Source organism: Oncorhynchus mykiss, chromosome 2, assembly GCF_013265735.2.
Source record: "Oncorhynchus mykiss isolate Arlee chromosome 2, USDA_OmykA_1.1, whole genome shotgun sequence".
NCBI lineage: Eukaryota > Metazoa > Chordata > Actinopteri > Salmoniformes > Salmonidae > Oncorhynchus > Oncorhynchus mykiss.
In genome coordinates, this window is record NC_048566.1 from 85,811,664 (window position 1) to 85,942,237 (window position 130,574).

General features: G+C 44.0%; 5 protein-coding genes, 1 long non-coding RNA gene and 1 pseudogene across 11 annotated transcripts; 3 read left to right on the top strand and 4 right to left on the bottom strand.

Moving 5' to 3' along the window:
- Positions 1 to 19,529: 19,529 nt before the first annotated feature.
- LOC110498193 (V-type proton ATPase subunit E 1) lies at positions 19,530 to 24,452 on the top strand. Its single transcript, XM_021574820.2, has 9 exons — positions 19,530 to 19,798; positions 20,761 to 20,826; positions 20,906 to 21,015; positions 22,185 to 22,251; positions 22,366 to 22,455; positions 22,592 to 22,660; positions 22,788 to 22,882; positions 23,481 to 23,568; positions 23,806 to 24,452. The coding sequence occupies exons 1-9, from the start codon at positions 19,766 to 19,768 to the stop codon at positions 23,866 to 23,868; spliced, it is 681 nt and encodes a 226-aa protein (XP_021430495.1). The 5' UTR covers positions 19,530 to 19,765; the 3' UTR covers positions 23,869 to 24,452.
- On the bottom strand, positions 24,297 to 27,137 carry LOC118936424 (annotated as a pseudogene). Its single transcript, XR_005034309.1, has 5 exons — positions 27,061 to 27,137; positions 26,790 to 26,978; positions 25,900 to 26,067; positions 25,478 to 25,547; positions 24,297 to 25,392 (listed from the first exon to the last, which is right to left on the bottom strand). The product of XR_005034309.1 is annotated as a mitochondrial glutamate carrier 1-like (transcript).
- Positions 27,138 to 28,510: 1,373 nt separating this feature from the next.
- LOC110498203 lies at positions 28,511 to 32,591 on the bottom strand. Its single transcript, XR_005038576.1, has 6 exons — positions 31,770 to 32,591; positions 31,407 to 31,605; positions 31,029 to 31,071; positions 30,216 to 30,537; positions 29,836 to 29,958; positions 28,511 to 28,568 (listed from the first exon to the last, which is right to left on the bottom strand). It is a non-coding gene; the product is annotated as an uncharacterized LOC110498203 (long non-coding RNA).
- Positions 32,592 to 34,204: 1,613 nt separating this feature from the next.
- On the top strand, positions 34,205 to 89,231 carry LOC110498211 (cat eye syndrome critical region protein 2). Of its 2 annotated transcripts, none has more exons than XM_021574851.2 (19): positions 34,205 to 34,694; positions 67,003 to 67,097; positions 70,972 to 71,155; positions 73,153 to 73,280; positions 73,676 to 73,756; positions 73,923 to 73,981; positions 74,098 to 74,258; positions 76,047 to 76,136; positions 76,239 to 76,395; positions 77,887 to 78,016; positions 78,106 to 78,143; positions 78,288 to 78,379; positions 78,526 to 78,652; positions 79,162 to 79,529; positions 79,742 to 79,885; positions 80,070 to 80,907; positions 81,370 to 83,233; positions 83,402 to 83,469; positions 86,319 to 89,231. In XM_021574851.2, the coding sequence occupies exons 1-18, from the start codon at positions 34,575 to 34,577 to the stop codon at positions 83,448 to 83,450; spliced, it is 4,725 nt and encodes a 1,574-aa protein (XP_021430526.2). In that variant the 5' UTR covers positions 34,205 to 34,574; the 3' UTR covers positions 83,451 to 83,469; positions 86,319 to 89,231. The 2 variants fall into 2 exon arrangements, with proteins under 2 accessions (XP_021430526.2, XP_021430517.2); XM_021574842.2 differs by having other exon boundaries at positions 34,206 to 34,694; positions 79,739 to 79,885.
- Positions 89,232 to 97,033: 7,802 nt separating this feature from the next.
- LOC110498230 (adenosine deaminase 2-A) lies at positions 97,034 to 103,795 on the top strand. Its single transcript, XM_021574876.2, has 10 exons — positions 97,034 to 97,204; positions 98,102 to 98,451; positions 98,788 to 99,007; positions 100,796 to 101,006; positions 101,195 to 101,322; positions 101,505 to 101,595; positions 101,766 to 101,874; positions 102,117 to 102,274; positions 102,632 to 102,834; positions 102,970 to 103,795. The coding sequence occupies exons 2-10, from the start codon at positions 98,148 to 98,150 to the stop codon at positions 103,058 to 103,060; spliced, it is 1,515 nt and encodes a 504-aa protein (XP_021430551.1). The 5' UTR covers positions 97,034 to 97,204; positions 98,102 to 98,147; the 3' UTR covers positions 103,061 to 103,795.
- On the bottom strand, positions 103,648 to 108,921 carry ribc2 (RIB43A domain with coiled-coils 2). Of its 3 annotated transcripts, XM_021574882.2 has the most exons (7): positions 108,484 to 108,921; positions 105,896 to 105,977; positions 105,438 to 105,749; positions 105,232 to 105,350; positions 104,810 to 105,037; positions 104,499 to 104,665; positions 103,648 to 103,990 (listed from the first exon to the last, which is right to left on the bottom strand). In XM_021574882.2, exons 1-7 carry the CDS (start codon positions 108,598 to 108,600, stop codon positions 103,912 to 103,914), a joined length of 1,104 nt encoding a protein of 367 aa, XP_021430557.1. In that variant the 5' UTR covers positions 108,601 to 108,921; the 3' UTR covers positions 103,648 to 103,911. The 3 variants fall into 3 exon arrangements, 2 of the variants coding, with proteins under 2 accessions (XP_021430557.1, XP_036813550.1); XR_005038578.1 differs by having other exon boundaries at positions 104,766 to 105,037; positions 105,232 to 105,749; positions 108,484 to 108,805; XM_036957655.1 differs by having other exon boundaries at positions 105,232 to 105,749.
- A 269-nt stretch (positions 108,922 to 109,190) lies between these two features.
- On the bottom strand, positions 109,191 to 115,169 carry LOC110498224 (probable polypeptide N-acetylgalactosaminyltransferase 8). Of its 2 annotated transcripts, none has more exons than XM_021574863.2 (11): positions 114,898 to 115,169; positions 112,381 to 112,663; positions 111,680 to 111,846; positions 111,413 to 111,599; positions 111,031 to 111,228; positions 110,805 to 110,919; positions 110,484 to 110,669; positions 110,171 to 110,308; positions 109,943 to 110,035; positions 109,673 to 109,840; positions 109,191 to 109,525 (listed from the first exon to the last, which is right to left on the bottom strand). In XM_021574863.2, exons 1-11 carry the CDS (start codon positions 115,088 to 115,090, stop codon positions 109,406 to 109,408), a joined length of 1,848 nt encoding a protein of 615 aa, XP_021430538.1. In that variant the 5' UTR covers positions 115,091 to 115,169; the 3' UTR covers positions 109,191 to 109,405. The 2 variants fall into 2 exon arrangements, with proteins under 2 accessions (XP_021430538.1, XP_036813529.1); XM_036957634.1 differs by having other exon boundaries at positions 114,894 to 115,167.
- Between the last annotated feature and the right edge of the window lie 15,405 nt (positions 115,170 to 130,574).

Consider the following 130,574-nt stretch of genomic DNA (forward strand, 5'->3'; position numbering starts at 1 on the left):
GCAGCTCCATGCTGACTGGCAGCTCTGGCTGCTCCATGCTGACTGGCTGCTCTGGCTGCTCCATGCTGATTGGCTGCTCCATGCTGACTGGCGGCCCTGGCTGCTCCATGCTGACTGGCGGCCCTGGCTGCTCCATGCTGACTGGCGGCCCTGGCTGCTCCATGCTGACTGGCGGCCCTGGCTGCTCCATGCTAACTGGCAGCTCTGGCGGCTCCTTGCAGACTGGCAGCTCTGGCGGCTCCTTGCAGACTGGCAGCTCTGGCGGCTCCTTGCAGACTGGCAGCTCTGGCGGCTCCTTGCAGACAGGCAGCTCCTTGCAGACTGGCAGCTCCATGCAGACTGGCAGCTCCTTGCAGACTGGCAGCTCCTTGCAGACTGGCAGCTCCTTGCAGACTGGCAGCTCCTTGCAGACTGGCAGCTCCTTGCAGACTGGCAGCTCCTTGCAGACTGGCAGCTCTATGCTAACTGGCAGCTCTATGCTAACTGGCAACTCTATGCTAACTGGCAGCTCTATGCTAACTGGCAGCTCTATGCTAACTGGCAGCTCTTTGCAAACTGGCAGTTCTGAACAGGCGGGAGACTCCGGCAGCGCTGTAGAGGAGGAAGGCTCTAACAGCGCTAAACAGGCGGGAGACTCCGACAGCGCTGGAGAGGAGGAGGGCTCCGACAGCGCTGGACAGGCGAGGCGCACTGTAGGCCTGATGCGTGGTGCTGGCACTGGTGGTACTGGGCCGAGGACACGCACAGGAGGCCTGGTGCGGGGAGCTGCTACCGGAGGGCTGGGGTGTGGAGGTGGTACTGGAAAAACCGGACCGTGCAGGCGCACTGGAGCTCTTGAACACCGAGCCTGCCCAACCTTACCTGGTTGAATGCTCACGGTCGCCCTGCCAGTGCGGCGAGGTGGAATAGCCCGCACTGGGCTATGCAGGCGAACCGGAGACACCGAACGCAAGGCTGGTGCCATGTAAGCCGGCCCAAGGAGACGCACTGGGGACCAGCTGCGTAGAGCCGGCTTCATGGCATTAGGCTCGACGCTCAATCTAGCCCGGCCGACACGCGGAGCTGGAATATACCGCACCGGGCTATGCACCCGCACTGGAGACACCGTGCGCACCACTGCATAACACGGTGCCTGTCCGGTCTCTCTAGCCCCCCGGTAAGCACAGGGAGTCTGCCCAGGTCTCCTACCTGGCGTAGCCATACTCCCTGTTAGCCCCCCCCCAAGAAATTTTTGGGGCTGCCTCTCAGGCTTCCATCCGCTACGTCGTGCTGCCTCCTCATATCTGCGCCTCTCCGCTTTCGCCGCCTCCAGTTCTTCTTTGGGGCGGCGATATTCTCCTGGCTGAGCCCAGGGTCCTCTTCCTTCTAATTCGTCCTCCCATGTCCATACCTCCTCTTTGGGCTGCTCCTGTTGCCTCTTTGGGCGGCTACACTCCCCTGGTTTAGCCCAGGGTCCTCTCCCGTCGAGGATTTCCTCCCATGTCCAGAAATCCTTATTGCGCGTCTCCTCGCGCTGCTCCTGCCTGTTGACACGCTGCTTGGTCCTTTTGTGGTGGGTGATTCTGTAACGGTTTTCTTCGTGAGAAGGAGAGTCGGACCAAAATGCAGCGTGTAGATTGCGATCCATGTTTTAATGAACAAACGTAAAACACGAATCAATGCAAACACTACAAAATAAAGAACGTGAATGAACGTAACGAAAACCTAAACAGCCTATCTGGTGAAAAAACACATAGACAGGAACAATCACCCACAAACACACAGTGAAACCCAGGCTATCTAAATATGGTTCCCAATCAGAGACAATGACGAACACCTGCCTCTGATTGAGAACCATATCAGGCCGAACATAGAACTAGACAAACTAGACATGTAACATAGAATGCCCACTCAGATCACACCCTGACCAATCAAAACATAGAAAATACAAAGTAAACTATGGTCAGGGCGTGACAGAGTGCTGACATGCAACTACACAGACAATAACCCACAAACTATCCAAGGCATATGGCTACCTAAATATGGTCCCCAATCAGAGACAACGATAAACAGCTGCCTCTGATTGAGAACCAACCTAGGCAACCATAGACATAAAAACACCTAGACTGGAAAAACCCACATATCACCCTCATCACACCCTGACCTAACCAAAATAATAAAGAAAACAAAGATAACTAAGGTCAGGGCGTGACAGTCGTATTTCATTGTTAGTTTTACACAAAAATAAAATACATTTTAGGTTATAAAATGGACCATTATTTATTCATTTATTCAAGTAAGAGATGATGGGTGTACTTCATGCGTTGTATGCGTGTGCAGCTTTCACCTTGATATTCACTCAACCACCTACTTCCGGCACCGACAGAGATGGCCGCCTCGCTTCGCGTTCCTAGGAAACGTGTTATTTCTTACATTGGTACCCTAGGTAATCTTAGGTTTCATTGCATACAGTCGGGAGAAACTACTGAATATAAGAGCAACGTCAACTCACCATCATTACGACCAGGAATATGACTCTCCCGAAGCGGATCCTGTGTTTTGCCTTCCACCCGGGACAATGGATCGGTTCCCAGCCGACAACCCTAAACAACGACGCCTTAAAAGGGGAAAACGAAGCGGTCTTTTGGTCAGGCTCCGGAGACGGGCACATCGCGCACCACTCCCTAGCATACTACTCGCCAATGTCCAGTCTCTTGACAACAAGGTTGATGAAATCCGAGCAAGGGTAGCATTCCAGAGAGACATCAGAGACTGTAACATTCTTTGCTTCACGGAAACATGGCTCACTCGAGAGACGCTAACGTAGTCGGTGCAGCCAGCTGGTTTCTTCACGCTTCGCGCCGACAGAAACAAGCATATTTCTGGTAAGAAGAGGGGCGGGGGGTATGCCTTATGATTAACGAGACGTGGTGTGATCATAACAACATACAGGAACTCAAGTCCTTCTGTTCACCGGACTTAGAAATCCTCACAATCAAATGTCGACCGCATTATCTACCAAGGGAATTCTCGTCGATTATAATCACAGCCGTATATATTCCCCCCCAAGCAGACACATCGATGGCCCTGAACGAACTTTATTTGAGTCTAGGTAAACTGGAAACCACATATCCTGAGGCTGCATTCATTGTAGCTGGGGATTTTAACAAGGCTAATCTGAAAACAAGACTCCCTAAATTCTATCAGCATATCGATTGTGCTACCGGGGCTGGTAAAACCCTGGATCATTGTTATTCTAACTTCCGCGACGCTTATAAGGCCCTCCCCTGCCCTCCTTTCGGAAAAGCTGACCATGACTCCATTTGGTTGCTTCCAGCCTACAGACAGAAACTAAAACAAGAAGCTCCCACGCTCAGGTCGGTTCAACGCTGGTCCGACCAATTTGATTCCACGCTTCAAGACTGCTTCGATCACGTGGATTGGGACATGTTCGCATTGCGTCCAACAACAACATTGACGAAGACGCTGATTTGGTGAGCGAGTTCATTAGAAAGTGCATCGGCGATGCTATACCCACAGCAACGATTAAGACATTCCCAAACCAGAAACCGTGGATTGATGGCAGCATTCGCGCGAAACTGAAAGCGCAAACCACTGCTTTTAACCAGGGCAAGGTGACCGGAAACATTACCGAATACAAACAGTATAGCTATTCCTTCCACAAGGCAATCAAACAAGCTAAGTGTCAGTATAGAGACAAAGTAGAGTCGCAATTCATTGGCTCAGACACAAGAGGTATGTGGCAGGGTCTACAGTCAATCACGGATTACAAAAAGAAAACCAGCCCCGTCGCGGACCAGCAGCTCTCCTTCACTGCAGCCTACGTGAGTAAAACATTTAAACGTGTTAACCCTCGCAAGGATGCATGCCCAGACAGTACCCCCAGCCGCGTCCTCAGAGCATGCACATATTCAATCAATCCTTATCCCAGTCTGCTGTTCCCACATGCTTCAAGAGGGCCACCATTGTTCCTGTTCTCAAGAAAGCTAAGAAAGCTGAGCTAAACGACTACCGCCCCGTAGCACTCACTTCCGTCATCATGAAGTGCTTTGAGAGACTAGTCAAGGACCATATCACCTCCACCCTACCTGACACCCTAGACACACTCCAATTTGCTTACCGCCCCAATAGGTCCACAGACGACGGAATCGCAACCACACTGCCCTAACCCATCTGGACAAGAGGAATACCTATGTGAGAATGCTGTTCATCGACGACAGCTCAGCATTTAAAACCATAGTACCCTCCAAACTCGTCATCAAGCTCGAGACCCTGGGTTTCGACCCCGCCCTGTGCAACTGGGTACTCGACTTCCTGACGGGCCGCCCCCAGGTGGTGAGGGTAACAACATCTCCACCCCGCTGATCCTCAACACTGGGGCTCCACAAGGGTGCGTTCTGAGCCCTCTCCTGTACCCCCTGTTCACCCATGATTGTGTGGCCATGCACGCCTCCAACTCAATCATCAAGTTTACGGACGACACTACAGTGGTAGGCTTGATTACCAACAACGACGAGACAGCCTACAGGGAGGAGGTGAGGGCCCTCGGAGTGTGGTGTCAGAAAAATAACCTCACACTCAACGTCAAACAAAACAAAGGAGATGATTGTGGACTTCAGGAAACAGCAGAGGGAGCACCCCCCTATCCACATCGTTGATACAGTGGTGGAGAAGGTGGAAAGTTTTAAGTTCCTTGGTGTACACATCACGGACAAACTGAATTGGTCCACCCACACAGACAGCGTTGTGAAGAAGGCACAGCAGCGCCTCTTCAACCTCAGGAGGCTGAAGAAATTTGGCTTGTCACCAAAAGCACTCACAAACTTCTACAGATGCACAATCGAGAGCATCCTGTCGGGCTGTATCACCGCCTGGTACGGCAACTGCTCCGCCCACAACCGTAAGGCTCTCCAGAGGGTAGTGAGATCTGCACAACGCATCACCGGGGGCAAACTACCTGCCCTCCAGGACACCTACACCACCCGATGTCACAGGAAGGCCATAAAGATCATCAAGGACAACAACCACCCGAGCCACTGCCTGTTCACCCCGCTATCATCCAGAAGGCAAGGTCAGTACAGGTTCATCAAAGCAGGGACTGAGAGACTGAAAAACAGCTTCTATCTCAAGGCCATCAGACTGTTAAATAGCCACCACTAACATTGAGTGGCTGCTGCCAACATACTGACTCAACTCCAGCCACTGTAAAAAATGTATCACTAAACACTTTAAACAATGCCACTTAATATAATGTTTACATAACCTACATTACTCATCTCATATGTATAGGTTTATACTGTACTCATTTAAAATGCTGCATCTTGCTGCATCTACTGAATCTTGCCCTCTTTATGTAACACATGTATCACTAGCCACTTTAAACTATGCCACTTTATGTTTATATACCCTACATTACTCATCTCATATGTATATACTGTACTCTATACCATCTACTGCATCTTGCCTATGCCGTTATGTACCATCACTCATTCATATATCTTTATATCTTTACATATTCTTTATCCCTTTACACTTGTGTGTATAAGGTAGTAGTTGTGGAATTGTTAGGTGAGATTACTCGTTGGTTATTACTGCATTGTCGGAACTAGAAGCACAAGCATTTCGCTACACTCGCATTAACATCTGCTAACCATGTGTATGTGACAAATAAAAATTTGATTTGATTTGATATTGGCTAAGAGGTAGATACTTCCCACTCCGTTGACGAGGCAGCGAATGGCACTGTGTCCCATTGTTGTCCTACTTTAAATAAAATAATGTGAGAGAAAAAAACTTGGCCACGTTAGCTACTACCAACAACATGACCATGATACTGAGTAGAAAACACTTCCATGTTGGCAGGCACATCAACTTACCACCCAGTGCATTGGTCACCATAGCATAACCGGCTTATCAACAGGTCAAATATATACTATATATATATTTTTTTTATTGAACCTTTATTTAACTAAGCAATGGAGCCCAATCAGCCATGCAAAACGGTCTTAAGTGGCAACAAATCTGCCCAATTAGCTGATTCGCTTTCCATACAACCACTCCTTTCAAGACTCACTCACTCGGTCATACTCTGGTCACGCTATAGGAGTGCCTGCAACTACTCATACTTGCCTTTGCTTGATGGCCAAAGCCTATGTGGAAATTAATGTAGTTTTTGGAGGGTTTCTGGATAAACGCAGAAAATAAGGTCGGTGGTAACCACAGGTTTAGGAGATCTTATACGTTTTGTTCTATGAGATAATCTTCTTTAGCTAATGTCAGTTTAATGTCAAAACAAGCACATAAAGGCGTCATAATTCATGAATGCCATGTTAATTGACTTATATTATCTCATTTTATTCACTGCTTTAGCACACTCTGCCAACCCGGATGTCCTAGCCGTGTCTGAATCCTGGCTTAGGAAGACAACCAAAAACCCTGAAATTTCCATCCGTAACTATAACATTTTCCGACAAGATAGAACTGCCAAAGGTGGCGTTGTTGAAATCTACTGCAGAGATAGCCTGCAGAGTTCTGTCTTCCTATCCGGGTCTGTACCCAAACAATTTGAGCTTCTATTTTTAAAAATCCACCTTTCCAGAAACAAGTCTCTCACCGCTGCCGCTTGCTATAGACCACCCTCTGTCCCCAGCAGTGCCCTGGACACCATATGTAAATTGATTGCCCCCCATATATCTTCAGGACTCGTGCTGCTAGGTGACCTAAACTGGGACATGCTTAACACCCCAGCCATCCTACAATCTAAGCTTGATGCCCTCAAACTCACACAACTGATCAATGAACCCACCCGGTACAACCCCAAATATGCAAACACGGGCACGCTCAAAGATATCATCCTAACCAACTTGCCCTCCAAATACACCTCTGCTGTTTTCAACCAAGATCTCAGCGATCACTGCCTCATTGCCTGCATCAGTAATGGGTATGCGGTGAAACGATCACCCCTCATTACTGTCAAACGCTCCCTAAAACACTTCAGTGAGCAGGCCTTCCTAACCAACCTGGCCCGGGTATCCTGGATGGATATTGACCTCATTCTGTCAGTTGAGGATGCCTGCTTATTCTTTAAAAGTGCTTTCCTCACCATCTTAAATAAGCATGCCCAATTAAAAAAATGTAGAACCAGCAACAGATATAGCCCTTGGTTCTCTACAGACCTGACTGCCCTTGACCAGCACAAAAACACCCTGTGGTGTTCTGCATTAGCATCGAATAGCCCCCGTGATATGCAACTTTTCAGGGAAGTTAAGAACCAATGTATACAGGCAGTTAGGAAAGCTAAGGCTAGCTTTAACAAGCAGAAATTTGAATCCTGTAGCAAAAAATCCCAAAAGTTCTGGGACACTGTAAAGTCCATGGAGAATAAGAGCACTTCCTCCCAGCTGCCCACTGCACTGAGGCTAGGAAACACTGTCACCACCGATAAATCCACTATAATTGAGAATTTCAATAAGCATTTTTCTACGGCTGGCCATGCTTTCCACCTGGCTACCCCTAACCCGGTCAACAGCCCTGGACCCCCCACAGCAACTCACCCAAGCCTCCCCCATTTCTCCTTCACCCAAATCCAGATAGCTGATGTTCTGAAAGAGCTGCAAAATCTGGACCCCTACAAATTAGCCGGGCTAGACAAGCTGGACCCTCTCTTTCTAAAATTATCTGCCGAAATTGTTGCAACCCCTATTACTAGCCTGTTCAACCTCTCTTTCGTATCGTCTGAGATTCCCAAAGATTGGAAAGCTGCCGCGGTCATCCCCCTCTTCAAAGGGGGGAGACACTCTAGACCCAAACTGCTACAGACCTATATCTATCCTACCCTGCCTTTCTAAGGTCTTCGAAAGCCAAGTCAACAAACAGATTACCGACCATTTCGAATCCCACCGTTCCTTCTCCGCTATGCAATCTGGTTTCAGAGCTGGTCATGGGTGCACTTCAGCCACGCTCAAGGTCCTAAACGATATCATAACAGCCATCGATAAGAGACATTACTGTGCAGCTGTATTCATCGACCTGGCCAAGGCTTTATAGAGTTCAGTGTGTCTAATCGTAGGGCCTGTTGTCCGGACCTCTGGCCGTCTCTATGGGGGTGCCACAGGGTTCAATTCTCGGGCCGACTCTCTTCTCTGTATACAGCCGTGGCCAAAGGTTTTGAGAATGACACAAATATTCATCTTCACAAAGTCTGCTGCCTCAGTTTGTATGATGGCAATTTGCATATACTCCAGAATGTTATGAAGAGTGATCAGATGAATTGCAATTAATTGCAAACTCCCTCTTTGCCATGCAAATGAACTGACTCTCAAAAAAAAAAACATTTCCACTGCATTTCAGCCCTTACCACAAAAGGACCGCCTGACATCATGTCAGTGATTCTCTCATTAACACAGGTGTGAGTGTTGACGAGGACAAGGCTGGAGATCACTCTGTCATACTGATCGTAATAACAGACTGGAAGCTTCAAAAGGAGGGTGGTGCTTTGAATCATTGTTCTTCCTCTGTCACCCATGGTTACCTGCAAGGAAACACGGACCGTCATCATTGCTTTGCACAAAAAGGGCTTTACAGACAAGGATATTGCTGCCAGTAAGATTGCACCTAAATCAACCATTTATCGGATCATCAAAAACTTCAAGGAGAGCAGTTCAATTGTTGTGATGAAGGCTTCAGGGCGCCCAAGAAAGGTTGATTCAGCTGCGGGATCGGGGCACCACCAGTACAGAGCTTGCTCAGGAATGGCAGCAGGCAGGTGTGAGTGCATCTGCACGCACAGTGAGGCGAAGACTTTTGGAGGATGGCCTGCTGTCAAGAAGGGCAGCAAAGAAGCCACTTCTCTCCAGGAAAAATATCAGGGACAGACTGATATTCTGCAAAAGGTACAGGGATTGGACTGCTGAGGACTGGGGTAAAGTCATTTTCTTTGATGAATTCCGTTTCCGATTGTTTGAGGCATCCGGAAAAAAGCTTGTCTGGTGAGCGCTACCATCAGTCCTGTGTCATGCCAACAATAAAGCATCCTGAGACCATTCATGTGCGGAGTTGCTTCTCAGCCAAGGGAGTGGGCTCACTCACAATTTTGCCTAAAAACAGTCATTAAAAAGGAATGGTACCAACACATCCTCCGAGAGCAACTTCTCCCAACCATCCAGGAACAGTTTGGTGACGAACAATGCCTTTTCCAGCATGATGGAGCACCTTGCCATAAGGCAAAAGTGATAACTAAGTGGCTCGGGGACCAAAACATTGATATTTTGGGTCCATGGCCAGGAAATACCCCAGACCTTAATCCTATTGCGAACTTGTGGTCAATCCTCAAGAGGCGGGTGGACAAACAAAACCCCACAAATTCTGACAAACTCCAAACATTGATTATACAAGAATGGGCTGCCATTAGTCAGGATGTGGCCCAGAAGTTAATTGACAGCATGCCAGGGCGGATTGCAGAGGTCTTGAAAAAGAAGGGTCTACACAGCAAATATTGACTCTTTGCATCAACTTCATATAATTGTCAATAAAAGACTTTGACACTTATGAAATGCTTGTAATTATACTTCAGTATTCCATAGTAACATCTGACAAAAATATCTAGATACTGAAGCAGCAAACTTCGTGAAAATTAATATTTGTGTCATTCTCAAAACTTTTGGCCACGACTGTACATCAATGATGTCGCTCTTGCTGCTGGTGATTTTCTGATCCACCTCTACGCAGATGACACCATTCTATATACCTCTGGCCCTTCTTTGGATACTATGTTAACTAACCTCCAGACGAGCTTCAATGCCGTACAACTCTCCTTCCATGGCCTCCAACTGCTCTTAAATGTAAGTAAAACTAAATGCATGCTCTTCAACCGATCACTGCCCGCACCTGCCCGCCCGTCCAGCATCATTACTAGGGACGATTCTGACTTAGAATGTGGACAACTACAAATGCCTAGGTGTCTGGTTAGACTGTAAACTTTCCTTCCAGACTCACATTAAGCATCTCCAATCCAAAATTAAATCTAGAATCAGCTTCCTATTTCGCAACAAAGCATCCTTCACTTATGTTGCCAAACATACCCTCGTAAAACTGACCATCCTACTGATCCTCGACTTCGGCGATGCCATTTTGTCACACCCTGACCATAGTTTACTTTGTATATTTCTATGTTGTGGTTGGTCAGGGTGTGATCTGAGTGGGCATTCTATGTTTCATGTCTAGTTTGTCTAGTTCTATGTTCGGCCTGATATGGTTCTCAATCAGAGGCAGGTGTTCGTCATTGTCTCTGATTGGGAACCATATTTAGGTAGCCTGGGTTTCACTGTGTGTTTGTGGGTGATTGTTCCTGTTTTTGTGTTTGCACCAGACAGGGCTGTTTTGAGTTCTCACGTTTCTTGTTTTTTCGTTAGTTTGTTCATGTATAGTGTCGTCAATAAATTACAATGAACAACCACCACGCTGCGCTTTGGTCCGCCTCTACTTCACAAGAAGAGAATCGTTACAGAATCACCCACCACAACAGGACCAAGCGGTGTGGTAATGGGCAAAGGAAAAAGCAGCAGCAGGAGCAGCGCGAGGAGGTATGGACATGGGAGGACGAATTAGACGGTAAAGGACCTTGGGCTCAGCCAGGAGAGTATCGACGCCCCAAGGAAGAACGGGAGGCGGCGAAAGCGGAGAGGCGCTGGTATGAGGAGGCAGCGCGGCGTCGTGGATGGAAGCCCGGGAGTCAGCCCCAAAAATTTATTGGGGGGGGGCTAACAGGGAGTATGGCTACGCCAGGTAGGAGACCTGAGCCAACTTCCTGTGGTTACCGGTGGGCTAGAGAGACCGGGCAGGCACCGTGTTATGCTGTGGAGCGCACGGTGTCCCCAGTGCGGGTGCACAGCCCGGTGCGGTACATTCCAGCTCCGCGTATCGGCCGGGCTAGAGTGGGCATCGAGCCAAGTGCCATGAAGCCGGCTCTACGCATCTGGTCTCCAGTGCGTCTCCTTGGGCCGGCTTACATGGCACCAGCCTTGCGCACGGTGTCCCCGGTTCGCCTGCATAGCCCAGTGCGGGCTATTCCACCTCGCTGCACTGGCAGGGCGACCGGGACCATTCAACCGGGTAAGGTTGGGCAGGCTCGGTGCTCAAGAGCTCCAGTGCGCCTGCACGGCCCGGTCTATCCGTCACCACCTCCACACCCCAGCCCTCCGGTGGCAGCTCCCCGTACCAGGCTGTCTCTCCGGCCCATCCGTCCAGAGCCTTCCTCCTCTCCAGCGCTGCCGGAGTCTCCCGCCTCTCCGGCGCTACCAGAGCCTTCCTCCTCTCCAGCGCTGCCGGAGTCTCCCGCCTGTCCGGCGCCTCTGCCGGAGTCTCCCGCCTGTCCGGCGCCTCTGCCGGAGTCTCCCGCCTGTCCGGCGCCTCTGCCGGAGTCTCCCGCCTGTCCGGCGCCTCTGCCGGAGTCTCCCGCCTGTCCGGCGCCTCTGCCGGAGCCTCCCGCCTGTCCGGCGCCTCTGCCGGAGCCTCCCGCCTGTCCGGCGCCTCTGCCGGAGCCTCCCGCCTGTCCGGCGCCTCTGCCGGAGCCTCCCGCCTGTCCGGCGCCTCTGCCGGAGCCTCCCGCCTGTCCGGCGCCTCTGCCGGAGCCTCCCGCCTGTCCGGCGCCTCTGCCGGAGCCTCCCGCCTGTCCGGCGCCTCTGCCGGAGCCTCCCGCCTGTCCGGCGCCTCTGCCGGAGCCTCCCGCCTGTCCGGCGCCTCTGCCGGAGCCTCCCGTCTGCCCGGCGCCTCTGCCGGAGCCTCCCGTCTGCCCGGCGCCTCTGCCGGAGCCTCCCGTCTGCCCAGCGCCGCCAGCGCCGCCCGTCTGCCCAGCGCCGCCAGCGCCGCCCGTCTGCCAGGAGCCGCCAGCGCCGCCCGTCTGCCAGGGGCCGCCAGCGCCGCCCGTCTGCCAGGGGCCGCCAGCGCCGCCCGTCAGCCAGGGGCCGCCAGCGCCGCCCGTCAGCCAGGGGCCGCCAGTGCCGCCCGTCAGCCAGGGGCCGCCAGTGCCGCCAGTCAGCCCAGCGCCAGCGCCGCCAGTCAACCAGGGGCCGCCAGTGCCGCCAGTCAGCCAGGGGCCGCCAGTCAGCCAGGGGCCGCTAGAGCCCCTCCGCCCGGAGCAGCTGTCCCTCCGCCCGGAGCAGCTGTCCCTCTGTCCCGAGCAGCTGTCCCTCTGTCCCGAGCAGCTGTCCCTCTGTCCCGAGCAGCTGTCCCTCTGTCCCGAGCTGTCTCTTAGGAGGGTCACCTATCTAGGGACGCTAAGGAGGTGGACAAAGACTATTATGGAGTGGGGTCCACGTCCAGCGCCAGAGCCGCCTCCGCGGACAGATGCCCACCCAGACCCTCCCCTATAGGTCGGAGTCCGCACCTTGGGGGGGGGGTACTGTCACACCCTGACCATAGTTTACTTTGTATATTTCTATGTTGTGGTTGGTCAGGGTGTGATCTGAGTGGGCATTCTATGTTTCATGTCTAGTTTGTCTAGTTCTATGTTCGGCCTGATATGGTTCTCAATCAGAGGCAGGTGTTCGTCATTGTCTCTGATTGGGAACCATATTTAGGTAGCCTGGGTTTCACTGTGTGTTTGTGGGTGATTGTTCCTGTTTTTGTGTTTGCACCAGACAGGGCTGTTTTGAGTTCTCACGTTTCTTGTTTTTTCGTTAGTTTGTTCATGTATAGTGTCGTCAATAAATTACAATGAACAACCACCACGCTGCGCTTTGGTCCGCCTCTACTTCACAAGAAGAGAATCGTTACACATTTATAAAATAGCCTCCAACACTCTACTCAACAAATTTGATGCAGTCTATCACAGTGCCATCCGTTTTGTCATCAAAGCCCCATATAATACCCACCACTGCGACCTTTACCCTCTCGTTGGCTGGCCCACGCTTCATACTCATTGCCAAACCCACTGGCTCCAGGTCATCTACAAGTCTCTGCTAGGTAAAGCCCCGCCTTATCTCAGCTCACTGGTCACCATAGCAGCACCCACCAGTAGCACGCGCTCCAGCATTTATATCTCACTGGTCACCCCCAAAGCCAATTCTTCCTTTGGCCGCCTTTCCTTACAGTTCTCTGCTGCCAATGACTGGAACGAACTGCAAAAACCACTGAAGCTGGAGACTCATATCTCCCTCAGTAGATTTAAGCACCAGCGGTCAGAGCAGCTCACAGATCACCGCACATAGCCCATCTGTAAACAGCCCATCCAACTACCTCATCCTCATACTTTATTTATTTTGCTCCTTTGCACCCCAGTATCTCTACTTGCACATTCATCTTCTGCACATCTACCATTCCAGTGTTTAATTGCTATATTGTAATTACTTTGCCACCATGGCCTATTTATTGCCTTACCTCCCTTATCCTACCTCATTTGCACACACTGTATATATACTTTTTCTACTGTATTATTGACTGTATGTTTGTTTATTCCATGTGTAACTCTGTGTTGTTGTATGTGTCGAACTGCTTTGCTTTATCTTGACCAGGTCGAAGTTGTAAATGAGAACTTGTTCTCAACTAGCCTACCTTGTTAAATAAAGGTGAAATAAAAATAAATAAATCAAATGTATAACATCTCCTAAGCCTGTGTTAACCTCAGACCTTATTTTAAGGATTTATCCCCAAACCCCATTCTTTCCCCCATAGGAATGGTTGAAAGATCAGAGGTAACTTATTTCTGGTTTTTAGGACTACAAGATGGCGAACTCTCTAACGTTATCGGGATTCAGTTTCTATGACAATCACGTTGTCGTTGGGGGACCCATTTATGGCTATGATGACGTCTACGTGGTTTTGGCTAGAAGGGATACAGTTTGTCAGACTTTACTTTTCGCATTAGTTTATGAGTATAAACGTAACAGGTTATGAGAATAAGGTCATGAGACGGTTTAGGGTTAACTGAAACATTCAACGTTTGAAGTCAATTTGGCATAAACTGTATCCCATCCAGCCAATACCCAAATACGTCCATGCTGTCTAAACTGCGCCGTCTAAATCAATTTACACTAAAAGACTATTTGAGTAACCAAATACAATTAGTTTGTTAACTAGCTACCTTACATTGGTGTGTTCCTGCGAGCTAATTGTACCGGTATTTACGAACTGTTCCATGTCTGTAAGCTAAGTTAGCAAGCAAAACAAAACTCAAAAATAAAATTGTCAAGTGACAAAACTACAACCTTAACGATAAACTCAAGTTGGGGACGGTGTTGAAAAGGTGTATTGTTATAACGTTAGCTGCTGGCTGGAACAAATAATAACTATATTATATTAGCTATAATAATATGTCAGATGTATGACAAAGATCTAGAGGGGTCCTGCTGAAGCAAGTCACACAAAAAAAGTCTGAAATCGGTGCAATATTTAAAAGTCACAAAAAAAACTAACTTGTCTGAGATTCTTATGGAAAATAAGCCAAAATACGCGCGGCACTTCATAAACTGACCCTTGAAAAGAAATGGTGATGGCATGAAGCGAGACGGTGGTTGGAAGAGCACGCTTGTTTGAAATGGAAAAGCGTTGCGGTAGCTTTTGATAAAGACGAACATCAGAACGAAGCAGCAGCTTTATAAGTGGGATGCACTGTTGAGGGCTACTTCCGGAGGGGTTCTGCTAATTGCACAGAGATTGTGACTGCCGGTTAAATGGTGTCCCTTGAGAAGGCAAGAACAAGATGTACAGTGGGGCAAAAAAGTATTTAGTCAGCCACCAATTGTGCAAGTTATCCTACTTTAAAAGATGAGAGAGGCCTGTAATTTTCATCATAGGTACACTTCAACTATGACAGAAAAAATGAGGAAAACAAATCCAGAAAATCACATTGTAGGATTTTTAATTAATTTATTTGCAAATTATGGTGGAAAATAAGTATTTGGTCACCTACAAACAACCAAGATTTCTGGCTCTCACAGACCTGTAACTTCTTCTTTAAGAGGCTCCTCTGTCCTCCACTCGTTACCTGTATTAATGGCAGCTGTTTGTACTTGTTATCAGTATAAAAGACACCTGTCCACAACCTCAAACAGTCACACTCCAAACTCCACTATGGCCAAGACCAAAGAGCTGTCAAAGGACACCAGAAACAAAATTGTAGACCTGCACCAGGCTGGGAAGACTGAATCTGCAATAGGTAAGCAACTTGGTTTGAAGAAATCAACTGTGGGAGCAATTATTAGGAAATGGAAGACATACAAGACCACTGATAATCTCCCTCGATCTGGGGCTCCACGCAATATCTCACCCCGTGGGGTCAAAGTGATCACAAGAACGGTGAGCAAAAATCCCAGAACCACACGGGGGGACCTAGTGAATGACCTGCAGAGAGCTGGGACCAAAGTAACAAAGCCTACCATCAGTAACACACTACGCCGCCAGGGACTCAAATCCTGCAGTGCCAGACGTGTCCCCCTGCTTAAGCCAGTACATGTCCAGGCCCGTCTGAAGTTTGCTAGAGAGCATTTGGATGATCCAGAAGAAGATTGGGAGAATGTCATATGGTCAGATGAAACCAAAATATAACTTTTTGGTAAAAACTCAACTCGTCGTGTTTGGAGGACAAAGAATGCTGAGTTGCATCCAAAGAACACCATACCTACTGTGAAGCATGGGGGTGGAAACATCATGCTTTGGGGCTGTTTTTCTGCAAAGGGACCAGGACGACTGATCCGTGTAAAGGAAAGAATGAATGGGGCCATGTATCGTGAGATTTTGAGTGAAAACCTCCTTCCATCAGCAAGGGCATTGAAGATGAAACGTGGCTGGGTCTTTCAGCATGACAATGATCCCAAACACACCGCCCGGGCAACGAAGGAGTGGCTTCGTAAGAAGCATTTCAAGGTCCTGGAGTGGCCTAGCCAGTCTCCAGATCTCAACCCCATAGAAAATCTTTGGAGGGAGTTGAAAGTCCGTGTTGCCCAGCAACAGCCCCAAAACATCACTGCTCTAGAGGAGATCTGCATGGAGGAATGGGCCAAAATACCAGCAACAGTGTGTGAAAACCTTGTGAAGACTTACAGAAAACGTTTGACCTCTGTCATTGCCAACAAAGGGTATATAACAAAGTATTGAGAAACGTTTGTTTTTGACCAAATACTTATTTTCCACCATAATTTGCAAATAAATTCATAAAAAATCCTACAATGTAATTTTCTGGATTTTTTTGTCTCATTTTGTCTGTCATAGTTCAAGTGTACCTATGATGAAAATTACAGGCCTCTCTCATCTTTTTAAGTGGGATAACTTGCACAATTGGTGGCTGACTAAATACTTTTTTGCCCCACTGTATGTCAGGAGAAGTGCAGTATTATCATAAGGAGAAATGCTTGGAATACGGAGGAGGAATGGAGGGGAAAAGTGAGGCAGAGGAGGTCTAAGAGAGAGAGGCGGGAAGAGGGTGTGCTTGAGTCGGTTAAAAATGGCGGGGCAAAAGCGAGACGTTTGTGAAATTATAATGGTAGAAAGTGTAAGCAGAGTGAGCTGAAGACAGGAGGAGAAATGGAAGTGAATGAGGTTGAAGTATCGGAGGTGGTAGGTTTGATGAAGTTCTTGGAGCCTGAGGCTTGCACGAGGGTCAGGATAAAGAAGAGTCTGACAGTAGGAGTGAAGTTTTTGGAAAACGTGGACCCTTGCTTTTTGGCTGATCCAGTTGTGGTTTCAGGGTGGGTGAAAACAGAGTTGGGTGCTGTGGAATCAGTGAGGTTAACCAGAAGTGGTCTTGTGATAATTGTTTGTGTTTCTGCTGCTCAGAGGGAGAAGGCTCTCCGAGTTAAACGAATGGGGGGGCAAGAGGTGAATTGTTTTGCTCTCAAGAAAAGGGCGTCATTGAAAGGAGTAATTACTGACGTAGCAGAAAATGTCAAAGTTGACCAACTGAAGGGGAAGATTCTCTGTGTTTGTGATGCTTGTTGTTTGGTGCGACGCAGACAGGGTGAGGTGAGTGGTGAAACAGAAGAATCATTGTCTGTTCTTTTGAGTTTTGATGTTGAGTCTTTGCCTGATAAAGTGATATTCGGATATATAAGTTATCTTGCACAAGATTTTGTGCCGAATACATTACGTTGTTACAGGTGTCAAACTTATGGGCATGTGGCAGCAGAGTGTAAGAGGGAGGTTCATAGGTGTGAGAAGTGTGCAGAAGGGCATGACACAAAGGAATATGTAGCATTGGGGAAAGTAGTGGTATATGCTAATTGTAGGGGTGTCCATTGGGCTGGAGATCAGAAATGTCCCGTGCGAGATAGGCAGGTTGAGGGTTCCAGGGTTAGAGAAGTGCAGAAGTTGTCATATGCTGAGGCAGTGGAGAAAGTAGAGGAAGATGGGTCAATGGAGAAGGATCCTGAGAGGAGTGGTGTGAGTAGTAGATCTGTACCAGTACAGAGGGATAGGCCAACAAGTGATATATATTTCAGTAAGATTGGATTTTTTGCATTTATAGCAATGGTTATCAACTGTACTGCAGGGATGGAACGTAAGTTGCAGAAAATTTAGGTTGTGGTGGCAGCTGCAGAGAGGAAGCAGAATGGTTACAGGGTGTGTTAAGTGGTTGTGTCCAGTGACGGTTTTAGCATGTAAATCTTGGTGGGGCAAAAAAGTATAAAAGTGGGACGCATGCCAGCAAAGCCACTATACAACATAACACAACACTAAACAATACATTAATTGCACTATAACGTTGACAAATGGTGCCCACAAACTGTTAGGGCCTACATAAAGCTGTCCCAACAGCAGTCCCATCTTACCACTGCTGCACCTGGCTATCAGCAAAGCCTTGTCTGGCAATGAAACAGTTAATTCAGCTTTTTTTTAAACATAGCTGATATGGCTGACTTGCTTAACAAATGTGGTTTCTAATGACAATTGAGATGTACAAACTATTGCATAAGGGGAGGACAAGCTGATAAGAGGCAAGCCATAATTTCGATTAAGACATTAATGAGCGAGCTAGGACGGATTTAGTCAATATAACTATTTGTATAGCACTTTTGAAATGTACGGCGACAGATTTCAGAACATGGGCCGTTCTTACAGTGTTCTCCCTGTACACCAAGTCAGAACCGTAGGATAAATAAAGGGGGCATGAAGCAAAAATGAAAGCTCTCACAATATTTGATGATTACATTTCTCTAAAACAGGTTATGGGCTACATGTGCACCACCAAGTCAGAACAATAGGTGAAATTAAGAGGGGTAAATAGACCAAATTATTAGGGTGAGGCACATGGGCTACTAACATCTTACTACACAACATACACTTAGTATTACATTCTTAGCTACAGTATACATATCTCCCAGGCATATTACATAATTTATGCAGCAGCATACAAGACATTTTTGGACTCACCTTGTTGTGCTGTGCTCACTTGAACAGGAAGGTGGCGCTGCGGTCCTTCGTAGGCAAATTTTGTCATTCTCTGGATGTATGGTGCTTTCAAAACAAATGGGAACTCTGGAAAAAAAACATGTTGAATCATGATGATGTCATTGATCTTCACGTCGTAGCTCTAGAAAGAGGCCGGATTTACAATTCCAAGTTCGATGACCGCTCAAAGCGTATTTTCCCAGTCGGAGCTCGTTTATTCCGAATTTACCAGTTGTCTTGAACTCGTTGAAGTCAAGTTTTCGCAGTTCCGAGTTAACAATTGTTTTGAGCATGGCACAAATCATGCTTCATTGACAGCTTGGCCAATGTTGAACGTTTATAATTTAAATTTGGAAAAGAGCCCCCTAATCCCAGATTTGGGACCACACAGCCGCTGTCACTGATTCCTTCCAAACCACTCATTGTTGAATTTGTGATTCCCAACTTGCTGTGTAATGTTTATGTCCAATAGCTGATGAGCAACGATACGTTGCATCTGTAATTTCTCTTCATTATTTCTCTTCATATGACAAGGATTAAAAAGGATTTGCCAGTAGATTGTCGACTTGATTCATGATGATGACTGCTAGCTAAGATTTTGAAAGTATGATGTTGACAGTCCAATCAAGGCCACTGTACATATAACGTGATTTGACATCAATTTATCTGTGTTTTCTGCTGGCTTGCACCACCACCACAGAAAGCACTGAGCTAGGCTGAAACACCTGCATTTTGGAGCTGCCTTACTCAAGAAAACAAAAAAGAAACCATGTTTGTATGCAGCTTATTAACTCAATTATGTCTTTTTTTTTTTTACATTGTTTGCAAACTGATATGTGAATACGTATTAATTTCAAAATAACATGCAAAACAGGCAAGCATTTGTTAAAAATGTGGGGCTCAATCCCTGAATAACGGGTCGCCACTGGTGGTGTCCCATCCTTTCAGGTTGTTGGTCTGAGATAGGACTAATAGATTGAAATAGTGGAGTAGGATGGGGTTATTTTTTTCTTTTATTTTTAAAACAAGTTCTGAGTGTCGTGTTAGATGGTAGGGTATTTGTTTATTTATTTTTTCAAGCGAAGTATAAGGGAGTTGTACTCCAGTCTAGTAGGTGGCGGTAATGCAACATTTATTGGATGCCAACCGCCGTTAAACCTCATCAAAGAAGAAGTAAACCGACCCTTGTTGTGAACGCGCAGTTCTCTGTCACCCAGTCAGCTGACATCCAGTGCCAGTTTGTTGCTTGTCATTAGGCCCATGTTTTTACGTCGTGTATGAGCAACTGAAAATCTATTTAGTCAAATCAAGTAGCTGATTATTATTAGTCAGTTGTTTTCTAGCTACCTTTATTAGTAAGCAAAAAACAACAACTGAAGAACCAGCCATGGCGCTCAGCGATGCCGACGTACAGAAACAGGTAACATTATCTTGCTTGCTAAAGCTAGCTAAGTTTTGCTAACACAAACTATTACAAAGTAGAAAAGGTAATCTGTGTGCTTTATTTTTAGTTGGCTATGCTAACATGTCTGCTTTGTGAGATATACAGTTAGCTATATATTTGTCAGCTCTCACCAGATGTCAAAAGAGCTACTATAGTTCGATGCATCATGGCACTTCCCCTTATGATTCAAAATGTATCTAACTGTCCAGTGTTTCCAGATTTCTATGAAATATGATCTATAATTAATTACAATATGAGTGAAATAGTTTTCCTTCACAAAAATGTATTTAGTATGTTAAAAAGCAGCTTTTATGTGTGGGTATAACGTTACTCCAACAACAGAATGATGTGTGCTTATACTTTACATTTAAAAAAAATGGATATGTAGACCGTTGATTGGCAGCTCATCATCTATGAGGAAATAACTTTTTGAAACGGTCTATTTAGATACAAGTTAGATTTTTTTTTTCTTCTCCCAATTCATGCTTTGGCCACATACGAGTATAGGATGAGTCAAACATTATTTGGATATGAGTTAACAGAATATTCACCTCTAAAAGTGAGATTTTCACTGGACAATTAGGCCTAGTTTAATTTAGCAAGTTAGAGAACAAGCTAATTAATTGGTGCTTTCTATGCATATCAACCCACTCTAATCCATGAGTAGATTGGTTTGCCATGCCAGTAATTTGCTTTGCCTTGATATATTGTGCCTCTGGGTTTTTGTGTTGGAAAGGCACTTTGGGAATCAATAATGCCCCCCTGCCTAATGTTTTAGAGTGCATTATATGAAAGATGGCATACAGGCAACAATGTACTGCGTCTAGGCATAGCTAGTTAAAAAATGTGCATTTGGGACCTATGATGGTGGATTCCTCACTTGTTCATGAGAAAATTAGTTCTACACACTTCTTCATCCCTTGTTTCTCCTTGGACAGATCAAGCATATGATGGCCTTCATTGAACAGGAAGCCAATGAGAAAGCAGAAGAAATTGATGCAAAGGTAATGCTCTCCCATCTAGCCTGCAAGTCTGGTAAAGGTACTGTTCAAAATATTAACAAATTTGTGTCTGCTCCTAAAGGCAGAAGAGGAGTTCAACATTGAGAAGGGCCGTCTGGTGCAGACACAAAGGCTCAAGATCATGGAGTACTATGAGAAAAAAGAAAAGCAGATAGACCAGCAGAAGAAAATGTGAGTTTTTTTTCCCCCCGTTATATCCCAGCAGTGAATTCTTCTCAGATGAATGGGACATACTCTTCATAATGATATCTTTTCTGGAGGCAGATCCTAATTTAAACAGTGTGACATTTTGGCAATTACTACTTCTTCTTACCCAGAGTCAGATGAACTCATTGATATGTCTCTGCGTGCAGTTTGAAAGTGTTTGCGCGATGACTGGAAGTCTACAGGAACAGCTAGCATGCTAGTATGCTAACTACAAAAGTACACTGTAACATCACTATTCTGCCCTACCAAGCAAAAATCAGTGGTGGAAAAAGTACCCAATTGTCATACTCGAGTAAAAGTAAAGATAGCTTAACAGAAAATGACTCAAGTGAAAGTCATCCAGTAATATACTTCCTGAGTAAAAGTATTTGATTTTAAATATACTTAAGTATCAAAAGTAAATGTAATTTCAAAAATATACTAAAGTACCAAAAGGTCAAGTATAAATATTTTTAAAAAAAGAAATCCTTATGGCAAACCAGGCACGATTTCTTGATTTTAAAAAAAATTCACGGATAGTCAGGGGCACACTCCAACACTCAGACATAGTGTAAAAATGAAGCATTTGTGTTTAATGAGTCCATCAAATCAGAGGCAATAGGAATGAGCCAGGATGTTCTCTTGAAAAGTGTGTGAATTTGACAATTTTCCTGTCCTGTTAAGCATTCAAAAGTAATTTTGGGTGTCAGGGAAAATGTATGGAGTAAAAATTACATTATTTTCTTTGGGAATGTAGTGGAGTAAAAGTTGTCAAAATATAAATAGTAAAGTACAGATACCCCCAAAAAATGACTTAAGTAGTACTTTAAGTATTTTCACTTATTTACCTTGGTTTCACAGTAACTTTATGCAGTTACTGCTAACATGACCCCCATTTTCTCCAAAACACAATACAATATAGGCAGGATACTTGTCCACATGATTAAGCATGTATTTAATGTAGCAAAAATGAAATTAACTAATTTTCAACCAAATGAGCAGTTTTTTTACCTTCTTGGTAGAGCAGTATTCTTCCCTTTTGCACCATAATTTGTTCTCTCCATGTTGTCCTGTCCAAACCATGTGTTGTGCCTCCCATTGATAAGAGTACTTGACTGCCAGTCTGCCACTTAATATTTGGCTTCTCCACACAGTCAGATGTCCAACCTGATGAACCTGGCTCGACTGAAGGTGCTGAAAGCTCGTGATGACATGATTTCGGTTAGTGGCGGCTTTCCTGCAATTATCTGACCACATTAAATGTTTCGCCTATCAACAACATTTTAGATTTCTTGTTGCTAGTGATGTCTGACTCTTTCTCTTTCTGTGTGTCAGGATCTGCTAACTGAGGCTCGTCAGAGGCTGGCTAACATTGCCAAGGACCCGGCGAGGTACCCTGCGTTGTTGGAGGGGCTAGTTCTGCAGGTAGTCTTTCTGTGCGCTCAGGATTAATCCGACTCATGTAGGCTGACAGAAGTTTGCCGTGCCGCTAATACTCACTGTCATGCAATGAACCATGGCTACTATATGTGGTCTAATTATGTCCGGACTTCAATTTCAGGGATTCTACCAACTGCTGGAGCCCAAAGTGATAATTCGCTGCCGGCAGCAGGACATTGCCATGGTGCAGGTCAGTGTTATGTTATTTGCCATTGTCTGTGTATCATGACTGATTTCAGCTTGTATTATGACTTGAATTGGCCTACTTGTGTTTGAGAAAATTTGGATTCATTCACAATTTGGTTTTCACCATACAGGCTGCTGTTCAGAAAAATATCCCCATCTATAAAGCTGCTGTGAAGAGCAAAATTGAAGTTGGCATTGACCAAGACCGGCATCTTTCACCAGACATGTATGAGATTCCTTTTCATTTCACATTAATTGTGGCTAAACAAAGAGCACATCAATGACTAAGAGGTACAATAACAACCAGGATGCTAAAATGGGAGTCAGGTAGCCTAGCAGTTAAGAGCGTTGGGCCAATAAAAGAAAGGTCGCTGGTTCGAATCCCCGAGCCGGCAAGGTGGAAAAAATCTGCCGTTTTGCCCTTGAGCAAGGCAGTTAACCACCAACAACAACTGCTCCCGGGTGCCGACGATGCCGAAGTTGATTAAGGCCGCCCCCTGCACCTCTCTGATTAAAGTGTTGGGTTAAATGCGGAAGACACATTTCAGTTGAATGCATTGTTGTTCAACTGACTAGATATCCCCATTCCCTAAAATAGAGTGCATGTATTTGTATTCGGCACATTAGCAATGCAAAGGAATGGGAGAGATTACATCTACTTTACTGTTATGTTAAAATGGTTTCACATCTGTTTTTGAACGTTAACTTTATCACACTGTGCAAATTAGGTCTATCCATGTGATTGATTGAGATAATAGGACATAAGCAAGCTATAGTGGTCCTTCAGCGAGTGACTGTGACCTGTATGATTCTGGTGTCCACAGCTCTGGAGGTATTGAGATGTACAACGCTAATGGGAAGATCAAGGTAGCCAACACCCTGGAGAGCAGGCTAGACCTCATGGCCCAGCAGGTACAGTATTGACATATTAGACAGAAGAGGAGGGGTTAGGAATCACAATAGAAATACCCCAAACACTAACCCAATTATGTCACATGTACTCCTCCAACAGGATGAGGTTGATTTGAATCTGCTTGATCTTATCTACCTTAATATCCTTTGTAAGCTCGGTTGATGAGTACTCTGTATCCTGAGTAGTACCGGGACAGCTAGGTATTCACTCTGACCTCTCTGTTTGTTCTCTGACAGATGATGCCTGAGGTCAGAACGGCTCTGTTCGGTGCCAACCCGAACCGTAAGTTTTTGGACTAAAAGATGGTGATGCTGTTGGAGACAAAGGTTAAGGGATCATTGGAAGTGTTACTGCGAACAAGCGTCTCATTTGGGCTGGATATGTTGAAAGTTGAGCAGAGCCTAAGAACACCCTTTCTCTGATCTTCCCAACTTTAAGCACTTATCTATATGATCTTCCAAAGTAAGAAACTGTTATGAGACACGATGTGAGGGAGAATGTGTGTTGTCTGGTGTTAAGGGTAGGTGGCTTTCACAAGTGTTTTATACTACCTCCTCAGTTTACCACTGCTCCCCTCCCATCACTAAGGGTTGTCTGATTGTCCCCTTACTTTCCCTTGAGGAATAATCAAGTTATTTTTGTTTACTGTAAGGTGTCCAAACACCTAACAGGGTGGCTGCCGCTATTCCTTTTGATGTTTGTGTATTTTGTGTGTTGAGTGGGAACATATTGGATTGGAGAATGAATGTCTTTTGTTGTTACCCATGTGATTAACAATACATATGCAACAAAGAAACATGAATATTCACTGTTTGTACACAGATTGTTCATTCAATTCAGATGTTCTCCAATGAAGAATAAAATAGTTATTCCAACCCTATCATAAAATGTATAAAACAAAATGCTTTCATTGCCACCTAGTGGACTTAATCCAAAGTGCGTTGGCAAGAACCTGGTACTTTTTTAAATGGATCTTATCATAGGCTATACTAAGTTGTACATCAAACTAACTTCTGCTGAATTCCAAAATGTGTAAGATAAATGCAAGATGTTTAGGACGAGACTCCATCAGCAGAAATAAGGCTTTATTTGCATAATTTTTATTGTTTGCATGACATATAATTCAAAGATGCATTAAAAAACAAGCTAACAGTTACAGTTGTGGAGAACAGGAAGGTAAGACTTCTGAGTGCAGGCCCAACAGTCTTAACCTGTAGGAGAGGAGCCTGGCTGTTCAGTGGGTTACAGTACAGAGACTAGGATTAAAGCATTAACTGGAGGAGTCCAAGATTACAACTCTGGACTCACGGATGGGAAAGAAACTCACTGGGGAGAAAAGCCAATGTGGAGGTTGTCCTTTTTCATGAAACGAAAAGGATCTCTGTGAAAGGTGGACCAATTGCTTTGAATTGCCGGACACATTTTAGACTTCTCATGGCAGTGTAGTCAGCATTATACAACATTAGTAAATAAAATGTTTGATCTTTTAAAAACAAATGTTGATGGATTTGTCACTTACATATAAAGTGCTTTTGTCAAACCATGATAGCTTGGTAACTTCCTTAGTGATGATAAAGTCAAGGAGCCTTTGCATAAGAACCATGGAGAGTAATCTCTCCCTCAATTCACTGCTGAATGAAGCAGTATGTTTTGTACTGTAAGGGACACTGACACATGCTGCTGCTATCCCAGTAGCCCTAGCAACTGCTCTCCTACACCCAGGAAGTAGACCCCCTGTGCGATGCCAAAGAGGGGGTCGATGACCAGTGCGCGACTAGTTGCCCCATTGAGGAATGTTGCTGGGCCCTTTACTCCAGATCCTCCTATGGAAGTGTGAGAAACCTGCTGTCAACCAAAGGTTAGCGCATACATATTGGAGAAATGTGTGTTTTATGGTGCAAGCCTTACCGTGTGCAGTCAACAATGCCACGGTATGTGTCCTCCCCCTTCTGCAAGGTCTGTATACGAGTCTTTATGACTGCACACACACACTGAAACCAATGTAAACTCAACTGCCCTTAAAGTACAGACAATGTGGATATCATGCTCTGGGATTGCAGAGTTATTGATAATGTATTTCATACCATTGTAATTGGGGTCTCATGGTATAATTGAATTGTAATCCGCTAATCAAATTAAATAGCCTTTGCAATCCCAACCCAACACAGGAATCAGCCCTTACAAACTGCTCCTGTATGACATCTACAGATTAGATGGTCTTATTGTGGACATTAACATTTAGGACTGAATGACATGCACTGCTACTGAATACAGTGGTTTATCTCTCCTTTATGGGGCTCCCCCAGCCCTTCCCTGCCTCTGTCTCTCACCGTCAAGTGGTGTGACAGCTACAGCTGCCACTGATCCGGCTGTGCAGCCTGCAGTGAAGGACTGCAGGAATGGGGCCCGCTCCTGCAAGTCTCCATGACTACTCGGCCCTTCCCAGCGTGTTCAGGTTGGTGAACAGCGGGAAGTAGATCATAGAGAAAGGAAAATCCCTGGAATACGAAAAGAACGCAGGCATGTTTCAGTCGGTCCACAGCTAGATTCAGCCTGCCAGACATACAATAACTGCAGAAACCTATTGATTTATGTTGGCCTTGATTAGCCAAGGTGCCAGACCACACATACAGTAAGTACTGTACATATGTAAAAGACAAACGTATCAACAGAAATACAAAATATTGAACGGAGCGATGCAATATGTGGTATATGTAAATCAGGCAGCCTTTACAAGAAGTAAATCAAAGTCTTTGCCACAAACTAATCACCAGTAATGAGTCAAATCAGGCCTGACAGTGAATCTAGCAGGTTACCTCAGTTCAGTCAGTTCAGGATTACGTCATTCCGAACTGAACAAGAGAAATGTGTGTGTGTGTGCTTCACAGGAGGCTGCTGAGGGGAGGACGGGTCATATTGATGTACGGAACGGTGCGAATGGAATGGCATCTAACACCTGGAACCATGTGTTTAATGTACAGTATTTGATACCGTTCCACTGATTCCGCTCCAGCCATTAACACGAGCCCATCCTCCCCAATTACGGGGCCTCAACCTCCTGTTGTGTGCTTGTACCACAGGGAGTGAGTGAGTGATTGAGTGTGTGCGTTTCTTTGACACGTACAATTTGTATAATATCATTCTTTCCTTTAGCTTTTCACTTTCTATGCTATTTGCCTATGTGGATTTGTCAGAGGCAGAGAGAGATAGAGTGTCACACCTCATCAGTGTGGCTCCTGCTCCCCGGTAGAGGCCTGGCAGGCCACGTGTCTTCAGTAGCTCCAGGGTAATACGGACGGCAGGGGTCCGAGGTGGAGGGGCAGGCTGGGCTGGAGGAGATGGACCAGGAGCTGGACCAGAAGCTGCAGTGTGTGCTTGGACCACTCTGCTTGGACCACTATGCTTATGTCAGCTGTCACACACACACACATCACATCAGTGCAAAAAAAACTTCAGCAGCAGTCTGAGATGTGGTTGGCCTAAGGACAAACGGTTCACAGAACTCAAACAACCTTCCTGCGTCCTGCAAATGGATCTTGAGCATCTCCATGGGTGTGGTCACTATCATCTGGCAGGTCTCCGCACCGCATCCTGCCAGTATCTCCCCCCACAGGGGCAACTTCCTGTGGGCCAAATGACAGGGTTAACAGACTAATAAATAGACACATAGCAATAATAACAATAATGGCACTACCCCTGATAAAATGAGACAGTTTACTGTAGCAATAGCACCTTAGTTCGTCTGACTTCATTACATGAATGTTATGTTAACTTGATGGATAAAAAACTACTCTAAGGTATGTCAATTTATGTTTCAGTTAAATAGTTAAAAGTGTAAGTGCTGTGCTAGGACAAAAAGTTAGTTTCCCGTCCTTGGAGAGCTTCTGTCTGAAGATATAATTTGCTGACAGTTTAATGGCATTCTCTGGTGCGACGAGTGAGATTCACTACTGCACCTGCGGAAAAAATAGTAATGGATTATAACAACACAATCTACAGTTAACGTCATTAAAAAAACGTCCCCTGCACTTTCATATGATTAGCTCTAGGCTAGTTAATAACTCTAGGTGCTCAATACTTTCAAAGGGTATAATACATGGTTTATAGCAGTTATTTCAATTTAGGCCGTGTCAGCTACACTCAACACAGAATTGTACATTACATTAATCCAGGGAAATAGTACCTCGATATATCCCAAAGTAGCCTTCCATCTTTACTGTCTTCGTCAAACAGTCCAGCCTTCACATCAAAAGGAGAAGTATTCAGGTAAAAATCAGTTTGGGTGAACTTTCTGATATATTCATGATATATCTTATAAATCAAATCAAACTTTATTTGTCACATGCACCAAATACAACAAGTGTAGCCTTTACTGTGAAATGCTTACTTACAAGCCCTTGACCAACAGTGCAGCTTAAGAGGAAGAAAATATTTACCATGTAGACTAATATAAAAAGTAACACAATAAGAAAAACAATAACGAGGCTATATACAGGGGGCACCGGTACCAAGTCAGTGTGCAGGGGTACAGGATAGTTGAGGTAGTCTGTACATGTAGGTGGGGGCGAAGTGACTATGCATAGATAACAAACAAACAGCGAGTAGCAGCAGTGTACAAAAGGGGGGGGTCAAGGTAAATTGTCTGGTGGTGATTTTATGAATTGTTCAGCAGTCTAATGGCTTGGGGGTAGAAGCTGTTGAGGATCCTTTTGGTCCTAGACTTGGTGCTCCGGTACCGCTTGCCATGCGATAGCAGAGAAAAACAGTCTATAACTTGGGTGACTGGAGGGCTTTGGGCTTTCCTCTGACACCGCCTAGTATATAGGTCCTGGATGGCAGGAAGCTTGGCCCCAGTGATGTACTGGGCTGTTTGCACTAACCTCTGTAGCGCCTTATGGTCAGATGTCGAGCAGTGATGCAACCGGTCAGGATGCTCTTAATGGTGCAGCTGTAGAAACTTTTGAGGATCAGGGGACCCATGACAAATATTTTCAGTCTCCTGAGGGGAAAATGTTTTGTTGTGCCCTCTTCACGACATTTAACTGATGCTTATTGACCATGCATAAACAATGAATAGCATTTAGTAATTTGCTTTTCCTTACAATACAGTGTCTTGTCAATCTTAACAAAACCCTACATCATAGAATGTTGGTTGTTCAGCATCACTTAAACACAGCTACACACTACAAACATAATTGATGGACACTTTCCTTTAAAGTTAGAATCATTAATTGAATCAATAAGCTGAGGGATGGGCCTGTAGAAATGTAACCACTCTTAAATGAATAGACAGCACTATGGATGCAAGGACTGACCATCCATGATACTGTTTACATTGTTTACAAACAGAATAAAACAGGTTTATATATTTGGGTTCTGATGGGGTACAACAGTTGAACTAAGCTCATGAGGCATTTATAAGTTATATTCTCCAAGAATCAATAGGTATATATCATTCATTTAGAAGTCCAAAAATAGATGTATCAACTAAGGATTCTAACTTGAATTGGTTCACAGTTTGATTTTCCATTGATTTGATTAAACTTCATTAGCAGCTACTAGATTGTTACTTAATTAAAAGACCATGAGTAGTCAGGATGCCAAAGGATCACTTCTGTGCCAACCAGTAACTCACTTCACCAATGTAAATATAGGCTCAATGCCCACTCAACGCTATGATGCCATAGTGTGTACAGATGTATAGAGATAGACAGTTGTCTGTACTAGACAACCAGTAGAGCCAAGCATGTCAATAACTAGTACTATAGAGTCAAGAATTGATTATTTTCCCTGTCTGATTTCTTGTGGAAGCCACTCAGTATTGTAGCGCTCACCAAAACAGCACCAAACACTTGTTTTGAATGCAAATGTTCAAAAACACATTTGACCTAATCTGCCCTCAGTTTAGTCTGATTACTTGAAAACAATTACTGTGTGCATGAGTCAAAACAGAACTATTCTCTCTTTCATCCAGTTCAATAAACTGTACTTTATTTACTTTTTTGATTTACTTTTTTATTTTATTGTGTGAACAAAGTAAAAGAGGAACCAAGCCAAGGCAGTATGTCATCACCACTTACCACACTCACAAAGTAATAAACAATTTATCTTCCTAAAATGTGAATTTAAACCTAACCTTAACTACACTGCTAATGTTATGCCTAACCTTAAATACAATTTTACAAAAGCTCATTTTGGTTTTCATTCATTTTTACGAAATAGCCAATTTGGACTTTTTGGCTACGAGAAAACAAGGCAGTACTCACATTCCGGTGTGGACTCGGGCACCCTGCTGGTTCTGTAGGCGGGTCTTGGCCCGATCATTACGAAACACACAGCTCACACCCACCAGCCCTGTCACGCCCCCATTAATCAGCTTAGCAGGGAGGCTGCGGAGGAGGGAAACACGCACATACACCCACGAAAGCAGCCCGAGTGACACAAATCCATGCATAAACACAGAGGAACACAGGCACACACACAAACAGACACACACCCACACACACACATGGAAAAACACAGACATAAACACTTTGTAAATGGAAATGCTGGCATAGGGCAACACAAAATGTTTCCTCCTTTCACATTATTGTTAGATTGAATCCTCCAGGTTCTAGGTGAAGAGATATATTGCAATGGGGGTTACCTAACTTTCTGCTCAGCCATCCTGTCTCTCATTGGGCTCCAGGCCCACTTCGGTTTCCTTCCTCCTCCTTCTCCCATCGGCACAGCAGCTCAGCCCAAAGGTGTTATCACCACTACCGTACCCTTATCGACCCATCTGTCTCCAGCACAAATGCAACTTGCCACCTCTATGGTATCAATGTGGTGTCTGTTCTTCCACGGTGGGGAACCAATAGCGTTCCTCTCCCCTGTATTTTGTGGCACCCACCACCTGAGCTTAACCGGTGTCCTCTGGCCAGTATTCCTGCTCTGCTGTGCCTCACAGGAATACCAGTGGTCTCTGTCTGTTCCAATAGAGCAAGGCCACACCAATGACAAGGGTCAGGTTACCTTTTCTCATGCCTCAGTATCATACAGAGGTCCTATTTATCTCGTTGTAAACTCTCTGAACTGCAGGGACAACTCTTTATGGCAATAGTTGTTCAGAGTATTGCAGAGGATTGAACGTCCACACACTGAATAAGAATTTTGACCATAGATCTTATGATTGAAGGCCATCTTGGTCATTCATTAGCCGGGTCCCAGATCTGTTTGCGCCATCATGCCACTCCATTCCACTCCTTGTCATGTTGGCATAGGACAAGGAGCAGCAAGGAGTGGAAGGTCAGCACAAATACATCCGGTACCCAAGTAGGTCATTCATAATTCTGAAGCAGAATGTCCTGTGGCTCCCACACAGAAAAATAACATCTTTAGTCTCTCTAATCTTATTGCTAAAAGGGATAAGATGATTTGAGCTACCAAGGAGGGCAAAACTGAAAGATGACAAGCTTACCAGTTTCCTTTAGTTGTGTTTGAGATCCACCATTTCCAAAGGACTGAAAAGAGATTCAATGTGAACTTGTAACATTGGTTTGATAAATGTTTTCTGCTAACAATAATTGTCAGAAGCTGGTCTGTTATTATGCACAATATTACCCAAGCCGTAAAATCGACATCAGGTGTTCCCACCTACCCTCTTCTCCTCTTGTCCCCTTTCTTCCATTCTTATTTCTTTCTCTCCTTATTTCCTTCTCAGCTCCCTAATTAATCTCTCTTAATCTCCCCACCTTCCTTCCCCTTCTGTCTTTTTTTACCACTGTAAACCATCTCTCTACCCTCGCTTCTCTCCTCCTTTGAAAAAATAATGAATTCACCTTTCTCCATCTCTCACCTTTGTTTTGACACCATTCTCTTGATTTCTCCTCAGTTCTTATCTTCCACCACAACCATCCTCCTAACCGTTCCTCGGGATCCCTTTCATCTTACAGCTCAGTCTTTTCTAGTGCCCAGTCAGTCACATTCTGCACATGCCTTTCACTGAGCCGCTCTGTGAAACTTTCTTTCAGCTCCGTTCCATTCACACTAGTCCCCTGCCAAAAACGCAGACAAGAGTCTTTACCCCATGCCAACTTCAACCCCCCCCAAACCCCAACTGCTTCAAACTGCACCAGGTCATCCAGCTCAGACAACATAGATCATTTTTTGTCTGAAAAATAGGTTTTTATCATGAGAAAGACAGCAGTGGGGAACTTACCCCTGTCAGTGCATCCCACAAGCAGGATCAAGCTGTCCACGTTCCTTTCACTTCAACAATGTGTGCAGCAATGGTAGTCAAGCAGAACAAGCTCCACCCTGCTCTGCTCCAACTATCTGGTTTATATGAGTATTGATTTTTAGTATTGATTTATGTTAATGGGACTACAACTTCTGACATTGATAATTAGTCACAACAATGGCAAATACTTGCATCCCAGCAGTAGTTTTTCATAAAAGTAAATATCACTTTTTCACAAACATTTCTTATTTTGTGTTACAATCTGTTGTCACATTACAGTACAAAGAAAATGTAAAAAGGGCATAACTTGCAAGAGAAAAATACAAACTGATAGAATAATTGTTCTTATCTTTTGGAGTGGTACAAAGGTCAGAGTGACTGTAAAACAGGTGGAAACAGGTGTACATTCTACATGCAGAGACAGACTGGACTAAATGTTTACTGCCATAACAACACAGGGCTTACCAACCCTGTTATTGCTTGTCTTTATGTTTGCTATCTCATTATCTAGGCCTATTGTGTTTATTTTCTTCCACAATGAAAAGGTTGTTTTACAAAGAGTGGAAGCATTATGGATGGTATTTTTGTGGAGAGGAGGACTTTCAGAAAGCACCAATGAGAGAGCGGCTCTCACACCCCAGTTGTTGAAGTGGGTAAATGTGGCCCCCAGACTACCTGGTGTCAGGTTACAAACCCTGGACTCCCCTTAACTCCAGATGGAGAGGATTTTGTAGTCTGTGATTATGTAAGGTATTTGTATTCCAAATATCCTCTGTTAGGCCATATTGAGTCAATGAGTCCTGTCTCAAAAACTTGCCAAGTGTTTCCAGAGGATCAATGGAAAAAAATCAACACTGACAATGTTGTGGGTATGATATTGACCAACCTAGGGTTGGATGCATAATCCATCCAAACTTTTGCTATTGCCTTAGATTCACAAAGTCCTATAAGAGCACCCTTCCAGACAGTACTCAGAATAGTCTAATACAGTACTTACACACTAATGTCCCTTGCCACTAGAGTGCTTCCACAATCATCTATGTATATATTATATTTATGTATATTCTTTATTATTAATTGTATTATTTTCATTTCACTTTGACCAGGGTTGTTGGAGCTTAATTACCCTGTAATTACACCTGCAACCCTTTACATGTGACTATTAAACTTCTAATCTAACCTAATTGCGCAAAGAAACGTGTGATGACAAAGATCATGCTCACTGAGGTGACTCATTGATTTTCATCATACATGGTCTTTTAATCTTAAAATGATGGTCAACCTATGTTAGGACATGCTAGTGGGCTGCATGAAATGGTATTGGATAGTCTTTATGAGGCACACACATTGGAGTTGTGAATGGATGTTCTGAAATAGTCTGGAGCCTAGATCATTGAACAACTTCCATGTTCTAAAATGAGTAAGGCTACCTAAGCTCGACCACAGCCACACTGGACAACAGGCAGTCGGGATTTGTCTGTCTCCTAGCAACATGGCAGCACTGAAGGGGCACAGCAGCTCCCAGGGGACCTAAGCCTATCAAAATATCGACAGCACTGTGATAGCTGTCCACCGACTAGCCCTGAGGTGACTGCTCAATCAACCCCAGCCCTAATAGAATACAGATAGGTTCAATCAAAGGGCAGTTTCCATTTGCTAGTGAATATGTCAATATAGAAAATGTTGATAAACAGAATGTTGTAGTCCGGGAAATTGCATGATTGCTGTTTCTCTTCTTTCCATTGTCAAGCTTTTACGAATTGTGTAGCCTACATAAATGGTGAATTATAGTATGTTATTTTGGTAGTCCATTAAGATAGCCGCCCATTAATGACAGTTCAGAGAAACAAAATGACAGTGTCTAAGGCCAGTTGTCATCACCGCACACAACCTCTCTCCTGTTCATGCGCTTTTCTCTTTCTGCGATGGGGGGAGCCACAGCTTTACATATTAAACTTAAACCCTTGTTGGAGATTGCCGTTACAAAACAAATATATTCTAAACATTTTCCTCGCTTTTCAAGCTAATACAGCTACACTTAACTGTGGTTTTATATAAACTACAAGTTTAAATATAAAGGCTAATTGCTAGCCTATAATAAGAGTTCAATAAGGATATTATTACCTAACTCATCATAACTGATCCAGGGAGGAAAAAAGAAAAGAAACATCCAACAAACAGTGATCACGTTTAATCCAGTGTAAATGCCCTGCACTTACTTTCTTCAACTCTTGAAGACGCGCAACAGAAGAAGCGCACACAATTTTTATGTAGATACCGTAGAAGCGCTTTTGCAAGACCGTTCTGAATTCACGAGCATTCCCTTTAAATGGGGACTGGTCTATCAGTCGAGGTGGTGGTGATGGCCGCATCGTAAACAAAACAAAGAAACCGGCTAATCAAATGTTCTTATCAATATACTTTAATTTGAGTATAATTACATGTAAACAAATAGGTTGATGGGTACCATAAATGCTTAGTCACTAAGCATTTATGATACCCAGGATTTTGTATATTTAAATACACGGCGTAAGTAGCTAACTGAACACCCCTCCTCGAGCCACGCTGGTAGCGCCACCCCATCTGTTCAGCGCTTGTGAAATTCTGATTGAAACAGATTGTAGCAAGCGCTCTCCGACCTGGGTTGCAATGGCAACTGACTGGATGGAACATCAACAGCAACTTTTGTCCTATTTTTTAAGGAATTAACGAGATTTTACACTGATACCTTGAGGAAATTATTTCTAATGTGAGAAACAAAGTTATACAATTTAAGGTCCGAAAATGTTCCAGGGATGTACAATTTCTGTGGAAGAGATCCAGTCTTGGTGGGAAGTCCCCGCCATAGCTCATTTCTGTTCGCTGTTCAGGACGGCATTCAACCTACCAGACTTTGAAATTGAGGTAAAGAAGTTCTCGAAATTACATGTAGATATTTGGGAGATTTTCTTTTCTATTTTTGGACTGCTAAATTTCAATTTCCTTCGTATTTGGCTCATATAATTGGTTTTGTAGGGTAGTTGAGATCTAGCTAGCTAGCTCACGTTAGCTAGCTAGCTAATCTATTCAGAACTTATCTGTGTTTATCTAACGCTAGCCAAGTTAGCTGCTAACTAGTTAGCTAGTAAGCTACTAGCTAAGCCAGAACGTTTGAAAAACAGTTAAGTCCCAGTTGAAATAAACGGTAGTTTAATTTCATGATATAAATACGATTACTTTGTTGCTATAACAAGCAATGCAGTTAACGTCAGCTAACAAGTTAGACCAATGCCATTGGCAATGGTCGTGTGTTGTATTTTGATAGTTCTTGCCAGCCCAAACAGAACCATGTGGTGTGAACCGTTTGTTTTCATTTGGTGAAATCTTCGCTCGTGTTTACAGCCATCCAGTCATAGTAAATCGCACGTCTTTGTCCAAATGTTACCTAGCTAACTTACCGTTTATAGTTTGAAACAACGTTAATTATATCACCATAAATAGCTCGAAGTTACAACGTTAGCTAGTTTTGTAACTTATAACGTTAATTGATTAGAGCGTTGACGTTACTCACAATTTCAAAAGAAATCACCCGTGAATAAAGACTGCTTGTAGTTTTATCTTGCTCCCCTTTGATCCACTGATGCCATGCTGATGCCATGTTTTTATCAAGTACAGTCAAGTTCATGACGAGAGTTTCGAATTAATTGTCTAGCATGCTATCTGGACGGGGTAGTCAGGGTAACATTTGCCATTCTGGCATTTTCATTCGTTCGAATGTTTTAACGTTACTATGATGAAGCAGTCGTTCAAATGCTTGCTTTATGTGAAGCTAAAATAAATTCGTCTCTAGAGCGTCAGTGTACATTGGAGTCGGTGCATGGGGGGCTGGCTAAGCTTCACCTCTAGTTTATAGTAAAGTTGGTATTGTGTATATTTTTTTCCGCGAGCGATATCATGATGAAAACGTCTCGATTCTGTAGAACTCGGGTTTGATCGATCTGCAACGTTTAGTTTTACGCGGGTGCGCGTGAATTATTGTATCGATCTTTAACCCGGTCACTAGACACAGATCACATGTGCTGCCACTGTATCTGATTTCAAGAAACATTTTATTTGATGGATTGCCTAATCCGTGACGCATATCAGTAACGGAATCTATGATAATGAGGTTTAATAGCATATTGGTCCTGCGCAAATGCTCACCATAAACCCACCGATTTGACGTCTTAATCGGGCGCACTCTTGGTTGTCCAAGGTCACACTTCTATTGTGCTCTAGTCAATAATAAAGTTGAAGGTAGGCTATATATCTGAATAAATGTTAAAGCTCTTCAATTTATTGATATAGCCAATGACTTCTACATCTGTAAATATAATTTGAAGTGGTGAAAATGTACCTACCTACATTTCAGAAATACTATTGGGATTATGTAAGAGGTAGAGTGTACATACTGAAATCTGTAATTTTGTCACTCTTAATTGCTAGAGGACAATCTCTTGTTTCCCAGTCTATAAAGAATCAAGCTCTCTCTAGTGTAAATATGCAGTGGATGATGATAATACAAATCTAAGCCTAGACTGATCAAATGTCATTGTCACATCTTCATGGACCAGGGTAGTATAAGCCTTGGACTACATGATCTCACTCAACCGAACCAATTTTCATTGCATCACGTTACATTATGTTTAGGGGCTCTGACATTTGGACATTACGAATAGCATTTTTCTTTATTGAACCTCTGTTCAAGCAAGGTTAGTCTGAAAATCTTACACAGGTAGGCTATTTATACACTGGCCCAAATGGAACTGAGTTGAAAGGTTGCCAGTTTTCCTCACTATTTGGGACAAACTAAGCCCCATCAGTGAATTGTGGCCCTGGATGATCTTATGTGCTTCATTACCTGGCCTGTAATGGAACAGAGCTTAGTGGATGGCTCTGTTGTTCCTCGTTTGGTTTGTACTTAGCCCTAATGTGTGCTCTTAAACGACTGCTGAAAAAATCAGATGGCTTGTTAGTAAATAGCACACAAATCCAGGTCTAAGAGGATCTAGTGTCTTTGATGTGGCCTTGCCTGGGATGTGATCGTATGACCGCGCCAGAGTAAATGATCAGCTCAGATGAAGGCCTGCGTTTCACTGGACAGAGAACGAAAGCGCTTTAGGAGATCACCTCAAGCTCTTTCTGTAGTCACCAGCATGTGTATACATACATATGTAGCCTAAATCAACTGTTGCTCAGACCATACTAGATTTTCCTTTTAAGGAGCTAATTATATATATTTTAGCCTTTAGGGCCATTTCTCTGATGCAAGATCTAGTTTATAAGGCTCATTATATCTATGTGAAGCCTTGAGGATATGTGGCTATACAGCTAGGATGTTCTAACCATGTTTGACCTGTTTGGATCAACTCCATAGTTCACAGTAGGGTTGAGGAGAGAGGGGTTCCTCTGAATGATTCCTCCTGGGGCTCAGTGAACACTGGTGCTCTGTGTTTAGGCAGGAGGGGGTACTCTTGTCAAACATTTTTATTTTGCATTCATGCTGCATATCATGAGATACCATGGTTTCACCAAGCAGACCTACAGTGACATGGATTCAGAACACCGTTGTCTCAATAAGTAGTCTAACACACCTCTATTTAGGATTGAAATAGCCTATTTCTCTGAAATTCAATATTGGCCAGTCTCACCAAACTTCTAGAAGTTGATTAACATTATTTTATATAGAAGATGTAACCAGACTGTTTCTTTGAACTCTACCACCAAAAATCTTAGATACTGATTTCCTGTGTTTGTACTTGTGCTCTGTCTGTGTCTTGGTGGCACTTAGCTCTGTGCAGTGTGAGCATTGAGGTTGGGTTTCCTAAGAGTTGGGTTGGAGCGATGCTGGAAGTGGCTGTCATTCCCCTGACAGAATGGTCTTTCCTCTGGTATCGAGCGCCCAGGTGATTTGGGTTGAGCTTGGTCGCAGTGTCAACATTACATGACATTCTCTCCGTCCAGCATTGTGGACACAGCGATGCATGTCTCACTGGATGGACAGGAGGGTCAACATTGTGGCCACTGAGAGCTTCAACCAGCTATCCCTGACACATTCATTGGGTGTTGTTAATCTTCTATTCTGGTTTTGTCCCCAGGTGTCAGAATTGGCAGATGGGAGGAAAGGGTATGCTAGCCTCTGAGTAATGCACTTCTTGTGTAGAGAGGATATAAAGAACAGTTTTATTTGTTACCAGTGTCATCTCTTCAGAGGAAATTATCAGCATGCTAGAGAGGCAAACATGTAAGGATTGACTTGAAGAATGTATGTTACGCCCTTTGCTTTAGCTTCGCATGGCTCTAATATCTTGTCTCTTGGTCATAAAGCTGTTGGTAGCGAGAGCTCAGGATGGAGGGAATGGTTCAGTGGGCAGAGTTCACTGTGGCTTTTTTCAGGAGCCCCTTTATGAATGTCACAGAGCCAAACTTTTGTACTTGTGAAACCGCTACCAACTGGATATTAACAAACCCAGTGATCCAGTGGGAAGGTGGTGTTGTCGAGCGGCTCTTTTTTTTTTCGGGCCACTGTTCCGGTGGCTGATAATGGAGATTTTCTTGGCAAGTTCACACAACGGCTCCTTGCACATTGTTCCCCTGTTACACTTCGCTGTCGCTCCCAGTCTCCCCTGGCCGGAGGGAGAGGGACTCTGCAGGAAGAGGCCCCAGCCGACCTGGCCGTCCCCTGCTTCTGTCTCCATGGAGGCACACTTGATTTCCTGGCAATGTGGCTGTGAAATGAGCCCTGAAGTCCCAGACTCCAGGCATTCTGAGCCTCCTCTGAAACCTCCAGATTGTGCCCTCCACCCCCAGAACTGCCAACCTGAGCCTAACATTCTACTTGAGATATGTGTCGTGCTGGTGTTTAGTGCAGCTTGTCTGATTCCATACATCTTCATCTGTGTCTGATATCTGTAGAGCGGCAGAGAAATTGGGCTCTTTCTGGGGCAATTTATTAAACTTAAGACAGGCATAATGACCGGGTACTAATATGCATTGAGGGTGACTCTATTTAAGAGCTGGGTTGACGAAGCCAGTCTGCAGGGCTGGATGCGGATGTAATGTAAATCTGGTGCTATCTGCACTGATGATGCACTGAAACGGGTCCTGGTCACTATGGAGCCAACCTACCTACTGTAGAGAAGATCCCTCAGCACTCGACCTGGCAGTTCTCAACAAACTGAAATGAACAGGGAACCTAGTATGTTGCTTATTGTCCTGAAGCCATTGAAAGTATTTCACTCCAATGACTTCCAACGCCTACTTTTAATCCAACTCCCGCCTCCATATTGTACTGATTGCTCATCACGTCCCCGTGACAGCCAGCCCTCCTCTCGTTCTTAGGGAGTCTCCCCGACCAACTTGGGTTGTGATGTTCAGTGTGCCAGTGCTGAATAGCCTTTATTCATCCAGCCCCCAGAGCGGTGCTACTCCAGCCCTGGCATCACCATGACTAAATCCCAGATGGTGGCTCTTTCTTTGCCTTCCCCCTGGAGGGTGGAGGTGCTGCTGACTGGGTGCTGCTGCCTGCTGCAGCCTTTCTGGACTGGGGGGGGGGACTTCTATTCTTCCCAGGCCTGCGCCTGATTTGTAAAAGAAGATTTAGTCCTATTAGATCTGGCAGAATGGGGAGCTGAGTGAGCAAGGCCTCTTGACTAAAAGTAAATGGATTAGGGAGAAGGATCTATAGTGGTTTGGGATGTTCCCCAAGTTTAGACAGGGCCCTCTGGTACCCACTAATTCACTGTGTGGATTATATGTCAGAGACGGGCAGCACGCTTTAGCTAAATCCTGCTGAGTCTGTGTTGAATTGGGGGCATTGATCTGAAAGGGGCCGTCCTCAGCGGAGCTCCTGTGGTTTTTGGGAGGAAGTGAACGTTGGCTGTGGGATCTGCGCTGTCAATAAAGGAAGGGTCAGTGGGCCATGTTGCAGCCAGCGCAACGCTGCATCTTGAAAAGGATAAGTGGTTGCTGCGTTCATCCTGAATATCTTTACCTTTTAACCCTCGCCTGCACAACTCTTTTGTCAGCCCCAAAAGGAGAAAGGACCCCCTACACACACAACAACAATGAGCCTTTCATCAGCCCAGTTTGTTTTATAATATTATATCGCCGAATCCTCCACCCGGAGTTCTCCCTTAGCTCTGCTGCGCTACACACCACAAACTCTCCCAGCACAACCCTCCACTGCTCATCCTATCAGTGTCACACATGCAAACCTCACATGGCCATGTCGGCTAACCCCAAGCCCAATCCTTTTCACACCCTGCTGTCACCCCTCAAGGTTGTGGATCCCTCATAAATACACACATTCTTAGTCCTTCACATGCACTATGTCTCTATAACTACCAAACCCAGGCACATTGTAAGAGCTGACTCTCCCCTCCCCCAGCTGTGATTGACAAGTGAAGCAGCAGTACATGCATCAGATGGTTTCACATGGGGAGCTGGGGGGTGGGGGGCACATACACTGGGGTTTTTTTCAGCCAACTCTATTGTTGCTGCTCCCCATGGCTCCCTCTCTCTGTCTCCAGTCTGGGGACGGCCTCTACCCTAACTGGTCTGCTCTTTCAAGGGCTCACCTTATTTTGGCTTGTAGAGAAGAACGAACAGAGTAGAGGGTACTTTCTTATGAGCTTCTGAGAATCAGGTCTTGTCTAGGGGGATTCCTTGAAAGCCAGCTAACAACCTAAGGCAAACTAATATGTATTTAGTGCGGCTGGCAGACGTGTTTACATCCCAGTCTCAGTACAGTGTGATGCAACATAACACTTTGAGCAGGTAAGAGCGGGATGGGAAATATGGTGTTCTGAACATTGGGGAGTGTGTGTGCAAGAGGAGAGTGTGTGAGGAGGGGGGGCATTAACCAGCGGGAGTGTCACCCCACAGACTCAGACTGGGAGAGGGGGGGTTACTGTTTGTGTGGGAGGTGCAGATTGGGTGAGACTTGAGGGACCTGAGGCTAAGGGAGGAGGAGATGGTGTATATGGGCAAAAGCTTGAGTGCTTAGAGGGTGTAGTCAGTCTGAAACAGACTCAGTCAGATACACCTGTTGGGTCTTAGCAGTTGTTAGTTGGAGTACTTATCGCCTGTTTTGTAAAGGGCTCTTCGAAATGGTTCTGTCAAGCATGCCCTTCTCTGTGATATGTTTTGATTAGTCAGTGTTCCCCTGTCTTTAGTAGGCAACATAATGTTCCTTATGCAAGTTTTTTTTCTGTACTGTTGTTTTTAGTTTCTCATTCCTGCTCTCCTGTCTCACCGTTCTGTTGTCTCTGCTTTTGTGCGTTCTCTGTGCCAAACTCATGTTGCTGCACTTCTAGTCCCACCCCTGCTCTCCCATTTGCCTCGTGGTGTTTTCCCCAGCTCATTGCGCACTCGGGTTATAGCTATCAGGGATCCTTGGGACGTACCTAACCGTAACCATTTTAAATTTCAATGAGGTGACATCAGTTGGACGTCCCAAGGGTCCCTCCTCCAACCACCACATTGGTCAAACAGTTTTTTCCTCTGTAGGGCCAGCAGGCTAAATGTTAATGGGCCGTGCGTGTTGGTGTAGGATGTGTGATATGGTTGGGAAATGAGACCACTGGGTTGTCAGCGTAAAGCAGGAAACTCTAGCTCTGAGAGGAAGTGTATGTGTTTACCCGTGTGGCTGTGGAGGAATGAGGCTGCTCGCCTCCCATCTCCTGTGCTTAATGATCCTCACCCAGGGGGCTCTTGTGTCTGCACGGCAGTGAGCTCAGCCCGGGAAGGATCTGTCGAACTTCAGTCTCCCAAGCCCAGCCCCCTCTCTCCCCTCGCCAGCACAGCCAACTGTCACACCTGGCCGACTGGCCGTGACATTGAGATTGCAATGACATTGAGACTGCAATGAAACACAGCTGGCTCTCCTACTTGAGTGACCATGGGAATCAGCAGTTGCTATGTGTGTGCCTCCTTGTTTTCCCTGTGTTGTATGACGCTGTAGATTACCAATGGCAAAGTGGTAGAAGATGGGTCCTTTACTAGGTGTCGCCTAATGGGAATCCTAATAAATACAATCAAGATTCACATGTAAACAGTTTTGTTGAGTTGTTGTTGTTGTTTTCAGGGGCCAAATGGAGACCATAACCAGGTAGCACAGAGGCCATCATGTTTTGAATGTGTCAGAATGTGGCCCCAGGGTTTCACAGCAGTAAGTGCGAGATGGGCGGTCCTATCACCAGAGCTCCAACCAACTCACTATGCATCCAGATAGGTGGTATGCAGGCATCCAACTTATTTATCGATCTTTGGTTCTTCTCAAGGTCAGGTATGAGACTGTATCTCAATGCTCTCTGGAGCGAATGCATGGCACATCCTGAGGATGCGAGGGCGTCTTCCTGTGTTACGGTGTGCCTTGCTACGTGTCGCGTGGGAGGGGAGGTTTGAGTGTTGTTGTCAATTGATGGCTCCTGTAGGAGACATGTAAGAGGAGGAGTGAGAATAGCATTCACACAATGAAGGCAGGCCTCCCAACCCCCTCCCTCTAACTGCCTGCTTGAACCCCTCCTGGAGCTGTTAACGGCATTGGCATGGAAAGTATCTGCAGTGAGGCTCTGCAGAGAAGCCAGCCCTGATAACATGGCCTTATGGGTCTGCTGGAGCTCTGGAGCCATCAGATACAGCCCCAGTGGCAGGACTTATCACACAAGGCCACACATTGTCGTTGGGACACGAGCATTGATTGGGAGAACTGGGCGCTTTTCTTATATCTTCAAATGCATCCGCCAGTCTACTCAGACTCTTCTGTTGACTGTCTTGTAGAATCACTGACTGAGCATGTGTTCTGTTTTCTTTGTAGCGTGGCCCTATGGTGAATGCTTTAAATGAGCAGTGGCCTTTGACACTGGGCCTCCCTGGCTCTACCTGGGGTATCTGCCGGCCTGCGGAGCGAGGAGCTCTGGGACCTTTGTGCACACATTCAATCAAACTGCTGTGTTAACCCACCACAGAGGCTCTGTTTACGTAATCATCAGCAAATGTTTGTGAATTGTGTGGGTGTTTTTTCTCTTGACGCAAGAGGCTCATGGCTGCAGCACACAAACTGAAGTCCATTCCTTTGAATGGTATTGGCCCATCGTTGAGTGAAAATATGTCCTGTGTTTGTCAGAGCCACTGACATTGTGTAACAAAGGACATGTCAATGGCTCTGCTGACTGTAACACGGGACATATTTTCAGTTAACAATGGGTCAATCCCATATTATGGCAGTTTTGACACCATGATGGCGTAGTGTGTTACTAATGGTTTTCTTTGAGACTGTGGTCACAGCTCTCTTCAGGTCATTGACCAGGTCCTGCCGTGTAGTTCTGGGCTGATTCCTCACCTTCCTCATGATCATTGATGCCCCACGAGGTGAGATCTTGCATGGAGCCCCAGACCGAGGGTGATTGACCGTCCTCTTGAAGTTCTTCCATTTTCTAATAATTGTGCCAACAGTTGTTGCCTTCTCACCAAGCTGCTTGCCTATTGTCCTGTAGCCCATCCCAGCCTTGTGCAGGTCTACAATTTGATCCCTTATGTCCTTAGACAGCTCTCTGGTCTTGGCCATTGTGGAGAGGTTGGAGTCTGTTTGATTGAGTGTGTGGCAGAGCTCATGGCAGAGCTTAGGGGTTCCTCTGCTGTGGGTCATAATGCCAGAAGCCAACCTCTGACACTGTATTCCAAGTCTGACGCTGCAAGCGACACCTGAGGCATAGCCACACACACACACACACACACACACACTGGCCAGCTACCCTACCGTAGAAAGCTACAGCAAAGCCTTTGACAGTGCTAAAGGGGTTGAAGGTGCACTTTAGAGGATGTGACACACCCTTGACTGAGCATTGACTCACCTTCCAATCATCCTTCAAGCATTTGACTCTCCTAAGGAGTGTTTACCAGGCTGCTTTGTCAAGTTTTAGTTCCTTGGTGATAAGTCTGTCAACCCTTTGATTTGGATTGTTGACAAAGATGGCCAGGCATATCTTTGTCTTATCCATGTTCTATCTGTACCATGTGCAGATCATCGGGTTGACCTAGTGTAAGTGGTTCCTTGGGGTGTAGAGCGTGTTTTTGCTGTGTGTTTGATCCCGGCAGTTTGAGCTCCTTGCAGGAGAGCTCCAGCTGCAGTGAGTGTCCCGCATCACGGCCCTTAAAACACACTCTGCTTGATTAACGGTGAGCCCACAGAGGGATCGCCGTCACACTGAAGAAAGGGCACACACCCCACACTAATTCCCTTTCCTTTGCCATCTGAGCTGCCGAGTGGCACTTCAAAGGTGGAGTGGGATGGTGTTAATCCAGGACTGCTCTGCTGGGCTGGGCCCTGGCTCCCCCGGACGGCCCCAGGTTTGAAGTGTGATCAAAGTGCAGTCTGCCACTGATAGATGGGGCCCAGGGGCTTGCTGTCATGGGACCAGGAAGTGCCAGGGAGCGTGACACAGGATCTCAGTGTCCCCCTGTTGACGGAAGGAGGGGGACCAGATTAGAACCAAAAGTCCTCATGATAACCTACAGTACACACACGGACACAGACTTACATTCACAACAAGCTTACACACCCTCTCTCTCTCGTTTCCAAGGCTACACATATGTTTTGTTATCCTACATGTACATATGTACAGTGGGGCAAAAAAGTAATTAGTCAGCCACCAATTGTGCAAGTTCTCCCACTTAAAGATGAGAGGCCTGTAATTTATCATAGGTACACTTAAACTATGTCAGACCAAATGAGGGGAAAAAAATCCAGAAAATCACATTTGTAGGATTTTTTAAATGAATTTATTAGCTAATTATGGTGGAAAATAAGTATTTGGTCACCTACAAACAAGCAATATTTCTGGCTCTCACAGACCTGTAACTTCTTTAAGAGGCTCCTTTGTCCTCCACTCGTTACCTGTATTAATCGCACCTGTTGGAACTTGTTATCAGTATAAAAGACACCTGTCCACAACCTCAAACAGTCACACTCCAAACTCCACTATGGCCAAGACCAAAGAGCTATCTAAGGACACCAGAAACAAAATTGTAGACCTGCACCAGGCTGGGAAGACTGAATCTGCAATAGGTAAGCAGCTTGGTTTGAAGAAATCAACTGTGGGAGCAATTATTAGGAAATGGAAGACATACAAGACCACTGATAATCTCCCTCGATCTGGGGCTCCACGCAAGATCTCACCCCGTGGGGTCAAAATGATCACACAAAAATCCCAGAACCACACGGGGGGACCTAGTGAATGACCTGCAGAGAGCTGGGACCAAAGTAACAAAGCCTACCATCAGTAACACACTACGCCGCCAGGGACTCAAATCCTGCAGTGCCAGACGTGTCCCCCTGCTTAAGCCAGTACATGTCCAGACCCGTCTGAAGTTCGCTAGAGAGCATTTGGATGATCCAGAAGAAGATTGGGAGAATGTCATATGGTCAGATGAAACCAAAATATAACTTTTTGGTAAAAACTCAACTCGTTGTGTTTGGAGGACAAAGAATGCTGAGTTGCATCCAAAGAACACCATACCTGAAGCATGGGGGTGGAAACATCATTTCTGCAAAGGGACCAGGACGACTGATCGATGTAAAGGAAAGAATGAATGGGGCCATGTATCATGAGATTTTGAGTGGAAACCTCCTTCCATCAGCAAGGGCATTGAAGATGAAACGTGGCTGGGTCTTTCAGCATGACAATGATCCCAAACACACCGCCCGGGCAACGAAGGAGTGGCTTCGTAAGAAGCATTTCAAGGTCCTGGCCTAGCCAGTCTCCAGATCTCAACCCCATAGAAAATCTTTGGAGGGAGTTTAATGTCCATGTTGCCCAGCAACAGCCCCAAAACCTCACTGCTCTAGAGGAGATCTGCATGGAGGAATGGGCCAAAATACCAGCAACAGTGTGTGAAAACCTTGTGAAGACTTACAGAAAACGTTTGACCTCTGTCATTGCCAACAAAGGGTATATAACAAAGTATTGAGATAACAAAAGTTTATTGACCAAATACTTATTTTCCACCATAATTTGCAAAAAAATTCATTAAAAATCCTACAATGTGATTTTCTGGATTTTTGTCCCCCTCATTTTGTCTGTCATAGTTGAAGTGTACCTATGATGAAAATTACAGGCCTCGTCTTTTTAAGTGGGAGAACTTGCACAATTGGTGGCTGACTAAATACTTTTTTGCCCCACTGTATATTGTACATGTGCTATCATAACACTGAGCATAGCTCTTGAAAGAGCCACATGTTCTAAGATGGAACTAAAATCATAAGCATAGCTCTGAGGCTAGCTAGATGGGGTAATTCCATAGGAACAGAATTGCGCTGTCTCAGATATGTCAACTTAAAATGTATGCCAAACAAAAACCATGCGCAAGGGCTACTTTTAACTGTATGCGCAAGGGCTACTTTTAACTGTTCACATGGAACATTACAAACACATATTTACTGTGCAGATGTGAAGTTTGATTACAGAACTTCAGTCAAATCTTTGTCTATGTCTTCCAAAAGCTCAGGTAAATATCTGCCCTGAATTAAGATTCAACGATGTCTGCAGAAAGAATAGGGTGTCTGCTATGACGGGACATATTGACTTTGAAATAATTTATTTGGGTTATTGAACTACATTAAGTGAAGTGGATTTACACCCGGTAAAGGTATTTCATCATGGGTCCCTGATCTGTACTACACAGAAATGCAAATTGTGACCCACCATCTCTCTTCGGTCTTATGTTCCAAAATTTGAGATTGTTTTTTTATTTTTACATTGGATAAAAGTACAGACTCAGAGCTTCAAAATGGTATATCATACACTGTAGTCATAGAACAATGAGAAAGTAATGCTGCTTTGAAAGTTGATCAACTTGTAACCCCACTCTTGAGAAAATGGCCCTTGAATGTTTTGGTACACCTACTAGAGAGCTTTTCTTTGTTTACATTGAGCATTGTTCACATCCTCTTAAGCCTCACCCATCCCTTTGATTCACATGAGGCAATGTGCTAAACAGAGTGAGTACAGTAGTGTTCAAAACAATCAAAGAGTAAGACTAAAGGCTGGTTTATACTATGTCTATCGGCATGTCTGTAGACAGTGAACACTATTTTGTTTCCGGGTTAACCGAGCAGTGTGTCAAGAACAAACTTGTCATTATTGTGTATGTAGAAGAACCATACCAATAACGATGACATTTATTCTGGTGCGGCAGGGTAGCCTAGTGGTTAGAGCATTGGACTAGTAACTGGAAGGTTGCCAGTTCAAACCAGTTCAAACCCCTGTCGTTCTGCCCCTGAACAGGCAGTTAACCCACTGTTCCTAGATAAGAATTTGTTCTTAACTGACTTGCCTAGTTAAATAAAGGTAAAATATAAATAAAAAGATAAGGTACTCTCTGTAATCGCCCCCAGACACATCTGGCTAATTAGATGGGCCATGTAAAAGAGAGGCTGGATGGATGGGTCATGTTACGAAGTGGAGTCTTTTGTTTAGAAATCTAGCGAGCTAAACAATTAACCATAATCCCAACCCATACAGTATAGCAATACACACAGATTGTCATAGCTAGCTATTGTATGAATCTCTGCAGGTAGGACAAGCTAACCAACTACCTTCAATGGTAGCTAACTAACAGTAGGCTATAGCTAGCAATGAAAATGGCTTTCTGATATATGAATAATATTACTAGAAAGATCATACACCTAGCTAGTCAGCCAGCCAGCTAACAGTAGACTTTAGCTTGCAATGAATACATTGACAAAATTTGAAACTTAATATCTGAAAATGTAGCTAGACTCTGAAAGTACTCTTGTTTGTGCTTTGTATAGCTAGTTAAGTCACTTCAGTTCAAACTGACAGTGTTCCATGCCATGAGAATCATCAGATCGTTCTCTCTCTGTCAGGGATGCCATGGTTGATTTCAAAACTCTGTCAACTTCCATGACAAGGGCCACCCGGGTGGGGCAGCAGTCTAAGGGACTGCATCGCTACAGTGCCGGGTTTGACCCCGGGCTGTGTCGCAGCCGGCTGCAACTGCGAGACCCATGAGACGGCACACAATTGGCCCAGCGTCTGTCGGGTTTGGCTTGCCGGGATGTCCTTGTCCCATGGCGGTCTAGCGACTCCTGTGTCGGGCCGGGTGCATGCACGCTGACACGGTCGCCAGTTGGACGATGTTTCCACATTGTTGCGGCTGACTTCCGGGTTAACCGAGCAGTGTGTCAAGAAGCAGTGCTGTTTGGCAGGGTTGTGTTTCGAAGGACGCATTGTTTTTGAAAGAAAAGCAAAAACAAATCGGTCCATTTTAAAATTACATCATATTGATCAGAAATGCATTAATGTTGTAAAAAATGATTATTGTAGCTGGAAACGGCTGACTTTTATTGGGAATATCTACATAGGCGTACAGAGGCCCATTATCAGCAACCATCACTCCTGCGTTCCACTGGCACGTTGTTAGCTAATCCAAGTACATAATTTTAAGACTAATTGATCATTAGAGAACCCTTTTGCAATTATGTTAGCACAGCTGAAAACTGTTGTGCTGGCCTTCTTTAGACTAGTTGAGTATCTGGAGCATCAGCATTTGTGGGTTCGATTACAGGCTCAAAACATCCAGAAACAAATACTTTCTTCTGAAACTCATCAGTCTATTCTTGTTCTGAGAAATGATGGCTATTTCATGGCTATTCCAAATTGCCAAGAAACTGAAGATCTTATACAGCGCTGTGTACTACACCCTTCACAGAACAGCGCAAACTGGCTATAACCAGAATAGAAAGAGTGGGAGGCCCCGGTGCACAACTGAGCAAGAGGACAAGTACATTAGTGTTTAGTTTGAGAAACAGACTCCTCACAAGTCCTCAACTGGCAGCTTCATTAAATAGTACCCGCAAAACACTAGTCTCAACGTCAACAGTGAAGAGGCGACTCCGGGATGCTGGCCTTCTAGGCAGAGTTCCTCTGTCCAGTGTCTGTGTTTTGCCCATTTTAATATTTTCTTTTTATTGGCCTGTCTGCCATATAGCTTTTTCTTTGCAGCTCTGCCTAGAAGGCCAGCATCCCAGAGTCGCCCCTTCACTGTTGATGTTGAGACTGGTGTTTTGCGGGTACTGTTATAAAACTGCATATTTTTCCGCTTATACGTTTCTAATTTTGTCGTTTTCATTGCAAGTTAAATCGTACTGTTCGCTAGCTAATGTTAGCTGGCTGGCTCGCTAACATTACGTGTATGATCTGTGTACTATATTATTAGTATCTCAGCCTTTTGCATTGCTAGTTATAGCCTAATGTTAGCTAACATTGAACCTAGTTGGCAGATTTATTCAGGGTAGTAATGTTATGATTTGGGATTATGGGTCATTGTTTAGCTAGCTAGCCATATGTCAAAAGACTCCACTATACAAGGAACCATTTCACTGTACTGTTTACACTTTCTGTATCCTGTGCATGTGACAAATACATTTGAGATTTTATTTGATATAGTGTTTACCGGAGACGGTATTGTGACGAACAAAATGACCTTCACCAAAGTCAAATTAGGATTAGGAACATTAGGCCAACAAGACAGGGTCCACGTTCTAAAATTCCTCAGTAGAATGCCCTGCTTTTATTTTGTCACTCAGAACCGTAAGTTATTTTCTGTAATTAGCTTGCCATTAACTAGTAAATAAGGATCTTGTAGTTAGTTTTTTTTCTTTCTTTTTTTTCTCTGTAGTAATGAATACAAATGAGTTCAATTTTAAAAAGTTGTCAGCTATGACATGGTCATTATTTGAACTGACTAGCTAGCTAACAAGCTTGAAACTAACCTAAACATTGTTTTGAAAGTTGCTTTTAGTTGCCTGGTTTGCTAGATTGATATATACTAAATTAATTTATGCTAATTTAATTCATCCAGTTATGCTATTTTGGACGACCAGGCTGCTGATGTCATGGAGCCTGTCGTTTTCTGTTTTATACTTTTTAATAATGACAACAACAAGTTTGTCAGACAACAATAGACAACAGACATGTCGATAGACGTAGTATAAACCAGCCTTTAGTCTTAATCTTTGATTGTTTTGAACACTACTGTACTCACTCTGTTTAGCACATGGCCTCATGTGAATCAAAGAGATGGGTGAGGCTTAATCTCTAGCGTCGAGCAATCCTGTATCCGGGAGCGTAATCATAGCCTCAAGCTCATTACCATAACGCAACGTTTCCTATTCATGAAAATCGCAAATTAAATGAAATAAATATATTCAAACACAAGCTTAGCCTTTTGTTAACAACACTGTCATCTCAGATTTTCAAAATATGCTTTTCAACCAAAGCTACACAAGCATTTGTGTAAGAGTATTGATAGCCTAGCATAGCATTAAGCCTAGCATTCAGCAGGCAACATTTTCACAAAAACAAGAAAAGCATTCAAATAAAATAATTTACCTTTGAAGAACTTCAGATGTTTTCAATGACGAGACTCTTAGTTGGATAGCAAATGTTCATTTTTTTCCAAAAATATTATTTGTGTAGACGAAATTGCTCCGTTTTGTTCATCGCGTTTGGCGAAGAAAAAGACCGGAAAATGCAGTCACTTACAACGCCAAACTTCTTTCCAAATTAGCTCCATAATATCGACAGAAACATGGCAAACGTTGTTTAGAATCAATCCGCAATGTGTTTTTCACATAGATTATCGAATAGATAGTGGTGGCAGTTGGCTTCTCATCAGAAGCAAACGGAAAAATACTGCAGCTGGAGTTACGCAATAATTGCAACGAAGGACACCAAGCGACCACCTGGTAGATGTAGTCTCTTATGGTCAATCTTCCAATGATATGCCTACAGATACGTCCCAATGCTGTAGACACCTTGGGGAAAACGTAAGCTGACTCCTAGCTCCTTCACAGCCATATAAGGAGTCATTTGCATGAGGCGGTTTCAAAAAATGCGGCACTTCCTGATTGGATTTTTATCTGGGTTTCGCCTGTAACATCAGTTCTGTGGCACTCACAGACAATATCTTTGCAGTTTTGGAAACGTCAGTGTTTTCTTTCCAAAGCTGTCAATTATATGCATAGTCGAGCATCTTTTCGTGACAAAATATATTGTTTAAAACGGGAACATTTTTCATCCAAAAATGTAAAATAATGCCCCCTATATCCAAGAAGTTAAGAGGGTGTGAACAATGCTCAATGGGTGTAAACAAAGAAAAGCTCTCTAGTAGGTGTACCAAAACATTCAAGGGCCATTTTCTCAAGAGTGGGGTTACAAGTTTAGCAACTTTCAAAGCAACAGTACTTTCGCATTGTTCTACAACTACAGTGCATGATATACCATGTTCTAGCTGTGAGTCTCTACTTTTATCCAATGTATAAAATAAATAAATAAATACAAGTAAGATCGAGGTGGTCGGTCACTTTTTTTGTTTGTTTGTTTTTATATATAATTTTTTTTTTTACATTGGATAAAGTAGAGACCTAGCTAGAAAATGTTATGTCAAACACTGCAGTTGATGAAAATTGAAAGTTATTCTGCTTTGAATGTGGATAAACTTGTAACCCCACTTTTGAGAAAATGGCCCATGAATGTTTTGGTACACCTACTGGAGAGCTCTTTGTCTACACCCATATAGCATCGTTCACACCCTCTTAAGCCTCACCCATCCCTTTGATTCACATGAGGCCACGTGCTAAAGAGTGAGTAGTGTAGTAAACAACCAGAAATTTCAAGACTAAATGTGTTTAAAACTACAATAAGGAAACTCAAGGTAAAATATATATTTTTTAATTGAACCTGGTAAAACCCATTTGAGGTTAACCTATTTTGCAAGGGCGACCTGGCAAGAGGGCTTGGCCACATCAATTTACAGAAATGCACATAATAGATACAACTATTATACATGGAATTATAGATAAACTTCTCCTTAATGCAACCGCCGTGTCAGATTTCCAAAAAACTTTGCCGAAAAAGTACACCATGCAATAATCTGAGAGACCAAAGCAGCCAAAAAGATATCCGCCATGTTGTGTAGTCAACATTTAGTCAGAAATAGCATTATAAATATTCACTTACCTTTGATCTTCATCAGAATGCACTCCCAGGAATCCCAGTTCCACAAATATTTGATTTGTTTGATAAATGATGAAATGTATGTCCATATACCTCCTTTAGTTAGGGCGTTTGGTAAACAAATCCAAACGCGCGTGCAAGTCCAGCGGAAAGGTCGGACGAGAATTCCCAAAAAGTTATATTACTGGTCGTAGAAACATATCAAACCAAGTATAGGATCAATCTTTAGGATGTTTTTATCATAAATCTTCAATAATGTCCCAACCGGAGAATTCTTTTGTCTGTAGAAAAGCAATGGAACGCGCACTAACTCTCATGACCGCGCGTCACGCGCCCGTGGCTCTCTGTCCGACCTCTGACTCATTTCTCTCTCATTCAGCACCCCTTCACAGTAGAAGCCTGAAACAACATTCTAAAGACTTGACATTAGTGGAAGTCTTAGGAAGTGCAACATGACCAATATCCCACTGTATCTTCAATAGGGGCTGAGTTGAAAAACGACCAACCTCAGATTTCCCACTTCCTGGTTTGATTTTTTTCTCAGGTTTTGGCCTGCCATATGAGTTCTGTTATACTCACATACATCATTCAAACTGTTTTCGAAACTTCAGTGTTTTCTATCCAATACTACTAATAATATGCATATATTAGCATCTGGGACTGTAACCAGCAGTTTACTCTGGGCATGCTTTTCATCCAAAAGTGAAAATGCTGCCCCCTATCCCAATACTGACTTGCCTAGTGAAATAAATGTAAAAACAAAAAAAAGGCAAAACAGGGAAATGGCACCGTGTCCATAAAATATTACAGAAAAACACAAATTACTGATACAATTGAAGATTAGAAACTGCAGTTATCACAAACAGTGTTGTCGATCAGTCTTTTTTAAAGTTTTTTTAAAAATATTTTATTTTTGCATTTTCCAATTAAGAACATTCAAAACAAAAGTAAAAAGATATTAGACAACGATAGGACAAAGTGACAGTAACAGACGAGCGTATTTAAAAAAAATTATATATACAAACATACAATAAGAAAAATTATAACGAGACATTGGATCACCAATATGTAGGCTACATATTATACATTACGTGTGAAACATTATGTGAGGATTCTATAGAGATTCAATCAATGAGATGTGGGGGAGATTCTCCATATAGTAAATAAAAGGTTGCCAAATTCTGTAAAATGTCTTTAACTTATTCCTCAAGCAGTAAGTGATTTTCTCCAAAGGGATACAACTATTAACTTCCGACAGCCACATTGCAACTGGCAGGGAGGAATCCAATTTCCATTTCAAGGCAATGCATTTCTTGGCAATCGCTAGCAATATTTCTGTTAGCTTTATAGTATGGCTTTGCCTAAGATTGGTGTTTAGTAAAGTTACCCAGTAGACAGGCCTCCGGGTTTAAAGGGAATGCAACCCCGTGAATTGAGGATATGGTATCGCATACCCCCTGCCAGAAACCGTGTAGTTTTGAACACTGCCAAGTGGAATGGAGGAATGTTCCTGCATCTGAGCCACATCTAAAACATAGGGAGGAGATATCTGGGTTGAACTTGTGCAGTCTAGTTGGGGTGATATAGAGCTGATGGAGGAAATTAAACTGGATCAGTCTGTATCTGGAGTTCAATGTGGATGTAACACCATCCCTGCATAGGTCACTCCATAGATCCTCATCAAGATCAATACCCAGATCTTTTTCCCATCTAAGTCGGGGTTTATCTAGCCCAGGCAGTGTTAGTCCTGACATAAGAGCATCGTATACACGGGAAATGGTCTTGAACAGTGGTTGGTCTGCGTGGCAGAGTTGTTCAATAGGTGACATCTTAGGTAGGTTCCATTGTCTTTTGAGAGTCACCCTAATAAAGTTTTGTAGTTGTAGGTAGCTAAAGAAGTCCCTGTTAGGCAAGTGGTATTTATTTTTCAACTGATCAAAAGACATAAGAACTCCCTCCTCGTAACAATGTTCCAGAAGAGTGATCCCCTTATCAGACCATGGTCTAAAGTTACTATTCTGGAAAAACATAGGGATCAATCTATTGTTCCATAAAGGGGTTTTAGGGGAAAGGAATCCCTCTCGTCCGAACAGCTCATGCAGTTTGCACCATGCCAGGACAGAATGTATGATTAAAGGGTTTTCTGTGATGGTTTTTATAGATTTTCTGTCCCATTTGTAAAACAATTCCCCAGTGTCATCATTTACCTCAAGCTTTTCAATGTTCAACCATGAGGGAGAGGGACCATTGTCAAACCTCTGAGCCAGAAACCTAGACTGTGCAGCCCAGTAGTACATTCTAAAATTGGGGAGGTTTAAGCCCCCTTGACTGTAATCAAGGGTCAGTTTATCCAGGCCAACCCTAGGGGTTTTGCCGTGCCAGATAAACCGTCTGGTCATCTTGTCGAGAGAGGAAAACAATGCTGCGGGAACAGGGATATGGAGAGATTGAAACAGATATAGAAATCTGGGCAGGACATTCATTTGAATTACATTGATTCTACCCAGTAGAGTGAGAGGTAAGTCCATCCATTTACAAAGGTCAACCTCCATCTTTTGCAACAAACTGGCCAGATTGAGTTTATAGACGTTGTTCAGATTACCATCCACCATTATGCCCAAATATGTGAAGCCCATAGGCGACCATCTAAAAGGAAACTTGTGCTTGATGGTATGATGGTCAAAGACAGACAACGGTTAGATTTCACTTTTATCAAAATTGACCTTATATCCAGAGAAAGAACTATAACACTGTAGTAGGATCTGCAAGTGAGAGAGGGAGTGTTCTGGGTTTGTTAGAAATAAGATAAGGTCGTCCGCAAAGAGTGATAATTTATGGGTATGGGGGCCCACCTCAAAGCCATGTATGTCAGGGCACGTTCTAATAGCCTCAGCCAACGTTTCGATGGCGAGGGCAAAGAGGTGGGGGGCTAATTGGGCAACCTTGTCTGTTCCCCCTATAAAGAGGGAAAGAGGAGGAAGTAATCCCATTGGTAGCAATCCTAGCTTTAGGAGATTTGTAGAGTGATTTTATCAAATTTACAAACACGGTACCTAAACCAAACTTTTCCAAGACGCGAAAGAGGTATGGCCATTCAACCCTATCAAAGGCCTTTTCAGCGTCGAGGGAGTCTGCGACACTATGTATTTTGTTTTTGTTAGCAAGGTGAATTATATCAAAGAACCTTCTGAGATTATTGGAGGACAAACTATTAATTATGAAGCCAGTCTGATCTGGGTTGACCAACGGGGGAAGACATGACTCCAGTCTCTTAGATAGCATCTTGGTGACCAGTTTACAATCTGTGTTAAGGAGAGAGATTGGTCTATAGGAGGCGCACTTTAGCGGGTTTTTCCCTTTCTTGTGGATTACAGTAATCACTGCTTGAGAGAAGGACTCTGGAAAGCAGTTGTCTTCTCTGGCTTTTTTAAGTACCTCCATAAGGTAGGGGACCAACAGCTCCCTAAATTCTTTATAGAACTCTGGAGGGAAGCCATCCTCCCCAGGAGATTTATTAGAAGGTAAGGATTTAATGGCCTCCAACAATTCAGGAACTGAGAAGTGTTCACTCAGGCGCTCGCTGTCTTCCCCTGACGTCGATCAGTCTTAAGAATAGACAAGGACAGCAGCGACTGTGAACAAAGACTGTATTGAGTGACTGATCTGGTCAGTAAAGAACATAGATACAAAGGCAGTTGTCCCATCAATGCTTTGTACACAAGTGTACCAGTGCCTTAGCCTCCTGGTGGAGAGAGGGTCCATTGCACCATAGCATACAAATCACAGTGATGGGTGATCCAGCATTTGTAATACATTTTAAAGCTCTATGATACAGTGTCCAGAATGTAAGGTACTTGCTGAGCCCTGCATATAGACAATATCACCACAATCCAGCACTGAGTGCTTTGAACAAGATCCTTTCTGACTAACATTGGAAAGCAAGATGTTTTTCCTGAAATAGAAACCCAATTTCAACTTAGTTTGTCACATGCACAGGATACAGAATATGTAAATGGTACAGTGAAATGGCTACGTGAATTGTAACAATATCAAAAACTGAAAGTGTCCAGATAAGTATTTTATAATTATTAGATGATGCTTACCCAGACACACTTGTCTAAATTGATGGGTCATGTGAAAGAAATGCTATACCTCTTCCCCACCAGCCACATCCAGCTTAGTGGAGGGGTCACTATTGTTTAGACGTGTACACATAGATGGCTGTATTCACCCCCCAGACACACCTGGTTAACTTGATGGGTCCTGTAATCATCTGGCAAAATGGAGTCTTTGTTTTTGACATTTAGCTAGTTAGCTAAACAATAAACCAGGATTATGCCAATGTATGATACTACCACCAATACAAACTGATTGTCATAGCTGTTGTATGAATCTGCATCTAGTTCAAACTAACCAACTTGGTTCAATGTTAGCTAGCTAGTGAACATTAGGCTATAACTAGCCATGCAAATGGATTTCTGATAATAATACTACACAGATCATATACATAATGTTGGCAAGCTAACATTCGCTAGTTGGTTAACAGTATTCTTTAGCTTGCAATGAAAATGACTTTCTGACATTTGAAACTTTTATATCTGAAATGTAGCTATACTCTTACTTGTATACATGGATGAACGCTTCACGGCAGACTGGAACCATTTAACTCCATTTCGTTTGTAGCTACATCTTGTTTAGCCAGCGTTGTCAAGTCATTATGGTTCATACTGACTGTGGCATGTGCAGAAAGTAGCCCATCACAACTTTTTCCAACTAATCTGTCAATAGCGCCTGCTAAATTCAGGGCCTCAATATTGATAAGAAAAGTAGAAACCTCTCGAGGGCTAATCTTATACTGCATCTTTCAAAAAAGACTACAAAGGATTGTCAGCACATTCTGAGCAGCTCACGTTGTAGACAGAAGCACGCTACATAGCAGACCATGCTACATAGCAGACCAATCTAAACTTATCTCCCGGCATGTCCTGCCCACCATTATCTCAGCCAATCAGGAACCTTCCTGCTAGCCATGTCTATTTCCGTGTCTAAACTGTCTAGGCTCTTAATTTTAACCATTTTATTTGTATTTACAGATGGAGTAAAAGTTGGTTAAGGCACATGAAAGTTTGCATTTCTGACAAGTGCATTACGATAAATAAAAGTTCAAATGTGCCTTCTGTCAAGTGATGTCGCATATGCCTAGATTCCTAAAACGGGTCAGGTGTAGAGATGCAGGAAATTAGCTTTAAAAATATACATTTCTCTCAGCCTCATTCCAAAACATGTAGATTAGCTATAAAACTACAGATGTTTCTATTTGCTCATGGCAAAATGTATAGATTTGTAGGAAGCTGTTTTTCCCATAAACTATTTTTCTTAGGGGGGGGGGGCTTTCTCAGACCATGTGGGCCTCCGAAACTGCGGTACGCTACTGGTAGCTAGTGCTGAGTGAGTAATCACATTTTTTGGGGGGGTCGGTTATCAAATTTGTATTTGAACAATGCAGTTCAAGAAATGGAGTTGTAGCATAACAGTCTTGTATCATAGCATCCGGGCGAGGGAGCGCTTTGAATGTGTCTCTGTATGTGGAGTAAAGGTGGTCTAGAGTTTAAAAAATATATATATATTTCCTCTAGTTGCACATGTGACACGCTGGTAGATATTAGTTCAAACGGATTTAAGTGTGCCTGCATTAATGTCCCCGGCCACTAGGAGCGCAACTTCTGGATGTGCATTTTCTTGTTTGCTTATGGCCTTACACAGCTCGTTGAGTGCAGTCGAGTGCCAGCATCATTTGTGGTGGTAGATGGACAGCTACGAATAATATAGATGAGAACTCTCTTGGCAATTAGTGTGGTCTACAGCTTATAATGAGGTACTTTTTCTCAGGCTAGCAGTACCTCGAGACTTCCTTAATATTAGACATTGGACCAGCTGTTATTGATATATATATATATACAGACACACACACACACACACACACACACACACCTCGTCTTACCAGACGTAGCTGTCCTGCCAATGCATGGAAAACCCACCCAACTGTATATTATCCCTGTCGCAACGACTGTAAAACATAAGATATTACAGTTTTTAATGTCCTGTTGGTAGGATAGTCTTGAACAGAGTGATTTGGTTGACAGCCGTATACCACGGGTATGACAACATTTATTTTTACTGCTGTAATTACATTGGCAACCAGTTTATAGTAGCAGTAAGGCACCTCATGGGTTTGTGGTATATGGCCAATGTACCACTCCGTGTTGCGTCGTGCCTAGGAACAGCCCTTAGCCAGGGTATATAGGCCATATCCCACACCCCCTCGGGCCTAATTGCTTCAATAGAATGGATGGTAGAGGTGGGTTACCCAGTTGCCAACATATTCTCACAAGGCACCCTGATCTCCACCCCCTGTATTTCCATATTTTCTACATGCAAATTATGGGAATTTGGGCCTGGTCTAGGAGAAGCAGTACATCCTTCACGTCAGACTCATTAAGGACAAGATCTTTGTCCAGTTCGAGGTGAGTAATTGCTGTTCTGATATCCAGAAGCTCTTTTCGGTCATAAGAGACTGTAGCAGCAACATTATGTACAAAATAGGTTAGAAACAATGTGAAAAAAACACAAAATAGCACAGTTGGTTAGGAGACCGTAAAACTGCAGCCATCCTCTCCGGTGCCATTATTGACCGATGTCAGGGTCACGGCCTGTCACGGACACCGACGGCCCGCTTTGAGGATAATACAGTGCTACTGACGCAGCCCGTTACCAAGGACTGTGAGCTCTCCTTCTCCGTGGCCGGTGTAAGACATTTAAACGTGCTAACCCTCACAAGGCTGCCGACCCAGAAGTCATCCCTAGCTGTGTCCTCGGAGCATGCGCAGACCAGCTGGCTGGTGTGTTTACGGACATATTTAATTTGTCCCTATACCGGTCTGCTGTCCCCCACATGCTTCAAGATGGCCACCATTATTCCTGTTCCCAAGAAGGCAAAGGTAACTGAACTAAATGACTATCGCACTGTAGCAGTCACTTTTGTCATCATGAAGTGCTTGGAGAGACCAAGGATAATATCACCTCAACCTTACATTCACCCTAGACTCACTTTAAGTTTCTTATCGCCCCAATAGGTCCACAGACGACGCAATCGCCATCACACTGCACACTGCCCTATTCCATCTGGACAAGAGGAATACCAATGTAAGAATGCTGTTCATTGACTACAGCTCAGCATTCAACACCATAGTACCCTCCAAGGTTGAGGCCCTGGGTCTCAACCCCGCCCTGTGCAATTGGGTCCTGGACTTTCTGACAGACCGCCCCCAGGTGGTGAAGGTAGGAAACAACATCTCCACTTTGCTGACCCTCAACACTAGGGCCCCACAGGGGTGCGTGCTCAGCCCCCTCCTGTACTCCCTGTTCACCCATGACTGCGTGGCAATGCACGCCTACAACTCAATGATCAAGTTTGCAGATGTTTCAACAGTAGAGGCTTGATCACCAACAATGACGAGACAGCCTACAGGGACGAGGTGAGGGCACTTGGGGTGTGGTGTCAGGAAAACAACCTCTCACTCAACGTCAACCAAACCAAAGGGGATGATTGTGGACTTCAGGAAACAGCAGAGGGAGCACTCCCCTATCCACATCGACGGGACAGCAGTGGAGAAGGTGGAACGTTTTAAGTTCCCCGACGTCGATATCACTGACAAACTGAAATGGTCCACGCACACAGACAGTGTGGTCAAGGAGCAACAGTGCTTCTTCAACATCAGGAGGCTGAAGAAATTTGTCCTGTCAACTAAAATCGTCACAAACTTTTTACAGATGCACAATTGAGCATAAAAAAACAACTTCCTCTCTAAGCCATCAGACTTTTAAACAGCCAGAGGCTGCTGCCTACATACAGACATGAAATCATTGTCCACTTTTAATAAACAGTTCACTAGTCATTTTAATAATGCCAATTTAATCATGTTTACATATCTTGCATCACTCATCTCATGTATGTATATACTGTATTTTAAACCATATATTGCATCTTGTCTATGCTGCTCTGTCATTGCGCATCCATATATTTATGTGTGTGTATATTTTTATTCCTTTACTTAGAATTGTGTGTGTTTTAGGTAGTTGTTGTGGAATTGATAGATATTTCTGCACTGTTGGAAGTAGAAGCACACGCATTTCACTACACTTTCAATAACATCTGCTAACGATGTGTATGTGACCAGGAAAATTTGATTTGATATCTGTTCAATTACTTGAATAGTATTTAGTTTCTTGTGTGAGCCCATTGCATCGTTTTCTCTAAAGAGAGAAATCAAGTTAATAACTGTGGGACACTGGGCTGAAGGGAGTTTTCATGAATCAAATATTCAACCTACATTGAACAAAAAATATAAACGCACCATGTAAAGCGTGGGTCCTATGTGTCATGAGCTGAAACAAAATATCCCAGAAATGTTCCATATTCACAAAAAGCTAATTTCTGTCATTTTGTGCACAAATTTGTTTACATCTCTGTGAGTGAACATTTCTCCTTTGCCGAGGTAATTCATCCACCTGACAAGTGTGGCATATCAAGAAGCAGATTAAACAGCATGATCATTACACAGGTGCACCTTGTGCTGGGGACAATTAAAGGCCAGGTTTGTCACACAACACAATGCCACAGATGTCTGAAGTTTTAATGGAGTGTGCAATTGTCACGCTGACTGCTGGAATGTCCAGAGAATTTAATGTTAACTTCTCTGCCATAAGCTGACTCCAACGTCATTTTAGAGACATTTCTAGTGCGTCCACCCGGCCTCACAACTGCAGACCACTTGTAACTACACCAGCCCAGGACCTCAACATCTGGCTTCTTCACCTACGGGATCGTCTATTGGAGAGGGGGTGCAGAGGAGTATTTATGTCTGTAATAAATCCCTTTTGTTTGTAAAACTCATTCTGAGTGGCTGGGCCTGCCTCCGCAGCGGGTGGGCCTGGCTGCATATTGGGTGGGCCGATGCCCTCCCCGGCCTACCCATGGCTGCGCCCCTGCCCAGTCATGTGAAATCCATAGGGCCTAATGAATTTATTTGATGAATTGACTGATTTCCTTTATATGAACTGTATCTCAGTAAAATCTTTATTGCACATGGCGGCAGTTATACACTGCTCAAAAAAATAAAGGGAACACTTAAACAACACAATGTAACCCCAAGTCAATCACACTTCTGTGAAATCAAACTGTCCACCTAGGAAGCAACACTGATTGACAATAAATTTCACATGCTGTTGTGCAAATGGAATAGACAACAGGTGGAAATTATAGGCAATTAGCAAGACACCCCCAATAAAGGAGTGGTTCTGCAGGTGGTGACCACAGACCACTTCTCAGTTCCTATGCTTCCTGGCTGATGTTTTGGTCACTTTTGAATGCTGGCGGTGCTTTCACTCTAGTGGTAGCATGAGACGGAGTCTACAACCCTCACAAGTGGCTCAGGTAGTGCAGCTCATCCAGGATGGAACATCAATGCGAGCTGTGGCAAGAAGGTTTGCTGTGTCTGTCAGGGTAGTGTCCAGAGCATGTAGGCGCTACCAGGAGACAGGCCAGTACATCAGGAGACGTGGAGGAGGCCGTAGGAGGGCAACAACCCAGCAGCTACCTCCGCCTTTGTGCAAGGAGGAGCAGGAGGAGCACTGCCAGAGCCCTGCAAAATGACCTCCAGCAGGCCACAAATGTGCATGTGTCTGCTCAAACGGTCAGAAACAGACTCCATGAGTGGTATGAGGGCCCGACATCCACAGGTGGGGGTTGTGCTTACAGGCCAACACCGTGCAAGACGTTTGGCATTTGCCAGAGAATACCAAGATTGGCAAATTCGCCACTGGCGCCCTGTGCTCTACACAGATGAAAGCAGGTTCACACTGAGCACATGTGACAGACGTGACAGTCTGGAGACGCCTTGGAGAATGTTCTGCTGCCTGCAACATCCTCCAGCTTGACCGGTTTGGCGGTGGGTCAGTCATGGTGTGGGGTGGCATTTCTTTGGGGGGGCCGCACAGCCCTCCCATGTGCTCGCCAGAGGTAGCCTGACTGCCATTAGGTACCGAGATGAGATCAGCAGACCCCTTGTGAGACCATATGCTGGGGCGGTTTGCCCTGGGTTCCTCCTAATGCAAGACAATGCTAGACCTCATGTGGCTGGAGTGTGTCAGCAGTTCCTGCAAGAGGAAGGCATTGATGCTATGGACTGGCCCGCCCGTTCCCCAGACCTGAATCCAATTGAGCACATCTGGGACATCATGTCTCGCTCCATCCACCAACGCCACGTTGCACCACAGACTGTCTAGGAGTTGGCGGATGCTTTAGTCCAGGTCTGGAGATCCCTCAGGAGACCATCCACCACCTCATCAGGAGCATGCCCAGGCGTTGTAGGGAGGTCATACAGGCACGTGGAGGCCACACACACTACTGAGCCTCATTTTGACTCGTTTTAAGGACATTATATCAACGTTGGATCAGCCTGTAGTGTGGTTTTCCACTTTAATTTTGAGTGTGACTCCAAATCCAGACCGCCATGGGTTGATAAATTTGATTTCCATTGATAATTTTTGCGTGATTTTGTTGTCAGCACATTCAACATTGAAGTATTTAATAAGAATATTTCATTCATTCAGATCTAGGATGTGTTATTTTAGTGTTCCCTTTATTTTTTTGAGCAGTGTATATATTATTCCTTCGGTATAGTTCAGCGCAGAAACATGTTAATGAACTACAATGACCATAATCCATTGCACCTGTTCTTTCCGCCTCTAACAGAGATGGATACATTTTCTTTACGCCTGCTACTTTAGGTTAGATACACACAGACTGGATGAGAGCGGAATGTACACAGCGAGGAGAGAGTGGGATAGACAGTTTGTGAAAGTATGCCTTATTTACTTTGAAGAACTAGTCAAATGATTGTCATAACTTTAAGGAATGAAAAATGGAAAAGTCGTCAAATAAAAACTAGGTTTTTTACACAACTGACATTTCATAGTCTTTTTTTTTTTGTATTGATATCTACCCAATGTGGACAATGGAATATTTTTAATGTTTTGACAATTGAATTGAACTTTTTGCCTTTGGTAATGTCAATTAAAAAGCTCAAATTTGTGTGATTTTTGTTTCATAATGCATTTAATGTTTTAAAAATGATCAAAACCCAAATTGAAAACGGTGATATTTTTTATTTAAAAAAAAATATAGATATTTTTTATAATGGAACCAATATCGAGTCAGCTTCAAAAAACACTAATCGCTCAGCATTACTGGTAGCTAACTACGCTAATGGTCAAAAGTTTTAGAACACCTACTCATTAAGGCTTTTCTTTATTTTTACTATTTTTTTTGCATTGTAGAATAATAGTGAAGACTTCAAAACTAATGAAATAACACATGGAATCATGTAGTAACGAAAAAGGTTTTAAGCAAATTAAAATATACAGCTGAAGTCAGAAGTTTACATGCACTTAGGCTGGAGTCATTAAAACCCTTTTTCAACCACTCCACAAATGTCTTGTTAACAAACTGTAGTTTTGGCAAGTCATTTAGGACATCTACTTTGCATGACACAATTTAATTTTCCCAACAATTGTTTGAAGAAAGATCGATTTCACTTCCAGTGGGTTAGAAGTTTACGTATACTAAGTTGACTGTGCCTTTTAAACAGCTTGGGAAAATTCAAGAAAATTATGCTATGGCTTTAGATGCTTCTGATAGGCTAATTGATGTCATTTGAGTCAATTGGAGGTGTACCTGTGGATGTATTTCAAGGCCTACCTTCAAACTCATTGCCGCTCTGCTTGACATCATGGGAAAATCAAAAAGAAATCAGCCAAGACCTCAGAAAAACAAATGTAGACCTTCACAAGTCTGGTTCATCCTTGGGAGCAATTTCCAAATGCCTGAAGGTACCATGTTCATCTGTACAAACAATAGTATGCAAGTATAAACACCATGGGACCACACAGCCGTCATACTGCTGAGGAATCAGACGTGTTCTGTCTCCTAGAGAACGTACTTTGGTGCAAAAAGTGCAAATCAATCCCAGAACAACAGCAAAGGACCTTGTGAAGATGCTAGAGGAACCGGGTACAAAACGATCTATATCCACAGTAAAACAAGTTCTATATCGACATAACCTAGGCCGCTCAGCAAGGAAGAAGCCACTGCTCCAAAACCGCCATAAAAAAGCCAGACTATGGTTTGCAACTGCACATGGGGACAAAGATCGTACTTTTTGGAGAAATGTCCTCTGGTCTGATGAAGCAAAAATACAACTGTTTGACCATAATGACCATTGTTATGTTTGGAGGAAAAAGGGGGACGCTTGCAATCCGAAGAACACCATCCCAACCGTGAAGCACGGGTGTGGCAGCATCATGTTGTGAGGGTGCTTTGCTGCAGGAGGGACTGGTGCACTTCACAAAATAGATGGCGTCATGAGGCAGGAAAATTATGTGGATATATTGAAGCAACATCTCAAGACATCAGTTAAAGCTTGGTCACACGTGGGTCTTCCAAATGGATTTGACCCCAAGCATACTTCCAAAGTTGTGGCAAAATGGCTTAAGGACAACAAAGTCAAGGTATTGGAGTGGCCATCACAAAGCCCTGACCCCAATCCTATAGAACATTTGTGGGCAGAACTGAAAAAGCGTGTGTGAGTTAGGAGGCCTACAAACCTGACTCTGTTACACCAGCTCTTTCAGGAGGAATGGGCCAAAATTCACCCAACTTATTGTGGGAAGCTTGTGGAAGGCTACACAAAACATTTGACCGAAGTTAAACAATTTAAAGTCAATGCTACCAAATACTAATTGAGTGTAGGTAAACTTGTGACCCACTGGGAATGTGATGAAAGGAAAGCTGAAATAAATCATTCTCTCTACTATTATTCTGACATTTCACATTCTTAAAATAAAGTGGTGATCCTAACTGACCTAAGACAGGGAATTTTTGCTAGGATTTAAATGTCAGGAATTGGGAAAAACGGAGTTTAAATGTATGTGAGCTTCCGACTTCAACTGTAAATTCTTCAAACTCTTGGCATTCTATCAACCATAATTTTTTCATAAAAAAAAAATGTAACTAGGCAAGTCAGTTCAAAACAAATTCTTATTTACAATGACGGCCAAACCTGGACGACGCTACGCCAATTGTGCAACAACCTATGGGACTCCCAATCACGGCCGGATGTGATACAGCCTGGATTAGAACCAGGGACTGTAATGACTCCTCTTGCACTGAGATGCAGTGTCTTAGACCACGGTGCCAATCGGGAGCCCAAAGCCTCATGATGGAGTCACATGGAATGCATTTCAATTAACAGGTGTGCCTTAAGTTCATTTATGGAATTTATTTCCTCAACGCGTTTGAGCAAATCAGTGATGTTGTGACAATAGTTACGATAGTCCATATTATGGCAAGAACAGCTCAAAACACTTTTTTTGGTTACTACATGATTCCATATGTGTTATTTCATAGTTTTGATGTCTTCACTCTTATTCTGCAATGTAGAAAATAGTAAAAATAAAGAAACACTTAATGTGTAGGTGTTCTAAAACTTTTTACCCTAGTGTATGTTATTGTGGTTTCTGGCACCCCAGTTCCAGGCCCTCCCAAGGTTGTGAGCTTCCCTCCTCCCAGGCTCTTCATATTGAATTATTCTTTAGATCCATTAGAATCTGTCTAATTTTCCACCATGATCAATAGGTTTTTAAATTGGTCATTTGAAATGTGCTCAAGCAGTTTAATGAACTCTGCTTTTTAAATAATAGGACTTGGAGATAAAGAATCAGCCCAGCCAGCTCTGGCATGTTTCTGTTGCACCACCAACCAGTCCTGAGTAGCTATCTGATTTTTTTTTATTTTTTTTATCCCATAGCAGAAACATCCAACTTATCCTGTTTTTAAAGCACTCTCTCTCCCTCCCCCATGTTTTTCATCCTGCTGATGGTTGACTCCTAGCTTCCTTGCTTCTCCACAGCCAAGAGGTGTGGAGGCTGACCCCCTGTGACCCCAGCACTTAGATGGGTTTTATCTAGAGAGAGGCAGCAATCTGCAGGCTGTGGCTGCACAATGAAATGGGCCTCCTCACCATTCAGTTAATTCTGGACTGTCACCGTGCTTTTTCTTTGGGGAGGTTTGTTGGTGGAGGGGAGATGTGTTTTATGCAGAAAATTTAGAAGTGAATTCTGTAGATGGAGACAGAAGGGAGTGGTGGGGAGGTCAGCTGCAGGCGGATTACTTTTTAAGTGGAATAGCCAATTCTGAAGGGTGGCTTTGCATCCTAGGAAAGTGGGAAGAAAGGTTAAGTAAAATGGAGACTTGGCTGATGGAGCAATTTGCATTAGTGTTTTTTGCCCTCAGCCTCCCTTGTCTCTGCCCAGCCTCTGCTCTGTAGCTGAGGGCCTTTGGGTATTCCCGGGGAGAGAGCAAGCATGCTGGGTAACGGAGGAGAGGGGGGCCGGTCTGTACGGTGGCCTTAGGCTCCTGCTGCCGTCTCTCCTTGGCTCTTTCAGGGCCTTTAGAGTTTGCTCTCCTGGTTACTGCCGCTTCATAAACCCTCAATAGTGGCCACACAATGCCAGGCAGGAGAGGGGTCAGGGTTGAACTTGAACCTCCCATCCAACCGCTGGCAGAAAGGACTCCTCTGAGAACCTGTGAGCTAGTCCCCCCCCCCCCCCCCCCCCCCACAGCAACTCAATCACCCTACGCAGCCTATCTAGTATGGTTGTTTGTCATGATCAAGCGTATTCGACTCGAGGTGAAATACTGCCTGATTCTGGTCCCCTATGGCTCTGACAATTTACTAGTTCCAATATCCACACTTCAACAAAGTTTTGCTACGAGAGCTCCTGTTTCATTGAAAATGTCAAACGGTGTCTTGGAAACCCTAAATTCTCATCACCTCCTACCATTTTACTCCAGGGCATCCGTATCACTTTGGAATCACACAGATTTTTTTTTTACGTGCCTACCTGTGACTAATACCAACCATAAAATGTTATATGCTGACTTTAAAACAAAATTTTTGCGTACCTTAAAAAGAGGATCTCCATATAACTCATTGGCTGACCTCTTCTCCCTGCTGTGTGTGTCTGTGTGGTAGGAGCTGGAAGAGGCACTACAGAAGCAGGACATAGACTTTCTGGCTGACCTCCTCGTCTCACTGCTGCAAGGATGCTACCAGCGCACAGACATCACGTAAGTAGTACCCCCAGCCTTCCCACATCCTTTATTTAATTTTTATTATTTTAATATTGACTAGGTCTACCTTTTTTCGCTCACTAGCACACAGCAGCATTTACCTTTCTTGTAACTCAATGTTGGTCTGTTATCTTTCCCATCTTGGTGACAACATCCAGGGGCCCGTATGGGCCTACACTAGAGGTCGAAACGTTTATCATTTTTCAACGCCGATACCGATTACTGGAGGACCAAAAAAAGCCAATACCGATTAATACGTTTTTGTTTGTTTTTTGTTGTTGTAATAATGACAATTACAACAATACTGAATGAACACTTATTTTAATTTAATATAATACATCAATAAAATCAATTTAGCCTCAAATAAATTGTGAAGCATGTTTAAATAATGCAAAAACAAAGTGTTGGAGAAGAAAGTAAAAGTGCAATATGTGCCATGTAAGAAAGCTAACGTTTAAGTTCCTTCCTTGCTCAGAACATGAGAACATATGAAAGCTGGTGGTTCCTTTTAACAAGAGTCTTCAATATTCCCGGGTAAGAAGATTTAGGTTGTAGTTATTATAGGAATTATAGGACTATTTCTCTCTATACCATTTGTATTTCATATACCTTTTGACTATTGGATGTTCTTATAGGCACTTTAGTATTGCCAGTGTAACAGTATAGCTTCCGTACCTCTCCTCGCTCCTACCTGGGCTCGAACCAGGAACACAACGACAACAGCCACCCTCGAAGCAGCGTTACCCATGCAGAGCAAGGGGAACAACTACTCCAAGTCTCAGAGCGAGTGACGTTTGAAACGCTATTGGCGCGCACCCCGCTAACTAGCTAGCCATTTCACATCACATCGTTACACCATCCTAATCTCGGAGGTTGATAGGCTTGAAGTCAGAAACAGCGCAATGCTTGACGCACAACGAAGAGCTGCTGGCAAAACGCACGAAAGTGCTGTTTGAATGAATGCTTATGAGCCTGCTGCTGCCTACCACCGCTCGGTCAAACTGCTCTATCAAATCATAGACTTAGTTATAACATAATAACACACAGAAATACGAGCCTAAGGTCTGTAATATGGTAGAATCTGGAAACTATAATCTCGAAAACAAGACGTTTATTCTTTCAGATAAAATACGGAATGGTTCCGTATTTCACTAACGGCTGGCATCCATAAATCTAAATATTCCTGTTACATTGCACAACCTTCAATGTTATGTCATAAATATGTAAAATTCTGGCAAATTAGGTGGCCCAAACGGTGGCATATACACAGACTCTGCATGCAATGAACGCAAGAGAAGTGACACAATTTCACCTGGTTAATATTGCCTGCTAACCTGGATTTCTTTTAGCAAAATATGCAGGTTTAGAAATATATACATCTGTGTATTGATTTTAAGAAAGGCATTGATGTTCATGGTTAGGTACACATTGGAGCAACAATATGCACCGCATCGATTATATGCAACGCAGGACACGCTAGATAAACTAGTAATATCATCAACCATGTGTAGTTAACTAGTGATTATGATTGATTGATATTTTTTTTTATAAGATAAGTTTAATGCTAGCTAGCAACTTACCTTGGCTTACTGCATTCACGTAACAGGCAGTCTCCTCGTGGAGTGCAATGAGAGGCAGGTGGTTAGCGCGTTGGACTAGTTAACTGTAAGGTTGCAAGATTGGATCCCCCGAGCTGATAATGTGAAGTTCTGCCCCTGAACGAGGCAGTTAACCCACCGTTCCTAGGCCGCCATTGAAAATAAGAATGCGTTCTTAACTGACTTGCCTAGTTAAATAAAGATTAAATAACGGTGTAAAAAAATCGGTGTCCAAAAATACTGATTTCCGATTGTTATGGAAACTTCAAATCGGCCCTAATTAATCGGCCATTCCGATTAATCGGTCGACCTCTAGCCTGCACACAGTGAAACACAGGAAGCTTGAGTCACAAACCCTGTTAGTAGTGAGCACATCAGAATGGGAACAGCTTGTGTTGAAATCAGCCTTTACAACTGAGTGAGAGTTCTCACAAAGGAAGCTATGTTTAGGAAGATTTTTCCCTGGTGGGGGATAGTTCATTTGATGAGTATGTGTGAGATAGGGAGTGGGAAGAGCACAGGAAAGTAAAATGAATGTTCTAGTCCAAAAGTGGCCTCCACCCACTACCACCACCTCTTCTGGGTCCTAATTGATCAAAGGTGTGTGCACACAAAAAATACTCAAAACCTTTGCTTGTGCCAGTTTTTCTGCAAAGGTTGGTATTCAAATTTTGAGCTTGATGAGAGTGCATATATTCACGCTACTCTCAAGCCATGTGTGCACACAACTTCTAGAAGGTTGATCAACTGTATTGCAAGCCAATAGGATTATTGTTTTTTTGAGGTGTTTGCTCAAATTGCAGTAATGGTAAGCTAATAGAAACACAATCATGTATTGAGAAACAAAATATTGAACGAACAATTTGTCTTTTGCATAGATGTGTGGGTTTAACATTTTACTTTTAAATTGTTCGAAAGGACAATCAGTCTTGTAAGAATGCGCGGCCATTGTCTGGCCTTCGCTGGGCGGCATGCATTTTTTGGCGGGGGGGGGGGGGGGTCACTGTACCATTCTGCCCACACCTGTACAGAAATGTTGATAAAAATTTGCCATGGCACTGTCTTTTAGGAACTATCATGGCCCAGTTCCAACAAGGTGTTTATACTTATTTTCTACCATAATTTGCAAATAAATTCATAAAAAATCCTACAATGTGATTTTCTGGATTTTTTTTCTCATTTTGTCTGTCTAGTTGAAGTGTACCTATGATGAAAATTACAGGCCTCTCATCTTTTTAAGTGGGAGAACTTGCACAATTGGTGGCTGACTGAATACTTTTTGCCCCACTGTATATGTTGCGTGTGACAGTTTGATCAATACCAATAATTTGTGGCGCATGCACATCCTAGAATCTCCACGTACACCAGAATTTAGTAAGACATTTACTCACTGTTGATAAGTGAGCCCCCTGCTCTTGCTCCATCAGCACTAACGGGCCAGGCACCAGTCTGCCTGTGATTGGGGAGAGAGGTTAGGACTGATCCAGTTTCCGCACCCGGGCTGGCCTTATTGGGCTGGACAGCCACTGGCATCTCCGGGGTGGCTGTTTGGCTCTGGCCTTTCTGGCCTTTCACGCTGCAGCTGTCTGAACGTGCACGCTGCTCTTTCAAGATAAGCTATTTTCTTTCTCATTTTCGCTTGTTGCGTTGGCACTCACCCCTGCCCTGACTCCTTGTTTCTATGCAACTGAGCGGGATCTGAAGGGTTCCAGATTATTCAGACAAGTCTGGCCCAGAACCAACATTTTATTTACCAGCATCCAACTTAGAACAATGATACAAACTAGGGATCCACCGATATATCGTTGAACATATTGGAATCGGCCTGATATCGGCCTGATATCTAGTTTAATGGCTATGTGCAAAACTGATGTCAAAACTGACGTGCATACCTATATAACACAGATTAGAACATCTTTGTATATAATGATCAATCAGTATTCCTTTTAACTGCCTAGATTGGTATCAATACAAAGTACATGTTCCAAGTTTTGACCTTTTGACACTATAAGAACAGTAGGCATTTGAGAATGAATGACTTCTAGTTGAAGATATTAAGTATGTGACATGAATGGGTTAGAAACAACAAAATTATCCTTGACTAGTTTGCTCCAACTAAATTCACTGCAGTAGATCTCAATATGGTTTTGTTAATACCCAGCCCTCCTTACTATTGTATTGTCATACTAGCATGTCATTGTCTCAGAGATTAATGGCGACACTTTACCAGGTGTGGGAAAACATATGGGACTAATCACTCCTCTCCCCTTCAGCCCCCAGGCATTCAGCGATTACCTGGACGACATCATCAACTACCGCTGGGAGTTGGAGGAGGGGAAGCCTAACCCACTGCGCCAGGGGCCCTTTGAGGAGCTGGCCCCACGCACGCAGGTGGAACTGCTGCACAGGCTGTGTGACTACCGCCTGGACGCTGCCGATGTCTTCGACCTGCTCAAGGTACTGCGCGCGCGCACACACACACACACAGAGAGAGTACACCGGTTACCGCAAGTCTGCACCTTGTTTAACTCCTGTTATGACTGTGTCAGAGTTAGCATGGGGAAAACGGTAAAAAAAACTGGATAAACACTTTTTTTTTTTTGTAGTTAGCTGTAGTTATGGTGAATTATTGTGATGCCATTTATGGTGACTGGCTGAAGAAGTGCTATCTAACCTGATGAAGTGAATTATGTACAGTACCAGTCATAAGTTTGGACACACCTACTCATTCCAGGGTTTTTCTTTATTTTTACTATTTTCCACATTGTAGAATAATAGTGAAGATATCAAATCTATGAAATAACGTAGTAACCAAAAGTGTTAAACAAATCAAAATATATTTGAGATTCTTCAAAGTAGCCACCCTTTGCCTTGACAGCTTTGCACACTGTTGGCATTCTCTCAACCAGCTTCATGAGGTAGTCACCTGGAATGTATTTCAATTAACAGGTGTGCCTTGTTAAAAGTTCATTTGTGCAATTTCTTTCCTTCTTAATGCGTTTGCGCCAATCAGTTGTGTTGTGACAAGGTAGGGGTGGTATACAGAAGATAGCCCTATCAGGTAAAAGACCAAGTCCATATTATGGCAAGAACAGCTCAAATATGCAAAGAGAAACGACAGTCCATCATTACTTTAACACATGAAGGTCAGTCGATGCCGAAAATTTCAATAAAAAAAAAAAAAAAATGTATATGCAGTTGCAAAAACCATCAAGCGCTATGATGAAACTGGCTCTCATGAGGACTGCCACAGGAAAGGAAGACCCAGAGTTAACTCTGCTGCAGAGGATAAATTCATAAGTTACCAGCCTCAGAAATTGAAGCCCAGATAAATGCTTGACAGAGTTCAAGTAAGACACATCTCAACATCAACTGTTTTTTTATGTTTTATTTTATTTAACCTTTTTTATTTTACTAGTCAGTTAAGAACAAATTCTTATTTTACAATGACAGCCTAGGAACAGTGGGTGAACTGCCTCGTTCAGGGGCAAAACAACAAAGATTTACCTGGTCAGCTCGGTGATTCGATCTAGCAACCTTTCGGTTACTGGACCAACGCTCGAACCACTAGGCTACCTGCCGCCTCCTGTTCAGAGGAGACTGTGTGAATCAGGCCTTCATGGTCGAATTGCTGCAAAGAAAACACTGAAGGACACCAATAAGAAGTGACTTGCTTGTCCTAAAGAACACGAGCAATTAGACCGTGGAAATCTGTCCTTTGGTCCGATGAGTCCAAATTTTAGATTTTTGGTTCCAACCGCCATGTCTTTGTGAGACACAGAGTATGTGAATAGATAATCTCCACGTGTGTGGTTCCCACCGTGAAGCATGGAGGAGGAGGAGGTGTAATGGTGTGGGGGTGCTTTGCTGGTGACACTGACAGTGATTTTATTTAGAATTCAAGGCACACTTAACCAGCATGACTACCACAGCATTCTGCAGCGATACGCCATCCCATCTGGTTTGGGCTTAGTTGGGACTATCATTTGTTTTTAAACAGGACAATGATCCAAAACACACCACCAGGCTGTGTAAGTGCTATTTGACCAAGAATGAGAGTGATGGAGTGCTGCATCAGATGACCTGGCCTCCACAATCACCCGACCTCAACCCAATTGAGATGATTTGGACTGCGAAGTGAAGGAAAAGCAGCCAACAAGTGCTCAGCATATGTGGAAAGCATTCCTCATGAAGCTGGTTAAGAATGCCAAGAGTGTGCAAAGCTGTCATCAAGGCAAAGGGTGGCTACTTGGAAGAAACTCAAATATAAAATAGATTTAGATTTGTTTTACTTTTTTTTTTTTTTTTGGTTACTACATGATTCCATACGTGTTATTTCGTAGTTTTGATGTCTTCCCTATTAAAAAATAGAAAAAAAATAAAAACCCTTGTATGTTTGTCCAAACTGTTGACTGGTACTGTACATTATTAATCCATGCAATGTTTGATCCTAGGGCTTGGATGCGGACAGCCTGCGCGTGGAGCCGTTGGGTCAAGATGGGAACGGTACCCTCTACTGGTACTTCTATGGTACCCGCATGTACAAAGAGGACCCGGTCAAGAGGAAAGCAGAGCAGCTCCGGTAAGAGGGAATGGTTTTGCTTGCCCATAATTCACCAATAGAGGTCGTAGTATGTGAACACAATGCTAGCGTATATAACCATGTTTTCTATTTTTTGAATTCTCTGATACTTTACTGTGTGTGTGTGTGTGTGCGCATTTATATATGCGTTCTGGTTTTTGTAATGCAATGACCTATGTAAACAGTAGCACTTCCTACTGCAAATTATGTTTTCTAAGGAAGGACAAAGTGGGCACCAACATAGTTAGTTAGTTATTCTCCATAACTACATGTACTTGTTAGCCTGTTAGAGGTTAATTACACGGGTCACTCCGGTAATAGCTACACAGGTAAAAGGCCTGTGTAATTTAAAGTGTGGGCGGATATTTGTTTTTCATGATTTTGTCCCCCCACAGTGAAGCCCTTGTGATCAAACCAGCAGAGAAGAGGAAAAGAGGAAGACCACCAAAGAAGAAAGTGGAGGAGATCCAGCTAAGGTGACCAGCAGCAGGGTCTCTCCTTTGTGGTCTCACGTTCTCTCCGCTCTCAAACAAAATGTCTCCAGAGAAACAAATATTTTCACCAGCTTTGTTCCCCAGTCCTTGTTCATGCAATGCTTTGGAGTGCATGGTAAATACCTAACGGGCTGTCCTTTTGTTTCAGTGAGGTGGAGAGCGAAGTGAAGAAGGAGAATGGACTGGAAGGTCTGCACTCAGGCACAGGTGAGAGCAAAAGGACAAAGCTATCAAAAAATGGTCGACTTCTACTTCTGACTAGAGATGTATATTGATGCTGACGATTGGGACTCATGTTGACCATGATGTGTCTGTCCGTCCAGACCGCGAGCGTGGCGCCTGGTCCCTGGTGTGTGACACAGAGGAGCAGTGGGCCAGTCTGGCTGAGAGCATCAAGGACAAAACGTCCCCCCAGGACCGCCACCTCTACCGCATCATCAGCCAGAACTTCCTCCCTGAGATCAGCAGCATGATCGAGCTCAAGGTCAGACAGCTCTCTTCTCTCCTCACTCTTCATTCAGACATTGACTCCAGGAGGCGTTGGGAAGTGGTGGCTGGGAGGGAGGCTGTGTGATGTACCTACAGGTGTGGAGGCGGACTGGTCTCTGCTTGCCCAGAACACCAGCTTCTAAACCCTACAGAGCCTTGGGCCCAAAGCATGTCTGTCTTTCACTGTGGACCAGTTGCCCTGTGTGCAGCTGCTGCTGACGTGACAGTCGGGGCTGGGGACGCTCATTTATCACTAGTTTTTCTTCTGGGGAATGAGACTCGCCTCGGGAGATTGACGCCATGTTTTAACTGTTCAAACGCTGCCCTTTTAAGACATTGCATACTCATTTATCTTTGAGGATACGTAGTTAGACAGTATATCTGTTGCGAGACGAGCACATTCTGATTGGTGGTGGCTGCTATTCCTAGCCCACCATTTCCTAGTGTCCTCTTGTCTGATAACACATACTGGCCCTGTTGCTATAGAAACCCAACACAGCCTGCCGGTCTAAAGCCCTTTGGCCATTCTGTCGGCATAGGGTCATTCTCTAATGATCACCCGATGGTGACCTGTCCTTTACGGCCAGCATGCCTGGCTGGTATCTTTCTGGACATATTCACAGTTCTCAAGCTGCTGAACATTCCCTTCCCACTGGGTGCAGGCTCTGGCAGTACAGAGTATGTGTAGCGTGTGTGAGCGCACACTAGCGTGGATTCCTCCAGTTCCCGTCCACAGCCCTGACCATCACAGCCATTTGGTGGGGGCGCTGACGGGAGGCAGACGCTCACCTTGAGGTGGGATGGAGCCTCTTGATTGACGACCCTATTTGCTGCAGAATTGGCGACCACTTAAGTGGCGACACCAGAGGCACTCCATCTCCTGTGTGGTATTAAGTGCTGTGGGTAATGCAGAGCAGAGGAGCCCCGGGACATGCTGTTGCTGCGGTGCAGAGAGAGAAGACTGGGGGATGGGAGCTGTAGCTTATTCAGCACTTTGACACCCCCTCTAGTTGTGGTGGCGGCAGCCATAAGCACCAGTGGAGCTACCTGCCTTGCAAAAAACATGTTCACATGCTGCTGGCAGGCAGAACTCTAAAAGGGGAAAGGGGCTAGCCCTGGTGGTGTTCACAGGCCCGGTCATCTGATGGGCTCTGACAGGAAGCACCAAGCCAATTCCCTGACATAAATATAGAAACTCCCTAGCCCAGAAGGCTCCGCTCTGACTGCAGCTTCCTTCTGTAGTTTTTTTCTTCCATGTTGTAGTCTGTGTATAAATGTTAACGGGTTGTATTCTGCGACCAATTTTGATACTCATGGACAGGATTTGGGAACAAAAAAATCATGTAACTTCCTTAGTAATTGCTGCAATATAGGCTTTTTCATGAAGTGGCAATGCTACGATCTGTTTGCAAATGAACACACACAAGAAACAGCCCACCCCCACTCCCCTGGCTTTTAGTGGTAATTGTTACATTTGATTATTAATATCACGGGGAGCATGGAGGAGTTTGGTTAGTCAGAGACCCCCTGGGTGGTGGGTGTGGTTTAAAGTGTGGTAGTCAGGGGGTGGGGAGGAACAGAGCCTGAATTGCCAAAGGGCATGTGACCCCTCTCCTCACAGCTCTGCTGGAAGAGCAAAGAGGATTCCCCAGGGTCTGCTTGGGTTTTGGCTCCCGTGGAAGCATTACTTGATCAATGTGACTGTGTGTGATTTATTTTTTTACAAGTGTGAATAACGAACCCACTTATTTGTGTTTTAATCTGGATTATTTTGCCTCTCCAGGAGAATGAGCAGAAGCAGAGGCTGCTGGACCCCACCCCAGTACGCAGCTCTTACCGGCTCTCTGAGAAACGCATGAGCCAAGAGGAGGAGGTGAGACCAGCTGTGTGTTTGTGTATAGATGGTTCTTGGTGTTCTCAGTGTGTCCTGTCTCCTGTGAGACCCAGTGGACTGATAGTTTCCTGTGTGACCCAGGACACGCTGCAAGCCATAGCTGACGTGGAGCAGCAGAAACAGAGGGATGTGGACATGGACAGGCAGGCCCTGCTGGCAGAGCAGAAACGAGAGGAGGAGATGCTGCTTCAGGAGGAGCGTCAGAGAGAGGAGCAGGAGAGAGTCAAAGCTGTGGAGGGTGAGTAGTGGAGCTGGGAGGGGTAGACGGGGTGAGGCTCGGAGTGTTACACTAATAGACTCCGGGATCAAAGACGACATGATGGATCAGCCAAACTCGCGCACACCTCTGCATTTTTATTGCCGGTACCGTTGCCACTGCCCCTGGTTGTGAATTATACCGGGGTAGGATCTTAATTTGACCTATATTGTCACAGCAAAATAATCCTGCAGCAATAGGATTTTAACATTTAGTCCATAATGTTGCTTGATCGGTAGTTAGGTTATTAGCTGGCTAAAAGTAAGCTACATGAAAAGTGTACTACTCTTAATTAATATAACATGCTGACCACACCGCTCGCGTGCGCGGGTGTTGCAAAATAAATGTACACGCACGTTATTCAATCATTGCACCCGCGTCAACGAGCATCTTTGTAGCCTGTGGTAAAATAGAACTTAGTTCTATTTCTGACACTTGACGTGCTGCAAGTCCTGCCTCTAATCTCATTGGTTTTTAGGAGCATATACCTACGTGGGTGATTGAAAGGTCCACACTCCAGTCCAGTTGGTGGTGATAATGCACTTTAAAGTTGGTTGCCAACCACCATATAAAGTCAGATGAAGCCTGCAGGAGGAGCAACTACTAGATACGTCCTTGTTGTACCCTTTTATCTGTGGATTACTTGTCCGGTACAATAACAACCTAATGTTTATATCCCAATACAAATTAGCTATCAACACAAGCTAGCTAGCTAAATTGCCATAAATATTTCATGCTTTTCAACCTGTCCCCAAATTAATATAGTTGGTTCTCATTTTGATATTTCTACCTGCGTGTCATGATCGCGTCTGGTGTGGGTGGACAAAATCAACATGCACGCGCGGTGTGGTCCGCATGTAACAGTGTGTTGCTGTGGCTTTTCAGCCAATTTATGTACATCAAGAATCTCATCTGCATCTGCATTTCTTGCGGTGCAGGAAAATTCTGAGTAGCATAAGTCATAAAATTTAAGATCCTACATCTGTGCCGCATTGGGCTAAGAGTGGGAATGTTGAGCCCTTTGAATCACAGGAGTCTCTTCCTCCGTCTGATGTCATCTGTCAACGGTTAATTAACTGCTGAACGACCCTCATGAATGTATTATAGATGAACAGCAGGACCGGCTGAGCTGCCTGGTCTCGGGTGGATCGGAGCCTCAACCCTCCATCTTTTAATCCGCACAGCAGGGGGCGGCCTTTCATGTTGAAAGATAAAGCAATATGTGCTCCTCTGTCTCATCTTTTGATCAGCTATGCCTGCAAGAAGATGGTTGATGAATCACTCTTCCCCGAACTCCTTCAGTCTCTTGTGATGTTATGCCTGGTTTTTATGGACTCTGCGAACCGGCCGGATGGGCAACAAGTGTCCTTGAAATTGTAAGGAGGCTAGGAAGTACCACTAGCGTTGGTGCACTATTCTTTATGCTGTTGTGTGTAATTCATTGTGGTTCCCGTGTTCTGCTGTGTCCCCTAGAGCGAGCGCGGCGGCGGAAGCTGCGTGAGGAGAAGGCCTGGTTGATATCCCAGGGGAAGGACCTGCCCCCCGAACTGCTGCACCTGGAGCCCCACTCACCCATCCAACGTGCCCGCAGGACGAAAGCGTTGTAAGAGCACACTACCACTCAACACTAGAGTACTGGTCATTTATGGAGAGTGTGGATTTCTTTTGAAAATGTTCAATCTTTTATTGCAGCTATGAAATTGATGATGATTATACAGCGTTGTACAAAGGTAAAGTAAAATAATATGCCCTGTTGTCTATGCAATCATCATTGTATCATATCTGTATGTGTGAAGCATATTGACCTGCTGCAGATTCTTCTGGACAGTTAGCCAGGATGGTGCCTCTATTTTGACTACAACTGTTCTCCACAGTGTTGGAGGCCCTGAAAGCCCACAAAGACTCCTGGCCTTTCTTGGAGCCTGTGGATGAATCCTATGCCCCCAACTATAATGAGATCATTCAGGTGAGCGAAATCACAGTGAAAAAGACGGGTCCAAACTTTGTCAAATGAAGGTTAGATGCCTCGGTTATGAGTTTTTTTTTCACATTTTAATTTGATGTCATCCAGTCCACCAGTAGCAATTTACGTTAGCCCTGATTTCTCCTCAGACTCCGATGGACCTGTCCACCATCGAGAGGAAGCTGAATGAAGGGGAGTACATCGCCAAGGAGGAGTTTGTGTCTGACGTGAAGCTCATGTTTGAGAATTGCATGGAGTACAATGGGGAAGACAGTGGTAAATACACACACTTCATTTTGACCTTAACCTCACGCATGATGTCCCTCAAATGCCTCTAGCATGTGAAAAACGTTTTTTGGGGATTGACTTTGGACTTCAATTCTGAATGTGAAATAGATCAATTTGATTAAGTGGAGGAGGAGAGAATTTTTGGGGAGAGCTGGGCTGTAATGTGGCTCTGGCCTTAACAGATTTGACAGTGATGAATGGGGAGGGATTGAGTTGTGCTCCAGTGCACCAGACCCTGCCTGCCTGCCTGCCAGAGAGACATTCCAGCCCCTAGCTAAGCCCCCTGTCTGGAGTCATCCATCTGTCTGAATGCTCACCCCAGGGAGAGGCACTGGGGCCAGGGGTCAACCACACTACGGCCCTCTGGGCTGGTCAGCCTGTCGCCCAACGCTGGGGTGTGTCTATGCAATGGCATTCAGATGATACTCTGATATTTATGTCTGTGTTTAACTGGCCAGATGAATGAGCCCTGTGTGCCTGTCTGTGTTTTTCGGCAGAGTACAGCATCATGGCGGAGTCCCTGGAGCGCTGTTTCAGCCGAGCCCTGCTCAAGCACTTGCCTTCGGAGGACGGTGACACGGACGAAGAGTTCCACGTGTGTGGTGAGGACCGTGAGAAAGACCGCAAGGAGAAGAGGCGGAGCAAAGGCCCCAAACAGGCGGGGCCAGAGCGCTTGGGCCGAGCCACTGAGCATGCCTCGCGCAAACGGACACATCCAGGGGGCAAGGGCAGCACCGCCATGGAGGAGGGGAACAAGGTGGCCCAGCCTCCCCCTCCCACCCACTGGGCCAACAGACACCCACACCCCCACAGCATGCCACATGGACAACCCCACCCTGGGAATCTATACCACCCAGCACAGCAGGTAGCTAGGAACGCTTATTTGATATGTAGTTCTTTTTTAGGCTTAAAGGGAGGCCAGGCATGTCAAACAATATTTCACATAGGAGATAGTGCTTTAGTACTTCAGTAGGAGTTAATAAAGAGAAACAGTTAAAAGAGTAATTTTAGATAAGGACAGATAAATGCATGACATTTTAGACATGAGATATTGAACTGTCATCCATTCTGCAGCAGCTCCAGCACCCCCCTGGTCCACACATGTATGGTCAGAGGATGGCCATGGACCCCCGCTACGCCTACCCTCACCCTGGACAGGGACACATGCCCCGGCCTGGAGACCCCAATGCTCACCACATGCCTCAACATTACAACATGCAGGTGAGATCAGCTAAGAAAACGATCCCATGGAGTTTTCACATATCTGATGAGGAATTATCTTGTTATCTGCTCTGCTCACAGTGTGCTCAAGCTGAACAATATTTTGTGTGTTACTGCTCTGTCACCGTTGGTTGGTTATATTTGCTGCTATGCAGACATACTGATAGACGTCCTTGTATTCCAGCCACACCTGGGGGATGGTCACCACATTGGCCCTAGATACCAGGTGGGGCCTGATGGCCGGCCTCTCCATCCCCAGCACCACCAGCAGCAGCACCCCTACATGGGTCCCACCCACGGCCCCTCACTGGGCCCCCGCCCTGTGGCCCTCCAGTCTGGGGGCCTCTGCACCCCCACGCCCGAAGGCAACATGTACCCGTCCCGCCAACGCACCGACGGCCACCCCATGCACCCCGGTGGGAACCGTTACCCTGGGCCTGACGTCCCACTACAACACAACTACCCTGCCTTTCGTCCAGGCATGGGCGTGCCTCCTAGCATGTGGTCAGGGATGAACCACCAAGGCCAGCAGAGGCCCAGTGGACCTGGGATGCAGGAGCAGAATATGGCTAACCATCCGCAGCACCCCTATTTTCATGGGGGTCCACGTCCCATGGGCCCCAAACCCTGGCCAGAGCAGCCTGGTGGCCCTGGAGGGTACCCCCCACCCCCAAATAGCCAGTACAGGATGCCCTGTGGCATCAGCACCTCCCCGGGGCCCATGGCCCTGCGGCCTCCCATGCCTCATCAGGACTCACGGCAGCGTCTGGCCTCCATGCTGGAGAGCCCAGAGATGATTGCCCTGCAGCAGCTGTCTGCTTCCTCCACCGGACTCCCTGCTGGCTCCTCGCGCCAGCTCATGGGCAACCTTCAGCAGCAACCCCCACAGGGAGTTGGCAGCGCACCAACTCAAGCTCAGCCCTCGCAGCACCCACCTCCCCCTGAAATTCAGCTGCTGCGTCCTGCCAGAGACGATGGCCCAGATAGCCAGCCTGCCCATCACGCAGACATGCAGCCCAAAGGTAGGAATGATCTTCTTTGCTTTACAACTCTCCCTCTAAGCTTTATGAAAATCAACTTGGATCCTCGTCTACCTCCAAAAAAAATAATATTCAGACTTGTCTGAAGTTCTGACTATATTTCATAAGCAAACTGTCTCTTTGCAATGTGATGTTAATAATTTTTCACAGTAAGTGACTAAGTATTCATCACTTCAATGAAGTCTCGCGGCTTGCTTTGAGGGTGGAACTGAGATGACATGTCATCACACTGCAGCTACACTAGCAAGAAGATGTTTTATATAAAGGACAAACCCTAAACATTTCTTGAACAAATATAATAAAAGATGGTGTTAATTTTGAGTCTGTGCCTCGAACAGTAATAGAACATGTTCTCCGTCTGTAGAGGCATAAACTCAGATGTTCAACAAATGGATCCTTTGTGTTCACTGTAACATCCTTCCTCTATATTCTCTGTCCTAACAGAGTTCACATCAGATCACAAAACGACCAACAACAACCATGCAGGAACGCGGATAACCCCCGTCCAGTCTGATCAGGATCGTTCCACAGAGCCTCCCAGTCACCCCACTGGGGGTATGCAGAGCCCCTCGGCTCCAAACTTGGGCAGATCACAGGAGAGGGGTAGCGGGACCGGGGAGCAGGCTGCGTCCCGGCCGGGACACCCACAGAGCTCAGAGACAACCGGCAACCAGGAGGGGGAGAGAAGAGGACAGTCTGTCTGCCAGACTCCCACTCAACAGAACAACCCTTCCATTGTTCCTCCTCCACGCCCCCACAATTCACCTCCCTCCCAGAACTCTCCGCACTCCCAGAATGCTCTACAGCATATAACCCAGATCCCCACTCGGCAAATCCCAGAAAATGCCCCTCACCCTAAGAACGCCCATCAACACATGATCCAGAATGCACAGCAACAAAACATCCTTCAACATATCAGTCAGAAAACCCCACAGCAAGGATCCCAAAACCCTCAGAACACACCTCCACATGTGGCTCAGAATCCCCTTCAACGTGGTCCACAGCCAAGCCCCATGCATGGAATGCCAAAATGCGCCCCCCAAGGGGCCCAGCCTGGCCCTGGTCCACCACAGCCAGCCCCTTTCACCTCCCTGCCCCCCAGCCACCCTGTGTCCCAGCTGCCTCCCCAGCCCAGCCCAGCCGACCATGGAGACCAGAGGCCCAGCGAGCCCACTAGCAGAAGGGATTCTGGAGGCAGCTCTGGTAACCCCAGCATAATGAAGTCTGGACCTCCCAACAGCATCTATAAACAACAGTCGTTCAGTCCCAATGTGCAACAGACTCAGTTGGGTAACCAGGGCAGTCTGGGGCCAAGGGGACCAGCACCTGGTCACATCCCAGCCATGCCTCCCCACTCTCCGGGCCAGGTTGCTGGAGCCATGGGCAGCCAAACACATCCACACTATGGTCAACCTATGGGCAGGCCCATGCCCCCTTCAAATCGGCAGCCTTACCCAAACCAAGCTATGCCCCAGACCATGAACCCAAACCATAACCCTGCCGGCTACCCCACCTACCACCAGCATGGAGCTTCCTATCCATACCACATGGCCCAGCAGCAGCATCTCCAGGGCCACACCAACATGTACCCCCAGTACCAGCAGCAACACTTATACCCCCAGCCCCAGGGCAACAGCCGGGGGGGCTACCCACCTGAGGAGTGGCATAGGCAGCAGCAATACCAGCCTCGCCACCCCATGCCCTCCAACACCTACCTGCCTGCAGCCAGTGCCAAGGTCAATGGGTGCCTGAAGGAGGGCAGCAGCATGGGCTCCCCCCTGGGCTCTGAGGGCTCCGGGGTCAGCTTGATGTCCCCAAGTCTCCTGCCCGAGGGCCTCCATGGAGGCTCTGCAGGGAAGGAGAGCAGGGAGGCTGGCAGCCCAATGAAGCCTCAGCATGCTCGGGTGGAGGAGACCTCAGAGCGGCCAGAGAGCCCTAAAGAGATCCTGGACCTGGACAGCCACAACGCTGCTGCACGCCGCTGGAGTTCCCAGCCCCTGCCTCAAGTGGCCAACTTCCTGTACGACCCCCGAGCAGTGCATCCTGGGATGCAGCAGGGTGGGGCCCCACCCCCCCACATGATTTCTCGGCCTCCATACCCTAGCCAGCCTGGCTTTCCTAGTGGACACTACACTCCCCAAAGACCCCACCCTCACCTCATGGAGGCCCTGCAGCGGCCCCAGCACCTGCCCTTTCACCCGGGACAGACCCACATGGCCATTTACAGACACCCCCAGACTGAAGGCCACTTCCAAGGCATGACGGTCCAGCAGAGAGGCCTGGGACCTGAACACTTCCTTCACCCAGGGTAAGAAAGAGCTACGCTGAAGATTCTAATTGTTCATTCCTTTGCAGGGCGCCCTTGCAGGGCTCCCTTACAGGGCTTTTTTGCAAAAGAGACCTTGATCTCAATTGGGGACTCCCTGCTAATGGTTGAAAATAGGTTATTGATGTTTTATCTTATGTCATCTTGTAGGCAGCAGATGATGTCTCCCAGTGGTCCCAGCAGTAAACAAGGAGTTTAAGCAACTCTGTGGAAGCAGGGTAAGTGACTATTCAAGGGTGTATTTTGTATTTATTAAGAATCCCCGTTAGCTGCTGACAAGACAGGAGCTACTCTTCCTGGGGTCCAGCAAAATTAAGGCAGTTGTACATTTTAAAAACATTACAATACATTCATAACAGATTTCACCAATCAATATTTCAATAAATCACGTCATGTTTCAGTTAGGGCTGTTACGGTGACCGTATTACTGATAAACTGGCGGTCACGAGACATGACCGCAGTTAAATTCCACGTAACTGTTTAGTCACGGTAACTAAGCTTCTCCAAGAGCTGATGCTGCTGATGGTCATTAGTAGACTACCAAACTTGCTAACTGCATGGTACTCCGCACTCTATTGTCCCTCTAATCACTCTGACCCCAAGCAAATGTAATTTGAAAATCAAACAATTTATGAGCCCATGAGCTCATCTTGCGCAACATTTCTATAGGCTATGCAATTGCGTGAGAACTTAGTTTTGGTGGCCTCTATTAAGAGGAGGATCCCATTAGCTTTCTAAAGGCTAGGCCTACTATATTTTCTCAACTTTACTAATATTAAGCACATTGCTTCGCTTTACAACAAGAGTATAGCCTACCTAGCATGAAAATGAACCCCTGCCCCAACAGGTGCATGGTAATGGTCAATTTTAAATCAAAACAAATTTCACACATATTATTTAGTATATGTAAAGACAAGATTGTTCTTTAATTAATCTGATGGGTGACCAATATTAGCCTATCGCTTGTGAATTATATATTATCACTTGTGAATCGATATCAAAATCAAATCAAACTTTATTTGTCACATGCCCCAAATACAACAAGTGTAGACTTTACCGTGAAATGCTTACTTACAAGCCCTTAACTCTTCTTGAAATGCACTGTTGGTTAAGAAAATATTTACCAAGTAGACTAAAATAAAAAGTAACACAATAAGAATGACAATATCGAGGCTATATACAGGGGGCACCTGTACCAAGTCCGTGTGCGGGGGTACAGGTTAGTTGAGGTCATTTGTACATGTAGGTGGGGGTGAAGTGCCTATGCATAGATAATTAACAGCGAGTAGCAGCAGTGTACAAAATAGGGGGGGTCCATCAATGTAAATTGTCCAGTGGCGATTTTATTAATTGTTCAGCAGTCTTATGGCTTGGTGATAGAAGCTGTTGAGGAGCCTTTTGGTCTTAGACTTGGCACTCCGGTTACCGCTTGCCGTGCGGTAGCCTACCTGAATGATGCCCGGCTTGTGTGCAGTAAGGCAAGACACAGCTCCTGCCTTTTTTTCTCCTCAACTTTTTCAAATCATAGTCACGCACCTCATGTAGCCTAGCCAATATGTTTTGATACGGTTTGTATCACAACTTAATTTTAAAGATCTTATATGGCCACTTAAGCACATTAATCCTATTTACAACGGGTGTAAACCCTACCTGGCATACAAACGCAGCACATGAGTTTCAAGTTTGGGGAAGATAATACTAAAAGCATTATATGCATAATTGCATTTGTGGTCACCTTTGAGAATGGTATTTTCCCGCTGATTGATTGGATTTTGGAACATTCACTCTTGTAGCCTACTGCCATGTGCGCATTGCTGCACTTATAATGTGAAGAAATAGCCTAATAGTTTATCAACATTTTAAGCTAACCGTTCTGATCTGTTGCATTAGCCTCATTGCCTTTGAAAGGTTTTTTGATGCTAGTGGTTGTATTAATTTAGGATCTATCGCAGCCTGGGACAGTCGAGGGATATGTTTGGAATATTTATTTTTCGCACAGAAGGACAAATTGCCCAATAGAATAGGCCAACTTTTGTACTATGGGGGATAGTAGATTGACATAGCCTAGTGCTTTTGCTTTCATTAGGCCTACTCATCTTGTTGGCTGACAAAAAGTAAATATGGACAGTTCTTCCAACGTCTTCAATATGCTCCTCGGCATTTGATAAGAACACGTGCAGTTGCGTCCCCGATGTGTGTCTTCACTTGTAGACTGTGAGAAGGACCTGGGATGCTGTGAGAAGGACCCGATCACGTGACGGGCATTGTCTAAGATTTGAGGTGAGTGAGAGGTGCTTCGGAGCAACCAGACTGGAGAAGGGAATTATAATGATTTATATTCCGCCCAAGGACACAACGGCCACTGGCCATAAAAGGCATGGATTCTTTTAGAGGGCATTACGGTCACACAAAGGGGATGCATCCAGGAAATTCAAGGCATTATCAAGTGCTTGTCAAATTGTGAATGAGAGACTCATCATCAATCAGATCATCATTAGTCGCATCATGCAGCCTTATGTATTAAAAATCAAAAGTTGCATAAATAACTCTAAATTAACCGTATAGGGGCACCTGTTTCTTTGTTAACCGCTCAACACAGAATAGCCGCATGTGCGCCCTCCCTCAAATCATTTGGAGAAAATATCCTTTCTATTGTATTCTTCATACTATAAAATAATGCCACGGAATTTTAAGCAAATATTGTCTGCTGTGTCAGGCCCTGACATAAGGACAACTCTGTATGCTATTCTGTTCTTCTGAAATAGACTACATTTTCTTCATATCATGTTTCTTTAGACCCGTCTAAAATAAATAATGGATTTATTGTGATGGTGTAGGCTGTATTAAATAGATTTGTTAGACTTTTTAAAATGTAGATGTTCGAAAGGTCCACATCAGACTGTGTGGAAGCCAGGAGATACTAAATGTGTTTGTTAATTAACGGTCAATTACTATGAGACGGGCAGTTATTTGCTTGAAAATCACCGGCTGACAAAATGTCATGGCCGCCACAGTCCTAGTTTCAATGATTGATATTCTTGTTTCATTTATTTTCTCCACAATTCAGGTAAAGGACAAATGCAACAAAACCTTTACACAAATTGGTGCCTGCATATCATCCATGACGACAACCTGTGTGCTTGCCTGTGTCTCTCCTGTCTTAAGACTTTAAATGTGACTGCTGTCGGAACTGATGTTTTCTGCTGCGGAGCGGTTCAAAATGGACTCTGTCCTCTGTCTGTGTTCGAGGGCACCAGTAAGTAGGGCTCCCTCTGCATCGGACAGGAGATGTGAAGAGTGATACAGGCAATGGAGACACATTTATTGGAGTCTCTTTAGGGAATGAGTTCTTTGCCCCTGGGGATGTTTGTCTGCTTTGTGTGGAACCCTCACTGAGACTGCCTCTGCAGAGACATGGCCCTGTCTGTCTTCATGCCTGTGGACTCCCAGTCAAGTTCAGACTGTACAGCTGGTCCCTCCCTCTAGGCCTGGCCAGCAAGAACATCTGGAGACCCTGCTTCTCTGTCTGCAGGCTGGTTGTCTGTGTAAACGCAGGCTTTAAGGGGTCTATTGACATGGTCTGATTGTGGTGCTCTGTTTGACCTTTTTTACATTATTTTCTCACACACTGGATTTGTCTGGAGAAGGCTCTCCCCTTTGTCTATAGCTCTCTATGGACCTCCAGCCTGGTCTTCTCAGAGCCTCTCCATGGACAAAAGGAGCTGGTGTGGTAAGAGGAGAGCACTGGTGTTACTTTGTGTTTTTTCGTTTTCGTCTCCAAATGTTTTTAGACTCAGGTGTAGAAAAGGAGGTACTTTAAGACTGTAGAGAAGCCGTCATCAGAACCCTGTCGACAGACACACACACACACATGCCTTGCAGTTGCCTTTGTTTCCTTCATGTTGAATGTATGTGTGAATGAGTTCGATATATGTAGATAGATGAACAGCACAGGAGCCCCGCCATGTGACGGGACAGAAGATGATGGAGGATTGCCTTTCGGGAAAAAGGAACCCGTTCTGAAAAGGGGAGCTTTCTGTCCATTTCCACCTCGACTAAAACACAGCTTTTTTTGCTGTTCCGGTGTAATTTTATGCATCCTTCAAGACTGCCTTCACTATGAGAATGTATTTTATTTCAGACCTGCAGAGAGCCTTCTCTGCTATGCACTAGGGATAGTCTACAACTACTGGAATTTAGTGGCCTTGGATTCTTTGTTGGTGCTTGTTACCATGTGTATATATGAATATATATTAAGTATAACTCTTCACTGTAGGTGTCCTCTGTCACAAAAATTGGGGTCTTTTGTGGGTTGGTTCACCACACTTCCATGTGCCCAGCTGGTTGGCATATGCACATACACACAAAGTGAACAAGAGTTAGAATCAACAATTGATGTATTTGTTTTTCTATATTCATGTTGTCACCCTTCCAGCCCAATTCTTTTTTATTTGTTTCAATGTCATGTATTGCATTCCATACATTTTGTTGAAAAATGTCATCTAAAATGGTAATCCTATTGTAGCTCATTTATTTGTGGTGTTTATTTTATTTGGAACGGTAAAGATTGTCCACAATCACACCCATGCGTGATTATTTCTTAACGTTAGTGCTTCCTCCTCCCCAATTCAATGAACTTAATATGTCCTCAGGGTGTACAGTTCTATACGGGTATTTTAATGAATTATTTGAAGAAGAAGCAACGCAAGAAAACATGACTGGAATAGCAAAAAATTAATTAACCTAATTTTGTGACAACTGATAAACCAACATTGTTTTTGCAAGATTCTGTTATTTTTGGTCCTCTTTGTGACAATGGCGGTCTTGCTTACTGTCAACCCATTTGATTTCTGTTTGGGTTTTGTTTTTCATTTTAATATTGTAGCTTTTGTCATTGCCACCATGCATCGGCGAGTGATGAGTCTATCAACAATTTATCTGTGTGAATTGAACTCTTCCCCATCTTAAATCCATGTTGCACCTGTGAACCCCACAGGTATAGCGATGACAACAAATGAATCTACCTCATAGCCAGTCCTCTGGCATCCACTAAGTCCCTCTACTCAGTCATTCACTCACTCAGACCCCAGCACATACATGGCCTTGTACTACTTTGCTACAAAAGCTCATGACTATGTATACTTTTCCCTTCCATGAGACCTTTGATTGTAAGGTTACTTGTCACTAGGGGGTGTGGTGAATGATTGGGCATATGTCTGAGGTCGACAGAAAAGGGCTCTTTTTATATATGATCTCGTCTTACCAGCTGTATAGATTGCATGCCTTCCTGCCACAGGTGAGTCTAGACAACCTGAGCCCTGTGCTTCTATTGAATACGTGTTAGACAGCATAGAGCTGGCAGCATAGTCCCCTCATTGATAGACATCTATGGCATTAAAAGGAAATGTGCTCAAGGAGGGATGAATATAGGAAAATACTAGCTGTGAGACAAAATGTGTCCCACTATTCTGTACAAGGATGTATTGCTGTTTTACTTACTAGGGAATTTTCATTTTTAGTATTAGCTAGATGAGGTCTTCTCGGAGGTAGTGTGTTCACTTGCGCTGTCCATGTATGAAGGACAGTGTAGTTGTAAATGGTCTGTGAGGTTGTGATACTGTTATGCAGCTTTGTTGTCTCTGATTGTGTTGACTGCACAAGACATGGAAGTCTGTATGCCTCTACTCTGCTGTCATCCAGTTTGTCTGCACTAGTAAAATGTCTAGATTGGATTAAATGTGAATCATATTTATTTGCTCTTTTACATTTTGTACATGTTTTAACTTGTTTTTAATATACATGTGATGTCTGGTTGTTTTAAGCAGTAGACATTTACCTCCGTAGCATGGCGGCATCAAAAAGGCCCCGTATGTTCCAGTTTTATGTTCACAAGTTTTTAAGACATAGATTATTTTGGAAATAGATAACGTATTTTCTATACTGTACATTTCTTAGAATAAATAACTTTTCCTGATTTTAAGTATGTTGCTTGTTCTCTTTTCTTTGGTACGGATTGGTGAGCTGGGGGTTAGGTGATGTCACTGATAGATGCTTAGGCCTTTTCAAAGTAAGTTTCTTGTCAAGGAGCAGCCAAACTGTCTGCTTGATGGAGCTATTATTACCGATGTCGTTTGTCATCTGACGTCCAACTGTAATCTGCACAGCCAGTAATATACACTTGTGTTCTCCGGCGTCCGGCTCATACATAGAACATCCTTCATTTAGGCCGCAACGGTGTCTGTTTTCCTCAACTAGAGTTTAGTGAAAATTTGGAAAATGATGCATACTGTCTTAATAAAACAAAAAATTTCACCACCTTGCTAGTGGCTAATGCTTCTTCCAGATGTTGGGTATCGTGTTCAGCCAATCACGTTGCAGTCTGTTTACCTATGGTCTGAACCAATGATTTTATGTATACACTAGATGACTGAAGGGTTGCTGTTTTGAAACCACCGCGCCTCCATCTTGGCATTCCCCCACTAGTTTTGCCATGTTTATTCTATTACAAACACCTTAATGCATACTTGTAAATTATGTGAGCTAAGCCGGGGCTTCCCAAACTGTCCTGCGCCCCCCCCCCCCCCCCCTTTGTTATTTTCCCAAACTAGCACTACACAGCTGATTTTAAAAAATCTAAGCTTGAGTTGGTTATTTCAATCAGCTGTGTAGCGCTTGGGCAAACACCAAAACGTGCTCCCAGGGGGGGCCCCAGGACCAAGTATGGGAAACCCTGCTTTGGAGGACTGCTTCTTCTGGGGAGTGCCAATATGGCCAACCGGTGCCTTCAAAGCCTCTCATTGGCCAATGCATAGCATCAGCATAATTGGTCTCAATGCTGTGTGCAATGTCTGGAAGTAGCATTAGCCACTAGCATGGAACCTGTATGTAGGCCTACATTGGACATCGCTGAAGAAATGGCCTTTCCACCTGCCACTATACCTGCTTGTCATATCACATGAAGTATAAACTCAGCAAAAAAAGAAACGTCCTCTCACTGTCAACTGTTTATTTTCAGCAAACTTAACGTGTAAATATTTGTATGAACAAAAGATTCAACAATTTGATACATAAACTGAACAAGTTCCACAGACGTGACTAACAGAAATGGAATAATGTGTCCCTGAACAAAGGGGGGATCAAAATCAAAAGTGACAGTCAGTATCTGGTGTGGCCACCAGCTGCATTAAGTAATGCAATGCATCTCCTCATGGACTGCACCAGATTTGCCAGTTCTAGCTGTGAGATGTTACCCCACTCTTCCACCAAGGCACCTGCAAGTTCCTGGACATTTCTGGGGGGAATGGCCCTAGCTCTAACCCTCCGATCCAACAGGTCCCAGACATGCTCAATGGGATTGAGATCCGGGCTCTTCGCTGGCCATGGCAGAACACTGACATTCCTGTCTTGCAGGAAATCACGCACAGAACGAGCAGTATCGCTGGTGGCATTGTCATGCTGGAGGGTCATGTCAGGATGAGCCTGCAGGAAGGGTACCACACGAGGGAGGAGGATGTGTTCCCTTTAACGCACGGTGTTGAGATTTCCTGCTGTGACACACCGCCCCAGACCATGACGGACCCTCCACCTCCAAAATCGATCTCTCTTCAGAGTACAGGCCTCGGTGTAACGCTCATTCCTTCGACGATAAACGCAAATCCGACCATCACGTCTGGTGAGACAAAACCGCGACTCGTCAGTGAAGAGCACTTTTTGCCAGTCCTGTCTGGTCCAGCGACAGTGGGTTTGTGCCCATAGGCGATATTGTTGCCGGTGATATCTGGTGAGGACCTGCCTTACAACAGGCCTACAAGCCCTCAGTCCAGCCTCTCTCAGCCTATTGCGGACAGTCTGGGCACTGATGGAGGGATTGTGCATTCCTGGTGTAACTCAGGCAGTTGTTGCCATCCTGTACCTGTCCCGCACATGTGATGTTCGCATGTACCGATCCTGTGCAGGTGTTACACGTGGTCTGCCACTGCAAGGATGATCAGCTGTCCGTCCTGTCTCGCTGTCTTAGGCTTTCACAGTACAGACATTGCAATTTATTGCCCTGGCCACATCTGAGCAGGGACCCTGGGATTCTTTCTTTTGGTGTTTTTCAGAGTCAGTAGAAAGGCCTCTTTTTAGTGTCCTAAGTTTTCATAACTGTGGCCTTAATTGCCTACCGTCTGTAAGCTGTTAGTGTCTTAACGACCGTTCCACAGGTGCATTAATTGTTTATGGCATGGGAAATAGTGTTTAAACCCTTTACAATGAAGACCTGTGAAGTTATTTGGATTTGTACAAATTATCTCCGAAGACAGGGTCCTGATAATTAAAATGTAAAAAAAATATATATATACACCCACACCCACAAGCTGATCCAATTGAATAGGTAAGCAATGGGGTAGTCTGATTTTGCTGTTGGTTAAAAGTGCTTTTTGGCTTAGCAAAATTTTATCTGGACAATTTTTCATTGGATATTGTTGTTGGTGAAATTTGTATAACCAAAAGTACTGGGCTCAGCTCTGCCTGGCTCTCATTTGGCAGCCTAATTTTAACACCTGCTAAGTCACATACGAGAACTGGCATGTGTAGTGTCAGCAGAGATGAAAGAGGAAGCAAGACACTCCAATCTTAAAAAATAACAAAAACCATTTGAGTAGAGGGAAAGTCCATGAACTAAGTAGACCAAACCCAGCAGCAATAGAGCTCATCATCAGCATGTAGGCTGAAAAAAACATTAAACATATATTTTTTTTAAATAAAAAAATTGGGGGTGGGGAAAATCAGCTTGAATATTACATTGTGTGGCTTCCATCAATGTAATTGTCTGCATCATTTCCAAACCTCATATTTATTTTGTAAATACAATGCATTTGGGAAGTATTCAGACCCTTGACTTTTTCCACATTTTGTTACTTTACGGCCTTATTCTAAAATGGATTAAATTGTATTTTTCCCTCAATCTACACACAATACTCCATAATGACAAAGCAAAGACAGGTTTTTAGATTTTTTTGCTAATGTATAAACACAAAACATTTGCATAAATATTTAGACCATTTACTCAGTAGTTTATTGAAGCAACTTTGGCAGCGATTACAGCCTTGAGTATTCTTGGGGATGAAACTACAAGCTTTGCACACCGGTATTTGGGGATTTTCTCCTAATTTTCTCTGCAGATCCTTTCAAGAGCTGTCAGGATGGATGGGGACTGTTGCTGCACAGCTATTTTCAGGTCTCCAGAGATGTTTGATCAGGTTCAATCCGGACTCTGGCTAGGCCACTCAAGGACATTCAGAGACTTGTCCCAAAGCCACGTTTGTGCTGTCTTAGCTGTGTAACTTAGAGTCGTTGTCCTGTTGGAAGGTGAACCTACGCCCCAGTCTGAGGTCCTGAGCGCTCTGGAACAGGTTTTCATCAAGGGTCTCTCTGTACTTTTGCTCTGTTCATCTTTCCTTCGATCCTGACTAGTCTCCCAGTCCCTGCCACTGAAAACATCCCCACAGCATGATGCTGCCACCACCATGCTTCACCGTAGGGATGGTGCCAGATTTCCTCCAGATGTGAAGCTTGGCTTTTAGGCCAAGAGTTCAATCTTGGTTTCATCAGACAAGAACATTTTGTTTTTCATGGTCTGACTGATGTCTTGAGATGTTGCTTCAATATATCCACATAATTTTCCCACCTCATGATGCCATCTATTTTGTGAAGTGCACCAGTCCCTCTTGCAATAAAGCACCTCCACAACATGATGCTGCCATCCCCGTGCTTCACGGTTGGGATGGTGTTCTTCGGCTTGCAAGCCTCCCCATTTTTCCTCCAAACATAACAATGGTCATTATGGCCAAACAGTTCTATTTTTGTTTCATCAGACCAGAGGACATTTCTCCAAAAGTACAATCTTTGTCCCCATGTGCAGTTACAAACCGTAGTCTGGCTTTTTTATGGCGGTTTTGGAGCAGTGGCTTCTTCCTTGCTGAGCGGCCTTTCATGTAATGTCGATATAGGACTCGTTTTCCTGTGGAAATAGATACTTTTGTACCTGTTTCCTCCAGCTTCTTCACAAGGTAATTTGCTGTTGTTCTGGGATTGATTTGCACTTTTTGCACCAAAGTACGTTCTCTAGGAGACAGAACACGTCTCCTTACTGAGCTGTATGACGGCTGCGTGGTCCCATGGTGTTTATACTTGCATAATATTGTTTGTACAGATGAACATGGTACCTGGAAATTTGCCACCAAGGATGAACCAGACTTGTGGAGGTCTACAATTTTTTTCTGAGGCCTTGGCTGATTTATTTTGATATTCCCATGATGTCAAGCAAAGAGGCACTGAGTTTGAAGGTAGGCCTTGAAATACACTGCTCAAAAAAATAAAGGGAACACTTAAACAACACAATGTAACTCCAAGTCAATCACACTTCTGTGAAATCAAACTGTCCACTTAGGAAGCAACACTGATTGACAATAAATTTCACATGCTGTTGTGCAAATGGAATAGACAACAGGTGTAAATTATAGGCAATTAGCAAGACACCCCCAATAAAGGAGTGGTTCTGCAGGTGGGGACCACAGACCACTTCTCAGTTCCTATGCTTCCTGGCTGATGTTTTGGTCACTTTTGAATGCTGGCGGTGCTTTCACTCTAGTGGTAGCATGAGACGGAGTCTACAACCCACACAAGTGGCTCAGGTAGTGCAGCTAATCCAGGATGGCACATCAATGCGAGCTGTGGCAAGAAGGTTTGCTGTGTCTGTCAGCGTAGTGTCCAGAGCATGGAGACGCTACCAGGAGACAGGCCAGTACATCAGGAGACGTGGAGGAGGCCGTAGGAAGGCAACAACCCAGCAGCAGGACCGCTACCTCCGCCTTTGTGCAAGGAGGAGCAGGAGGAGCACTGCCAGAGCCCTGCAAAATGACATCCAGCAGGTCACAAATGTGCATGTGTCTGCTCAAACGGTCAGAAACAGACTCCATGAGGGTGGTATGAGGGCCCGACGTCCACAGGTGGGGGTTGTGCTTACAGCCCAACACTGTGCAGGACGTTTTGGCATTTGCCAGAGAACACCAAGATTGGCAAATTCGCCACTGGCGCCCTGTGCTCTTCACAGATGAAAGCAGGTTCACACTGAGCACGTGACAGACGTGACAGTCTGGAGACGCCGTGGAGAACGTTCTGCTGCCTGCAACATCCTCCAGCATGACCGGTTTGGCGGTGGGTCAGTCATGGTGTGGGCTGGCATTTCCATGTGCTCGCCAGAGGTAGCCTGACTGCCATTAGGTACCGAGATGAGATCCTCAGACCCCTTGTGAGACCATATGCTGGTGCGGTTGGCCCTGGGTTCCTCCTGGGTTCCTCCTAATGCAAGACAATGCTAGACCTCATGTGGCTGGAGTGTGTCAGCAGTTCCTGCAAGAGGAAGGCATTGATGCTATGGACTGGCCCGCCCGTTCCCCAGGCCTGAATCCAATTGAGCACATCTGGGACATCATGTCTCGCTCCATCCACCAACAGATGTTGCACCACAGACTGTCCAGGAGTTAGCGGATGCTTTAGTCCAGGTCTGGGAGGAGATCCCTCAGGAGACCATCCGCCACCTCATCAGGAGCATGCCCAGGCGTTGTAGGGAGGTCATACAGGCACGTGGAGGCCACACACATTACTGAGCCTCATTTTGACTTGTTTTAAGGACATTACATCAAAGTTGGATCAGCCTGTAGTGTGGTTTTCCACTTTAATTTTGAGTGTGACTCCAAATCCAGACCTCCATGGGTTGATAAATTTGATTTCCATTGATCATTTTTGTGTGATTTTGTTGTCAGCACATTCAACAATGTAAAGAAAAAAGTATTTAATAAGAATATTTCATTCATTCAGATCTAGGATGTGTTATTTTAGTGTTTCCTTTATTTTTTGAGCAGTGTACATCCACAGTTACACCAGTTACACTAGCCTAACAGAAGCTTATAAAGCCATGACATCATTTTCTGTCATTTTCCAAGCTGTTTAAAGGCACAGTCAACTTAATGTATGTGAACTTCTGACCCATTGGAATTGTGATACAGTGAATTATAAGTGAAATAATCTGTCTGTAAACAATTGTTGGAAAAATGACTTGTGTCATGCACAAAGTAGATGTCCTAACCGGCTTGCCAAAACTAGTTTATTAACAAGAAATTTGTGGAGTGGTTGAAAAATGAGTTTCAATGACTCCAACCTAAGTGTATGTGAACTTCCGACTTCAACTGTATGTCAATTGCTATTGGTATGTTATGCAGATCACATTTACCATCCTCCTCCCTTACCTCTTCAATGAATATCCCATAAGCCTCTACATTATGGACAAGGTATGTGTATGAAAACCATTATCAAAAGTTTTTTACATTCACCACAAAAACCAAGGTATGAATACTGTTGTGTGCATATTTTGTTAATCATCTGTAGAATTACATTTTTGGGGGATTCACAGACTTCGCCCTCCCTACACCTCTGATTAATATAACAGGAAACCTGTTCGATCACCATGCACTGCAAAATCATTATGGCTATGGATACGGAGAATATCAACACATTAATGTCAACATGACAGAGGATATACCCATTGGACTTAGGGCTCTGCTCAGAGTTAACCTCATATTTTGATTATTTTATTCTGCTTTGCTACTAAAATCATAATAAACACTGAGAACTAAAATATTAGGGTTATTGTTATTAATAGGGGAGGGGGGTAGTTAATGTAACCCAGAAAGGTTATTCAAAAGGTTCTTCGAGGACCCATTAAAATGGGTTCTTTGAAGAACTTACAGGGGTTCCCCCACAGTTTCAATTTGAAGAACCCCTAAAGGATACTCCAGGAACCTTTCCTTTTTAGTGTATGGGACTCCCAATCACGTCCGGATGTGATACAGTCTGGATTCGAACCAGGGACTGTAGTGACGCTTCTTGCACTGAGATACAGTGCCTTAGATCGCTGCGTCACTCGGGAGCTATGCCTTCAGTGCATGTCTATGGTGCTGTGTGTGTGCGCCAGTGCGAGTGGGCCGTTGCCCGAGGAGAGAGAACGTGACATTTCAGCAGCAGGTATAAAATAATAACTGACAAACTACATCACCAATTCTAAACATAATTTGTAGCAGGTAGCTCGCTCGTTAACTATAGCTAACTAAGCATTCATTTCGTTGTTGCCTTTCCACCGGCACTGTAAAGTCGAAATAAATCTGCACCCGTTGGAAAGATGCGATTCCCCTCTATTAAACAGCAGCCATGCAATTGCGACATTTGAACTCTGATTTATTGAATGAAGGAATAATTGTATAAAGACAAAAGTATTTGGTTGAAAACGCCATGCCTGCACACCCAGGAGGTCTCCAGGTGGAGGGTTGACAACCTGTGACTAAAAGTGCGGTTCTATGTGGGGGGCTAAATGCCTTGATCAAGGGCACAACGGCAGGAGGCGGTAGGTCTACATGGGATCAGACACAGCAGCTTTCCAGTGTCAATAAGGCTTACTTTCAAGTAGGCAATAAAAAATAGTAATGAAAATTTGGTTAAAAGTAATGGAAAATGTATACAAACCGTTAACAGCGAATAATCAGAAGTCTCTATAGCATAATGTCACTTGTGAACATAGTCTAATGGACCGACTTGGAGAACAGGTCCTGCACTTCTTCCATCCCAAGTAAACCACTGGGGGGATATGACGTGTACCACTGTTTTAGGAAGTGAGTAAGAGTAATGCTGCGTTCACGTAGTACTCGGAAATGTCAGACTTGCTAACTGGTCCTGCGTACATTTTGTTAGCCAGTCGGACATTTTCGAGTTTCCTATTTCCGATTAATACATGAACGCGGCATTACACTTTCAGGCTACGGATTTTGTTGTTGTTTTTGTAACAGTTGTTGTTATAGTATAGAGCAGTATAGGAGTACCCATTCATCACTTCACTTTCACGGACAGGTTTGTTCAGTGGTGAGATACTCGTTCTAAAAACAATTAATGTTCATAACACTGGCTAAACATGTATGCTATTATCAATGTATCCAGCGTTCAGTGTGACCGTGCAGCTGTTACTTTGTTACACTTTAGAATTGCAGGCTTGAGGCACACCACACCACTTTAACGTTTACCAAATGTTACATTGTTAGATACATTGTTGTTACATTGTAGATATATTGAAATCGCCAATGCGTCAAACGTTCGCGTAGCCCTTTAAACTGAACAACATAATAGGCGACCGGCTGAAGCAGGAAATATGTCAGGTTTATAAAAAAGTCTGTATTCGTTTAAATATCTTGATCATAACTGTAAACTAACAAAACCACTATTAGGCATCAAACCAATTCACAACAAGTAAACTACATAATCCGTGAATCACAAAGCGGGTTTGTTGACACCGACAGCTGGTGGTGGTGCTACTCTCTTTGTCCACGTCCACCATGGTGCACTAAACTAGCCTACTTACAGATAAATACTGAAATTGCGGACAAAACTATATCAAATAAAGGAATTGTGCATTTATGTATCAAATTCAGATCTAAATGCAACCTGTCAGTATGACATCCTGAAGATCCTTTCCTCTAAATATACATATTAAATCATATTCATAGAAAATATGGGAAATATCTCTTATGGGAAATAGACCTCTTAAGGTATTGTCTGAACTGGATATTTTTGGTTTGTTTCAAGAGAAACTAAATTTCTGAGGAAGCAAGCATAAGAAAGTAATAATGAGGAAGTGGAAAGACCATTGATTTATGTCCTATGTTCTGTAAACAGGTGCAGTAGGCTTACACTAAACACCAAGCTCTGTTGAACCTATTTTCCCACTAGATGAGTTTGTCTTATCACGTTTCTTTCTCCTTCAAGCCTATCTATTCGGTGTTGACCAACATTGATTAGCCACACCTTCCCCATGTTGCACTGGCCAGAGAGCCACCAGGTGGCTATGGTGTCAGTCCTACTGTGCTGGTTGACCCTGTGCTGGTGCAGCCCTGACCCTAGGCTCAGAGAGTCTCTGATGCACCAGGAGGCCTCCCGGCAGACAGGGGGCAGACTGCTGCTGACAGAGGCAGAGCTGCGGCTCAGTGCACTGCTGCACAAACTGAAGGAGCAGGAGATGAAGAGCTCGGACTTCCCTCCTGCCTTGCACTTCTTCAAGGCAAAGCCACTCATCCAGCGCAGCCTCATCTACAGCCTACTGCAGAGGATGCCCAAAGGTACACCGGATCCCAAATGGACCCGTACCCCCGTCCCCTTTGCATTTGTGATAAACTGAGAGGATACTTGTAAGCAAATATGGCACATATATAATGTACTTCATTGTAAGCCACACAGCATTGGAGGCTGCTGAGGGGATAATGATTCATAATAATGGCCGGAACGGAGCAAATGTAATGGCATCAAACACCTGGAAACCATGTTTTTGATGTATTTGATACCATTCCACTGATTCCGCTTCAGTCATTACCACAAGCCCGTTCTGCCCAATAAAGGTGCCACCAACCTCCTGTGTCACACAGGTTACGAACATCTCCTCCTCTGATCTGTTTTAGGAGCAGCACTTCATGTCCATGACTTCTCCATGGTGGGAGTGGAGTGGCTGGTAAGGAATGTGACGTACCGGCCACATTGCTACATGTGCATTACAGAGGACCAGTCAGTTCGATTACTCTTCTCCTCTGGTCAGCCCAAACCAAAACCTCAGTGCTCTTCTTGGATGTTGCTGGAGACCCTGAGGGCCAAAACAGGCAATACCACTGACCTTGACAATAGGTAGGAAGTAGGAACATATGTCATTATATACAGTGCATTTGGAAAGTATTCAGACCCCTTGACTTTTTCCACATTTTGTTAGGTTACAGCCTTATTCTAAAATGTTTTTTTTCCCCTACACACAATCTACACACAATAACCCATAATGACAAAGCAAAAACAGGTTACGTTTTGTTGTTGTTGCTAATTTATACAAATAATATAAATATTAAATGTACATAATTATTCAGACCCTTTACTCAGTACTTTGTTAAAGCACCTTTGGCAGCGATTACAGCCTCGGATCTTCTTGGGTATGACGCTACAAGCTTGGCACACCTTTTCTTGGGGAGTTTCTCCCATTATTCTCTGCAGATCCTCTCAAGCTCTGTCAGGTTGGATGGGGAGTGTTGCTGCACAGCTATTTTCAAGTCTCCAAAGATGTTAGATCAGGTTCAAATCCGGGCTCTGGCCACTCAAGGACATTCAGAGACTTGTCCTGAAGCCACTCCTGCTTTGTCTTGGCTGTGTGCTTAGGGTTGTTGTCCTGTTGGAAGGTGAACCCCAGTCTGAAGTCCTGTTTTCTTCAAGGATCTCTGTACTTTGCTCCGTTCATCTTTCCCTCGATCCCGACAAGTCTCCAAGTCCCTGCCGCTGAAAAACATCCCCACAGGATGATGCTGCCACCACCATGCTTCACCGTAGGTAGGTGCCAGATTTTCTCCAGACGTGACACTTTGCATTCAGGCCAAAGAGTTTAATATTGGTTTCATCAGACCAGAGAATCTTGTTTCTCATGGTCTGAGAATCTTTAGGTGCCTTTTGGCAAACTCCAAGCGGGCTGTCATGTGCCTTTTACTGAGGAGTGGCCTCTATCTGGCCACTGTAGCATAAAGGCCTGATTGGTGGAGTGCTGCAGAGATGGTTGTCCTTCTGGAAGGTTCTCCCATCTCCACAGAGGAACTCTAGAGCTCTGTTAGAGTGACCATCGGGTTCTTGGTCACCTCCCTGACCAAGGCCCTTCTACCCCGATTACTCAGTTTGGCCGGGCGGCCAGCTCTAGGAAGAGTCTTGGTGGTTCCAAACTTCTCCCATTTAAGAATGATGGGGGCCACTGTTTTCTTGGGGCCTTCAATGCTGCAGAAATGTACCCTTCCTCAGATCTGTGCCTCGATACAATCCCTTCTCGGCATTCTACGGACAATTCCTTCAACCTCATGACTTGGTTTTCACTCTGACATGCACTGTCAACTGTGGGACCTTATATACAGTTGTGTGCCTTTTCAAATCATGTCAAACCAATTGAATTTACCACAGGTGGACTCCAGTCAAGTTGTAGAAACATCTCAAGGATGATCAATGAAAACAGGATGCACCTGAGTTAAATTTCGAGTCTCATTGCAAAGGGTCTGAATACTTATGTAAATAAGGTATTTCTGTTTTCTTTTTTAATAATTTGTGCAAAAAAATTAACAAATCTGTTTTCACTTGGTTATGATGGGGTATTGTGTGTAGATTACTGAGGATTTATTTTAAAAAAAGTCCATTTTAGAGTAAGTCTGTAGAATAAGGCTGTAGTAACAAAATGTGGAAAAAGTGAAGTGGTCTGAATACTTTCCGAAGGCAATGTATGTCATTCACTATGTCAAATGACACGTGTATGTCAATAAATTTCATTATATATTATGTCATTTATATGTCATGGTCATACATCACACAAGTATCTCCCTGGGGGAATACAGACAAAATTAGATTTTCTATTTGACTCATCTCTTTAAAATTGTATGCACTCTCCAACAACCTGTGCAGCCTCATCCGCAACCTCACACTTTTCACTGAGGACCCAGAGGCTGCCTATCCCAGCCAAGATGTCGTTTGGAAAAGGTTTGAGCAGGCGTTCACTTCGGCTTGGGGACTAGTCACCTACGCTCCTGTATTCAAGGACTATTACTATGAGGGCCTGAGGCAGTTCTACATGGATAGTATCATGTATCTGGAGCTGAGGGCTTTGCTTCCAGAGGTAAACAACACATACAGATACTTGTTTCTTCCAACCGTGTGATATGAGTTCAGTTGTGTGATTAAATTGTTGAGATTATTCCATACACAGTAGTTTGAGTTGACCTGTCATTTTCAAGGTGTAACCAGGATGTATTGTCTATACATAAGAGGTTGTATAATTCGTACATGTTTGTTACTGATACACAGACATACGAGCTGGATGGGAGCACACATGACAGTGCCTGGGGCCTCAAGACCTATCAGGACGTGACCAGGCAGTTTGTGTCAGAGCACCCAGACTTCCTGGGAGCTCGTGTCATCTTCACTGTGCACAGGTGACTATGCAGGAGATGCACATGATCAGTGTAAAGATGGAATTAGAATCATGGGCCCTCTAACAGTTTTACAAGGATTAGTTTGTTTAAAAACGATACAGAATATAAAGAAGAATAAGAAAAACAAAACACGTCATATTAATGTTGAGATTGAATGTACTTTGGGAATCTGTTTGTCTAAGGCGGCTGAATGCGTCAATGGCATGGAAGGCAGTGGAGGAGGCTATGAACCTACAGAAAGTCTTTCCAGAGATCATGGCTGGATTTGACCTAGTAGGTAGATCCTTAGTCACAAGACTCCTTAAAACTGTCGAATTTCTCTCAGGAAATTACCTAAAGTTGCTATGGACTTGATTTATTTATTACTAGATAGGTTTATTAAAAAATAGGTATAGGCTGTGCAGGGTGATGTTGACATGTCTGATGTTTTCGGCTGGTACTAGGTGGGTCGGGAAGATAGTGGAAGACCCCTCTGGTACTTCAAGGAGGCCTTGTCTCTGCCAGGCGAGAGAGGAGTCAACCTTCCATTCTTCTTCCACGCAGGAGAGACTGGTGAGCACATGAACCCTTCCACCTTATCTGAAGTGTTCATATTTAGTCTATGATCATGGAATGGGCCTATGATTTCCTAATCTGGCCCTGGTTAGGGGCCCGGATAGCACTAACTTTGATGGAATGAGACTTTATAGCCAATACTCCCTATTTTGTGTTGTTGAGAATTAAGTTTGTACAGTACATATAAGAGTTTACTACACTCTACATTGATGGCATCATTGATTGACTGTCATTTGCAGATGAAGAGGGCACTGATGTGGATGGGAACCTACTGGATGCTTTACTGTTCAACACGTCTCGCATCGGCCATGGCTTTGCCCTGCTGCGCCACCCCGTGGCCAAGGCCCTCTCTAGGAGGAAAGGGGTGGCTGTAGAGGTGTGCCCCATCTCCAACCAGGTAGGGCATTATCGCTGTCACCACACTCACATGTTGATGAATGATTAAGACGGCTGCCCATCCACAGATCGAGGTAGATTGTATCTTCATTGAAACTCTTCATTTGGGGCTCCCGAGTGGCGCAGAGGTCCAAGGCACTGCATCTCAGTGCTAGAGGCATCACTACAGACCCTGGCTCGATTCCAGGCTGTATCACAACTGGCAGTGATTGGGAGTCCCATAGGGCGGCGCACAATTGGCCGAGCGTCGTCCTGGTTAGGGTTTGGTCGGGGTAGGCAGTCATTGTAAACAATAATTTGTTCTTAACTGACTTGCAGAGTTAAAGGTCAAATATAATAATTTAAAATGTTTCTCCAGGTACTGAAACTGGTCTCAGACCTGCGGAATCACCCAGCAGCTGTTCTGATGTCAGAGGGCCATCCCCTGGTGATCAGTTCAGACGACCCTGCCATGTTTGGAGCTTCTGGCCTCTCCCATGATTTTTACGAGGCGTTTGTGGGTTTAGGTGGAATGAACTCTCACATAGGAACTCTCAAGGAACTGGCCATGAACTCCATCAGGTGAGGCCAAGCTAGCAGGTCCAGGCACCGTACAATATTGGTGGAATAACCTGGACTAGCTTAGCTACTTGCAACCGTTTATGCCATTGTATGGTAGGGTAAGGATTCTGACTTTCAATTTTTTTTATGTTCCAGGTACAGCTCTCTGTCGCCACAGCTGAAGGAGAAAGCATTAGATTTGTGGCAGAGAAAATGGGACAAGTTTGTCTCAGAGAACTCACAATAGAGTCCTGCTGGAGCAGAGGAGTGGTCATTCGGATGCTAACTGTGACAGTGGGATCACCCCAGTCTGTGAGCCTGTTACTTGTGCCCCATAGGAAGGGAATGATATTTGGAAATGTTGTTCAAAATTCAGACAAGGGAAAGGATGTAGGTGTTATTGAAACATCATTTTTGGTATTTCCCTTTGCCTATGATGCTGTAGACAGTTTGGCAAATTAGGGTTGAGAAGGAAAAAGAGAACAAGTTCATATCGCCCTCACGTGGATAGGGTGTGTATAACACTCCTGTAAGAAATCAATCAGGAGACCACACTGCTGTCACCTCCTACAAAATGGAGGCCCCTGACAGAAGTTGAGTTCACTAGTCAAGGAGTCATGAAGGAAGCGTTTTTTTTTACACAAAGGCATTTGATCATTATTATTTCAGTTGCAGAGAATTGTATTTGCACTGTAATTGTGAATTCAAGGAGACTCTACATGGTAATAGAGCACAGTGAGAAAAATATTACACCGAATGAACTGACCAGCTAGTCTTTAATAGCATTTTATGCTGGTAATGTGATTTTAATGGAGAACATGTGCATTTGTACAGATTTAATTAATTATACGGACACGTTATGACAAATGCATGCAGAACAGTAGGCAATGCCTTATTCATAGACACACTTTTCTATGAATACTTTTTTGATTGTATTTTTTTAGTTGTGAAATAGTTTTGAATTAAGGGAAGGAAAACATCAGATTTGTTCGTTTTTGTTACAAATCATTTATCTACATTTTTACTTTTTAATACAAGAAACATTTCTCCATAATAGTCTAATAATGCATGGCATAGTAAGTAAGGCCCTGTCATCCTTTATCGACTGCTGGTGTTGAACTGGGAGAAGTAACTGTCATCTGGGATGTTAGTGTACACCTTCTCCAAATACTTTGTCCTGAAAAGAGAAGAATGCATTGGTCTAGAACTGATATCAAGAACAAAACTGTAGGCATTTGATATGTCGTCTATGCAATGCTATGGGCAGGTCAACAAGCTCTAGGGCTGGATTCAATCCGTATCGCGGAATATCACGGTAAATATTGCATATGTCTGCTCAATCGCAAATTACCTTTACATTTTAACACTGAATGCAGTCTCTGAACTAGGGAACATTGTCTTTAAATTTCAATCGAACGATAACGCGGATTTTCCGCAAAATTGATTGAATTGAGCTCCTAGTTGATCATTTGTGTGTCCATTAAGTGTGCTAATCTTGTTGATCAGTTTCTTCTGCACAATTGAATTATTTCTGAGCACAGAAGTGTTAAAGAAAATATTTTCAAAAAAAGTGACAAACAATGATGCTGTATGGTAATGAAGCCCAACAGTACAACATCAAACAAAGTGAAAGGTATACAGCTGCGTCCAAGTGTCTAAACCTTAACATATGGAAAGTGTCTTACTGTTCATGGTGGGCCTCAGCCAGCTGTGCGTTGGTGTTATCCTGGGTGCGACGGAGCTGCTTGTTGATGCGGGCCTGCTGTCTCTCCATTAGTAGGGCGGTTCGAGCCGAGGCCACACGGAACCGGTCCTGCTGGAGCTCCTCCTGCTGCTGCTCCGCCTGAATTCTCTGCACAACCAAACATGAAGAGAAGGTTAACACTATTTATGGGTGTTGCGATCTACTCTCGCTTTTGGTCCTCTTTCAGAAGATAGAGAGTGCAACATACTGCAATAAAAACATCTCTGCTGAAGGTAAACAATGTAGATGTACCCTCTTCTCATCTATCTGTTGCTGCTGGCAGTTGATGATGTGCTGCAGCTGCTCGTCTGCGAGACCCTTGTAGCTGTTGGGACTGAGGCGGGGCAGACCCAGCACACTGATGCCCTGCTCCTGGCTCTCACTCAGCAGCTCCCCCTGCAGCTGGTTCAGGATGTCTGTCCTGTTGTCCTCCTCCTGCTGCTGCCACTCCTTCCACCGCTTCTCTGCATTCTCTGTTGCCTGGGAACAGACAAACAAAATATCACACAGTTGACATGTTGACAGAATTACATTCTGTTCCCCCATATACAAATCACAGGAATCACACCACACATGGTGAGATTCAGTGCCAGATAGTACTATCAATCCTAATAACTTACCTTTGTCAGTGTGACAACCACACCTGGTTAAGCACCAGGTAAAATATGACTCACCTTTGTCAAATTGAAATTCTTTGTAGCGAGGGCTACGGTTCTCCTCCTCTCCTCCTCAATTGTTTGGAGCTGGAGAGCTTTGTTGTCCAGGTCCACTCTGTCCTGGTCATACTGCTGCTCTGCAAGGGTGAGGCAGGGGCGGAGATTATTTTGAGAGGAGGCAGTGAGTGTATCAGTGTCTAGCATCAGGACAGGTTGTAGCCTACCTTCCTGTCTCTGCTGGTGTCGCGCTGTGGCCAACTCATGCTGCTGCTGGAAGGACCACTCTCTGAGCTGCTCCTGCTGCTTCTTCAGCCTCCCCTGGCTGTCTGGGTCCTCACCCACCAGCCCCGGCAGCATCTGGATCTTCTCCTGACCTCTAATTTTGTCTGGGTTGCTCAAGTCATACTCTCGTCGACTCCACCGCGGCTGGAAGTTCAATCGGAAGTCCTCTATGGCTCCCTGCAGCAGACGCTCATCCTTAAGTTGGCGTTGATCAAGTAGACAAGCGGCCTTGTCGTTGCGCACTGCATCTGCAGCTAGAGAGCATGCATTCCAGAGACATATGACACTAGCTTACAGCTAGCTAACATCAATAAAACCTTAGTTGCATTGAAGCTTACTGTATGTATGGAAGCTTATATAGAGCTGTCAGGACTCCCATTCTGTATTTTATTGCACTTACCATATGCTTTAAGTGACTCTGCCTCTGCCTGTTCTTTTTTCTTTCTTTCATTCACTTGGGAAACAAGAGCCTCTTTATCTATCTGTGAGGAACAGAAAAGTGTGACAAACATGTCTTCACAACTAAATTAACGTGAGTGTTGTGATGTCACAGCCGGTTACAGTTGCAATAAAGATGATCCATTATATTGACCAGACCAGATACTCAAGTGGTCGCTGTAACAATGAAAATAAGTCTTCAAAAATGGAAGGCAGTCGGGAGGATCAGGTGGTGCCATTCTAGCCAATGAGAGGGCAGATACGTGTGTGAACAACAGGAACAACTAATATAGAGCAGTGTTTCCAACATTTTTTAAAAAGCGACTAGTGACAAATCTAGCGACTTTTCCTGGTGTTATTGGAGACTTTGAGACTCTGACGTGAAAGCACGTATAGTTCTCAATGAGCAGCGGGTGCTGCCGTGGGTCCCACCCCCGTCCCAAAGCACTCACAGGCGGCCCAGTCCTCACGCAGCAGTCCCTCCCAGCTGCAGTCAGAGCAGGAGAAGTTCACCCCACCGCATCCAGACTGCAAATGAAGCCGCCGCTAGCTGATTCCACCCTGGCTTACATTCAGGGCGGATGTCAATGTAAAAAACTAAACAAAAAAACACTAGGTAACTCCGTCTGATTGTCTCTTTTGGGTCACTTTTGCCGGTCCCAAGCCCAGATAAGAGGGTTGGATTTGTGACATTTAAAAAAATAAGAATCGACAGAAGTTCATTTGTAGTTCTAAACATATTTAAGGTGTTTACTCACTTTCTCTTCCACAATGTTATTCCTCTCTCCTACAGAGTCCATCACAATTACATGCACATGGACAAAGATTGGAAAGCAGCTGCGGTTCAAATCCCACCGTACCTTCTCCGCTATGCAATCTGGTTTCAGAGCTGGTCATCGGTGCACATCAGCCACGCTCAAGGTCCTAAACGATATCTTAAGCGCCATCGATAAGAAACAATACTGTGCAGCCATATTCATTGACCTGGCCAAGGCTTTCGACTCTGTCAATCACCACATCCTCATCGGCAGACTCAACAGCCTTGGTTTCTCAAATGATTGCCTCGCCTGGTTCACCAACTACTTCTCTGATAGAGTTCAGTGTGTCAAATCTGAGGGCCTGTTGTCCGGTCCTCTGGCAGTCTCTATGGGGGTGCCACAGGGTTCAATTCTTGGGCCGACTCTCTTCTCTGTATACATCAATGATGTCGCTCTTGCTGCTGGTGAGTCTCTGATCCACCTCTACGCAGACGACACCATTCTGTATACCTCTGGCCCTTCTTTGGACACTGTGTTAACAACCCTCCAGACGAGCTTCAATGCCCTACAACTCTCCTTCCATGGCCTTCAACTGCTCTTAAATACAAGTAAAACTAAATGCATGCTCTTCAACCAATCGCTGCCTGCACCTGCCCGCCGAGCATCACTACTCTGGACGGTTCTGAATTAGAATATGTGGACAACTACAAATACCTTGGTGTCTGATTAGACTGTAATCTCTCCTTCCAGGCTCACAGAAAACATCTCCAATCCAAAGTTAAATCTAGAATTGGCTTCCTATTTCACAACAAAGCATCCTTCACCAATGCTGCCAAACATACCCTCGTAAAACTGACCATCTTATCGATCCTCGACGATGTCATTTACAAAATAGCCTCAAACACCTTACTCAACAAATTGGATGCAGTCTATCACAGTGCCAACTTCTCCTGTCCTATTCAGTGTCCTGTGTGAATTTAAGTGTGCCCTCTCTAATTCTCTCTTTCTTTCTTTCTCTCTCTCTCGGAGGACCTGAAGCCCTAAGACCATGCCTCAGGACTAACTGACATGATGACTCCTTGCTGTCCCCAGTCCACCTGGCCGTGCTGCTGCTCCAGTTTCAACTGTTCTGCCTGTGATTATTGTTATTTGACCATGCTGGTCATTTATGAACATTTGAACATCTTGGCCATGTTCTGTTATAATCTCCACCCGGCACAGCCAGAAGAGGACTGGCCATCCCACATAGCCTGGTTCCTCTCTAGGTTTCTTCCTAGGTTTTGGCCTTTCTAGGGAGTTTTTCCTAGCCACCGTGCTTCTACACCTGCATTGCTTGCTGTTTGGGGTTTTAGGCTGGGTTTCTGTACAGCACTTTGAGATATCAGCTGATGTACAAAGGGCTATATAAATTGATTTGATTTGCACCCCAGTATTTCTACTTTGCACACTCATCTGTCAAATCTACCATTCCAGTGTTTTAAATTGCTATATTGCATTTACTTCGCCACCATGGCCTATTTATTACCTCCCTTCTCACCTCATTTGCTCACATTGTATATAGACTTATTTTTCTACTGTATTATTGACTGTTTGTTTTACTCCATGTGTAACTCTGTGTTGTTATGTGTCGAACTGCTTTGCTTTATCTTGGCCAGGTCGCAGTTGTAAATGATAACTTGTTCTCAACTTGCCTACCTGCAAATAAGCCATTACATTTCTTGTTGACCAAATTCGACCCTCATATGACCATACAAAAACTAAACGCCAATTGCTGGAGAAGACAGAAACTTACCCCAATCGTTCTAACTTTAGCATTGAAAATCCTATCTTGACGTTGCATCTCTCGATTACGTCTCCTCTCCAAACTAGCCGCAGCAATGCGGTCCGAAAGTAATTCAGCATTGTACATTTTCCAATCTTCCCTTAGTCTCGCTGTGGTGAGAATCAAATGACCAGGGCTAGAATGCACTCTGCAAACATATCCGTTGCTAAGCTACCCGACATTCGGATACCTATGTTGCTGTTCACAACCAAGTGGGAGAGGTAATTGCCAGTTGAATGCATTCATGTGCATTGAACTCGTTGAAGAAATCCGATTGGCTAATGGCCAACAAGCTGTGTCGGTCTACCACGAACTAAACGTGCAGCCATCATGCTTGTGAACAAAATAATATTAAGAATGTTTTGTTAAACTGCCGAATATGCTGTTAGAGGTAATTTCCTAAAGTGGTGAGGTCAGCATGTGGGCGAAGTCGGAGCTCAGGGACTATAGACTAGTAATTACCAGTTCGAGGGGCGTTCAAGTGGATGTTTCACAGGTTAATTGCTCATGGAAGTCGCTCCGGATATAAGCGTCTGCTAAAGGGACTAAAATGTATATGGTAAATACCATCTTCCCTCTTGGTTATGAACATATATATATATATATATATATCCCTCTTCTGTCTCAGCATGCATGGATTGATCAGTCTTGCAGACAGACATTTTGACTACAACAATATTTTTTTTTTTACAACTACTTTTATTTATGGCAATCCAAATCAAGGACAGAAAGGCACATTTCCCTTTCAACAAAATTAAATAAGCACTGTTATATCAATGCATAGGCATATGCCACATTTAGGTTAGTAGTCCAACGTGACCCATAGAACAGAATAGCAAACATAAAATGTGGTTTAGTCTAGAGGCAAACATGAATCCTCTATGCTGGTCCATTAGAAGGGCTTGATGATGTTTTGGATTTCCCATTTCTGGCCAGTGCATTTCTGGACCACAAGTTTCTGGTTTTGTATTTCTAAGCATCTTTTTGTTTGTCTGTTCTTAAGTTCCTTGCCCTGGAAAAGTATACATATTTTAATGATTTTAAACAGTGGACCTCTTTGGCAAAAAGGAAATAATTTAGGGGTGCATACAGTATAGGAAAGAACTGCCTAAATACGTATTAGGAGTGTATTGAGTTCAGTGTCAACTGTGATATGCACCTGCGTGAAGTCCCAGTGAATGCCCATGCCCTTCTGCACGGCCTCGTTACAGTCGTACAGATCAGGAAAAGTGTCTTCTCCACTGTCAGCCAAACACCTGTTGTCATTGTACTTGTGGGACTTTAGGCCACCAACGTAAAGCTCCCCATTACTGTGGTAGTATGTGTGCTGAACGATCAAACAAATAAAGATAGGACATTAGATTTTTCCTTGAATACAGAGCAAAGTTAATTAACTGTAACAGTAGGTGACAGTATTGTAATGAGTTACCTGTGGGCCATAGTTGAAGCAGTCGAAGGCTATAGGTGTATGACCAGGAAAAAGTCCTTGATCTATACATATGTTTGCATCCAAGTTCTTCATCTACAAGTAAAAGGGTCAAATATTAAGCAAGGGATGACATACTTTATCAAACATGTGGATAAATAGCCAGGCATTCAAACCTTCAATTTAAAAACTAGTTTAAAACCACACACAAAAGTACTGTAAAAAACCTACCCCTCCATAGGCCAGTATATTGTCCCATGTGTCCAACTGAGGATAAATATTTTCCAGGTACCACTTGAAGGGCTTACATTTCAGCTTTTCTCTGAGCTCCTTTCTCTCTGACACATCACCGATATCTATTCCATGATCCTATTGTTGAGAGTGTGATTATGGATTATTTGTTGTATCCCGCAAAACTCTTGTATTATCAACATATGTAATAAATCAAAAGCTTGCAAAACTTCCAATGGTTTTATGAGTCTCATGAAGGTAGAATTCATGGGTAAAAAAAAAAAGTTATGGGTATGTTATCATAAGCTCATACCTTAATTGGAATGTTCCAGGCAATATTGACATTATGTTTGTACTCATCCATCCAGATCTCTGCTGCCCTCAGTGCATTCCTCTTCATGGACATGCTCAGGTCAGGTGCGTAAGGCTTGTGGTTCCTCTCAATGTGGGCGATCTTAGAACAAGGCACTACCTCTATGCTTCCTCCACACAGCCACACCTGAAACATTTACATTATTTGTGGAGGACATTGACACCATTTAATGACCACAGAAAACAATGTTATCGAAAATATCAGATGTTCACAGAATCTGGTAAAAAAAAAAGAATGGTGTATAATATTGTTGCTTCTCACCCGCACACCTAGTTCGACATTTTCGCCTCCATACACTTTCATTCCACCATCTAGGGCACCGATTTCACCCAGGAATTTCCTGTCCACCACCATGATTCCCATGACAGAGGGACTCCTGATGACAGAGACAAAGCGTTAAAATAAACACTATACTCGCTGTCACCACCACAACCACAAAGATGTGGGTTTGACAGTATGAGTGATTCCATTTGCCTGGTCAACTTACTTTCCTGGCAGTGACGTGTCGTTGAGATGGTACCACTCCGGCCTGAAGGACTCATACATACACCATAGAGCCCAGTCAAAAGCATGGGCTGCTGGGACGTAATGGACAACATCCAGGTCGTAGTAATTCACCCTGTCAAACACAGGGGAGACCACCACTGTCCGGTCTGCCTTGATACGAGTCAACAGAGGCTCCGCCCTGCAAGCACAGAGAGCAGAGTCATGGAAAACAACACACTGGCCCTGTTCCTATAGTTCAAAGACTTGGCTGAACTGTACAAGGTGAGGGACAAGTTATACAGATATTTAACATGATGTGCAATATGGAAACTACTGGCACAGTAGCTATTTCAGAGACACTGTACATTCCTAAATACTCTTACCACTCCTTGTGGACCTCAATGTGAGCGTCTAGAATGGCAACCACATCCGCAGTAGCAGCTCTCCACCCAGAGATGCGAGCTTGAGTTAAACCCAGTGATTCAATATGTCTCACTCTGACCATGCGAAACAAAGGATTCTGCGCCTCAATGGATTTGACATAGACATCCAGGTCCCCCTTCAGATCATCTGATTGGGTAAAAAAAAAAAAAGGGTAGTAAATTAATATTATCATACAAAAGCTGTCAGTATAGTTTGGTGAGACGTACCATTGGAGCTGTGGTCGTCCACCAGAATGATTTCTCTCAGCAGGTGTTCAGGGGTTCGGTCGATGATGCTGCGGATGGCCCGTTTAATGATAGACAGGGCCTCGTCCAGGTAGATCAATACCACAGCAATACTAGGAAGGTCCTTGGGGTATTTCTTCTCCAAACATCTGTTGAAGGAAACTAACCATCAGTTACACTCCTCTCATAGGTATGTTAAAAAGGGATACATCAGGATTTTGGCAATGAAACCCTTGATCTACTTCCCCAGAGTCAGATGAACTCATGGACACCATTTATGTTTCTGCATCCAGTATGAAGGAAGTAAGAGGTAGATTTGCAGCACAACGCTAACTAGCGCTAGTTATCAACTTCCTTCAAACTGCATGCAGACACATAAAAATGGTATCCATGAGTTCATCCGACTCTGGGGATGTAGATAAAGGGCTTCATTGCCAAAATCCTGAAGTAATCCTTTCATACAAATGATGTCTTGATCTTGAAGTTCAGTAACATGCAAAACTGTAGCCACATCGCCTTCCCATTGGAGATTCTGTACATTATTATTCCTTTCTGGTTTACAGCTGAATAATCATTATGTGCATGAAAGAAGGAATGTAACAACAGACAAGCGATAGTGTGAGTGAGGGAGAGAAACCTTAAAAGGGTGAGGGAAAAACGGCGCCAGAGAATCGTTACTTTACTTGGATTCACGTGTCTCTGGTAGCTCTCGGTTGAGAGGCAGACGATCGCTGAGGAAAACATTGTAGCCATATTTCTCAAACAAAGCCTGTGCCTCCTCCTGATCCTCATCCGATAGATTCTCTCCCCAGCCCTGAAACAATGGAGATTGCTGGGGCTTGAGCTTCTGTTCATCTTGTCCTCTCTGAGATTTGACCGGAGCTGCCACAACTTTCTGGTCTCTCTCATCCACAAGCATTTTCTGAATGGCATCCTGCTTTTGTTCAAAGTTTTTGAACAAATCGTCTGAGATGAATAAAATAAAGTGTTGGTGGTTTTATCCCAATTTAAGACAGAAATAGCTCTTAATTTGAATTGTGAAAAATAAAAAAGTTGTCAGAATATCTTCATCATACATACACATATTTAATCTGCCAGTGCGTGACAGATAATAGCATAGTCTTCCAATCAATGCATATTAAAAGCAGTCACACGTTTAAGTGAATTAGACATGTAAATTAATAACAAAAAGTCAGACACTTTAATAACTCATGAATATGTATTCATAAATAATTGAACTATGAATAAATAAGTATGTCATTATTTATGTAAAACGTATTGTGGTATATTTTGCCCTATGAGTTCGATCAGTAGAATTTTATTCAAAATGTTTCACAACTGTAATGGCCGCCAAAGGTTTACAGCAGTGTTAAGTATTAACTCTGGGGTGTAAAGACATACGCAAGCAACACATATTTTTGGAACATTTTCTATCATTTTCTTTCACTTTGAAAATGCAGAGTAGGTTGTGTAGATCTTTATGGGGGGGGGGGGGGGGGGGGGTGAATATAATCCCTTTAGATTTAATTTTAAAGCAGAAAAATGTGAAGACTGTGCAAGGCGTACTTAAGACTTTCACTACTCCGACTGGCACTCTGACCAGACATCCTCATAGGCCTACCTATGGTATTTGTAAATATTCGTGCCCATAGGCGACGTTGTTGCCGGTGATGTCTGGTGAGGACCTGCCTTACAACAGGCCTACAAGTCCTCAGTCCAGCCTCTCTCAGCCTATTGCGGACAGTCTGAGCACTGATGGGGGGGGGGGGGGGGATTGTGCATATGTAACTTGGGCTGTTGTTGTTGCCATCTTGTACCTGTCCCGCAGGTGTGAGTTTCGGATGTACCGATCCTGTGCAGGTGTTGTTACACGTGGTCGGTCACTGCGAGGACTATCAGATGTCTGTCCTGTCTCACAGTAGGACATTGCAATTTATTGCCCTGGCCACATCTGCAGTCCTCATGCCTCCTTGCAGCATGCCTAAGACACGTTCACACAGATGAGCAGGGACCCTGGGCATCTTTCTTTTGGTGTTTTTCCAGAGTCAGTAGAAAGGCATCTTTAGTGTCCTAAGTTTTCATAACTGGGACATTAATCGCCTACCGTCTGTAAGATGTTAGTCTCTTAAGACCTTTCCACAGGTGCATGTTCTGTAATTGTTTATGGTTCATTGAACAAACATGGGAAACAGTATTTAAACCCTTTACAATGAAGATCTGTTTAGTTATTTGGAGTTTTACGAATAATCTTTGAAAGACAGGGTGCTGAAAAAGGGATGTTTCTTTTTTTGCTGAGTTTATAAGCCCCTTGGTCTCTCCCAGGACCGCAATTGGCAATTACAACCAATAAACTGGTTCTCTGACGTAAAAGTACATTTCCACATCCATTGTTACATTAGCAAATTCTAGTTAATCAGACAGTCATTACATTTCATCACCATTCATAAATAGACTGGCGTGCAGGCCACGTATCTTATTTCTATGCGCACTCCTATTACGCACAACCAGAATGACAGACAAGTAGCTATGACACAACGCGGGAAATATGAACAAAGGAAAACATTAATTTAACGAAATAAATAGCACTTCCATCTCGTGAATGTTGCCATGAATCTGTGCACCGAAACAACGAGTCACTTGAGTAGAGACAACGGTAAATGACCGCATGTCTTGTGGAACAGAAAGCCTACGGAAATTTCCAAACAAACATTTCTTCGACACTTGGTTAGGCGTAGGCACAGTAAATGATGATACTTGTAAAACAGCAATATATACATTTTGTAAAAAGTATTTACTACCTATAGCCTTTGGGGAAGCACATGCTCGAAACAAATAAACAATGCGCTTTCGTGACGAGAGTTTCCTAACTATTATTTAATAAAGAGCAAGCGACACAAGAAACAGATTTAGGGTGCGTTCGTAAATTCACTCTGGCCATCTACTCCAATTTTAGAGCACGCTCGTCTGAGTGCCAGAGCGCAGAATAACTGATGCATTTACAAACCCACCCCGTCTCAATGTGGAACTAAAGAATTTAGCCCCGAAAACGTGTAAACCTATACGTCCGTGTTCTAGAATATAAATAAAGACATGTCATGTGTTCCCTATAAAGTGTAACCAAATTATTTTCTTGAGTTTATACGTTATTCAAAAGGCACATCTTGAATTGAATCAACATTCAAGAAAGTTGACTTACTCACAGACTTTGTTGATGTTGCTTTCCAAGTCAGAAAATCTTCTATCAATATCAATAGTTTGGGCCTCAGTAGGCCTCTCATCTGTCTTTTTGTCGGTTTCATTCCTCAAAATCAATGATATATAGCTGAGGAATAAAATACATCCTAAAACTAATAGACGTTTCACCCACATAGACCTCATATATATTATTTGCATGATTCCGTTTTTAATGGCATAGTCAAGTGTCAAAGCAACAGAACCGGTGTGATGATAACTCGAGACGTTGGTATTATTAAGACAACACAAGCATTTATTTCAAAGAGTGGTCCGTAAGCCACGCCCCAGTGGGCAGAGCTAGGCATGATGCACTGGACACGTTTGGAACACCTTCAGCTATATATACATAAATATACATACATATATATATATATATATATATATATATATAGATAGATCAAATATTGATTTTGGCGCATAGAAACACCAAAAGGACAGTAAAAAAATCATCATAAGAAACAAGGTTTTTAAGTGTCTGTCCTAAATCTATTATATATTTCCTGAGTTTTTATATATAATAAATAAATATATATATATATATATATATATATATATATATATATATATATATATATATATATACATATTATATATTAGTTATGCTAATATAGTTGAGACCAGTTTACTGCAGTTAATTTCGTATTTGACTAAATAAGTAAAATATCTTTGAGTAGTAAATTGGGAATCAACTTGTCCCAGATAACAGAACATACCATTTATTGGGATCATCTGGTTGAGCTTGTTGACAAAACAGACCATGTTATGCCTTTTCATACTGAGATTTAATTGTCAAAGGTCTGCGGTGAATCTGTGTAAACTATGCGATTATATTGGAGACAGGTTTATATCAGTGAATGCCATCTATAAATGTACTGTTATAGTATGTCTAAGTAACAGCCATATAGCAGCCAGGGAAACTTTTTGTTCTCACTGTATAATAGAATATTCTGAATTTTCTGCCTGACTGTGGCGCACTTCACCTTAATTGTTAGGATTTTCATGTGATCACAACAAAACTACTTATTTTGCTCAAATGGAGATGGAATAAACGTGTGCTTTTTTGAAGAGATGGGCCTGGTTGTGAATAGAACATTTTTCTGCCTGGGTGTGGCGCTGTTTACCGCAATTTTCTGTATGACTTTGACCAGAACAAAACGATTTATTTTACTCAACTAGAGATTGAAATAAATTGTGTTTCTTTGAAAAGATGTGCCTGGTTGACATGAAAAATACATTAAGAGGAAATTATCCACAGAGGCTGATTATTTTTCTGCATATGGGCAATTCCATGGTAACGGAATTGTGCTGAGACTAGATTTTTCACAAAAAATGTATGCCAAACAAAGACCATTGATTTCAAAGTTTAACAAACCATATGTACAAGGACTCATTTTAAGTGATAATGGCTAGCTAGTTAGCGGTGGTGCGCGCTAATAGCGATGGGTAACGATGCTTCCTGGGTGACTGTTGTCTGTGTGCAGAGGGTCCCTGGTTCGAGCCCGGCGAGGGAACGGACTAAAGTTATACTGTTACATATTAGCACGGGTGTTTGTCTTGGCCGGCAAACCGTGCCAATATATCATCCAAACACCGTCTTTGAGGGCATTATCCCTTTTATACAACGGGTTACCAACATATTCAAAGAATGATTGACATATTTTCATTAAACGTTTATTTTTATTCCACAAGATATAGTCCCGAAACAAATCTAGGATTGTGCTACCCAAGCAGGCTGATCATTCGTTCTACTGGTTTGGTTGCCAGAGACGCGACCCAGTCGTTCAGTATTTTTGTTCTGTATCTATGGACGCGACCCAGTCGTTCGTTCTAAATGTTCCGTTGCCAGCCTTATCTCTTGCTTGCTATCCAACTACAGCTAACGTACAGTAACGTCAAACAGTGCAGACCTGTTTACTAGCGACATTTATTTGGATACATCCATAACAATGAGCGAATGAGGCACGATTTCGCCTGGCATAGAAAGTGTGCTTGCTTGTTAATTAAGACACTGTTGTTCAGAGGAGCTAGCCAACAACACACCCCTGAGGTGCCTTATTGCTATTATAAACTGGTTACTAACTTATTTAGAGCAGTAAAAATAAATGTTTTGTCATACCCGTGGTATACCACGGCTGTCAGCCAATCAGCATTCAGGGTTCGAACCACCCAGCGGTCTATGGCACTGCATCACAGTGCTTGAGGCGTCACTACAGCCCTAGGTTTGATCCCAGGCCGTGTCACAGCCGGCAGTGACGGGGAGACCCATGAGGCGGCGCACAATTGGCCCAGCGTCGTCCAGGTTAGGGAGGGTTTGGCTGGCTGGGTTTTTCTTGTCTAGCGGCTCCTTGTGGCAGGCCGGTTGCCAGCTGTACAGTGTTGCCTCCGATACATTGATGCAACTGGCTGCACGGGGTAAGCTAGCATTGTGTCAAGAAGCGAGCTCAGTCATTGAAGTCTATTTTCTTTTCTTTAATATTTTATTTTGGCAGTAACCCTCCAAAAAGTAATTCATAAACCTTTTTAATTTCCATATGTATAGAAAGCTAGGTTTTTGCTCTAGCACTACACAGCTGACTCATAACCAACTCATCATCAAGATTTGATTATTTGAATCAGATGTGTAGTGCTAGGGCAAAAACCAAACGTGCACATAGGATGGGCCCCAGGACTGAGTTTGGAAAAATGTTCCAGATAGTTTGGAAAAATCTTCCACATATCCTGCCTAAGCTGTTTACATGCACCTTTGATATCCCTCTCACAAGTATCCCTGCAACTATGAATAAACATAATATTCCTAATTTAAATTCAAATGAAATAGTAACTGAAATCTGGACACTGACTGCAGGTAGGCCTATAACCTCTCACATGTAGCCTAAAAGAATATGAACTCCTGCAGAATGATGCATTTCTTGCGGTAAAATTATAAAATACATGTTATTTTTCTCTGGAAAAAAATTATAAAACCGGTCCATTTTCTCTGCAGTTGTTGAACAAATTGACTGATGTCAGTAAGGAAGCACAGTTCATTCCGTTTGTGCAATACAGAGACATTTTGGAAATTAATGAGCACTTTCTGTTCTGCAAGAAGCTAACGGGGAGAACTACAGGTGAGGATGTGTTTCACATTATTGACAGCTTTTTCTCAGAGCACAATCTGGATTGGAAATCCTGTGTTCGTGTGCACACCTGGGAGAGTGAAAGGATTTTAATTGCCATTAAATCCAGGCCTCTGAATCACCTACTGTTTGAAAAGCTCTGTGATGACAGTGGGACTGAGCACCAGCAGCTACTGCTTAACACGGACAGCAGTTGGCTATCTAGTAGGAAAACGCTACAGAGGCTTTTTGAGCTGCGATCTGAAGTAATGATTTTCTGTCTGAGCACTCACACACCCTCTTGTGGCTGTGATCAAGGACATAGGCATGGCGGGCACCCAAGTCTATCTTGCTGATGTGTTTATCAAACTCAACAACCTGAATCTAACTCTGCAAGTTAGACACACATTCTAAACATGTATGACAAAGTGTGTTGATTCATTAAGAAGATCAAACTTTGGGAGTGGAAATGTGAAGATGGAGATATAAGTTTTCAGCAGCTTGACACCTACAGTGGGCTATAATTCTACAAGTGATGTTGAAAGAGCTCATATGGTGCAAATAGTGAGCTCACATTTATCCAAAATCATTGAGTACAATTTCTACTTCCCTGACATTGAAAACAAGTCTGCCAAACTCGACTGGGTGTGTCATTTGTTATTTTTTAACATCTCATTTAGTAATCATGCCGGTCGCACGTGCATGAGGGGGTACTTCAGTCAGGTCAAAGGGTTTTAGTGGTACAGTACCCCACAAAGTATGGATACCACCGTTCTAGGGCACACTGGCATAATGCAGTTTCTCTAGATACCTGCAAGGTCAGAGTTCGCGCTCTCCCCCAGCTTGGATAGAAAGTTGTCGTAAAACCAGTCTATTAATGCTCAATAATAGGCTACAATCAGTCCACCCTCATAACACTGGTGGGCTGCAACACTAATTTACTAGGGAGTGTTTCATTATGCAGTGTAGGCCTACAATCGATAGCTGTATACCATATTTGGCTGCTATTTATACACTTTAAAAAAAACGAGACATCAAATAGCCTAATGCTGCGTTTAGACGAGGGACGTATAAACCGTCATACCAGTCGGTTCCAAGATGGCATAGCAGTTCAGACGTCTTTTGTCCTAGTCTTGTCGTGTCCCGTATATATACAGTGGGGCAAAAAAGTATTTAGTCAGCCACCAATTGTGCAAGTTCTCCCAATTAAAAAGATGAGAGAGGCCTGTAATTGTCATCATAGGTACACTTCAACTATGACAGACAAAATGAGAAGAAAAAATCCAGAAAATCACATTGTAGGATTTTTAATTAATATGTTTGCAAATTATGGTGGAAAATAAGTATTTGGTCAATAACAAAAGTTTATCTCAATACTTTGTCATATACCCTTTGTTGGCAATGACAGAGGTCAAACGTTTTCTGTAAGTCTTCACAAGGTTTTCACACACTGTTGCTGGTATTTTGGCACATTCCTCCATGCAGATCTCCTCTAGAGCAGTGATGTTTTGGGGCTGTTGCTGGGCAACACGGACTTTCAACTCCCGCTAAAGATTTTCTATGGGGTTGAGATCTGGAGACGGGCTAGGCCACTCCAGGACCTTGAAATGCTTCTTACGAAGCCACTCCTTCATTGTCCGGGCGGTGTGTTTGGGATCATTGCCATGCTGAAAGACCCAGCCACATTTGATCTTCAATGCCCTTCCTGATGGAAGGAGGTTTTCACTCAAAATCTCACGATACATGGCCCCATTCAGTCTTTCCTTTACACGGATCAGTCGTCCTGGTCCCTTTACAGCCCCAAAGCATGATGTTTCCACCCCCATGCACAGTAGGTATGGTGTTCTTTGGATGCAACTCAGCATTCTTTGTCCTCCAAACACGACGAGTTGAGTTTTTACCAAAAAGTTCTATTTTGGTTTCATCTGACCATATGACATTCTCCCAATCTTCTTCTGGATCATCCAAATGCTCTCTAGCAAACTTCAGACGGGCCTGGACATGTACTGGCTTAAGCAGGGGGACACGTCTGGCACTGCAGGATTTGAGTCCCTGGCGGCGTAGTGTGTTACTGATGGTAGACTTTGTTACTTTGGTCCCAGCTCTCTGCAGGTCATTCACTAGGTCCCCCCGTGTGGTTCTGGGATTTTTGCTCACCGTACTTGTGATCATTTTGACCCCCGCGGGGTGAGATCTTGCGTGGAGCCCCAGATCGAGGGAGATTATCAGTGGTCTTCCATTTCCTAATAATTGCTCCCACAGTTGATTTCTTCAAACCAAGCTGCCTACCTATTGCAGATTCAGTGTTCCCAGCCTGGTGCAGGTCTACAATTTTGTTTCTGGTGTCCTTTGACAGCTATTTGGTCTTGGCCATAGTGGAGTTTGGAGTGTGACTGTTTGAGGTTGTGGACAGGTGTCTTTTATACTGATAACAAGTTCAAACAGGTGCCATTTATACAGGTAACGAGTGGAGGACAGAGGAGCCTCTTAAAGAAGAAGTTACAGGTCTGTGAGAGCCAGAAATATTGCTTGTTTGTAGGTGACCAAATACTTATTTTCCACCATAATTTGAAAATAAATTCATTAAAAATCCTACAATGTGATTTTCTGGATTTTTTTGTTGTCATTTTGTCTGTCATAGTTGAAGTGTACCTATGATAAAAAATGACAGGCCTCTCTCATCTTTTTAATTGGGAGAACTTGCACAATTAGTGGCTGACTAAATACTTTTTTGCTCCACTGTATATATATTTACAACTTTCTTCGCATACATTTTTATATATATTTTTTATTTTCCTTAAACTCATCTTCAAAACCGCCTCAACAATTTATATATTTTTTTTTAAAGAAAGTATTATTTACTTTAAATCTGTAATCCTCCATAGAAGCTAACCAGAAGCTAATCCAGAAACGGATCCAGAAATTAGCCAGAAGCTAACCAGAAGCTAGTTAGATTCTTTACTGGCTAATCGTTAGTATTCAGCTAACCACGGTTTGTGGTCATCAGCTATCCTTTAGCTCGGAAATCTATCGCCAGTTTTGTACGGCGCGGCTCGGACCGGAACATACCGGACCTATTTTTCTCTCCATGTCCCCGGATTTCAACCGCTAACTCTGGACATTTATACCTGGATCTTGCGGCTAGCTAGCTGCTATCCGTGTGACTATCGGCTTACGGCGATTCCGGAGCAAACATAAATTATTCCGGAGCTAGCCAGCTGAAGAGTTCCATCAGTCACTCCTGGGCTACAATCACCTATCCGGACCCGTTTTACTGCCAACGCGGAGCCCCACCGGGCCTTCACAACTGGACTACCGACGTTATCTACCCGAGGGAGTTATCCGGCTGGCTCCTCCGTCGCGACGGTACCTGAACGCCCATCTGCGGTCCCCTAATCGTTAGCTGTCTTATCGGCTGCTATCTGAATAGACCTATCAGACCATTAGATTTTTTTTCTTTTTTTTTTCTTCTTGGGCCTCTATAACTATATCTATTGTTTGTTTTTTTGCGAATTGTATTTATCCCACCTACCACACGGAACCCCACTAATCCTACCGACGGAAACACACGAGGTGGCTAAAAACAGACCTCCATCCTATGCTAGCTTGCTACCGATGGCCCGGCTAGCTGTCTGAATCGCCGTGACCCTAACCAACCTCACTACTCACTGGACCCTTTTGATCACTCGACTAAGCATGCCTCTCCTTAATGTCAATATGCCCTCTCCATTGCTGTTCTGGTTAGTGTTTATTGGCTTATTTCAATGTAGAGCTTCCAGTCCTGCTCACTATACCTTATCCAACCTATTAGTTCCCCCACCCACACATGCAATGACATCTCCTGATTTCAATGATGTTTCTAGAGACAATATCTCTCTCATCATCACTCAATACCTAGGTTTACCTCCACTGTATTCACATCCTACCATACCTTTGTCTGTACATTATATCTTGAAGCTATTTTATCGCCCCCAGAAACCTCCTTTTACTCTCTGTTCCAGATGTTCTAGATGACTAATTATAATTGCTTTTAGCCGTACCCTTATCCTACTCTGTTCCTCTGGCGATGTAGAGGTGAATCCAGGCCCTGCGCATTGCCTAGCTCCACTCCTATACCCCAGGTGCTCTCTTTTGATGACTTCTGTAACCGTAGAAGCCTTGGTTTCATGCATGTTAACATTAGAAGCCCCTCCCTAAATTTGTTTTATTCACTGGTTTAGCACACTCTGCCAACTCGGATGTTCTAGCTGTGTCTGAATCCTGGCTTAGGAAGACCACCAAAAATTCTGAAATTTTCATCCCAAACTACAACATTTTCAGACAAGATAGAACTGCCAAAGGGGGCGGTGTTGCAATCTAATGCAAAGATAGCCTGCAGAGTTCTGTCATACTATCCAGGTCTGTACCCAAACAATTTGAACTTCTACTTTTAAAAATCCACCTCTCTAAAAACAAGTCTCTCACTGTTGCTGCCTGCTATAGACCACCCTCTGCCCCCAGCTGTGCTCTGGACACCATATGTGAACTGATTGCTCCCCATCTATCTTCAGAGCTCGTGCTGCTAGGCGACCTAAACTGGAACATGCTTAACACCCCAGCCATCCTACAATCTAAGCTTGATGCCCTCAATCTCACACAAATTATCAATGAACCTACCAGGTACCTCCCCAAAGCCTTAAACACGGGCACCCTCATAGATATCATCCTAACCAACTAGCCCTCTAAATACACCTCTAATGTCTTCAACCAAGATCTCAGCGATCACTGCCTCATTGCCTGCATCCGTAATGGGTCAGCGGTCAAACGACCTCCACTCATCACTGTCAAATGCTCCCTGAAACACTTCAGCGAGCAGGCCTTTCTAATCGACCTGGCCGGGGTATCCTGGAAGGATATTGATCTCATCCCGTCAGTAGAGGATGCCTGGTTATTTTTTTTAAATGCCTTCCTAACCATCTTAAATAAGCATGCCCCATTCAAGAAATGTAGAACCAGGAACAGATATAGCCCTTGGTTCTCCACAGACCTGACTGCCCTTAACCAACACAAAAACATCCTATGGCGTTCTGCATTAGCATCGAACAGCCCCCGTGATATGCAGCTGTTCATGGAAGCTAGAAACCATTATACACAGGCAGTTAGAAAAGCCAAGGCTAGCTTTTTCAAGCAGATATTTGCTTCCTGCAACACTAACTCAAAAAAGTTCTGGGACACTGTAAAGTCCATGGAGAATAAAAACACCCCCTCCCAGCTGCCCACTGCACTGAAGATAGGAAATACTGTCACCACAGATAAAACCACTATAATTGAGAATTTCAATAAGCATTTTTCTACGGCTGGCCATGCTTTCCACCTGGCTACTCCTACCCCGGTCAACAGCACTGCACCCCTCACAGCAACTCGCCCAAGCCTTCCCCATTTCTCCTTCTCCCAAATCCAGTCAGCTGATGTTCTGAAAGAGCTGCAAAATCTGGACCCCTACAAATCAGCCGGGCTAGACAATCTGGAGCCCCTTCTTTCTAAAATGATCTGCCGAAATTGTTGCCAGCCCTATTACTAGCCTGTTCAACCTCTCTTTCTTGTCGTCTGAGATTCCCAAAGATTGGAAAGCAGCTGCGGTCATCCCCCTGTTCAAAGGGGGGGACACTCTTGACCCAAACTGCTACAGACCTATATCTATCCTACCCTGCCTTTCTAAGGTCTTCGAAAGCCAAGTCAACAAACAGATTGCTATGCAATCTGGTTTCAGAGCTGGTCATTGGTGCACCTCAGCCACGCTCAAGCTCCTAAACGATATCTTAACCGCCATCGATAAGAAACATTACTGTGCAGCCGTATTCATTGATCTGGCCAAGGCTTTCGACTCTGTCAATCACCACATCCTCATTGGCAGACTCGACAGCCTTGGTTTCTCAAATGATTGCCTCGCCTGGTTCACCAACTATTTCTCTGATAGAGTTCAGTGTGTCAAATCGGAGGGTCTGCTGTCCGGACCTCTGGCAGTCTCTATGGGGGTGCCACAGGGTTCAATTCTTGGACCGACTCTCTTCTCTGTATACATCAATGATGTCGCTCTTGCTGCTGGTGAGTCTCTGATCCACCTCTACGCAGACGACACCATTCTGTATACCTCTGGCCCTTCTTTGGACACTGTGTTAACAACCCTCCAGGCAAGCTTCAATGCCATACAACTCTCCTTCCGTGGCCTCCAATTGCTCTTAAATACAAGTAAAACTAAATGCATGCTCTTCAACCGATCGCTGCCTGCACCTGCCCGCCTGTCCAACATCACTACTCTGGACGGCTCTGACTCAGAATACGTGGACAGCTACAAATACCTAGGTGTCTGGCTAGACTGTAAACTCTCCTTCCAGACCCACATCAAACATCTCCAATCCAAAGTTAAATCTAGAATTGCCTTCCTATTTCGCAACAAAGCATATTTCACTCATGCTGCCAAACATACCCCTGTAAAACTGACCATCCTACCAATCCTCGACTTCGGCGATGTCATTTACAAAATAGCCTCCAATACCCTACTCAACAAATTGGATGCAGTCTATCACAGTGCAATCCGTTTTGTCACCAAAGCCCCATATACTACCCACCATTGCGACCTGTACGCTCTCGTTGGCTGGCCCTTGCTTCATACTCGTCGCCAAACCCACTGGCTCCATGTCATCTACAAGACCCTGCTAGGTAAAGTCCCCCCTTATCTCAGCTCGCTGGTCACCATAGCATCACCCACCTGTAGCACGCGCTCCAGCAGGTATATCTCTCTGGTCACCCCCAAAACCAATTATTTCTTTGGCCACCTCTCCTTCCAGTTCTCTGCTGCCAATGACTGGAACGAACTACAAAAATCTCTGAAACTGGAAACACTTATCTCCCTCACTAGCTTTAAGCACCAACTGTCAGAGCAGCTCACAGATTACTGCAACTGTACATAGCCCACCTATAATTTAGCCCAAACAACTACCTTTTTCCCTACTGTATTTATTTATTTTGCTCCTTTGCACCCCATTATTTTTATTTCTACTTTGCACATTCTTCCACTGCAAATCTACCATTCCAGTGTTTTACTTGCTATATTGTATTTACTTTGCCACCATGGCCTTTTGTTGCCTTTACCTCCCGTATCTCACCTCATTTGCTCACATCGTATATAGACTCGTTTATACTGTATTATTGACTGTATGTTTTGTTTTACTCCATGTGTAACTCTGTGTCGTTGTATGTGTCGAACTGCTTTGCTTTATCTTGGCCAGGTCGCAATTGTAAATGAGAACTTGTTCTCAACTTGCCTACCTGGTTAAATAAAGGTGAAATAAATAAATAAAAATAGCGGGGCTAGAAAGATGGTCATGGCAATGATTCTCACGCATTGAAAAGTAATTTTTAGTAATTAGTATTAGTAATTTTAGTATTTAATTTAGTAATTTTTCTAATTAGTCCGTTGAATAGTCAGCACGTTAACTTTTCAACTGTGCTCCAACCTAGGCAGAGATGATAGGGGGACTCAACTTGTAAACACATTAGATTTTGTCTATGTAGTGTAAAATGATGGCAATGATCTTCAACTAATAGGCATAAACCACTTGCATATTTATATTCATAACATTTTATTTGAAGATTAGGTGATTTTGAGAAGTTATTGTCATAACAATAACAGTTTCAAACACCCAGCACGTGGGAAACATACAGTGCCTTGCGAAAGTATTCGGCCCCCTTGAACTTTGCGACCTTTTGCCACATTTCAGGCTTCAAACATAAAGATATAAAACTGTATTTTTTTGTGAAGAATCAACAACAAGTGGGACACAATCATGAAGTGGAACGACATTTATTGGATATTTCAAACTTTTTTAATAAATCAAAAACTGAAAAATTGGGCGTGCAAAATTATTCAGCCCCCTTAAGTTAATACTTTGTAGCGCCACCTTTTGCTGCGATTACAGCTGTAAGTCGCTTGGGGTATGTCTCTATCAGTTTTGCACATCGAGAGACTGACATTTTTTCCCATTCCTCCTTGCAAAACAGCTCGAGCTCAGTGAGGTTGGATGGAGAGCATTTGTGAACAGCAGTTTTCAGTTCTTTCCACAGATTCTCGATTGGATTCAGGTCTGGACTTTGACTTGGCCATTCTAACACCTGGATATGTTTATTTTTGAACCATTCCATTGTAGATTTTGCTTTATGTTTTGTATCATTGTCTTGTTGGAAGACAAATCTCCGTCCCAGTCTCAGGTCTTTTGCAGACTCCATCAGGTTTTCTTCCAAAATGGTCCTGTATTTGGCTCCATCCATCTTCCCATCAATTTTAACCATCTTCCCTGTCTCTGCTGAAGAAAAGCAGGCCCAAACCATGATGCTGCCACCACCATGTTTGACAGTGGGGATGGTGTGTTCAGGGTGATGAGCTGTGTTGCTTTTACGCCAAACATAATGTTTTGCATTGTTGCCAAAAAGTTCAATTTTGGTTTCATCTGACCAGAGCACCTTCTTCCACATGTTTGGTGTGTCTCCCAGGTGGCTTGTGGCAAACTTTAAACAACACTTTTTATGGATATCTTTAAGAAATGTCTTTCTTCTTGCCACTCTTCCATAAAGGCCAGATTTGTGCAATATACGACAGATTGTTGTCCTATGGACAGAGTCTCCCACCTCAGCTGTAGATCTCTGCAGTTCATCCAGAGTGATCATGGGCCTCTTGGCTGCATCTCTGATCAGTCTTCTCCTTGTATGAGCTGAAAGTTTAGAGGGACGGCCAGGTCTTGGTAGATTTGCAGTGGTCTGATACTCCTTCCATTTCAATATTATCGCTTGCACAGTGCTCCTTGGGATGTTTAAAGCTTGGGAAATATTTTTGTATCCAAATCCGGCTTTAAACTTCTTCACAACAGTATCTCGGACCTGCCTGGTGTGTTCCTTGTTCTTCATGATGCTCTCTGCGCTTTTAACGGACCTCTGAGACTATCACAGTGCAGGTGCATTTATACGGAGACTTGATTACACACAGGTGGATTGTATTTATCATCATTAGTCATTTAGGTCAACATTGGATCATTCAGAGATCCTCACTGAACTTCTGGAGAGAGTTTGCTGCACTGAAAGTAAAGGGGCTGAATAATTTTGCACGCCCAATTTTTCAGTTTTTGATTTGTTAAAAAAGTTTGAAATATCCAATAAATGTCGTTCCACTTCATGATTGTGTCCCACTTGTTGTTGATTCTTCACAAAAAAATACAGTTTTATATCTTTATGTTTGAAGCCTGAAATGTGGCAAAAGGTCGCAAAGTTCAAAGGGGCCGAATACTTTCGCAAGGCACTGTATGTAGTACTTGTGAGCCTGAGCTTAACCTTGTCTTTTTTCAGCTTTAGATTCATCTCCCTTCTCTTTGTAAGAGCTGAGTCAGGTTGTGGTCATGGTCCTGCACTACTTCTTCCATTAAAGCACCACAGCCATATACCAGGATGTCATCAGATATGATGCTTATTCCTGGTAGTCCCTGAAGTGCATCATGTTGCCTTCGCTGATATTCCTCTGCAGCTGGTTTCACTCCAAAAGGTAACTTTGTCCACCGGTATCTACCATTGGGGGTCCAAAATGTGGTGAGGTAACTACTATCTTCAATTATTATTTCACTCTCCCAGGTGTGCACACGAACACAGGATTTCCAATCCAGATTGTGCTCTGAGAAAAAGCTGTCAATAATGTGAAATACATCCTCACCTGTAGTTCTCCCCATTAGCTTCTTGCAGAACAGAATGTGCTCATTAATTTCCTAAATGTCTCTGTATCGCACAAACGGAATGAACTGGGCTTCCTTACTGACATCAGTCGATTCGTTCAACAACTGCAGAGAAAATGGACCGGAATTATTATAATTTTTTCACCACTCGACAATATTAACTTCATCGATCCTGCGGCACACCATATTATTTGACAATGGAACAGTCTTCCGTGCATCAGCTGCTGTCTTATAAATCATAGTTTCTGCGAGTACAACAGAAGCATGCGCTCTGGCGCACAGAGCAAAGGATCAAGTGTACTTGGCACAAGCAGAGGATCAACCATTGAGCCAACGGGTAGACAGAGCAATGCAGATGCAGCGAAACGAAACTAAAGAAGTAGGCCTATACAAATAAAATAACTAGAGATTTCACACCAGTTGCCTCAGTAAATGTTTTCCTGCCTATTATGATTTGTAATAACTTAAACATGTTTTTTGGGGTAATATTTTTCCCTTCACATTTAAAAAAATCATCCCACCTACCCCCTGGGGACTACCGAAGTACCCCTAGGGGTACGCTTACCCCCGGTTGGGAAACACTGCTCTAGAAGACTAAATGAAATAGTGCTCACAAGAATGTCTTACATGGATAGAATGCAGGGGCGCAACTTTGGATTTAGAAGTGTGGGGGACATATATTAAACACTCCAAACAGCCTGCCTGACCGCTCGGAGGCGTCCTCCTGGTCCTAAAGCACACAGTTGCCTTGTTTTGTATCACATTCCAGTGATAAAAATGGGGGGGACAAAAATGCCATTTTTGTGGGGGGGACATGTCCCCAGTGAAAGTTGCGCCCCTGATAGAATGAATGCATTGGTAATGTAGTTATCACCGGTAAGGTTGTCTGCTTTGTTTAGGGGCCCGGGTGAAAACGCAGTAACTCCAAAATATTGGAAAGATTGTTCCCTTGCAAAATGGTAAAATTTTTCCCAATATTTATTTTCGAAACATTTTTTTTACTCTTCCCACCTACCCCCTGGGGACCCCCGACATACCCTTGGATGGGAAATATTGAGATAGAGGACTCATCTTTGTATCTGTGCCTTTATAGAGTCTGTAACAACATGGGCAGTTATAGCATCTTCTTAATTGGCTGATTGTTCCCAACTCATAGGAATCCCCACCCAGTTTACTTCTTTAATATGGTGGAAACCCTCAATGGCAATGCCAAAATAGAGGGCACATGGATATAACCTGTCTCTCTATGACAACAGGCACAACTCAGCTATAAAGTTTTTTTTTTATATATCCAAAGTTGGCGAAATGCCACATGCATCCACTTATAGCAGTGCATTCGTAAGAACATAACCATTACGAAACTTAAATTCGATTAAATAAGCCCCATGTAGGAAATTAGCAATGACATTTTTTTGTTAACCAAATTCAACACTCATTGACCTCCATACCAAAATCCCTTACTTTGTGGGCGTACAGTGCCTTGCAAAATTATTCACCCCCCTTGGAGTTTTTCCTATTTTGTTGCATTACAACCTGTAATTTAAATTGATTTTAATTTGGATTTCATGTAATGGACATACACAAAATAGTCAAAATTGGTGAAGTGAAAAAAACGACTTGTTTTTAAAAATAAAGTAAAAAGTGGTGCGTGCATATGTATTCACCCCCTTTGCTATGAAACCCCTAGATAAGATCTGGTGCAACCAATTACCCTCAGAAGTCACATAATTAGTTAGATTGCACACAGGTGGACTTTATTTAAGTGTCACATGATCTCAGTATATATACACCTGTTCTGAAAGGCCCCAGAGTCTGCAACACCACTAAGCAAGTGGCACCACCAAGCAAGCGGCACCATGAAGACCAAGGAGCTCTCCAAACAGGTCAGGGACAAAGATATGAAGTACAGATCAGGGTTGGGTTATAAAAAAATATCCAAAACTTTGAACATCCCACGGAGCAAAATTAAATCCATTTTTAAAAAATGGAAGGAATATGACACCACAACAAACCTGCCAAGAGAGGGCCGCCCACCAAAACTCAAAGACCAGGCAAAGAGGGCATTAATCAGAGAGGCAACAAAGAGACCAAAGATAACCCTGAAGGAGCTGCAAAGCTCCACAGCAGAGATTGGGGTATCTATCCATAGGACCACTTTAAGCTGTACACTCCACAGAGCTGGGCTTTACGGAAGAGTGGCCTGAAAAAAAGCCATTGCTTAAAGATAAAAATATGCAAACATGTTTGGTGTTTGACAAAAGGCATGTGGGAGACTCCCCAAACATATGGAAGAAGATACTCTTGTCAGATGAGACTAAAATTGAGCTTTTTGGTCATCAAGGAAAACGCTATGTCTGGCGCAACCCAACACCTCACATCACCCCGGGAACATCATCCCCACAGTGAAGCGTGGTGGCAGCAAACTGGTCAGAATTGAAGGAATGATGGATGGCGCTAAATACAAGGAAATTCTTTAGGGAAACCTGTTTCCGTCTTCCAGATATTTGAGACTGGGACGGAGGTTCACCCTCCAGCAGGACAAGGGCCCTAAGCATACTGCTAAAGCAACACTTGAGTGGTTTAAGGGGAAACATTTAAATGTATTGGAATGACCTAGTCAAAGCCCAGACCTCAATCCAATTGAAAATCTGTGGTATGACTTAAAGATTGCTGTATACCAGCGGAACTCTTCCAACTTGAAGGAGTTGGAGCAGTTTTGCCTTGAAGAATGGGAAAACATCCCAGTGGCTAGATGTGCCAAGCTTCTAGAGACATACCCCAAAAGACTTGCAGCTG

Bases quoted from the DNA above. Each gene is read 5' to 3' on its own strand.
- LOC110498193 (XM_021574820.2), top strand. From the start codon at position 19,766: ATGGCGCTCAGCGATGCCGACGTACAGAAACAG. The intron at 20,827-20,905 runs GTAATGCTCTCC...CTGCTCCTAAAG, and splicing joins CAGAAGAAATTGATGCAAAG to GCAGAAGAGGAGTTCAACAT. The intron at 22,252-22,365 runs GTTAGTGGCGGC...TCTGTGTGTCAG, and splicing joins CTCGTGATGACATGATTTCG to GATCTGCTAACTGAGGCTCG.
- LOC110498211 (XM_021574842.2), top strand. From the start codon at position 34,575: ATGTTCCAGGGATGTACAATTTCTGTGGAAGAGATCCAGTCTTGGTGG. The intron at 73,757-73,922 runs GTGACCAGCAGC...CTTTTGTTTCAG, and splicing joins GTGGAGGAGATCCAGCTAAG to TGAGGTGGAGAGCGAAGTGA. The intron at 73,982-74,097 runs GTGAGAGCAAAA...CTGTCCGTCCAG, and splicing joins AGGTCTGCACTCAGGCACAG to ACCGCGAGCGTGGCGCCTGG.
- LOC110498230 (XM_021574876.2), top strand. From the start codon at position 98,148: ATGTTGCACTGGCCAGAGAGCCACCAGGTGGCTATGGTGTCAGTCCTA. The intron at 98,452-98,787 runs GTACACCGGATC...GATCTGTTTTAG, and splicing joins ACTGCAGAGGATGCCCAAAG to GAGCAGCACTTCATGTCCAT. The intron at 102,275-102,631 runs GTAGGGCATTAT...ATGTTTCTCCAG, and splicing joins TGTGCCCCATCTCCAACCAG to GTACTGAAACTGGTCTCAGA.
- ribc2 (XM_036957655.1), bottom strand. From the start codon at position 108,600: ATGTACAATGCTGAATTACTTTCGGACCGCATTGCTGCGGCTAGTTTG. The intron at 105,038-105,231 runs GTGAGTCATATT...GTCTGTTCCCAG, and splicing joins AGAATTTCAATTTGACAAAG to GCAACAGAGAATGCAGAGAA. The intron at 104,666-104,809 runs GTACATCTACAT...TTGGTTGTGCAG, and splicing joins AACAGATAGATGAGAAGAGG to AGAATTCAGGCGGAGCAGCA.
- LOC110498224 (XM_021574863.2), bottom strand. From the start codon at position 115,090: ATGCAAATAATATATATGAGGTCTATGTGGGTGAAACGTCTATTAGTT. The intron at 112,664-114,897 runs GTGAGTAAGTCA...TATTCATCTCAG, and splicing joins AAGCAACATCAACAAAGTCT to ACGATTTGTTCAAAAACTTT. The intron at 111,847-112,380 runs GTAAAGTAACGA...TTCCTTCAACAG, and splicing joins CCAGAGACACGTGAATCCAA to ATGTTTGGAGAAGAAATACC.